Source organism: Phalacrocorax carbo, chromosome 22 (assembly GCF_963921805.1).
Source record: "Phalacrocorax carbo chromosome 22, bPhaCar2.1, whole genome shotgun sequence".
Lineage (NCBI taxonomy): Eukaryota > Metazoa > Chordata > Aves > Suliformes > Phalacrocoracidae > Phalacrocorax > Phalacrocorax carbo.
In genome coordinates this window covers 4957448-5097057 of record NC_087534.1, presented here as the reverse complement: position 1 = coordinate 5097057, position 139610 = coordinate 4957448, and the positions used below count along the sequence as shown (strand labels likewise).

Sequence of the window (139610 nt, the reverse complement as noted above, 5' to 3'; positions counted from 1 at the left end):
GGCCCTAAATTTTTCAGGGGGACAACATCTGCTGCATCTTCTTCAAGCTGTGGCTCAGTCGGAGCCTTTCAAGCACTCAGCTGCTCTGCTCATGGGCTTCTTTTTTTCAGCTTTGTGTTTTAATTAAACCCCAAAGCTCTGGTTTTCCTGAGCACAAGGGAGGATGGGGTGTGAGGGGATTTGGGGCTGGAGCCTGTGGTTACAAGCTGTCAAAGGATGCGGAGGTGTGGTGGGTCCCTCAATACCTGGAGGAGCCAGGCAGGGGTATAAGGAGCAATCACAGCAGGACACCCCAGGCTCTGAAAAACACACAGACATCACTAAACTAAGGGAAAAAAATTGCTGAGCCTCCCAGTGCCTGCTCCAGCTCTGGGCTGGGAGGCAAACCGAGGAATTTCCTTTCTCCTTCACTGTTCTGTGTTGACGCGAGTGAATCAGCTGCTCCGGAGCAGCTCCGAAAACAAGGTGATAGCTCAAGCCAGCCCCGCTGCCCAAGTCGCTCTTCCCTGGCCAAGCCAAAATACTCGGAGCAAAGCCATGGATTTGGCCCGACTGGGTATTTGGGTTTTTTCACCTGTGAAACAAGGGCCAGTCGGTCACCTGCAACCTTTGCAATCCATCGGAGGGAAAAGGTTCATTCATTTGTAGGGGTGCAAATCTGCAGTGCCCTAAATCGTCCCCCAACCTCCTCCACAGGCTTTTTGACGATTAAATGCGTCAAATGAGCCCAAACTGGACCCAGATTTTGCTTCTAAAATGAAACATGTTGCATGGAAAATTACAGAATATACTTTTCCTAAAGAAAAACCCGTGCCCTTTTGTTTCCTGGCCAAAGAGGTTTGCTGAGTCTGCAGAGCACTTTGATCACAGCACTTGGCAGAGGCGTTTTTTCCTGCCTTAGCTGAACAGGCAGAGGAGGAAGAACTGAGCAAAGATCCCCCATTAAAAGAAAAAAAACCACAAAAATCAGTCTTTCTTGACATTCAGCTGGAGCCACGCATGCTTTTCCCTCTTGGGGCCAGGATGGAGGAGATGCCAGGGAAAACACCCCACGAAATGCTGTAAAACCACCCCCCGCTCCCCTGGACCACATGAATTCCCATTCCTGTGCTTCCCACATCAGTAAGTCGACCTAAATATTACAGGGGGGAAAAAAAATACCGCATTGGCTTTTTCGCCTGACACTTATTTTTCTTCCTGCCAGGAGCTCTCGGGCACTTGGCAATTAGGAGCGGCAGATTAATCTTGAGTGATATAATGAAGTGCCACGTGGCTTGAGGAAAGGGCTGGTGAGCAGGGGCGGTTTGCTCTCTGAATTCGCACGGTTAGGCCAGGTTTGACTGTGAGCAGAGCACGCAGGGTGGGAGGGCGGTGGGGAAGAGGAAGGGGCTGGGGATCTCAGCTGGGGGGTGTTCAAGGCTCATCCCCATCCCCTGGTCCTCTGCATCCCACCGCGTGGACCAGGCAGGGTTTGCGCTGCAGAAGATCTTTGCACGTTTTCTAACCCTGATTTGCTCATCTGTAATGTCCCCAAAGTATATTTCTACCAATTTTTCACCATCCTGGCACGTCCCAGCCACATGCAGCCCCTTGAGCAAAACGTGCCCCGGGAAGGCAGGCTGGGGTTGTGCCCAAGCTCTGGGTCACCCCAGCCATGTCTCTGCCTCCTTTCTCCAAGGTCCCCGTGAGCCCGAAAGCTGAGAGCACTTGGCACTGAAGGCCACATTCTTCCAACGAGCTGCCTTGTCTTTCCAAAGTGAAAATATAAATAGCTCGTCCTGTAACGAAGTGATTACCCAGGAGCTGTGCCACCACCGCCAGCCGCTCTTAGCAAACCCATTACCCACAGCAGCCAATTTACTCCCGAGTCTGGCAGGGTCAGCAACCATCAGGGAAGCAAATACTAATTAATTGCACTCTGCAAAGCAGCCTGGTCCAGCACGGCGTGCAATTAGTGATTTAACTGCAAGCGCCACTGCGCCGAGATTGTGGCTAAAGGGGTGACCGAGCTGCCGTCGGCCGCGCTGGGGAGGGACCCGCTTCAGCTCCGCAGCAGTAACTCGGGGTGAGGGCAATAACTTTGTCTCGGGGATACGTGTGCCGTGGTGCAAACGCGGGCATCAGCGAGGCTGTGGCACGCGGCACGTGTATGTGCATCCCTTCGGTCCCTGCACCACCTGCCCCGGTCCAGCACCCATCACAAGCTGTCCCCTCCGTCACGGGGACGTGCTCCCTCTGCCCAGCCATTTTGCAGGTAAATGTGATATTTCCTTGGGGTAGGAGAGCTGCTCTGAATATAAAAACTCCTGGTGATGGGAGATGCAGAGCCCTGGGAGGAATCATGTGCTAATGCCCTTACATTTCTGCCGTGGTGAGTCATCCAGGCCCTCCGAGGATCCCGGCTGCGCTTGGATACAGAGGAAGGTAGAAGCACAAGGCGAGAGGTAAAAATTGCTTTGCTCATAAGATACCTTGGCTACGGCACGGAAGAAAAAAGGTCCCCTTGCCGTCCACCCACAGCTCCGGTACAAAGGCCACGGGGAGGAGGGGGTTTAGTGTTTGCTGTTGGGTGGACAGGGAGAGAGGCTCATTTAGCAGAGAAATGGGAGCACTTAGCCTGGGAACATTTCAAGTCATTAACGGAGCACAATTATTAGTAGTTTTCTTCCCCGCCCCCCGGGTAGCTAATATTTCTTTGGTGGTGGGAGGAGGATGGGTCTCTCCACCAGGCTGGTGGAAAAAAAAATCCATCCTGGGATGGGAATCAGGTTGGAGCAACACCTTGCAGGTGGTTATGGGCACATGCTGCCTTCCTTCACCCACATCGCTGCTCCCAGTTGCTCAGCAGCATCCATATGGACATGCGCATGTCGCAGCCTCAATGGGGACGGGAGGGTCCCCAGCTCCCAGGGACCGAGCTTGGCTCCCTGCCGTGCCGTGGGAGATGCATAGCTGCCTTTGCATGGGAAGGGAGAGCTAAAAACCCAAGGAACAACCAAAAAAAAATCCCTTAAATCAACAGCATTTTAGCTAAGCCAACACCTCCATGTACCAGGGCTGCTTCCCAGCGTGGTGCTGCGTCTGCGGAGTTGGGGAGCGGGAGAAGATTAACGCATCAAACACAACCTTCCCCCCAAAACTGCTGCAGCCAATACCTTGGGAGGGCGAAAAAAAAAGTCTGTTTCCAGCCTTCTTTCCTCTCCCCTGGAAATAAACATCTTCTATCAGCAGAGCGCTTCCTTCAGCCCAAGGGTCTCGTTAGGCATCGGTCATTTAATATTGCTTTTACATACTTGTGTTTGGCTCTCAGCCGCTTCACCTGGCTCTGAGCGGGGATGCTGGCATTCTGTGTTTAGAAAATATATGTCTATATTTAGATAGGCAGACAGATAGGTATGGAAGAAGAGCTGTTCTAATCATTAAGCCACCACTTTCAATTTTTCCTTATTACTATTCTCTATTTAACCCCAGGCTGCGCTGGCCAACCGCTCCCCGGGGACAGACCAGCTGGGACCTGCAGGTCTGCAGCCCTGAAAGGGTTTTCCAGAAAAAACCAGCCCCAGCCCAATAATCAGAGAAGAAATCTTCCCTGCTAATGTCTTCCCCAGGCTGCGGCGTGCGGGAAGGGGATGGGGAGGCGGCCAGAGGGCTGAGATGGGTGAGCCGGAGTTGAGTCTGTCCCCGGCTTTGTGCGGGGCTGTGGTGGCTTTGGGGAGGAAGAGTGGGAGCGGGAGGGAGGAAGATCCTGCACATCTCCAAGATGCAGGAGGGGGATGAGGGGGGGGATTTTTGTGCCTTTCTGGAGAAGAAAGAAAGTGAAGAGAGGGGGGAGAGAGAGAAATCACCTTCTGTGATCAGCTGTCACAGGTTTTGCAGGCTGGAGAGGCTGGAGGAGGGGGAGCTGCCTTTGACGCTGGGAGAAGCATGAACAGGCGATGGCCGAGTGCAGCAGCCTTCACTGGCACTGCTCCTCTTCCTCTGGCCCCTGCCTGCTCGCTGCCCTCGCCCAGCCCCAGACCAACACTGGAGTGCTGGCAGCCTGCCCTTGGGATGGCCAAACCCGCCGTTCCGGGGTGCCCGGCACCCCTCTGAGACCACCCTCTCGGTGGCGCACACATGCCAGGCTCTCACAGCCCCAGGGATTTCCTCCAAGACCCATCGCTGATGCGATTCAACTCATGGTTTAAACCACCCCAGCTTGGACATGCCTGGGTATCTCCTCTCTACTAAAGACCGAAACACAGGTGCCAGCATCCCATGAGGACCCCCCCAGCCCAGTTCTTGCTTCTCCCCCCTTTCTCTGACACTGCTCATTTTTCCGTCGATAACACCCACTTGCTTCACTGGGAGCAGCGATTTAATAAATACCGTGATTTACTCCCTCCCAGCCCATATCACTTAATCACTGCAACCAAGGTCACTCGCTCAAGTGCTTTACCCTTGGCCGGACACCAGCAGCACCAGAGTCACGACCACAGAAGAGCAGAGCCCTCACCCCAGTCTCCAGAGGCTCCCAGTGCTGGCCGATGGACCGGGAACACCGGCAGCAGCTCTGCCCCATGGCTCGGCATCGCTCCCGGCAGCAGCGAGGGAAGCAGGTGGCTGTCTTGGAAAAATATGGCATTGGGTAGCCACCATCTGTGTCCCTTTGGATTGAGGAGATGCTGCCCTCACCAGGTGCTCTCCTGGGGCCACCAGGACAAGCCAGAACAGATGGCAGCGGGCATCTGATTTTATCAGGCTGAGAACCGAAGCAAAGCAAAACCCCTACTGCTGGCCAAGGGTGGGAGGAGGAACCCACCGAGGCAGCCATGGCAGGGGTGGGATCGCCATGAACACTGACATGCATGTTCTGCAGCTCTCCAGGGAGGCTGGGAAGGTTCATCACCTTATTGGAAGCTTTGAGGGCAGATTCTTGCCTCCTGCTCCTTGCCGGGTGCTTTCACACCTTCCCAGCACCCGGGAAAGGAGGATGCACAAGAGCAACCAGGAGAAATAGGGCAGGCCCTCACTTTATGGCTCTGTTTGACTCCCAGCAGGGCTGGAGCATCACTGACATGGAGGTTTCCCTAAGTTCCACTGGTAGTTGCAGCTCCCAAAGAAGAGGCTGGGCACCTCCAAAGCGCCAACCTGCAGCAGTTTATTTGCAGACACAGGTAGGGTTGGCACCAGCAGCCGTCAGGGGGACGTGCGTGGGTACGCAGTGGTCCCTGCGCCCGTGGCGCTCGAGGCACCCTGGGGCTGAAATGCCTCCTGATGTAGAGGGGATGTTACAGAAAACCACCCAACCAACATGTGATGTTGGCTCTTCTGCTGGAGACCGGTTTGGACAAGTCAGGGATGAGCTGGGTAGAAACCAGGTCGCTGGCTGGTGCCAAAAGGGCTTTGCTTGGGCTCTGGCCAAGCCTGTCTCCAGCCTGGCTCTGGCTGATCCCAACTCTTGAGCCCTTCAGAGTGTGATCAAAGTGTCAAGGAAAAGTCCTGAGCTTGGCTGAGCTTTTGGGAGAGAGCCCTGCCCTGGCAACGAACCAGCCATGACCAGCCCCAGGTGAGGAAGACAGGCAGGTGAGGGATGCTGCGGCCTGATTCCCTGCAGTAAGTCCTGCCTTCAGGACTCGCTGAGCACCTTTCAAAACCTCCCAGGATCCTGCCGCAAACCAAAGCATTACTCCAGGACCTGCTGCCTGTGGGTCCACACTGTGGTGGGAGCATGCTGGTCCCTGTGCTGCCCCATGGCCAGGCAGCCACCCTGCCCAGGCTGGGTATGGCAAGCAGGCTCCCAGCCAGCCAGGAAAAGAGCCTTAATCACATGTATAAAATACCTTGTAAACCACCAGTGCTCAATCATATGCGGTTGCTTCCCTGACCTTCACATCTCCGTGGCCTGCAGGGACTGACTGGCACGAAAGCAAAGTGCCGGCTGGAGCTGGATGCTCCTTCTGCAGCTCCTGATGCTGATGCCTCTAGGTCTGAGCCACCCAAATCTCCATCCTTCAGCCCACACACCTTGGCCAAATCTGTGCTTTTCCATGGGATTTCCACCAAGAGGAGGTTCCCTTCCCTCTCCCAAGCCCAAACCAACTAATCCCGTGGACATTTGGAGGAGCATGAACAAGTAAAGGGGAGAACAGAGCTCTGTGCCCCGAGCAAGAGGAGGAAAGGAGGCAGGCTGTGCCCTGTGATTTGGCACGGTTAGAGAGCAGCAGGATTGCAGGATTGCAGCTGGGTTAGTGCTGACCTGGATTCACAACATCAAAGACGACACCCGCTTCCTCCCCGGCGGCCCCGGAGCCCTCGGAGGTCAATTAATGGGCTGAACACCCACACGGCTGTCCCATCCCGGCACCGGCTCTGCGGTGGATGTGCCAGTGATGGCTCGGCTGTGGGGACCGTGGATCAAGGCAGGAGCATCCCCTCTGCCCTGGGTGTTGTGGCAGGAAGCTAAAAAGCTGCAGAAAAGGCAAATACTTTATATGCTGAGAAGGAAAACTGCCTCCTCCATGACCAGGGTGGTTGAAGGTGGCCCAGGGGTTCTAACCCAGGTCTGGCCTGGGTCTAACCTCTGTCCTGCTGATACACCAACAGTAACCAGCAAATCCCCGGTCAGATCCAAGGGAGATGGACAAACCGGCCTTATTCCCTTAGGAAACCTGGCCGTAAATCTCCTCCTTGTCTGCACACGTGCACATGGGTCCCTCATTCCTGCAGCATGTCACAGCCAGCACAGGCACGAGGACGCACTGTCCCCATGTCCCAGCCTGGAGGGACCGGCTCCCTGCCCAGGAAAACCCAGCCCCAGCCCCTTCAGGGAGCCCGGGGCTCACATTCACACCAATTCCCTCCACCGGGAGCTCAAAGCTTTATTTTTCCAACACAGCAGCATCCCGCCCTGGATCCCCCCTCCCCAAGATGGTTCATTTATGAGATGACTCACAGGTTGTTAACGCTCCCGAGACGCATCGGATGGAAAGCAGTGATGCCACCTCTGAGAGTCAGCTGGGGGGGGGGGACGGACGGCCCAGGCTCACAGCTCCCCGAAATCTGGGGAGACGCTGCCAGTTCCCAATCAATGCTCCATTGTCAGCCAAAGACAGCACCGGTGGGTGTGTGTGAAAATACCTAAATAAGCAATGATCAGGAAAAAAAAAAGTCTCCCATGGGGATGGGGTATGGTGCAGCGTCCTTTGCTGCCAGCACAGCTCGGGGAGGCTGGCGGTGCCCGTGAGCCATATGCTGGCCCCGGCCCCAGCCCCGCTATGGGGCCAGGCATGAGCTGGAGTGAAGAAAAAGGGTCTAGTAACCCTCAATTAAAATAATCAGTTTGGAGGCATTTTTTCAAGGAAACAGGGTGAACCAGCTGATGCACTTAGCCTGTAATTTTAAGGACCCTTGGTGCACCCAGCCTTGGGTGGGAGCAGGGGGCTTGGGGCAGGCTGGCCCCACCTTGAGCCCAGAGAGAGGGCAGTCCCTCTCATGTCTTGGGGACACTGGGCACACCTTGGGGACACTGATGGCATCATCCCCCGGGACAGCGCTGATCTCCGGGAATGGGATTGGCGCCTGCAAAGTCCCCGGCTGAGATTTCCCATCCAACCTCCCCACCGGGCTCCAACCCCGGCCATCTCACAGCATGTCCACCACTATGCAAATACCCTGCCCTCGGAGAGAGCTTCCCTGCACACAATGCTGAGGAAATAATGCTGCAGAAAAATCCTCCTTCTTGCCATTCAGCCACACATAATGGTGAGGCAGAGAAGAATCTCATCTAATTTTAACTCCCCTGAGGGCTGGGCTTTGTTTTTTCCCAGCAGCTGCCCCACAAGGTATGTGAGAAAAACAAAACACACAAATCAGCCCATTTTCCTCTTCAAGGCCAATTTACCTGGAGCTGTCAGTGGAGGGAGGGGAAGCGATGAGCCCAGCAGAGCCAGGGGGAGCAGCCTGGACCCGCAGCTTGGTGGGTACCTGTGCGGTTGGGCTGATGCTCGTGGAGCATCTGGTCCATTCGCTCCCTTCCTTGCAAGTCCCAAAACATCTCAGACCTACAGAAAACAGGTTGATGTTTTCCGCTGTGATTCCCCAGGGTGTGATTCTGCACATGCCCCAGGTCATCCTTCTGAACAAGGGGAGCTGGGTGCAAGCCGAGGCTCGCCAAAAGTGGGTCACCACAAGCTGGGCTCCATCCAGGAGCCTCCACCGCCCCGACCACTTGGGGTTCTCATAGACGCAATGAGAGAGGCAAAAATCCCCTGGGCACATCCATCCGAGCCGCCTGAAGGCCTGAATTAGGATGGGGTGAATCAGGCCCTGAAGAAGCATAACGGCAGCTCAGGGGGAGAAGGTGGGGCTGGTGAATCCCATCTGGTGTGTCAGTTACGTGAGGGGATGGATGGACGGACGGCCAGACTCCGGTTTGGGCCATGCATATGGGACCGCTCTCACCACCATGTAACCTGGTCCCTGCCTCTCCCTGAGGCTGGTGCTGGTCCCAGCACCCAGCACCCAGCACCCATCCCCTCCCCAGGGTGCTCAAAGGAGAACTGGGGTCCGTGGGGACTGTGTGGCTCCGGCTGCGTGGCAGAAGCACAGTCACACTCAGACCTGCCAGCTCCGTTAACCGCGGAGGATTCATTTGGGCACTTCCCCACTGTTTCTAGTGCCTTGCTTCCCTGTGGGAGGCTGCAGGCTGGTCACAGCCCGTTTGCTCTCTGGCTTGGGGAGGTGATGGGCCAGGGTCTGTCCCTGGGCGGGGTTCAGGGCCGGGGCACCCTGTCGGCCCTCCCACAGCACCCACAGGGTGCAAACAAAACCCTGCTCTTTTTGCACGTGGTTTTCTGGGTGCTGCAGCAGCCACCTGGATTTCCAGCCTTGTGGGAGTGTAGATCCCACCTCCAACTTCCCATCTTTGCCCTGGAAAACCCCAGCGGCTCAGCCTCGAGCCATCCCAGTGAGGCTCCTCCTGCAGCAGAAGGAGCTATTTTAGCTTGCTCTGCTCTGCCCAGGTTGCTGTCTGCCTCGCTTAGCCCAGCTGCCTCCTTGTGTGATTCCAGCTCCTCTTACGCATCCTGCTATTTTTAGGCTTCACCCGCAGACCCCGTGATGGGTTCGCACCCCCGAGGGTAGATGGCTTTGCTGAGCAGAAGGGAAAGGAGCTGGTGGGCTCGACAGGAGCCGTTGCCTCCCCGTACCACGCTCCTTCCTTCCCCGCAGGAGGAGTTGCATTTGCTACCAAGAGCAAAGCCATGCAAATAAAGTCCCTCTCTTGGCAGGGTGCAGATGAAACATTCAGGAAACTTTCCAAGCAGCATCTGATTTTGACTTCTGGTGCTGTGGATTTGTTGAGGGGTTTATTCATTTGCTGTCACAACGAGGTTATTTTGGCTCGTCTTAAGCACCTGGGGATGCAGTGCTCCGTCGACAAAGAGCCCCACAAAATGCTCTTGTCAAGGACAAGTGGAAAAGCAGGCAAGGAGATGGAGAAAAAAGGTACCTGCACATGTGGTGTGTCCTTGCCCATGGGTACCATCCAGCACCAGTTCGTGCCAGGGCATTAGGGTGGGTCACGGACAACGATGGGGCCAGGACGCAGCACCCCGGTGGCATTTCAGTCAGTCCCCATCCCCGCAGGATCGATCGCAGAAGCCACGCTCCAGGTCTGAGTGGTATTTGCTTTAAAAGCAAAACCCTGCACAAATAAAAAAACCTGCTTGTGTAGCGTCGGGAGGCGAGAAAGTGGCACACGAATGGCGGTGCACATCAGGGAAAGCCCGTGTGTCCAGCTCTTGGGGCTGCTTGTCTTGCCAAAAGCAACCCTCAGCTCAACTAAAAGGCCATTGCACCCAGCTGCCCCAGCGCCACGTCTTCGAATTTTTGGCAAAAACCCAGTAAAAAAGGAAGTCAAGCACTGGGGAGGGGGACTAAAAATCATAGCTACCCCTCTAGTCATCACAGCCCTTAATTGTCACAGGCAGGACTCAAGCTGGCTGCCAAACTGGAAATTGTATTTATATATAAATATTTTAAAAATATATTTATATGTTTTTATTTTCATTTATATACGTGGCAGAGCTGCCCTGGTGCTGGGGCTCCCCAGCTCACACCTCGGCCCCACGGCCATCGGCACAAGACGCAGCCATCGTGGCGCTGCCGGAGCCCCAGTGCAAGGCTCTCTCCAACAGGGCCAGGGGAGGTGAGCGGCGCGTACGGAGGCTCAGTGTCCTCCTGAGGTCCCGAAAATCTCTGGGGAGAAATCATCTTTTCCTGTTTCCTCCTCCATTAACCTCCAGAGATTCCCATGGATTTCGACTGGAGCCCTGCCAAAGCAGATTCAAAGCTCCTGTGTGTTATTTTTATGGCCATTTTAATTAAACCCAATAAATTCCGGAGGGAAAGAGGGTCTTCCCACTGTGAAATATGCTTTGTCGACTTTGCAGCCTCTGAGTAAATCAAAACACCGCCTTTAGCAGCCGGGGCTGTAAATTCCCCCAGATGGACCCCAGCTCACCGGGTAGATGAGCAACATGAATTTTCCTCCTCGACAGCCTCAGTGTCGCTCTCGCCACCCCGATTTGATTTAACTCCTCTTCTGCACAGGGGCTGTTTGGAGGGGGGTGGGAGAGGCAGCGTCCCCCTTTTATCCAGCAGGTGGAGGAGAAAATACAAGCTAAGGCAATGGCATGGAGAGCTTCCTAAGGGGAGCAATCCCCATAGGAGAGCAGGACACAAGCCCTGATAAAGTGGCACCGATAAAACTCGGGGTGTGGACAGACGCCTCGGCTGCCCGGGCACCCTCGCTCCTGGCTGGGGACTGACCAGCACCAGGACTCGCAGGAGCCATCGCTGCCCTTCGCCTGCTGCATGAATGGTCCTCGCGCTCGTGCACTGCAATGGGGTGATGCTCTCCCCTCCGACACAGCCTCCCTGCCTCAGTCTCCCCAGTTTTGGGAACTAACAAGTGTGGCAGTAGCCCGGCTCAGCAGGTGGAGCAGCACCAACCAAATGCAGGCGGATGAACAGCAAAGCCCTTTAAAGATTTTCCATTTGTTTTACGTATCCGCTGGGTTTATTTTTAACATTCCAGTTGAAAAAAAAATAAATAAATGCCAGAGCTGAGCCGAGAGGATGTGTTTGCTGGAACCTGCTAGGATGATGAGTTCCTTGCAGATAACGCCTTGGAAAAGGGTCAGTGTGGGGTCTTTCACCATGCTGGGAGCCAAGTGAAGGGATGAGCTCTCTTCCAAATTGCTCCTCAGTCACACTAAAAGCTATTTCACACTCCCTGACCCAGCGTTTCTCTCCCACTGGGACAGATCAGCAGCCGGATTGCGTCAGAGCTCTGCACAGCAGAGACTTGCCACCTTGCTCTGGGCCTGGGAGGCTGTTTGCACCCTAGGGAAGGTGTTTAAACCCCATGTCCTGAAGGACATGCGCTTCTGGGATGTAGCCCTCTGTCCTGCCTGGGCTTTCCATGCCTCGTGCCTCCTTGCAAAACCATCACAGGAATGGGAACACCCACCCTCCGGGCAGAGAGGTTGATGCACTGCATGAAGATGCAAAGTGCAGGACCCAAGGCAGATAATGCATTAAAGCCATCCCTGTGCTCCCAGTTCCTGCCCATATCCATCCCACCAGCCCTCTGGGATGAAGCCGGGAGTGCTGCCACCGAAACCCTCGCTGCATGACGGCAGAAACCCCCCTCACAGTGTTGCTGCCTCCTCGGTCAGCGGCCCAGGAGCTGTTTACCATCTGAACCATCGAATGAATGAAAAGCTATTAATTCCCTCCTAGGCATTTTTATGAGGCTCTTGATGAAATATCTGGATGCTTCGACACTGCAGGAGTTTTATGCCGGCAGAGATCTATGCAGATTGAAAATCCCATCTCTAGGGTTGAACCAGCTGCTGGCCTTTCCTCCATGTCCTGTGTCCTGTCTCCTGTCCATCCTGAGCCAAAGGCACCCAAAATTGCAGCAAACCATCCTATCTGGCCAAACCAGCTCTGTCTCAGGGCACAGGGCAATGACTGAATCCATCCCCAAAGTGAAGAGGCAACAGAGGCCCCACAAAAACGGGACCCCACAGCCCCTGCATCTGCTGGGTCTCCAGGAAAAATAAGGCTCCTGCCTCTCTGCTTTGCAGACCCTGAAAAGGGGGTGACCTGCTGGGGGGGTCCTGCCCCAAGGAAGGCAAGGGTGACCCTCAGCATCCCACAAGCCCAGCTCTGCTGAGCAGACAGTGCTCATGGGCCTGTGTGTGCACCCCCACCCTGCAGCATCCCCCTAAATCCCTCACCCTGCAGCAGCATCCCTCCTAACCCCCCCCAGCATCGCTCCCCAAGTCCTTCTTCAGCATCCCCCCCAAAACCCCTCACCCCACAGCAACCTCCCCAGATCCCCCTCCATCACCCCACCATACCTCTCCCCCAGCACCCCTCCGAATTCCCCCACCGACAGCATCCCTCCCAGTCCCTCCCTCAAGCCCCCACCCCACAGCATCCCTCCTGAGTCCCCCTGCAATATCCCCCCCCAAGCTCCTCAGCATCCCCAAACCCCCCACCTCCCAGCATATAGAAGGAGAGAGAAGGCACAGGGTGAGGGGGGAGATTGAAGAGACCCCAGCTTTGCTTTGGGCACAAGGGGGCTGTTTGTCCCCCCCTCCTTCTTCCAGACAAAGAAAACCCGAAACAGCCATAGCGCCGAGACACACCGCACCCCCCGTCAAGCCCGGGCCCCCCGGGACGCTCGGGGCCGCCCCCGCAGCTCTGCCGGCACTGGGGGTGGGCGGCAGGCAGGGATGGGGGGCAGGCAGGGTCCGTGGCGGGGGGGTGCAGGCAGGGATGGGGGCGGGGAAGGCAGGCAGGGATGGAGAGGGGGATGCAGGTAGCGACCTGGGGGGTGGGAAAGGAGACAGGGATTGGGGGGTGTCAGGCAGTGGCTAGGGAGGAAGACAGCGACATGCGGGGGTGGGGGGGACGCAGGTAGGTACCGAGGGGGGAGGAAGGGAGGCAGGGACGGGGGGGACAGATAAGGAGCAGGGGGGAGGATAGCGGGCAGGGAGCGGGGGGAGCAGGCAGGGAGGTGCTGGCGGGAGGTGGGAGGGAGGCAGGCAGGGGTGGGGGCAGACGGGCGGGCAGGGCCGCCCCCGGCCCCACGTGGCTCGGGGGACACGCCGGGTTTATAAGGCGTCCCCGGCCGCGGGTGGGTGCGGGAGGAGGCGGCGGCGCTGGCCGGGAGGGGGGCTCGGACCCGCCGCTCTCGGATGCGCACGGGGGGGGCCAGCGCCGCCCGTGGGCCATGGAGCTGCCCACGGAGCTGCCCACGGAGCTGCCCACCGCTGCCGGTACCTCCTGGGGCAACGGCACTGCCTGGGCCCCCCTGCCCGGCCACGGGGTCAATGACACGGGGCCGCAGAGGGCCAAGAACGCCACCTCCATCCTCATCGCCATCGTCATCACCGCGCTCTACTCCGTGGTGTGCGTGGTGGGGCTGCTGGGCAACGTCCTGGTCATGTACGGCATCGTCAGGTGAGAGCGGGGTGCCCCGGCGGCACCCCACACCAGCCTCGGCGCCGGGGAGGCTGTGAAAAGGGGGAGCAAGGGTGTGTGGGGTGAGCAGGTGTGAGAGGGGAGCGTGCGCTGGGGCGAGTGAGTGTGCAAGACGTGAGACGGCAGCCAGAGCCAGCGTGCACCGGGGATGAGCGTGCACCATGTGCAAGACGTGAGACGGCAGCAGGAGCGAGGGTGGGTGTGCACCGGGCGCTTGTGAGCGCAGGTAGCACGGAGATGGGTGTAGCTGGTGGGCGTGATGTGCGTGTGAACAGTGTGTGTGTGCGAGCACAAACGTGTGTGGAGCATGTCTGGATGCTGTGCAAGAAGAAAAAGCAAAGACTGCGTGTGCACGGAGCAGCACGGGAGGGTGCACGGGAGCCGGTGTTCGGGGGGGAAGCTGGGGGACACACCCCGACCCCAGCAGCCGCATGTTCCTCACCCTTGCACGGGGAGCTGGGGGAAGAGGAGCTGCAGGGCCGGTCATGCTGGGGTTTGGGAGAGGCAAGAGGTTGGCGGGGTATTTATTTCCAACTCACAAATTCCACCGCTGAGAGCTGCCCTGTTCACAGGGAGGCTCCCAAGTCCCCCGAGCACCCACCCCACGGCTGGTGGGCTCCCACTGGTACCTAGCCCACTCCATCACCCGGACCCAAGATGCTCAGAGCATGAATTACCCACCGCAGCCCATTCCCAGCTCTGCCCGAGCTCGTGTTCGTGCCGACGGCACCTCCCGCAGCTGGCTGACTCCTGCTTTTCTCTAACAAAGAGCAGGAGCCCGCATTGCCCAGCCCCAGCTCGCACCACGGCCGAGCTGTCCCCTGGCCCCCCCAGCATGAGGCATCAGCTCCAGAGAGAGCTGCTCGCGTCCCGGGGGACCCTGAACCCCGCTTTGGCTCTGTCCAGCATTGCAGTGGGAAGGCGAGCGCTGGGGCAGGTCCTTGGCTGGCAGAGGCACTTCTGCCGAGGCTTTCCCTGGGAAGGGAGGGGGTCTTCTGGGTCTCTGCACCCCAGGACAAACAACAGGACCTCAAAACCCCGCTTTTGGCAGATGGGGCACAGTGAGATGCTGCTGTTCCCAGTCCAGCACTTCTGACGGGGTGCAAAATTTCCTGCCCGTACGAACTGCCTCTTTGTCCGAGACACCAGTTGATCCTCTCTGGGTAAGATGGGTTAATGTGGCCAAAGCTGCAGTTAATATGGGACAATAAAGCCAAGTCTTGCAGACCGCAGGACCACCGCCGGCAGCAGGGGCTGGCAGAGCCCTCCATGGCCCCCCAGACCCCAGCGGCAGCGGAGGACGGGGCTGGGCAGCAGCGGAGGCAGGAGCCGTGCTCACCATCGCACCGCTGCTGGTGATGGCACAGAAGCTTCGCCACCTCCAGCCTGGCAGGAGGGAACAGGGGTCTCACTGCATCCCTGCACTTCAATGCACCCCTCCCACATCAAAGGGGGCTCGTCCTGGGGTGGGGGGCCAGGATTCATAGGGTTAATCCCAATTCCCATCACTCCAGGGGTTGCTGTAACCCCAGCTGGGGCCAAAACCTGGGGGGCCAAATCAGAACTTGAGACTGGATTTAGGCAAACCCCCAGAATCCTCATTTTTAACCACTTCCATCCCCCCCTCCACAGCACTTTCCATCCGTAGCGTTACAGGAGGTCAGCACAGCCCGGCAATGCCTGCGCACAAAATAAATGTGGTGACTCACTGTGGGGAAGCAAAACAGCCTGAAACATGCCCACGAGCCTCGCCAGGCTGCCCATCACCCTTGCGCCTGGCTCCCCACTCCTTGGGTACCTCTGCTGTGTATTTTTAGCCACCTGAGAGGGTGGGCGGATGGGTAGCGCGATGGGGCTGCCACTCGCTGGCCCTAGCCAACACCGGATGGGATTTTTTCATTGACCCAAAGCAGCTTTAAAAATATCAGTCCTAGACTGAAAAAGCAAATTAAGGTAACTGTTGCAGAGACATACGCCACGTTCAGTGTCACGGTGAAGGATGAGTGTTATTAGACCCCCTCCAGCTGGTTCTGCTCTAGCAGAGGGAAGGCATTTTAAAGAGAAGGCTTTAATGTGCAAACAACATCCTCCCTATTTAACTCACTAAGTAACCTAATGTTACCCATGCTTTAGAAAGCCTGACTTTACAGCATCCACAGATCCCACCACCGTGGTTTCTAGCCCCCATTTTCCGCCCCACCAGCTGATGATGGAATTAAATACATCTCCCAAGGAACGAATAAATGCCATCCTCTGAGCCCCTGGGACAGGAGGGGCTGGGGACACACACAAAGCCCAGCCTGTGCCTTCGCCCCTTACGTCGCTGAGCTCACCTGGAGTTTCACAGGGGTTCATTGGCAGAGTTGCTCCACGTTGGGAGGGTTTAGGACAGGACTAGTCAGGCTCCACTGGGGGAAACCTGTCTCCATGTGGGATAGGGCTGTGAAATGGGATCAGCTTGGGTTCAGACCTTGCTGATGGGGAGATACTGGACACCTCCCACTGCCCTTGGGCCCGTGCAGAGTGCCCGGGCAGCCTGCAAGCACGGCTGGAGTGCATCCTGCGGGGCTCGGGGACCTCGGGGTCCCTGGGGACACGGCGCTGAGGATGCCACACAGCTCTGTGCATGCCAGGGAGCAGGTACATGTAGGACTCTGCTCCATGGCCCCCAGCTGAGCTCCCCGAATGGGCACCCAGCACCCCAGAGCGTCGAGCACAGCCAAAACCCAAATCACTCCTTGCCCAGAGCAGCCAAAACCCAGCCGTGCGCCCGGAGGGAGCTCAGCCTCCCCAGCACCCTCCGACAGCAGCGCGGCAGACAGCCCTGACGGCGACCGGCACCGCAATTACTGCTGCATTGTCAGGCACTTTTAAATATACCCCTGGAAGCAATTTGCAGCTGCGAGCTCAGGCTTGCGGGTGCCCGTGTCCCTGCAGAGCCCATCAACCCCCTGCCAGCCCCTGCACAGGCTGCAAGGGGCATCCCTTTGCTGGGTGCAGGATTTGTTAAGCCAGGCTCTTTAAAGTGGTGGCTTTAAGCAGCTCCAGGATCTTTGCAAGTGTTTTTTTTTTTTTCACTTTTTTTTATTTTCTGAGAGGTTTGGAGAGCTCAGGGGTCCCTACCTGGGAGTCCCAATGCTGGCATCGCTGCTGGAATGCGGAGCCGCCCTGCGCTCGCTCCATCCCCTCCAGACTCATCTCGCCATCAACACCTTCCAGATTGTTTCGTTCAAGTGCATAACTTCCCAATCAAGGCACTCGCTTAATTGCGATGGGTTTGGCAGCCCAGGGAGCTCCATCAGCAGAAAGGGCCGGTTTGCTTTGCTACGGGGGATAAACCTCTTTCCTGGAGCAGCGGCTTTGTTTGCATCTCTGGGGGGGGCCACCACAATGGACCCCCCACCCTGTGCAGGGGGTTTGACCCTCAGCCCAATCCTGGAGGGGCCTGAATCCTGCCCCAAATCCCCAGCTCCGGGGGATAAATTAAGTCATCCCCATTATCCCAGCCATCCCCATCACTGCTTTGCGTCACCAGCACAGCCCCACCCTGCCCGGGGAGGGGGGTACAGCCCCGGCCCCCCCAGCCCCACCGCTCCCGGCACATCTGGCAGGGCATCGGGGAAGTGCTTACCCAGCGCGGCCAAGCACGCCTGGCAGAGCGTGATGACTGATGAAAACATGACTGATTTTTTCCACTTTACTCAAAAAGCAGAGATCAAAGAAGTGTGAATCTACCTGAAATGACTATTTTTTTTTTAAATCTAGGTGAGCCAAAACCTGACAATAACACAAATTCTCAGGTTTTTGTTTAACCTGGAATTAAACTTTTCTAAGAGATGTATTCGCAAAAGAGCTTGGAAAATAACACTAAAGAGAACTGAAAAGGGCTTTTCAAGGAAAAGACATTTTTTCATGCTGCATTTAAAATTTAAAAAAGTTCAACTCAAGTATTTCCACCCTTGGGCAAGGAGCTGCCATTCGCAGCTAAGGCGAATGAGAAGGGAACACTGCTGGGGCCGGGAGCTGGTCCGAGCTGCTACGTTCTCCCAGAGAGAAATGTCTTTTGCAGCCTCCATCTCCTGGCTCTACTGACAGCATGACCTGGCGGGTCTCTGCCCCCACCGGCATGCTTTCCTGACCCTGCTGAGATGGAGAAAAGGACAAAGTGAAGGGAATTGATATTACCATCGAGCCCAGGAGCCTCTTTCCTACACCAGCCTGCTCTCCTGGTCTTCAGCCAGGGCAGCAGAGCAACAACCATCTAAGATGGGAGCTACTCACTCGCCTCACCCCAATTTATTCCATGTACCCCATCACACGAAGGGGTTATTCTATGAACTGGGTCAGTATCTTTTCCTCTATCAACCAAGGGGTTGTGTCCCCTGATACACCAGAGCCAAATCGAGCCCCTCTGTCTAGGACTGAACCCAACCCCGGGGATGCTACAGGCAGGTTTAGCCACAGACAGCGATGCTTGTGTTCAAACTGACACTTTCCTTAATTAATTAGGGTGAATCTAAATGAGCGCAGGGCTGCGGAGGATGCTCTGAGCAACCGGGACTTGTGGGAAGGGAGTGCGTAGGGAGGGTATGAGTTGCTGGTGTAAGCCCTTACCTCAGCCTAGCAAACAACCCGGGGTCGGCCGCAGATCCCCCCAACCCAACCCCAACGTGTTGCCCATTGGGGACCCCCAACAACAGGGATGAGCGTCCGTTTCAAACCAACCACACATTCGAAGCATCACCTTGAGCAACATCTGCAGGGCTGGGAGCTCCAAGGACATGCACCCATCCCCGCTGGCCACAGTGCTTACCAGCCCTGGCACCCACCAAAACGATGCCTCATCTCTTCAGGAAGGGTTTTGGCACTTAAGACCGGGCTTTTCTCTTACCGCGATGTAACAAGGACCAGAGCTGGCTTGCCAGCCACGGGTGGCTGCAGCCCTTGCCGAACGCCCCGGGGAAAGCGGCACCGAGCCCCCGAGCCACGTGCCGCGGCCGAGGCAGCCAGGCTTCCCCAAAGGATCTGGAGTTCCAGCCTGGCTAATTGGGCAGCTTCCAGATGGCCTGTTTCCGGGGGTAATCGATCCAATTTCTGCAAGTAAACTCAACAGGGAAGCAAGCTAGATAATCACGATTTACTGGGTGGAAAATCAGATAATGGAGGTTTTGAGAGGTAAAGGACATTGTGCAACTGATTCAGGGAAGTGAAGTAAATTGATTTGAGAAGTGACTTCCCTGAAAACTTCTTCAGATTTCCTTTGAATAAAGGCAGCCACGTGAATGAGTGTCACCTCCTCGGTCAGGTAAGCGATAACCGCTTCAGCAGGGTCTAACCCATGTTCTGCAGGTGCGGGATAAGGTCCCAGGTGCAAGTGCAAACCCATGCTCAGGCACTGGGATTTCAACACACACTAAAACCATGCACAGAATCAAGTACTTTATCAACATGTTCCCTGGTCCAGCTGGGAGGGTGCTGAGCACATTGGTGCTGCAGAAGGGCACGTCACATGCACATACTTTTGCCCACCAAGGGTGATGGCACCTTGCGAGCAGCCAGGGAAAGCCAGGCTGTGCCCCTGCCCCATCTTGTTGAGCGTGCACACACATACTTGGGCATGGCAAGCCGGCCCTGGCCACCTGTGATGGCTCCCTTCTCTGCCACCCCCAGGTACACCAAGATGAAGACAGCTACCAACATCTACATCTTCAACCTGGCCCTGGCAGATGCGCTGGCCACCAGCACGCTGCCCTTCCAGAGCGCCAAGTACCTGATGGAGACCTGGCCCTTTGGGGAGCTGCTCTGCAAAGTTGTGCTCTCCATTGACTACTACAACATGTTCACCAGTATCTTCACCCTCACCATGATGAGTGTGGACCGCTACGTTGCCGTGTGCCACCCGGTTAAGGCCCTGGACTTCCGCACACCAGCCAAGGCTAAGATCATCAATGTCTGCATCTGGGTGCTCTCCTCCCTCATTGGGGTACCCATCATGGCCATGGCGGTCACCAAGTCAAAAGGCAAGTGGCTTCTGGGGGAAAGTTCCCTCCTGTCCCATCTGTCCATCCCGGGGGGGTGACCTGGCAAACCCAAGCCACCTAGTCTTGTAAAAGGTCTGAGCTCAGTGATGGGCACCCCTCCAAGGAACCGTAAGCATGCCCTGCCATGGAAAATCATCATGGTGTCATTTTCCGTCTTGGCTGCAGAGGTTGAAAACTGCCCCAGAAATTCTCCTCCCCGCTCCCCATCTCCAGTCCAACCAGTGCCTCTCCCCAGCTGCTGGGGTGCAAATCGGGTGCCTACAAACACTCCCAGTGCTAGTGCAAAGTCCCCAGCTGGCCCACAGTAAGATCCACAGGGGCTGTGTTAGGCTGCCAGCCCTTGGCTGCTAGGAAAGCTCTGGGCGCCTTGGGGAAGTGGACAGGTTTCAGCGGAAGGTGACACGGGGACGTGTCTGCCACGGGGGTTGGGAGGAGACAGCGTGGGGATGGCCCAGGAGGCTCTGCAGGGAACGAGTCCCTGGGTCACTGCTCCCACTACGTCCCCTCGGCACCCCAAGGGCAGGGGGCTGGTGGCACAAAGCTCCTGGGGAGTCTCCGCAAAGAGCTGGTAGGTGGGCATGCATCTCCTTGTGTTTTTAATAAGCATGGCCATGCCCAGCCATGACCGAGCAGAAAGCAGGCAGTATTCATAGCAGACACTCCATCAGCTCTCTCCCTGATCATCCTCTCTCCCACAGACGGGATGGTGCTGTGCATGCTCCAGTTTCCCGATCCTCCCATCTACTGGGACACCGTGACCAAGATCTGTGTCTTCATCTTCGCCTTCATGGTCCCCATCTTGGTCATCACCATCTGCTACGGGCTGATGATCCTTCGCCTGAAAAGCGTCCGCCTCCTCTCGGGCTCCAAGGAGAAAGACCGCAATCTGCGGCGCATCACACGCATGGTGCTGGTGGTGGTGGCAGCCTTCATCATTTGCTGGACACCCATCCACATCTTTGTCATCGTCTGGACGCTGGTGGACATAGACAAGAAGAACCCCTACGTGGTGGCCAGCCTGCATTTCTGCATCGCCCTGGGTTATACCAACAGCAGCCTCAACCCAGTCCTTTACGCTTTCCTGGATGAAAATTTCAAGAGGTGTTTCAGAGAGTTTTGCCTGCCTTTCCGAGCCCGCGTGGACCAAAACAGCTTCTCCCGCGCCAGAAACACCACGCGGGAGCGTGTCTCCACCTGCACCCCTTCTGAAGCCCGCAACAAGCCGGCATGACTAGACGTGGGCAGCCCCCAGTGGGGCTGCCAGGGCCACGGGGGGGATGACCTGCGCTCAGAAGTGACCCAGGTCACCACCACGGAGCTCTAGCAGAGCGGTGGCCCGGGCGCTGTTTGATAACGCCACTGGGTTCTGTTCAGACTGAAAGCAAGTGATTGCAAAGACTTTTTTCATCCTGGAGAACCCAGGATGGGGGAATGAGGACTCACCAAGCAATGTAGGGAGAGGACCAAAACAAGAGGCGACCTGGGCAAAGCTGCTCTGCTGCTGCTCCCACCGCTGCCGGGGAAAGCCGGCAGCCCCGCACACCCAGTGCAGGCTGTCACTCTCCAAAAGGTGGCTGTCGGCAAAGCCCAAGGATCCTGGGACACCACGACTGCAATGACCACGTACTTCTCCTCCTACATGGGCCAAGGTGGCATCGCATCCGAGGCAAAAGGGGAAACACTCCCGTGGCAGAAAGGGACTGTGCCAGGAGGTGCTGCCATGTCATGGGGCCTCACTCCATGCCCTCTGAGCTGTGTCCAACAAACAGCCACAGATGGGAAGAGAAAACGATGCCGCTTAGAGACAGTGTTATCAAAAAGCGTCAGATCCACAGTAAAAATTTTACTGGAGTCCTTCAAACCGGGACTGGCCCCAGAGGACAACTTTCTACTGTTAATGCCATTACTGTATTATTTAGAAACCTCTGACTGCAGCCTAGACACGGCTGTGATGCTGGGAATACGGATAAGGCCAGGGGGTGGCTGGGGTGATGGAGCAGGGCACGTCCCAAGCTCACCCCATGTCCGTGTGCTGACGCCAAATTCCCCCAGCATCCACCAGGGTGACAGGGAACTGCTCCTCACCCATCTGCCTCCAAAGACATTAAGCCCAAGAAAGAGCTCATTAAGAGAGCAATCTGTGGGGACTTGAGGAGTTTCTCACAGTGCTAAAGCAATTGGGATGGACTAATGGGTGGTGCTGCGAGGGCTCTCCCTCCACTGCCCGTTGGGTGAAGGATGAGCAACAGCGCTGCCCGGATTTCCTTTAGCAAAGCCAAAAAGGATAGGATTATTATTTTAGTAGAAGATGGGAAAAATATCACCATCGTTTCGTAATTCCCCGAGCAGGGGAAGTGCAAGCGCTCTCTGTGCTGAGAAAGGACCCACAGCCCGTGAGAGGCAGAGTTTTGGGGATTTCACGCCCAGCACTCATCTGGATGGAGCAGCCATCCCTCCCAAGAAGTGGCTGAGCTCCAAGGCAGCACATCCTGCAGGAGTCACCAGCCAGGGACCTCTGGACCGCATTATCTGCCACTAAACGATGACCGATGGGTCCTCCTGGTCTTCTGCTCCCTGAATCACCCCCGCCGGCTGCGAGCAGCATCCGGGAGCCACAATTTTTCCTTCCTCTCACCTTCCCACCACCGCGGCTGTGGCTGGGAGGTCAAACAGGCTGAGGAGGAGGAGGCTCAGAGGGAGCGGTAATAGCATTTAGTGGACAAATTGATGCAGCTGGAGGAAGCAGACAAGTGCCTGGGTGCACCTGGGGCTCGTGGGCTGCATGGAGGGCCTGGGTTGTGTCTCTGGTTTTTCCAGTTGCATCAATTTAGCCAAATAAAGGTCATTACCTCTCCTTACCAGCCCTACCTTTCTCCGGAGCCTGTGGAAATTGCAGCCTCCCCATTAGGAAGGCAGAGCTGACACGGCAGCCAACACCAATTTCTCTTTCAAAGGAACCAAACAGGGTGAAATTTCCCATTTGGATCTCAAATTAATTGCTGCCGAAGCACACGAACGATCCTCCTCATCTGCCTGCACCGTGTCCCCTTGGCCTGAGCAAAAGCCTCTTGCTGGGTGCTGCATCAGCCCAGATAGCTCCAGCTCCTGCCCAGGGCTCCTCAGGATCCCTTTGCAGGCATGGATGGGGTCCTGGTCCACCGGCAGAGCCACGCTTGCTCTGCTCATCCCCTGCTGCCACAAGCCCGGCAGCAACGCTCCAGTGTGGAGCACTGGGTGCAGGAGGCTGAGCAGGATCGGCTCCAGGGCAGGAGCTGAGCGAAAATCCCCAGGGTCCCACGAGGCTGAGCTTCAGCTGCATGAGAAGAGGGACTAAAGTGTCTAGAAGGAGTTGGAGGCCACCCTTCAGCTCTCCACCTCCACCCAACCTAGGGGCAAAACCCTCAGCGCCGTGCAGTGGGAAAGGCTCTTGGTTTGGAGCTGGCTTATGGTGGGGTCGTGGCAAGGGTGGGATGTGCCAGCAGGGCTGGGTGTCCTTGCAGGGGTGGGATGTCCCACGCTGTGGATCAGGATGTCTTGTGTTTCACTCCAGGCTTCAGCATGAAGCTGAATTCCACCTTGGTATCTCTATTTGAGGGGTAACCCCAAAACTGTGATGACCCAAAATCATTGGTCTCTTTAATCCTCCTTAGCCGGTGCCTCATTGTCCCCTAGAAATACCGACCCCATGGTCGAGGCTGGTGAAGGCACAAAGGACAGCAGCGTTTCCAGCCGTAGCAGCGGTGGCTGCCGAGAGCACAGCTAAGAAACTGGGGGGCACATGGGAGGTGAAGCCCATCACCCCTGCGTGGGGCATCTCTGCCCCAGCACAGCCCCTTCGGGGACACGCCATCGTGTTGGGGGGACCAAGTTGCGAGTGCCGGAGGCTGCAGGTTGGCTCGGGACTCCACAGGCAGCTTGGCCACCCCCCAAAACTCAACCACCCCATTTCCCATCCCCACAGGTTCTTTCCATCTGGGGGAGCTCTGCCAAATTCCCAGCCCGTGTCTGCAATGGCCTTAAAGCAGGTTAAAAGGCTTCAAGTCATACGATTTTTTAAATGCAGCCACACTTGGGCAGAGCTGGGAGCCCAGGATGCAGTGAGAATCGTGGCTTTTCTTAGGTTTTGCTGCCAAAAGAAAAAAAAAACCAAAACAAAAACAAAAAAAGAATATTCCTGGGGAAAAGGGGACATTGATGGCAAACACCGCACCAGAGCCCTTGTGATGACACGGAGGGGCATCACCCGCCTGCCCGTTTCAGCAGCATCCCGGCAGGCGTCCAAGGGCTGATCCAGCTTCTCCCCACAATGGCACCCACCCAAAAGCAGCTCCACCAGCCCCTCACCGGGTCTGGGAAACCAGGGTCGGATCCTGACCCCGGGCAACATCGCTGGGAGCTTATATCTGCCCACACAGAGCCACGCCGCAGCTGGGGTGCTCAGAGAGCACTCTCTGTATGCTTATATATATGTATATGTATGTATATCTCTCTCTGTCTATAGCTGTATGAAATTAAAGTGACCCCAAGGCACCCCATCCCGTCCCCCGCTATAGCAGCCCCCTGCTACTCCATGTGTGATGGAGCTCGGGCTCCTGCCCGAATCTGCCAGGTCCACAGCATCGACTGGCACCTTGCAAAGTGCTTCAGCCAATAAATCCTGCTTCAGACCTCATGATTTTGGGCTTTCAATGACATTTCTGTATAGGAACTGTGCTTTCTAAAAAAAAAAAATTAATAAAATAAGAGATTGCAAGCAGTTTCCAGCTCTCCTTTGACTCTCAGGCACTGAAAATGAGCAGGGTCCTTCTCAGGGCAGCATTCTGGGGAGTGGTGGGAGAGGAATCATGTCTAAATTCAAGTTTTGAAAACTGTACTGGGAAAAAAACCCCAGCTTCATAAACCCCAAGCCCCTTTAGCTGAGGTTATTTTGCAAGCCCCGGTAACCAAAAGCCTTTGCACCGCACCGACGGCATTCAAGGCAGCCCTCTGCTGCCGGTCATCAAGATAGAGTTTTATTTTAACAGCCCAGCAGCTCAAACTCCGGCCCAAATTACATTTGTAATTTAAATGCAAATGAGGATTTAGTGAAAATGCAACGGAAAGGGGTGCTGGAGCCTGTAACTCTGCTCCTGCTTAATGAGACTTTGGATTTTGAACTATTTATCACTTCCGTCGTGTTGATTTGTGAAGTGTTCTGTGAGTTCCCAAAGAACAGGAAACCTGTAAAGAGCACGGGGTGGATGCGAAAACCAGATTTCCAGCCTGGAGGTGATTTCTAGCAGGGGCATCGCTGCTCCAGCACCGCTCCAAGAACCCTCTCCATCATCCAGCACCCTCAGAATATGAGCCCAGGCACTGACTCCAGCAATTTCACAGCTCAGTTAAACCAGCAGCCAGCCCAGCTGAATAACGCAGCAAGGTGTGCCAGCACACGGGGGCTGCCACGCACCTACAAGCTATTTCCAGGACCGTCTTTGCATTCTAATAACACATTTGCTACTGCAGAAAGCGGTGGTCTTTTTTTTTTTTTTTTAATTAATCCACCAAATAATGAACCGTAATGTAACACGTGTGATTAATTACAAAGCCGCCTGTTTCTTTGTCTGCACCACAGGTTTAGGCTGACTTTGTAATTGCATTATTATGCGTATGGAAATGAGTAAATCTGGCTTTCCTGGCGAGGACGCGGGTGATATCTCCCACCACCCTTGCTCCGGAGCAGCCTGGGGTGGGTTCAGGCTCTCAGCCCTGAAGAGACACTTCTTGACTTGAGATTCATCACTTAAAAAGAAAAAAAATACTATGAATAATTACTAGGGCGCTTCCCCCCGCCACGTCCTTTCATAATTACAAATTCTGCACAACTTGTGCTATTTTATTCCCTGCGCAAGCGGCACTGGGAGGAACACGCAGAGCCCAGGGACTGGCTTTGGGGGCTGGTTGGTGTCCCATGGGAGCACTGGGGTTCCTCCAGGCAGGGAAGGAGCCGAGCTCGCATTCCCCAGCTCCGGAGGGATGTCCTGAGCCGGGTGAGGAGTTTTCTCTATTTTTGGCCTGTTGTTAAAGGAGATGAACCAGGACTTCAGCAATTTTGGGAGGGGGCAGGGAGATCCACGGGTTGCTCTCCCAACCCAATTCGCATCCCCAAAAGACCCAACAAGCTCCTTTACCAGGAGCCACATCAGACCATTGCACACCCCAGTTATATTGGGATATACTGGCCAGGTTCCTGGCATTAATGACAGGACTCAGCGAGGTGAGACCGCCCCATGCAATGACAAAAATGACAAAACTCGCAGACCCGTCACTGAAGACCCACGCGACCCGACATGCTGCAGCAAGGCTGCTTAATTAGCCGGCTCCCAAAGCCCAGGGAAACCACACGGCCCTGCCAGCCGGCAACTTGGCAATAATTAAAGCTCGTTTCCTTTTTGAGGCAGGAAAAGGAGGACAAGAAATCAACTTAGTATCCCCCAAAGCCTCTTGAAGATGCAGGAGCCGTTGTGCAGGTAGATTTTTTTTTCATCCTAAAAATCAACATGTTAAAAACCAAGAAAAAAACCCCACCCATTGCTGAAACAACACAAAAAGCGCTTTTATTCTGGAAACAAAAGAGCCTCACAACACCAGAGCTCATCCTCAACGGATGCTAAAAGCCCCAAATCCCACATTCCCATCTTTTGTCTGTAAATTAAAAGCCTTTTATGCACTTCGAATAGCAACAGATGGGGACCGGGAGTGTGGGATCTGAGCCGCCGAAGGGGGGGACCCTGGCAATGAGGAAGGGTCTGGCTGTGCGGCAGTGGAAAACCTCCACCGTGCACCAAGGCTGGATCCTGGCACAGCCAGGCGTCCCCCCAGACCCTATCACAGGACCCAAATTCCTCCTTCTCATCCCTGAAATGGCACCGCCTCGCTCCCCGGGCTGAACTGCCTGCACTAAACCTCATTAATGAGATGTTTCCCTTTCCTCAATTAAGCTGTTTCCCTTCGCCCACCCTCTCCCCCTGCACGGGGGCTCATCCTTCCCCCAGTTTCCAGCAACTTCCCATTGAAGTGTCACTCCGGCTCCCAAGACAACGCCAGCTGATTCATCAGCTCCGAATATTTTAAACCCTATTGTTCTCTCCAGCCCTGTTTTCCCCTCATTCTTGAAAAGACAACGAGCTCCCTGCTCACAAGGGGATGTTTTCCCCCTCCAGGAAGCAGGACCAGCTCCTTGAGGATGGGTGGATGGGAGCGATCCCATCTCATTTTGGAATGATGGGGGTTATCCCCAGCTGCAGGAGATGGAGGAAGGAACTGCCTCGGCTCCTGGCAGGATCTGGCCCTGGGGGGATGATGCAGGATGGTACGACCAGCCCCGTCGTGCTCATGCTGCAAGAAATTGCTCAAACCTGGTGCAATTCCCCTTGCTAAGGGGATGGGAAGCAACTGGGAGCACTGGGATGGGGGCTCCTGGCTTGCACTGCAGGGAAATTTGGGGAGGAGGTGGAGGTTGGGCAGGACCAAGGGTGTCCCTGCCCCAGGGTCAGTGTTGTCGGAAGGGACAAACCAGCCCTTGGCAGACAGACCTCTCGGAGGTTATTGACTGCTCGAGGAGCAGAGCCCGGCCACCGCAAGAGGTTCCCAGCCCACTGGCAGCCCAGGTGACATGGGATCACCGAGCAGGAGGCATTCGGCAGCACCAGCAGCTGAGGAAACAAGGAAAAACCCACTGAGCAGAAGGGAGGAGGCATCCTCTCCATCCGCCCGGCCTTTTGCTGTGTGCCCAAAGGTGCTGCACCCCAGTGAGGACACCCCCGTTCAGAGAGACGGGAGCTTCTTGGTGCAACCAGGCCCCCCCGGTTCCAGCTTGGGCCCTTGCACTGGCTTTTCTTGGGTCAGTTTTGCACCATGAAACTCTTCCCTGTCCAACAGCGGGACTGAGAAGGAGGGATGGGGAAGAGCTGCTCCAAGCTAATGGTGAAGAGAGAAGCATAGAACCATAGAAGCATTAAGGTTGGAAAAGACCTCTGGGATCATCAAGTCCAACCCTCAGCCCAACAACCCCAGGCCTCCTAAACCATGCCCCAAAGTGCCACGGCTACACGGTTTTTGAAACCCTCCAGGGACGGTGACCCCCCACCTCTCTGGGCAGCCTGTGCCAGGGCCTGACCGCTCTGGCAGGGAAGACATTTTCCCTCATCTCCAACCTAAACCTCCCCTGACGCAGCCTGAGGCCGTTCCCTCTCACCTGTCACTGGTGACTTGGGAGCAGAGACCGACCCCCCCTCACTCCAGCCCCTCTCAGGCAGCTGCAGAGAGCGAGAAGGGCTCCCCTCAGCCCCCCCTTCTCCAGGCTAAACCCCCCCAGCCCCCTCAGCCGCTCCCCAGCACACTTGTGCTCCAGACCCTGCCCCAGCCCCGCTGCCCTTCTCTGGACACGCTCCAGCCCCTCCAGGGCCTTCTTGTCCCGAGGGGCCCAAACCTGAGCCCAGCACTCGAGGTGGGGCCTCCCCAGGGCCGAGCACAGGGGCCCCATCCCTGCCCGGCTCCTGCTGGCCACACCAGTGCTGACACAAGCCCGGGGGCTGGTGGCCTCCTTGGCCACCCGGGCACTGCTGGCTCATGCCCAGCCGGCTGTCAGCCAGCACCCCCAGGGCCTTCTCCGCCGGGCACTTCCCAGCCCCTCTGCCCCAGGCCTGGGGCGCTGCCTGGGGTTGGTGTGACCCAAGGGCAGGGCCCGGCACTGGGCCTTGTTAAACCTCACACAACTGGCCTCGGCCCATGGATCCGGCCTGTCCAGGTCCCTCTGCAGAGCCCTCCTGCCCTCGAGCAGATCCACACTCCTGCCCAGCTTGGTGTCACCTGCAACTCACTGAGGGCGCCCTCGATGCCCTCGCCCAGATCATTGATGAAGATATTAACCAGAGCCGGCCCCGACACTGAGCCCTGGGGAGCCCCGCTCGGGACCAGCCCCAGCTGGGGTTAGCTCCGATCACCACAACTCTCTGGGCCCGGCCACCCAGCCAGATTTTTACCCAGTGAAGAGTACATCCGTCCAAACCATGATCTGCCAGCATCTCCAAGAGGATGCTGTGGAGATAGTGTCAAAGGCTTTGCTAAGGTCCAGGTAGACAACATCCACAGCCAGGCGGGTCACCCAGTCACAGAAGGAGATCAGGGTGGTCAGGCAGCACCTGCCTCTCATGAAGCCGTGCTGGCTGGGCCGGATCCCCTGGCTGTCCTGCACTTGCCTGGTGAGCTCACTCAAGATGAGCCACTCCATAACCTTCCCCAGCACCAAGGTCAGGCTGACAGGCCTGTAGTTCCCTAGATCCTCCTTCCAGCCCTTCTTGTAGACCGGCGTCACATTAGCAAGCCTCCATCATCTGGAACCTCCCGTTAACCAGGGCTGCTGGTAAATGATGGAGAGAGGCTTGGTGAGCTCCCCCGCCAGCTCCCTTGGGTGGATCCCATCCAGCCCCATAGACCCAGTGTCCAGGCGTAGCAGCAGGTCGTAAACTGCTTCCTCCTGGATTATGGGGGGTTTGCTCTGCTCCCCATCCCTGCCTTCCAGCTCAGGGGGCTGAACACCCTGGGGATAACTACTCTGACTATTAAAGACTGAGGCAAAGAAGGCATCAAGTATCTCAGCCTTTTCCTCATCTTTGGTGGCGACGTCCCCGCCTGCACCCAATAAAGGAGGGAGATTCTCCTTGGCTCTCTTTTTGTTGTTAACGTATTTGTAAAAACCATTTTTTGTTATCCCTTACAACAGTGGCCAGACTGAGCTCTAGCTGGGCTTTTGCCTCTCTTTCTCTCTGCAAGGCCTCACGGGACCCCTGTACTCTTCTGGAGTCACCTGCCCCTTCTTGTAAACTCCCCTTTTTTCCGAGCCCCAGCAAAAGCTCTCTGTTCAGCCAGGCTGGTTGCTGCACGTCCCTTTCCCTTCTGTGATGCAGCAACACTTCGGGGGCTCCAGCCCTTACCAGGGCGAGTTTTGTCCTTCCTAAAATCATTCTCCGTGGGGTTTTGAACAGGACACCACCTCTACAGAGTCCTTACCCTCTTTGGCAGGCACCCACACTATCCAGGAATTGCACCAAAACCCACACCTCAGACTCCCCAAACCCCACTTAAGTGGCAACTTAATCTGTCTGCGTCCAAGCCCAACCCCAACCCAGCCGGGGCCGGGGCCGCCTCCTGCACCAGGAGCCCCGCAGAGCAAGAAGCTGCTCTTCCAACCCCAGCAACCACCGTGGCTTGTCAGCATCACCCCGATGCCGGAGGAGTCCCACGTCTCCCTTTATTAAGCCTCTCTGCATTTCTTAGCTATAAATAGGCTGGTGAGGTTCAACGCAAAGGGTGTGAAGATGCATGAGCAGCCACCAAAGCGGGACTTTGCAGAGCCCGGCACAGCTGTCTGCGGCACGGCAGCGTTGATGGGCTGGCAAGAAGGGTGGCAGAGCAAGTCAGGGTGGGTTTTTCTCTGGAAGAGATGTAAAAATACCAGTGCTGTTTGTGGAAACAAGACACAAACATTGAGCTTGTCGTTGGGAATCGGGCCCGAGGCAACGAGCGATTTCCTCATCAGGTATCCATCACGTTTGATGGAGGAGCATCAAATGGAGGGCAATGGTCCCCATGGAGCAGCATCAGCCACAATATTTGTGAGCCCTTGCCCCTGGCTCAGCCCACACTGATGGCGAATTACAGGCTCCGTCCTTGACAATAAAACACTCTCAATGGGCCCACATCCCAGCCACCTGTTTACATGGAAAAAAACCCAAACCCTTTGCAAACCCGGCCCTGCAATCGTCAAACAAGTGGGGAGGTTGGTGCCCGCAGCACCCCCAGCCTTGTGTTGGACCGCGGCCCGCTCTACACCAAGGCCATCCCCCATTGCAAAGTCAAAGCTTGTCTTTCCCCAGCCCAAAAGATGGGGTAGCAGTAGAGCCAAGAGGCAGCCGGTAGCCCAAGCCGCTCCCAGTACCCACCAACCACCCGCCCAAAGCACACCCACAGCCACAGGCCCATGGAGGAACCGGCTCCCTCCAAACCAATGAAGAGTGACCAGACACTGGAGGCTCCGGTCACACCAGGATGTGGATATTTGCTCTGTGGGTGCTGGTCTCTGTGCTGGAGCACACACACGCGTCCAGCTCAGCTCCAGCTCCGACAGAGCCACTGTGAGCACCGAGCCTGTGGCAGGGATGTGCCAGGACATCTTCCAGCCACGCCGGTGGGCTCAGCTGTGTCTCTGGAAACCCAAATATGCCAGGAATAAGGCTCCCACGGGGACAGGGAGGCTCCCACGGGGACCACCCCCTCTCCCTGTCCCACTTCTCCCAGTCCAGCAGTCCAGCAGACCCCAGCGCCTTCTCCTGCTGCCATCCCGTGGCCGTGTCCCACCACTGCACACACACACCCACATATGGCACCGGACACGGCTGTGGCCAGGCTGGGACCATGGCAGCACCCAAGGGTGGCCCCACACCCCTACAAAGCAGGCACCCATCTTGACCTGTCCCCACAGCCACCGAGGACTGGCCCCACATGGCGGTGGCCACAACAGCCCCTTGCCCGAGGGCGGCAGGAGGAGGCCAAGGTGTCCTCAGCCCGTCCCCATGTCCCTGCTGAGCGGGGGCTGGAGGATGCTGAGCCTCTGCTCAGCCCCAGGCTCCCCTCCCACAGGCCACCTCTGTGCAGATGCCAAAGCTCAGCCGGCAGCACGGCTCCCGCGGCAGCTCCGGGACAGGAACGCGGCAGGGTTTATGGAGGGGGGGGCAGGAGGGGACACGAGCAGCCCTTCCATCCCCAGACATCAGCCCGGAGTGGGCCCATGCCCTCAGGAGGGCTGCCCACCCCTCCAAACCATGGGAAAACCCACGGTTTATCAAAACTGAATTTATTCCAAACATTAAAAGATTACAGATTTTTTTTCCTCTCTTCCTTAATTAAATCAACCAAAATACATTTTCTTTTAAAAAAATTCAACCTATTCTGAGCCATTGTACAAGTCCCAGCCCCCCACCCCGCACACACCCCCCACATTCCCCTATTGCTATAACTTAACATATAAAATTTAATCTTCGCAGACCCCCTTCTCAGTCCAGGTACCTGCAAGGTAGCATGGAAAGAGAAGATGGGGCAGGCTGGGCGCAGAGAGCGAGACCAGTTGGACCGAGACCGGAGGCGATGAAGAGGAGGGAGTCCCGTTGTTTCCAAGCGATTTGATGCATAGCTGGGTTTTGGTTCTGTCTTCTCAGCGAGGCCCTAATGGCAAAGCTCCTTCCTCAGCAAAGGGAAGAGAGAAAATTAAAGCAACAAAGTCTCCACCCGTGGGATGGATTTTGCTGGGTTTCCAAAGGCAATGGGAAAGAGCAAGAATGGCCGGGATTTCAAAAAGCAGTGCTGGATGTGGCTGCTCCAGGCAGGAGGGAGCGGGGGGAACCTGCTCCCTCCCTCGCTGCCTGCAGGATTTTGGCTCAGACTCGTAAGTGGTGATGGGTGGGAGGCAGGAGCCCCTCTTTTCCAGCAGCCACAGCTCTGTGTGCAGCACGGGCCAGGTACTGTCCAGTGGTGTTCCCCCTCGCAGGCTCCCACTCGCCCAGCAGCATCTCCTCGCCACAGCCACAAGCGTTGGGTGCGAGAGGAGAGAGCTCCCCAGCAGCGTTTCTGCTGGACTGAGATCTCACCCGGAACAAAACGAGGGGTTTGGTGGGTGGCAGCAGACAAATCCAAGTTGGAGAGGCAACAGATGTTTAGGTTAAGGGGATGGAGCAGCACCCAGAAATGGGGAACACAGGGACCTCAGAAAACCTGATGCCCAAACCCTTGTGTGTAGTGAAGAAGGCGGCCCTCAGCTTTGCCAGGCCAGGAAATATTAAAAACAACAAAGGAGAAGAAGTGGAAAAGCCATCCAGCCACAGTACTGATTCCAGTTTAAGACCAAGATGACCCGGGGGCAGTGACAGAGCACCTGGCACCACAGACAGACACACACTTGCAGGGAGAAATCACAAGCATCCCTGAAGAGCCCTGCTCCAGCCATGCAGACACCACTGGGGCCCAGCTCTGGGAGCCTCCTGCCCTCCCCACCACCATCAGTGGGAGACCAGAGCTGGAAACTGGTCACCCAACCGGGGCAGAAGGTGGGGGGGTGTGTGCGGGTCCTGCTGGCTCGGCTGCGCGGCACCACTTCATCAACTCTGCTCCTTGTCCTTGACCAGCAGCACAGTGTGTTGCCCACCGCTGGACACGGCCAGGACCGTGCGGTTTTCTAACTGCTTGCCTGTCATCTCCACGGGGCTCCAGACATCGTCCTCCTCCCCTGTGCCCAGCTGGTAGTTGGTGCCCATGCCCCAGGCAAACGCTCGTCCTGCAACGGAGGTGTGATGCAAGTTTTGACTTTGAAGAGGCTGCATGATGGGGTGCCAAGGGGACCCATCAGCCAAACCCAAGGGGACTTCACCCCCAGGCAGGGGGATGAGCAATGGGTGCCAGAGACTCAGGCAGGGGGAGGAACGGTGCTTGGCAACTCAAAGAGGCACTTCATCACACAGCCAAGGCAGTGTTTTGCTCCCCGGGAGCAAAGGAAATCCATCAGCCCACCACAAATCCTCCTTCCAACAGCTGTGGGCTGCAGATGCTGCGCACAAGCATGCACTGCACCAGAGCATGGCGGTCTCACAGCAGCAGGGCACGCAGGAGGGACTGGCAGGCCAACGACCCCCTCCTGGTCAACACCCTGTTGCAAACCTTGCTGCCAAGAGCCCACAAAAATATGTGAGCAGTTGCTGCCCAGCTGCCCCCGGGCTGGGCGCTCAGCAGGGGCTGCATCAGCACCAGGACCTGGCTCCAGTCCCGACACAGCCAGCAGCGTGCAACAAGGCTGTGCGGGGCCGGCTGGATCCAGGGAGAGCCAGGCTGGGCAGAGCACCAGGATGGATGGATGAGGGGTGGGGAAGGTACGTTCCCAAGCCCACAGAGGCCCCAGCACTCACCGTCACTGCTGACGGCGTAGCCGACCGATGCGCCACATGCGACGGAAGAAATGCTGGGGAGCTCAGGGATGACTGTGGGTGTGCTTTTCTCCTCCGCCCCTGCCCCGAGGCCCAGCCGTCCGTACTCTGCCCTGCCCAGGCTGTAGGCTTTACCTGAGGCATGACAGACACACAGGAGAGGTGACTTGAAGCAGGCAGAAGCCCACAGCAGGCCATAGCCAGCCCCTCTCCCCCTGGTCTGACTCCTGGAGGAGCATCACTCCTCCCTACCATACCCTAGATCCGAACCAGGAGGTGCAGGGTAGAACAGAGACCCTTGAGCTCCCCAAAATCAACAGGGTGGGTGCTTGGACAGACTGTTGTGTCTGCAAGAGCAGAGCTCACAAGTGACTCCAGGTTACTGTCATCTTCCCTGCAAGTTTACACCACCCTTGTTGCCTTGAACACTGAGGACCTGGAGAGCTCCAGCACATCACCCTCATCCCAACACCTCCCCAGACAGGACGAGGGCCATGGGAGTCCCCCCCCCGTCCTGCTTTGTGTGACTCCCAGCTGCCCGTCACGCCAGCGCTCACCCTCTGAGTCGACGCACACCGTGTGGTGCTGCCCGCCGGAGAACCCGACCCAGGACTTGGTGGAGTTCTTGAAGCATGTCAGGTTCTGCGGGGAGAAGCAGGGCTCGGTGCCCTGGGTCCCTGCGGGGTGGGACGCACAAACCCAGGCAGATCAGGTCTGCGAGCACAGACAGCCCAGGCCAGACACCGGCACTGAGCCATTCACCCTGGGCCTCACCCCACCAGAGACTAACACAGCTCCCCAAGCCCCAAAATCAAATTTCTGCTCAAACTCACTGGCTGCAGGGAACGGAACCTAAACCCACAGGTATGCAGGGTGACCCCCCACCCCAATTTCCAGTGTGTCCAGCAGATACTTTGTGTTCAGGACCCAGGGTGCCCAGCAGTGTCCTCCCACCAGGTCAGGGCACCACAGGACAGGGAAGTCCGCAGCCAGACCAAAGCAGGCAGGAGATCTGGAGGGACATAAGTGAAGCTCACCCAGCTGGTGGTAGTTGGAGAGGCCGAATCCATAGATGTGTCCCTCCTGCGTGACCGCGAAGGTGAAGTAAGCACCGCAGAAGGCATCCTGGAAACGCATTTTGCCTCTGTTGCCTTTGCCTCTGACAGGGACGCGCTGGGGGATCAGCAGGCGCTCTGGGGGCGGGAGACAAGGCGTCATACGAGGTCTAGCGATTGACACCCTTTTCACCCCAGCCTAGATGTAGCTCACTGAATCCAAGCAACTGATTTACACACAAGCCCTTGAGCAGGAGGGGAAGAGACTGGGTCTCTTTGCTCCTCTGCAAAGCACAGAGCTGGGCCAAAGGATGCAGCACAGCATGCCTCCGAGCACCAAAGCGACTCACGGAGCCCTTTCCTTCCTCCTCGGTTGGCAAACAGCGCTGGCACTCTCCCCAGCTGGCCCTGCTCGCCACAGCCGCATGTGAAGAGGTCACCGTCCACCGACAGCATCACTAAGTGGTCATTCCCTGGGAGGAGATAGGGGGAGATGAGTGAAGCAAGAGTCATGCTCCAGGAACCCAGCAAGACCCAGGGGCTGACATCCCACATGTAAACCCCAGATGTCCCAGCTTTCTGGAATTCAGTGGGGATACCTTGATGCCAGCTTCTGGCACAACTTAAAACACCAGGATCTCCCTCTTCCTGATCCCAGTTCTCCATCTGAAACTCCAAAGAAGTTTCTCTGGGAAGGTTTAGGGGAACAGATGCCCCCCAACCTCACCCGGGCCCTGGACAAGTTCCCCAGCTGCTCTGTTCAGCTTCCCCAAGCCTAGAAGAGGGTGAGCGCTTCGACCCTGTGGGGACACGGTTAGGGCATTCTTGTAGGGCACTTACATCAGATTGGGTCAAATATTAGCAAATTGTTGGGGCTAGAAGAGACACAAGGTCTGTTCTCTCAAGAGCCAGAGGAGTAAGCACACCCTTGTACCTGGCTTGGAGCAGCCGAGGGAGGAAAAGGACACGGACCTTCTGGACCTTCACCTCCTCCCAGAGGGCTGCAACAGCCTCGTGCACCAGCCTGCCCCGTGCGCACCCCAGGACCCTGCTCACCTGAGACAATTTTAATGATGGGTACACTGAGCTGGAGCAGCACAGGAATGGAGCTTGTCTTCATGGGCTCCAGCAAGCCAATCACCCCGTTGTTATCCTGGGTGGAGAGACAGACGCAGGGACGTGAGTCTCAGAAGCAGCAACCATAAGTAGAGCTTCCAGTGCCTGAGAAATCAACGTACCCGGAAAGAGCCCCAGACAAAAACCCTTCCGTCCTCCGTCAGCGCAGCTGTGTGACTGTCTCCTGCAGAGACCTGCACCACCTTTTCCTGCAGCTCCACCAGCCCTGGTGTGGTCTCCGACCCTTCTGCTGAGGTGTCGCGCCCGAGGGCGCCTTCATCATTGCAGCCAAAGGTGTAGATCTGCAGATAGAGAGTGAGAGGGTCAGGATGGGACCCGGAGGGGCAACAGGTTGAGTGTGAAGTCACAGGAGAGAGACCCACAAGCCTAAACTGGGCCAACATCAGCTGTGTGAGGTTTAACAAGTCCAAGGGCTGGGTCCTGCCCTGGGGTCACACCAACCCCAGGCAACGCTCCAGGCCTGGGGCAGAGGGGCTGGGAAGTGCCCGGCAGAGAAGGCCCTGGGGGTGCTGGCTGACAGCCGGCTGGGCATGAGCCAGCAGTGCCCAGGTGGCCAAGGAGGCCACCAGCCCCGGGCTTGTGTCAGCACTGGTGTGGCCAGCAGGAGCCGGCCAGGGATGGGGCCCCTGTGCTCGGCCCTGGGGAGGCCCCACCTCGAATGCTGGGCTCAGGTTTGGGCCCCTCGGGACAAGAAGGGCCTTGAGGGGCTGGAGCGTGTCCAGAGAAGGGCAGCAGGGCTGGGGCAGGGTCTGGAGCACAAGTGTGCTGGGGGGCGGCTGAGGGAGCTGGGGGGGTTTAGCCTGGAGAAGAGGGGGCTGAGGGGAGCCCTTCTCGCTCTCTGCAGCTGCCTGAGAGGGGCTGGATTGAGGGGGGGGTGGTCTCTTCTCCCAAGTTACTAGTGATAGAACAGGAAGAAACAGCCTCAAGCTGCATGAGGGGAGGTTTAGATCAGATATTAGGAAAGACTTCTTTACCGAAAGAGTGGTCAGGCCCTGGCACAGGCTGCCCAGAGGGAGGGGGAGTCACCATCCCTGGAGGGGTTCAAAAACCGTGTAGATGTGGCACTTTGGGGCATGGTTTAGGAGGCCTGGGGTTGTTGGGCTGAGGGTTGGACTTGATGATCCCAGAGGTCTTTTCCAACCTTAATGATCCTATGACTTATCTCTTTTACTCCCTAAAATGTTGTGGTCCCTGGCATGGAGACCACACTCATCCCTGGAGCTGGAGTGGGCTACACGTCTGTGCAGAGCAGGGTGTGATTCAGACCTCCTGCTCCAGGACATGTCCCAGAGCTTGCGGGGAAGCACATCTCAGCTTGCCCACACCCCCCATGCGCTGCCCCTTCCACGCTGCACTCACTTTTCCCGTCTGGCTGAGGCACACCGTGTGCATCCCTCCGGCTTCCACCTGCACCATCATCTCTGGCAGCGGCACCAGTGCTGGCTTCTTCCTCTCCATTACATCCTCCCCCAGGCCCAGCTGGCCAACATCGCCCTGCCCCAGCGTCAGCACCAGGCCGGGCTGCGTGCAGTGAGACGGGTGGCAGACTGCGGATCAGAAGGGAGATAAATACCATGTATAGTGACCCTTCTATTAAAGGTGGTCCCCGGGAATGGGGAGGGAATGCTCCCAGGGGTTTTTCTTACCTTTAACCTTCTTCCTCCCCGGAGATTCTTCTTCTGGCACCAGGCTCCTCTTCGCAGTGCGTTTCCCTGGCATAGTGCTTCGGATCTGAACACCAAAGGCACCCTGTCAGGGGCTCACCCATGGAGACTCACAGCGTGGGGAGACTCACTTGGTTGGGGGTCTTTTTCTCCGCCCGCTTTAAAAGTCACTGTGGGTCTCCTGAGAGACCGGTGACTGAAGTAGGATTTAGGCACCGATCTCCACTCCCAGTTTCGAAAAATGTGGAGTTTTTCTTGTGCGTTTTACTCACTCTCAGGCAGCCGTGACATCCTCCCGCCCGCCCCCTGGCCAGGCAAGGGAAGGCTCCGGCCCCGTCCAGCCCCCCGCCTCCACCAAGGCTGAAGCCCACGTCCTCCGCACCCCACGCAGGAGCACGGCCCCGCGGGGGGCCCGGGGCAAGGAACACCCCCCCCCCTCCCCGCCGCCGCCGCCGCCGCCGCCGCCACCGTTTGAATTCCCCGCGCCGCCCCCCCAGCCCCACGTGGGGCCGCGTAGGCCCGCGGCCCGGCCCGGCCTTCCCTCCCGCCGGCCTCCTCTGCCCGCGGCGGCCGGAGGCACGGCGGGCAGGCCGGGGCTCGGCGGGACCCCCACCGCCCTCACGAACCCCCCTTCCTATCCCCCTGCCTCCGCACCCCACCCCCCCGCCCCTCCCGCCGCCCCCGGGGCCGCACTCCCACCTCCGCCCGCCGCCGTCCGGCCGCTGCCGCCCTCCCGCTGCGCATGCGCGGGAGGTGCGGCCGGTCGCTCGGCGGGGCACAGCGCCCCCTGGCGGCCGGCGGCCCGCACGGCCCCCTGTAGGGATTCCCAGGGCCTCCCGGTCAATAAGGGCCTCCGTTACCGTGCGAGCAACTTGTCCGGGCCTCTAAAAAGCAGCAACTCCTGCAGCCTGCATAGCTACGGGTTCAGCGGTGAGGGGGGAGATCTGCAGCAGAAAATAAGATATTTAACGCAAGAGACTAACTGCATGATGATAACGAAGCAAGACAGAGAGTATTAACAGAACCCAGCAGGTCCACGCTCCGAGGTCCGGTAGCCAGTACCACAGCAGATGCCATTTAACAGAGGTTGTTCTTGAGCTATTTGATGGAATATACAAACTTATTTACACCCCGTTCAGTCTGTTTGGATCGGTTTGCGTAAAAGCAAGTTCAGCAACACGCACGGTCCGTGCGATGCTAGGAGGCAGGCTGAGGCCCGTCACTCGTGGGGAGATAACTGGGAAAGCGAGTCGATTTCCAACTGAATTTTTTCAAAGAACCTACAGTTTTGAACTGTTTCAAGCGTAGCCGAGAGGTTCATGCCAGCCAGGAATGTCTTACTGTGGAAATAAGGAGCGCAGGAGTTGATGAAAAGTAGCTGACCTTTCTTCCAGGGGATTAAAAGCACCTTGTATACGACGTAAAAGGCCTTTGGTCGAGGTTCCTCCCGCCTGCGAGGGTGGAGGGCTCTTGGGGACCCCAGTGGCACAGAGCCAGCCGTCGGGATGCCGGGGCTGCCACCACACCAACCGTCGCGATGCACCGACTGCTGGGTTTTGAGAAGCAACGAGCTGTTCTGAGCACATTCGGCCCAACCGGCCTGTTTGCGAGGGTGGAGTGTCGGCTGGACAGCAGGCCTCCCGCCATCGGTGCCGTCAGTCCTCAGCTGCTACTTTGTCAATTTTAATGTGTGGAATTAGGACCCAATTTACATATATTTGGTAGTTTGTGAAATATCCCAAGTGAGGTTCCAGGATTCCTGTTTCTCTAAAAACAGTGTTATTTGTCATCACTGCTTCATCCTTACAACCAGACTCCTTAAGAGTTGCAAGGACTCCTCAGAGCCCAGTTGGAGTTTTGGAACTTTCCGATCCTCATAATTATTACAATTATCCTCAGATAATACCAAAAGCTTTATCTATTTGGCTTCCCAGGGGTCTGCTGATTCTTTAGGGCACATATTGCTGACTGCAAGGCTCAGCCCCATTGCAGTCCTCCACTGTCATCCTTGCTCTAGACCATCCCATGCTTTCGTCATCCCACTGCTTTGAGCGACATGCGAAGCCCTTTTATTCTTGAAGCAGGAACCAGAATGAATTTGTGATGGAAACATCGCAAACCAAGGGTCCACGCTGTGATAGCGAGCCCCGCCTGTTATTTAACAGGTCTTCCGCCCTACCCAAGGTGTCCCAGCCACTCACACAGCCCCCGGCCCAGATCAGAAAACCCGTTTAGGAGGGGTATAACCCCACCACAAGCCTTTCTTTTTGGATTTGAATTGGGAAAGGGCAGGCTATCCAGCCAGCAGGTAACTCACTGACCTGTTCTAGCCCTTTAAGCATAACCTCCACAAAAGGCACCTGTCAAGCATTGCTCTCCTTTTGCAAAAGGGCCCTTTGCTGGGCCTTCCCCCACAGCAGACCTGGGCTACAGATTACATCAGCTGTTCCAGGGTCAGCCCTTAAGGACTGATATAAAGGTTAATCTGCCACGAGATGATCCACGTCTACCGTAAGGGTACCACCGGATCCTAATGCGGCCCCAGCAGCTCATAGCATGGGTTTGAAGCAGGTTTCTGCACCTTTTACCATCACTCTGTGGAGGACGCACAAGCAGCACCCAGGAATCCCACTTCCGAGTGCAAGCACTAACAGGAGTGACCAGGATTTCTTTCATATTCCAGGGCTAACCAAGCAGTCACACACACACAAAAATGCACGCCAAGCCAAAAAAGTAACGTTTATTTAGTTGTCTACCACACCTAGATAAAGGTTTACAAAACAGTACTTTTAAGGCCCTATTTCAGGTAAAACAAATGCACAAATTACTGCTATGAGCCAGCCCTCCAGTATCAGCTTCCCTCAGAACGTCCTCACATCAAACCCCATCTTCCCTGGCAGCTGCATGGAGGGTGGCCCCACCGATGGGTGGGGATGTCATTCCACAGGCCAGCTGATGTTAAGTCAGAGTCCACACAGACCACATGGCTTCTTTTTCTTAGTCCCTTCTTACACCCCGGGCTCCCACCCTTTGAGAGCACCCAAAGGCAGCTCCCTCCTGGAGCGCCAGGCCACCCAGAGCCCTGCCCTTGACTGCAGCACCTTTGAGGTGCACGCACGCCACATCCACCATACCCCCATGGCTCGTGCTGCTTCCCTCGTGTGTGGGTCACCCACGCAGGCTCAGCCCCAGGCCCTGCCGCATTGTACTACAAAATTCAGCAGCTACATAACCCACCATGCGAGCGGGTATGCTCCTTTTCCCCCCAGGGTGAAGCACGTGCTATGAGAAGGCCATGAAATGCAGTATCTTCTGCAGCCAATTCTGGTCTGTCGCTCTTTTGATTACACATACTGCATGAACTGAACCTTCGCTATCACCTCTATTATTCGGGCTGGTACTCTCAATATACTCACCCTCTCCCTCTAGACACGTGGATTCCTTTCTTTTAGCACCTCATCACAATGAGTCAGCAGTGCCTGCAAGGATTTAGAAAACTAAGGTAAGTTTGTTTCTGCTCTTTCCCCAAGTCCCACATGGTACAAATAAGGCCTCAAGCTAATTGAACATCGTTCACCTCCACCAACGGCTTTGCTCCCCCTCCTCTTTAAAAGTCAGGAATCGGCCTCTTTCCCCCATCCATCCAAAGTCCAACAAAATCTTAGAAGCTAGGGAACACGCCTAAGCTGAACTTTCGCTGTTAAACAATGCCTATACTCTGCAATGGTATTTAATTAATTTAAGCCGATCCAATTCAGTTTCCATAAGCCACTTAGAAACAGCTCAAGCTTATTTTAAGTATAAACTATTAAGAGAACCCTATAACTATGCACAGCCAACAATGTCACATTATTAGTGCAGTATTACCTTCCAAATCTGTGCTCCACTCCAAACTTTTCGAGTTTAGAACTAGGAACAGTCAAGAAAAGGCATTGTAAGTGATTGCTCAGGCATTTCTCCCTCTCCCTTCGCCCCCCCGAGCCATACAGACACACGCCTCCCCGCGCCCGCGCCCCCCAGCCATTTTGCGTGGCAGAGCTGTTTCCTGCATGGTTTATCTCCTCCGTCACCGCCCGAGGGCTCGGAGAAGCAGTAGGAATATGCAGGCTGCAGACTCGAGGCCCGGCTTATTCTCCAACGTCGTGGAACGGGACTGTACGTCACGGGCCCGAAGGCCTACGCTCCCATGCGCCACACGGACAGAGCCGAGAGAGAGCGACTTCTCCGGATATCCACGTTGGGATTGGGGCGCCAAGGCCCCGCAGCCGCCCGCGCCCCCACGCCCACCCGCGCCCCACACAGCTCACAGCCGTGACCCTGCGGGCGATACTCACGGCGGGAGCAAGCTGGGCGAGGCCGGGCCGGCGTCCGCGAAGCCTATGGGGAAAGAAGGCGGCGATGATGAGCGGCTGAGGAGGGCACGGCCCAAGATGTCCCCTCAGCAGCACAAAGCACCCGACTAAGGCCACTCACGGCCTCCTGTCCGCACGGAAAGGGGGACGCGGTGCTCCTACAGCTGCCCGCAGGCAGCATGGCCCTGAGTGGCCATAGGAACCCCACGCCACAGCGCAGGGAAGAGGGAAGGCCGCAACCCCACCACCGAAGAGAGCGTAACTCACCTACTGCCGCCGCCGCAAAGAAAGAGACTGACGGTCGGCGCGGCGCGGCATTTATAGAGCCAGAAGGGGCGGGGCTAGGGGGCGCATGCGCATAAGCGCCGAGCGAGGGGCGGGAAAAGCGGCGCCTGCGCAGTGGGAGGGAGCGGGCGGGATCCGCCGTGGGGGCGGGGCGCATGGCGCCTGCGCAGTGGGAGGGAGCGGGCGGGATCCGCCGTGGGGGCGGGGCGCATGGCGCCTGCGCAGTGGGAGGGAGCGGGGGTCCGCCGTGGGGGCGGGGCGCATGCGCAGTGGGAGGGCGGGAAAGGCGGGCGCCGCCGTGTTGAATCTCTGCTGAGGAGCGGCGGAGTCTGAGCACCCCAACCCCTCCTTCCCCTCACCTAGGCATTTAAAGACCACAAAAACAGTTTTTAAAAAATCCTAAAATACTTTTATTCAATAATTAAAATCTGTTGATGAGGAGACTGATATACAATGCAATGATTTAGTCTACAGCCATACTGTACAGGGGGAAGCTGTGAGGGAAGATGTCCCCCGCCATCTCCCACAAGCTGTGGGGTGATGGCGGCCAGGGTGTTGGCACAGCGCAGAGGCAGGGGCAGCACAGCCAGGCCCACCCCGAGCAACAACAGGCCTGTGAACAAGGCAAGTCCTTCTCCATTCCCACACCCTCCTCATCCCACAACACTCCCTTCTTCACATTAAGTGGCATCTCACATGTGGGTTAGGTGTTGTGCATGATACAGCAGTGGCCAAGACCAGATTTTTTTAAAAAAAGACCAAAACCCACATTCAGGAAGAACAAATATGAGATCATTCTCAGAAGAGAAAGAATATCTTTTTAAGGTCACTTTTTAAACCTCCTCTTCCCCTCCCTTCCACACACACAGTGAAATTATCAAGTTTCCAGTAGGTTTAGCTGTAAAAATGAGAAAAGGCAAGTTTCACCCTGATTTGGGAGAGTAAAAAACATGAGGAAGCCACAATAAAAAGAATTGACTACTCTCACAGCTTCCCCAAATTAAAAAGTTTTAAAAAGGCAACAGTCATTTCCTCGTTCTGTAATTTGTTAAACAAGCCTAGATACCTCGAGACAAGATCTGTTAACATCACAGCAAGTGTGAGAGAGTGGGGAGGGAATGTTTCATACATTTGTGTTTTCTGTTTTTCTTTTTTTTTTTTTTTTTACAAAAAGATGCAGCATATGTTAATATATATACAATTCCCTTCCAGGACAACAAACGGTTGGTCAGTAGTGATTCAGGACATTAAGGACATGACAGAGACGCAAGCAAAACCAAAAAGCTATGTCAGTTGTCTGCCAGGTCAGCATCTGCACAGGGTTCTCTGTACACAGCTAATATACACACATGCTTCCTAGCACATCCACTCTCAGCTTTCCAACACTAGAGCTGCCTTTTTCCCCACCCCCCCGTTCTTAGTAAGGAGGAGGAAACGAAGGAGTTGCACCCCCAAAAGGAGTGTGTACAGCTGAGAACTGGGCAAGTCCGGGCTGAGAAAGGGAGCTGGGGAATGAACTGCTCATCCACATGTACATGGTCTCCTGGCAGGGATGCTGGCGCCGGAGCAGAGGCGTATTGCTGAGCCGCGCGAGGTATAGTGTTCAGTTCCAGCCTGATGGCACTCGAGAGGTGTTTGTTCCAGTGAAATGCTACATTCAGACAGGATTCCCCTTCCCTGGCCGAAAGCCCTTTTCTGGATATGTTTTGAAGGCAAATCTTGGAAGATCGGGGTTCCACCCTCGCTGTATTGCCTAGGAGAGGGACACACAGAACTTCTAAGTCCTCTCGGGTCTCTCGCTCCCTTCTTGGAAGGTTATGGTCGATGGTACCTAAAAGCCAAGTGAAAAATCCAAATATCATCCTTGGAGCTCAAGTTAAATGGTTACCAAGGCACTACAGACAGCCAAAAAGAGTAAACTGAATTATCTCTGAACTCTCAGCCCTCAGTGAAGCTGTTAGCATCAAACTATTTCACCTCTGCCTTAGAAAGCTCTTGTGCTCTGCAAATGCTCATCTTAGCCACACAGAGCAACGGTCGGGGGGAGGAAAGAATCCCTTGGCCCACGATTCACAGGTTCCTCCACAGATAATATCCGAGCTAACTACCAAGGTGTTCTGTGGCTGTGGCACCTGCTGCATGTGTCTCTAGCCCCCAGAAAAGCACATTCCAGCCGCAAGGCCACACTGATTTCAGATACACCTCAAACCAGCCGCCGGTCACTGAGTTTCCAGGATCAAAGCCCCAGTTTAAGGAAGAACAACCCACTTCATGTCTGCTACTCTTCCAGTCACCCAACACCTCTAAGGTGGAGATTTAACAACCCTTTCCAACAGGTCATTTCTGCTCAGGTTTTAATGTTTTGCCTCTCACATGACCCTGCAGCACAGCTCTCCCAACAAGACAAACTCTAAGCAAGTAACATGTTCTCACTCACCTTGTGAACTGCTTGCTGTCCTCGTGGACTTCCATTTCACAGCTCTTAAACTCATTCAGCTCCTTCCGGATGGCAGCCTACACAAAGAGGGAGAGATCTATTTTTATCTCCTGCTAAGGCGTACACATATTACCCTCTCTCCCATATCAGGTGAGCTGAGGCATGGCAAGAAGGTGTTGTACCTCCAACGCCCCTGCTCAGGGCTGATCACCTTTCAGTGGTGACGATTTAAGAGCAGTTTTGATAGGCAGGGCTGAGTCCCACAGCTCCTTTGGTAAAGGAAGGAGCTCAGATTGCAGCAGCCACCCCAGCTATCCCAGTCCATTCACACTAGGCTGAGTTTAATCTGACCCCCCGCCCACTGGGCAGTCCCCACAAGTGGCCAGGGAAGACAAGGAAAGATCACTTCCCTGCCAGCTTCTTGCCTAGGCCTGCCTCAGCCTGCAAGGAAGCGCGCTCCTCCAACCAACACCCTGCACCTTGCATCCTCTTATATCACTCAAAGCCGAGGCAGAGGCCACACTGGCACGCAGACCGTACCCACTTGGGCTCCTCGTCGCCACAGAGCGGGCAGGAAGCAGGGCTGGGTACAGCACACGTGGGTGAAGGGACACTGGTGGTGCTTGGTGGGGTGGCAGAGGGAGAGATGCACAGGCGAAGCAAAAGGAACAGAGCAAATCTCCTTGGCTCAGCCCTTTTGCGTGGGACATCCCGATCCAGCTCCCCTCCCCCTGCCTGGGGACAGGGCGCTCCCTGTTACCTTGTCAGCTGGTGTTAGCTTTGTCCACGGCTTATCTGCTCGCCGGTCATAGTCTTGAGCATCTGTTACTTCCACATACTCGTTAAACCTCAGGATCTTCCTGGCCTGCAGCTCTGCCACTGTAGGCCTTTGGCTAAGCTGAACACCAGCAAGAACAGAGTTAGTTTGTGCCTTGTCCACAAAAGCAGTTCAGGACTAAGCAGCCTGAGCAAAACTAAAACCAGTTTCCTCACTGGGTCTGACCCACAGCCTGCAAGGGAAGAGGCAAACCCTCTTACAGACAGTGTAATCTCGTTTGGATCACGAGGCCAGGCTAGTGCAGAACCGAGGCCACGTTGCCAAGGAGAAGGAAAACACTGAAGGGTTTGGGAACAGCTGTGAGAAGGGCGAGCCCTGCGTGACACCCCTAAACCAAGCAAGCCCGTTCCCCACTTCAGCAATGCCACATTTCATACCCACAGACCCTTGGGAAGCTTTTTCCCAGCCATGAGTAACAACCACGAGTAACTCGGACGTAACAGCTAAAAGCAGCTGTTGCTCTGCTCAGCCTCTCCCACGCTGTTGTTACTTTAGAAATGGATTTTGGGGAGCCTGGTGTGGAAGTCGTGGCCACTGAAGTACTGTGTTAAAAAGAGCCAGGCCAGCACCAGCAAACCTTTCAAGTGCCAGGTGCCAAATTTAGTTCTCATCTAGCTTGTTACGCTTGATGCCAGCTCAGATCTATCACTGACAAACGTGGCTGCGGTGCCAACGGCTCACCGTTGGTGACAGTCCACGTTCCAAAGTCACTGCAGTCAGAGGGCACTGGGGACGCTTACACAATAGCCCCGTGACTTCACCCGCAGCAAGGTAGCTACGCTGTGCTCATAGCCACCACCATCCCCGACAGCTCTGCCAGATGGCGATCACAGCACGGAGGCCAGCAGTACCTTTCTGGTGAGCCTGCGTTTGATCTCTCGCTTCTCAGCTTGACGGTCAGCTTCATTTTTCGCTGCCAAGGGGAAAAAGAAAAGAGTTTTTCCTATAAGCATCACAGGCTTTGAAAAGCACTTTCTGGACTTGAATAAAAGGAGAGTATCGAGCTATATCAGATTATCTATGGTTCTGAAAGCTCACCGTGGCCTCTCTGCACTTGCTACAGGCGGAGAGCACAGTCCAACTCAATACCCTTACGCTCACCAAGCACCCCCCAGCTGACAGTGGCAATGGGGGCCTTCACACGGCACGGATGAGTCACTCTCTCCAGCCCTCTGTATGTTAAAGATTAATGGCCATATTGTCAAAATACATCCAAACCGCTTTGCAGATTGCTTCTACCCAAAGCTATTATACTAATAGCTTAAAGAGAATAACAGCACAGATAAATATTTTAAATGGAAACTTCCTGAACTGACATTTCCCTTTCCTCAAGATGTTTATTTAAAACTTTTGCAGAACAAGGTATGGCCAAGAGAAACACCACTGACAGAGCCACAAACTGCTGCTTTTTGGATCATGCAGTACAATGCTGTAATGTCTGGACCACAAATAAAAGCCCAGCCCAAACAAAAACACCTTTAACAGTCCTTGCTGTGTAACACCAGAGTCTTAACCAGTTCATGTACGTTTCCCTGAGGCGTCAGGCAGGGGACAGGTAGCCTTTCTATAACACGATGCTTTGAACTGTATTCGCTTGGTGCCTCTGCTAAAGTTTGATTTTATCCAGAGCCGGTTTCTGACAGTAACAAAGTACTGGGAAAAATTAGTGGAACTGCTCTCCTACAGCGATTTAACCAAAGCACAGTCCTCTGTCACTACATTTCAAGCAGATTCCAGGTCCACCTGGGCTACAATGTTAAAGGCAAACTTATTACTTAGGACCACTAGAGAAGCATTACTCACGTTGAAGTATGTTCCTCTGCTCCAGTTCTTCTGCTGTCGGTCTCTGACTCAATCGCCTAAAGAAAAGTGTGACAAGTGTGTAATGTTTTACCTGGTCGTTCATCGGTAGGGGACGAAGGATACAACTGCTTGGTTTCAGTGCACTGGAAAGCCTCCTCGACACCCCTCATTCACCAGTGGAGATCACCGCTGCCCCGTTTTGCACTCTCCTCCACTCAAACAGCCGTTCACCCGCAGGCACAGGTTTGGAAAGCGCTACAGCCTCTCAATAGCTCAGAGACAACTTCGCAGGGAACTCAAGGGAGATGGCAAGAGCCTGGACTATCAGCAGCCCCAGCTTAATCCACCACCTAATGCACCAGCACTCAGCCTGCATCTGTCTACATCTTTATACGCCATCCATATTTTATGGCAGAAGCGTTTCTGTAGTCCTTGAGATTTTCCCCTCACAGTCCATTAAACATCTGGAAACAGGGCCTGTCAGGGCATATCGCTCAACTCCAGGAGGAACTTCCAACTGTTACAACCGAGGGGGAAAAGCAACGCTTTGCCTCCCGGCCCTGATCCAGCAGCAGCGTGCAACCACCCATCACACTCCAGCACAGGCTGCTTAGACGAGGCAACAGCTTTGTCCAATCCCACCCCTCGCACGCTGGGCCAGCGGCTCAATCCCAACACCCTCCTCCATTCTTCATACCTGATCAACGTTGTCCCAATCTGGTGCCGAATTTCGTTCCACTCCTCCTTGCTCTTCCGAGGGAAGACAACCTTCTCCTCCTGCGGCGCAGTTGTGTTCCCCAGCTTTATAGCTAGCGTGTCTTTCCTCTTCACTTTGTTAGCCAGCGTGCCTGTGAGGAGGAAGAGCGATGGGACACGAATGAAGACTGCAGTGCCTGAGCACAGCGAGATGAGCCACGTGCCTCTGGCAGTTGTGCTCTCTCCTGGAGCTGGCTTTCCAAGCTCTGCACTTCAGCTCCAGAGCTAGCCAGAGCTAGGCACTACAGCAACAGCCAGCATTTCTGCGTGATGCCCACATGCTCACCTAATGCTATCCCACCTGAAGGGGTGGGACAGCACAAGCTGTTGCAGGAGCCATCTGCAACTGGAGGGGGTGCATCTCAGCAGATGAGCATACAGGTTTGGCTGTGCAGCCTTTGAAAAATTGAGGAAGAGGACATGTGGTACATCATGAAACCAAGAACCAGCTGCTTTGAAGCACTGTGTGAACCAGCAATTCGATCCAGATCTTAATACAGCCAGGCATGAGCTCAGCAGAGAAACAGCCATCTGCAGTGTCAAAGCCTTACTGTTATGGCTTTCGTCTTCTTCCTCATCCTCGTCATCTTTGTACAGGATGGGCCCCTCCGAGTCAGAGTCGCTCATCCCCTCATCTCCCTCCTGCTCCTCCGGCAGGACCTGGGGTACCAGTTTTGGGATGACTGTGACAGATGGCACATCTCCAATATACACACGGGGACCCGCATTCTGCTCCTCTTCCTGGTCATCTTCCTCTTCCTCATCGTCTGGACTAACAAAAAGCACACTATTACATCAGAGGCTGGGGAATATGCCCGAGATCAACGCCTTGTCAGCTCTCCTCAGCCTGCAGAAGGCAAGTCTGCAGGTAGCCCAGGAACCAGAGACGCAAGACCCACCCCACGACCCTGCACCGTTCCCTCTCGCCAAAGCGCAGGGAGCTCTGGCAGAGGAAATGCCAGAGGCAGGTTCTTTGCAGAACCAAACAGCCCTCCCACCCCCCTGCTTTGGGACTTGCAGGTTCAACTCTGTTATAATACAAAACAGTCCTTTACCCACTTCTGTTTTGCAGAATGAAAGGCTAAGGAAGGCCACAAATGGATGGAATCCAGGACCTTGTTTTGTCTTGATGCAATTAAAGACAGGCCAGGCCTGGATTCCTGGCATCAGCCTGTGTTTGTAGTCTGGAACCCATTTCCCTTTGTGAGCAACAAAATCCCAGAACCAGGGTTAATTTCATGGGGAAGATGCACTGCGGCCCCCCAGGAGGCTGAAACACAGATTCAGCCACCAGGCAAAATGGTTTCTAGGCTGTTGCGAAAAACAGCAAAGAACCCAGCCCTGCCCACAGCCCTCCTTGCTGAAGCGGGGAGTACGACAGCAACATGTCGGAGCCCAGTGCGACCCACACCACTGCTGGGTGTTCACTGCGCCCACGGACAGGAGGTACTCACACTTTCAGCATCTCGATGGTGACGGGCAGGGACCTCGTCCTGCCCAGGGTGCCATTGTCTTCTCCAAAGCCATCGTTCTCGAAGAGCAGCGAGTGAGCCCTGTGCGACCCCTCGGCAGGCGGGGTGACAGGCAGAGGACTGGCCAGAGCCTGCTGGATACGGATGTGCAATGGGATTTGGGGCAGGCGAGGCAGCACGTGAGGTTCGCCAAACCCTTGCTCTGCCGTCCTCTTCGATGTTTCCAAGGACCTGAAGTCTTCTGGAGGAGGAGGAGGAGGAGAAGTCTCTTTGGGTAGGTCCAGGGAGCGTGGAGGGTCCAAGACAGGGGTGGAGGCAGGCAAGGGCATGCGCGGGGGTTCAGGGGGTATGTGTGTGGGCAGGGGTGGCGAAGGTGAGGGTGGCGGGTAAGCAGAGGTCATGTGTGTCGGTATCAGCGTGGGGCGATTAGCTGTCACTGTCCTGTCGTTTGGGGGCTTGGGAGCGATAGCTGCCTCCGACGTGTTGTTAGGCAGGAGGCCTCTCTTCGGTGGGAGAGGAGGGGAAGGCTTAGACAAGCCTGTACCACTGTTCATTGCTTGAGAAAGTTCAGCTGAAAATAAAAAACACAAAAGCCACTATAGTTAACAGGGCATTTTCCAGATATCCTTCACCAGCATGGAATAAGCATGGCAAAACACTCAGCCTTGAACCAAGCAACCTCTGCTTCTTTTCTGCTAGAACACAGTGCCAGAAATAACCAGGTTGCAAGCCTCTTGTTTGCCCTTCCTACAGCAAAGGTAAGACTTGGGAGAGCAGCCAGGAACAAGGAGGCTGGAGAGGTCTGTGCATCCTGCTGCTTTGGAGAGAGAGAAACAGCACCGGCCCCCAAGTGACAGCAGATGGAGCTCACCCAGATCTGCACGCTGCCTCAGCCAGGAATGCAGGTATGTAGGGCACTTTATGGCTATATTTACAGCATCAGTTTGCAAAGGAATCTGAGACATTCAGGACACCCCAGACTCGAGTTGTCTTTAAAGCTCCCTTGCACATTGAAAAACTCTTTGGGAAGTCTTACTCAAAGGCAAAAGTCAGCAGAATTGCAAGCAGCAATGCGCTCTCCCCATTTCTGTTCATCTGCCAGACCCAGCCCAAGAACACCTTGCTGCCAGCGGTTCCTGTGTGTTTGAGGATGAGTTTCTGCTCTGTCCCCTCTGCGCTTTCTTAAGCCCCACATAAGCTTCTCTGCAACTACAAAACAACTAGTAAAATTCCCAAAAATATTTAAGAGCCTTGAGTCTACATAGAGTTTCTCTGCTGGGTGGGAGAGGGGGAGAAGTGGAGATGGTGTGATATCATGGAAAACTCCTGCAGCAGGCAACCTCAGGTTCCTTAAACACCCTTTGGTTCCTAGGGATGAAGGTGCACTGGCAAAGACTGCTCTTGCTTCAAAAGTTTGCTGCCTTTAACATTCGTACATCGATGGCTTCTCGGGCTCGGAAAGGTTTTGCCCACCTGCTTGAAGAGGATCAGATTTACTCCACGTTTCACCTGGAGCGGGTGACCGTCACACAGTGACGGTCACACAGCGGCGGCCCCAGCGCGGAGCTGGGAGGAATCCGCAGTACCAGACACCACAAGAGGGTGCTGCAAGCGGCGAGTGTTTCACTGAGATAAGGCTGCATAACTGGAGAGAGGTGGGAGCATTTTTGGGATGTTTAGCATTTTCAGACTTTCCCCTTGTAGATTAAGGGCCAGATTGTACAAAACACAGAGTGCCCTCAGCTCCCATCAACTTCAGCCCAGAGGGAATCCAGTATCTCCTAAGCAGTGCTTGAAGCCTGGCAGGACCAGGCTTGAGTCACCTTTGGGCAATCGTAGACAGATTTTGAAAGGGACTAAGTAGCTGGCAGAAGGGAGAGGAGACAGAAGGACTGGGTGCCGCTCAAAGCATCCTCCCGGGCCAGCCTGTCTCCCCTCAGTGCGATAAACCCAGTGCAATGACTGCCGCCACCTCTTGTGACGTGCCACCACGGCCAGACCTGCTGCTCCAGCCCAGTCTGTGGCTCCTGAAACCTGTCAGCGGCACCAAGCACCAGGGCTGCCGCCAAGCTCCCGGACAGCAGGACAGCACCGTTTGCCCCACTTGCTTTGTCAAGCTGATGCTGATTAAATTCCCACTCCCCACAAGCGTTTCCCAAGCCTTATTTTCAGCTACTGCATCAGACACACCAGAACCACCCTGAGAGCGAACATAAGGGAACATCTTCATGACGGAACAAAGGGGCAATCTGCACATTCACAGTCCTCCCCTGCCTTAGGTTATAATAGCAGCACAAAAGCACACACATGCCCGAGTCAGAGCATACATCAAAGACCTGTGGAGAGCTCATGAAGCCAATTCCACTGCTGCTGTTTATCCAAAGCAACAAAACAAGGTCCGCACCGCAATGACTGCACGTGTGCCGCAGTTACAGCTCCATCATGCTGGATGCATGGCCCTGCAGAGAGCTGCAAAGCCTCTCTGCATCTGCATTCTCATCCAGGATACAGACGAGGGGCTGGCTGCTCTCCTCCGCAGCCCTGCAGCTGCACCGAGCCCAGCCCTGTATTGCTGGGGAGAGAAGCAGGCTGGGTCTGAACATACGTTTGATAGACTGCTGTCTCTAGCCACATTTTTTGTACCCCCTGCAACTAGTGCTGGGGCATTTCAAATACCATCTGTGATGTATGCAAGCAGCTTAAAGAAAACAAGAAAGTATTTCACCAACTGCTCAGGCATGGTCAGACTAATCAAGCTGGTCTGGCATACGGGAGGGTTTAATGCCATATCAAGGTTGCTTGCAAAACCTGCTCGAGCAAGAAGCCCCAAGCAGAACAGACTGATGGAGTTTGTACTGAAAGCAGTGGCCTAGGCTGCTTCAGATGGTAACTTGCACACGATCTAAGCTTCCACCACTGCCTCCCAAACCACACCTGGGTAACGCCTCTGGTTTCTGCAATAACAGTGCAGACCTGTCTGATTGATCTTCCCGGGAACCTCCCTCCTGATCTGTACCAGCCTCTGCTAATCCAATCCAAAGATTAGCAGGTGGGCTGGGAAATACGAACAGCCCAGTGACTGGATGGAAGTTGTCTCATTTACTCCAGCAATGTTGTACCTTTAAGACCTCTAAAATTCCCCAAAGAGGGTGGGGATTCCTTCAGCTTTAAGAAACTCTCCACAGATCTTCTGGTTAGAAAAATTAGAGAGATAAAGACAGACTAAGTGGGTAGATTTAGCTCAAATTACAGTTGAGCTTATTTATCCATGGGACAAGACTTAAGGATAAGACTAATATGGCAATACCCTAGCCAGAGACCTTAGAGAAGGTGCCCGAGTATAACCAGGGAGGTCTGAATTACCCCTGCCATCTCCTGGCCTCTCTGCACTAAGTGGAAACCACACGGCCCAGCAGTGACAGCCATAATAGAAATCGTTTGGTGCGATGCAAATTTTTTTGTTTGGTTTTGGGTTTGTGTTTTTTTCCGAAAGCCCAGCTAAAAGCATCAATTCTCACTGACCACAGCCTCAAAGCAAAAATCTCATACACCACCCACCAACCCCAGCTGTCCACAGCTGAATCCCAGCCAGCCCTCAGTGAGGCATCATCATTCAAAGGCCCTGTCTTACAGCTGACAGAGAAATGCCTTCCCCTCTCCTTGCACCACCCACACACTCCTACCAAAAGCAGGCAGGGATTCCTTCCTGCAGGTGCCTGCTGGAAACCCGCACGTCTGACAGACTGGACAGCTCGTGGCAGAAGATGCAGTAATTATTGTTCTCAGCACACGTGCGCTCTGGCTAAACACTGGCAGATCTTCGGAGTCCAAACTGAACTGGACTCAGGGAAGATGGTCAGACATTCACGATAATGTTTGCTGCATCATACTAAAAATCTTCCCTTACGAAGGGAAGAGGATCTCAGAGCAAGGGCTCCTGAACATCCCAGGGTACAAAAACCAGCTTACAGAAGGCACTTACCTATTACTGAGTTGCTATTTCTGTTGACAGGTTTGGGAGGAGGGACAGGCGGCTGTTTGGCAGGAGCTGTGCTGGTGGTACTCGTGGGAGCAGTAGTGTTGGCACTGACGAGAGCTGGGGGCAGAGTCCTGGGGGCTGGGGAAGGGGCAGCTGTGGAATTGACTGTCTTTGCCGCAAGAGGGGCTGTGGTGGAGGGTGCAGTTTTTGCAGTGCTGCTGGCGGGTGCTGGATCCTTCGCCTGCGCTTCGTTTGTCTCCTGGGAAGTGGACGGAGGTCTTTTTGGAGGAAGCACAGGCTGTCTGGAAGCATACTGCTCCTGAGGTGGTTCCAGTTCAGGCCCCGAGTGGCTGCTGGATGAGCCTGCAAAGTGAGACAGCTCGGTTTAAGATTCTGGAGGGCCCAGAGTAGGGTGGGAAGAATCAGATGAGAATTCAAAACTGGTCTGTGGAGAATCTGAAGCAACCAATTTTGTACACATCTGGTTTCTTACCCTGCCTTTTCTTTGGTTCCTCAGCTGGAACAGGCTTCCTAAGGCTGGATGGCTTTGTGGCCTCCTCCTCCTGGCTGGCCAGGTTACAAAGCCCAGGACCACCGATTGGGACTGTGTGGCCATTCTTCAGTGCAGGTGGGCTCAGCTTCTCTGGTTCTTCACCATCTGCAAGGGCACGGGAGGGGAGAGAAGCAAACAGAAAACACTCAGAAAGCATGAGACAGAGGAGACAGGGCTGATCTGACTGAACTGCCACGGATCCGCACCAACCTCTCTCTGGCTTCTGAAACCGTTAGTCTTCAGTCTACCTTCTGCAGAGGAGAGCCCCGGAGCACTGACTAGCTGAAGCTGAGAGCCCTTGATTTCATTATCAACAAGCAAAACAGTACAGCACTGTACCCATCAAGCACTTTACTTCAGCAGCCTCTTAATCTACCACCTTGTTTAGAAAGGATGCTACTGCATTTAAGACCAGTATGCCTAATGCTGTGCTACAGCCCAAGGAAGTTGCAATCACAGTTAAAAACCTCCAGCAGCTTCTGCATCTACCCACCATTAGAGCATTCACAAATTCTCTGCTGCAGTACAAAATCCAACACTAACTAGTCAAGTAATCTGCTGGACGTGCAATAATAGATTTTGATAAAGTCTTAAAATCAGTTGAAGCACCTCTAGTTTCCTTCTGTTTCTACCCTGGATTTGGCACAAAAATCACTGCTCTACCCAAAACATCCCACAGCAAGGCGTATTTCCCCACTTTTTAACCTTTGTTTTCATCAGATACATCTCCAGAATCTGATGTAGTTCATCTTGACTATTTTTGCCTTTACAGACAGAGCTTCCCAAACATTAAAAGCAAGACCTCTTTTGGAAAAACAACCCCATCCTCTTTTCAGCCCACGCTTTTGAGAGCACTTAAAGCCCCAGTCACATTGAGGAAATACTCAACCGTTCTCTGTCTCTGTAATTGCCCTGACAGGACAAACTCTTCATAATATTATTCCCAAAGATCAGACTTTGCATCCACTCTAATGGGCCACTGCCCATTTTGACCGCTTTCCAGCTCAAGAAAACTTGAATAGATACATCACCAATTTGATGAAAAAGCCGTAGGACTTCCAGACTACCATCTCTCAAGCAGTTGCAGTATGTGGCATTGTGCCCACCCCCCCGCAGGTGTCAGACCCCAGCGCACTCTGTTGCTCTCATTTTTGATTATTTATTCCACTGCCCTCTTCACCTCTCCTCTCCCTGCCAAGGTAACACCTCCCCTTCCCTAACCCGGTGTTATTCAGAAGCTAAAAGCAAAGGTGCCAAGAAGCCAAAAAGCTCCCCAGGCTCTTTTCTGCAACAAAATAGCCTTGGTTCCTGAGAGGAGATGGAGGACGGCTCCGCCTCGCTTAGCTGCCCTTCCCTGAAATGCAGGAAATACAGACAGCAACAAGAGGGAGTTTCCTCCCCAGGCAGGGCTGAAACTAAGAGATGAGCCAGAGCTTTTTATAGCAGCAATTGCCTCTGGCCAGCTGAAGCTTTCAGCAAAGGAGACAGGAACAGTATGATCTAGCTTTCCTTACCATTCAAACCCTGCATGCCCTTCTCTGGCAGGGAGCTGCAGCACCCGCAGAAGGCTCCTGATGGCCTTCTGACACCACCTTACTCTCAACGTCAGCTCCAGTGACCTCCTTCAAGGTCAAGACAGTCCACCGCTATCTTCTTTCCTTACTGTGAGCCCAGCACAACCTGCTAACCACCAGCCCGGGGAGCAGCAGGGCCTCACCTCCCAGCTGTACCGGGTTTGAAAGCCTCTGCTATACCTCGTCCCTACCTCCTCACTCACTTGTCTCAAAGGATTTCGAGCATTTTTTCTCCTAAGAACTTGCCTAAGAAAATTAACTGACCTTGTAAGAGTAGGTGTTAGAATTGCAAGCAAATACGATAACCTACCACCTCCGTCTTATGACTGCCCAAGTGTCTTAAACTCATAGAAAGGATTAAGATAATGTGCTTTCTAATCTAACCCTCCTGACAATACCAACTGCTGCCTCATACCTTGGATTTGCACTTTGTCCAGGCTATAGCCATCTTCTGTTTCTTAAGCCAGATCAGATGACCCAAAGCACAAAATAATTCCATCTCTTAACCACGCTTCTGTTACACCCTTACAGTTTGGAAGAGCTCTCCTCTGTCATCTCTAGCTGGAAGTTTGTTATGCAAAGCCTTTGATCTCTCTTCCACAGTTTCACCCCGTGACCTCACACACCAGTACACCAGTGAACTCTTCCTCCAGCCCAGCATTTACACCCTCGGGTAGTTGTAGATGGCTTTCATTACAGCGTAGCTGCAAACAACTGTGCTAAGGCTTTTCCTCTTGGTTTTGCTTTCAGTGGTTTGGTCTGAAAACCACTTTCTCACCTCAACTTTTCCACTTTGCATCTTTCTTAGAACCACCCTGAAACTTCCATTAGATTAAGGCTGCCTTTACAGTACGTCTTTTGAGGTGCAGTTATACATTGTTCAAGCCAAAGACCAGGCTGTTGCCCAGACAGGTGGGCTGCTCTCCCGCCACACGTTCCTGCCCCCTCCCTCGTACCCACGTCGCCCAACCCGCAGCCAGGTGACTAGAATGTGACCCGATCTGCCTGAAAAGTTATTTTAGCAGGATGGCCCTAACTCAGAGACATCAGGGATGATAGAAAAGGGGATGAGACTTCTTTGACAGCAGGGCAAGCTTCAGTAGGCTTAGCCATGACTAACTATGACATCACACCATGAAGCATCTCAGCTATAAGCTTTGAGGAAACGCCCCTTCCCAGGTAGCTCAAAAGTCATCAGCTGGTTGCTTTTGCCAAGCTTAAGGCCTTCGAACCTGAGCTCCGAGGTCAGCGGCTCTCCCGCAGTGGTTCGAGTGCGGTCTGGAACGTGATCAGAGCAAGCCGGAGGTGGTAAGCGCAAGGGTGATGGAGGAGCTTAGCAGGACACGACACGGCAGCTAGAGCGGGCCACGTACAAGAGGGACGGGATAGGAAGTGACACACAGAACACCCCTTCCCTCCTTGCTGGCAGCAGACAGGAAGATGTCCAAGATGGGCATTGCGCTTTCTTAGCAACATCTTCCTCGCTGAACAGCCTGCCTTCCTTGCCAGGTGCAAGAGGTCAGAGAGAGCGTATTGAAAAGAGCAAGACAGACAGGAACCACATTAGCAAAGAGCCATCAAATTTGTCTCCCATAAAAGAACGGCTGCAAGGGTGAGGTTTCGCTAGAGGAAGATCAGCTACACAGAACACAGACAGGAGGAGAAGTTCATTTGCAGACTCACCCTGCTCAGGGTCTTCCAACAGAACCCCTCTTTTTACCAGCTCCTCTCTTGGCTTTCGCATAGAAATCTTTCGTTCTAAAACTGATATTAAATTGAAAAAAAAAAGCACTCAGAAAACAGGGTACGCTAGAAATTCAAGAAGATACTTTTTTTTAAAGGGATCCTCTGGAGGAAATAAAAGGGCTTCAAATGTCACTGGTTTTGCATGATTAAGAGGAGGGAGGAGGGATTGCACGTTCAGGCCTGCACTTCGCACTTGACTGGTGATCGTGGACCCTCCCTCCCCACAGCTGCTTGGGGAGGTTCTTTGCAAGAAAGGAATTTGTTTGTCTGAAACTACTCCTCCATGGCAAGGTGTTTCTGGAGAGGTTGCAGGTGCCAGCCCATCACCAAAGTCACATTTAAGTTCTCGCGCATGCCAGAACTCAGGCTTGCGACAGCAAGCCCTTCTCACTAGCCAGATGGCTACCGGCAGGTTTCCCAAGCGGAAGAAGGGACTCCCACCCACCCCAATTACCTTCCGAAGTCTCCTTAAATTTGTCACTGCTTTTCTTTTTCCTCCACTTCCAGGGTTTGAAGATCTTGCCAAAGCTCGAGAACTTGCTTTTCCGCTTTGTGGGAGGTGTGGTGTCACCCGATTCCAAAACATCTACCCCCATGCCAGCATCAGTCGGGGGGTGATCCACCTCTTCAGCTGCACGGAAAAGAATAAAGAAGTTACCTTCGTGCGGCAGATAAAAGCTGCCATCTCCCACCGACCTGCCCTTTGCACACTGGGTGACGCACATTCATGCAAAGAAGGTAGCGATACTCCATGCCTTCAGGTAACCCGTCAGCGCCTCACGTTAGCTTGGGGAGACAAGAGTGGGGTTTCCAATGTTAACAGCGCAAAGGGTAACCGATAGGCTTTCTAACGAAACCAGGATTAGTTTAAATTTGCAGCGTCACAGCTTCGCCCAAGGAACACAAGTCACTTTGCTGCAGTTTCTCATCTTCAGTTGGAAGCAACTGTGCTAGACACGAGTAATTACACGAACACAAATACCTTCCAGACTGTCTACACACACTGAAATTACCAGACCCACTACAACAGCTGTATGTGCTAGAGCTTAGCCTCTCTGATTTTTCCCTCTATAAAGAAGGCCAGCAACACTGGCCAAGAGCAACAACTACACAGGAAAGCAACACAATACAGGCCGGCGCTCCACCTACTGTACTCGAAGTCTCCAGAGAGCAATGCAAGAAGGACATGGAGGCGGGAAGGGACGCACAAAAAATCCCCAACTCGCTGCAACAGAAAAGCTCAAAAAGAAGCGACGTGCAAAGCAGAACCAGAGCACGAAACGCTAAGCCGGTGACTGTCAGTTCTGGCTTGCCTGTTGTTGCTGTTTTCTGGGTATTTGATGAAGCATAAGGGAACACTTAAAACCAGCAGAATCTAGCAATGCCTGCAAAAAAAAGAAATAAAAATCGGCGTGCACACAGCCTAAGTGAAGCCAGCTGGTGGCCTGCTTCATGGTCATAATTTACAGGCAGAGAATCCCTTGGCTTCAGCACTGCAAGAGACAGGAGCACCCAAGCTGTGTCGCAGAAATCCATTAAAACACGCAATATCAAGAACAGAGCCTCTAGACTTCCTAGAGCCCTACGACGCAGTCCTGCCAAACACCGCATACCGCAGGCTGAGGTGCCTGTTACAAATTGCACTTGCGTGTCTGATTTTTGAGCCTCTAAGTCAAACGTTCTGGAGTTTGCAAGACTTCTGGGATCACAAAAGACCTTTTAGTCAACTTCAGACAAGCCTGTATGACGTGCCTGCAGAAAAGACAATACCCCCCAGGCCACACGGGAGGTTCAGCCAAGAATCCCATCTCCTGAGGCTAAGAGATCGGGAAAGGAATTTTAGGGGAAAGCCATGTTGCACACAGGACAAAGAGCTAACAACGTTATCTGCAATGTCCTACAAATATCTACCAAGGATACATATCCAGATGGGAAAAAGCAGATTCTGTCAACATGGGAAAGAGCAGATTCAGGACAGGGAGGGAGAAAAACCCCAAACCCAGGGGGAAAGAAAAAAAAGAAAGTTGTTTAGTGGAGCTTTACCTGCAGCCCCTGTAGCACTTCCCAGCATGAGATTTCAGACCCCAGGAGGTGTCAAGCATGGGGAGCCCCAGCCACAGGCTCCCGAGCAGCCTCGGGCCGGCTGCGCTGGGGACAGGCTGTCACTGGGCAACACTGCAGCACAGATGGATCCCAATTTTTTAGTCTGAGCACAAGTGAAATGGAAGATCACTGAATAACAGGGAGGAGAAGAGCAACAGAGACCTGCCAACAGCACAAGGGAAACCAGTGAGTGTTTCAGTAGAAGGATCTAGATCACATGTGAGAACCACAGTCTTTAACCAAATGATGGAGGAAGAGGAAAGCCAACCCAGGGCTCCAGTTTACCAAGAGGCTGCAGTGGCAAGGAAGTGCCACTGTGCTAGCCAGCAGGGAAAAAAGGCTTTTCAGAGCTAATTGTGGCCATTTCAGACTTTACCTAAAATGCATGACCCTTCCAGATCTATACTGGTTTCTCTGCTCTCACTCACAGAGCTCCAGATTTCACACAGAGACAGTTGATGGGGCTTTTCTGTTTGGCTGTTGGTTGTATTTTTTTTTTAATCAGTCCCCTAACAGAATGCTCACTCTGAACCAGTGAAAAGCTGATGCCAGCCAACATTTATTTGAAAAAGCAAGATCAAGTCAGGATCTGAGCCGCTTCTTAAAAGAAGAAATCTGGCTTCATAACAGGAGAGAAATTGGGTGGAAAGTAACATACAAAATGTCAGCGCCGATCTGATTTTCTGCGGCTCTATTCTGTGATTTTTTTCTGCCGGGAGGGAGGGAGGATACAAGGGGGGGGAGGCATTTCAAGAGGAATTGTCTAGATGTTTAGAGGCACTTTCTTCAGAGACTAGAACATTAGCCCTGGAGTTGTACATGTAATTTTAAAAAGCAGCATTCACTTTGTTCAACAGAGCGTTCCCAAAGTTTCCCAGGCAGGCAAGACCGTTCGCCAGGCACAAGCTGTGGGCTGAATTTGGATCCCAAGTGCCACGCAGCGGCGCTTCCCTCACCTTTCCAAGGAGCAGTAACAGCGCTGGAGGCAGTTGTACCAAGCTCACTTTGTATATATCCCTTCCCTGAATTGCTCTTAGGAATGTAACTCATGCGCTGTCTGCCACCCAAGGTGTCAGAGTGCTGCACTAAGCAAAATAAGTTATTAAAAGAAAACTCAACCATCAGGTCCACAGATTAATGACCGGAGACCTCGGCAAGCTGCGATGTCTCCTTTACCAATTAAAGGGAGAAGAGCAAGCATTCCCCCGCCACAGTCACCTCCGAGCGGCTACGGAGGAACAGTGGCCATGAAAGGATGAGCTGAAACTGCAGGAGACACACGATACCCCCAGAGCAGGAGCAGCTAAAAAGCAGGGAGGGTGGGGGAGAGCCCACATGCAGGTTTTACTCCAGGCAGAACCTCTTTCAGCAGCTCCTGCAGTCCAGGTCTGGCTGTCAAGTCAAATACCATCTCAGGGTGGAGTTTCACACCAGGTACCTGACTGCCACTAATTGCAATTGTGCAGGTTAATACAAAAGCTGGGTTTCACAAGGATATTCAGCATCAATAGCTAGTAACTCAGTTCCTGCCCCTCTGCCATGCTGCTCCACCACCCATGATGTCAACTGCTTGTAGGCTTGGGCCGTGCGTCAGGTCTTGTTCAACACAAAACCACTCGCTTTCACTGTTTTATAATCAGTTCCATGTCTAAAAACAGCCACACAAGAGGGCGAGACAGGCATGGCATGTGCCCCTTCGTAGTCTAAAACCACAGTCCAAATCGTTTTCACCACCCCCTTTGCTCTGTGTAGAATAAAACTCGATCCAGGTTACTAAGCATTGTGAACATGCCGATACCGCTACAGCCCACCGGGCAATCCCGATGCCATGAAAGCAACTTCCCTCCCCGATACAAGTGAGATTCAGTCCAGTTCTGCAGCTCAGGCTGCCCAGGAGAGCCTGTAATGCCCTTCCGCAGCACTCTGCCTTGTACCATAATTACCACACGGACATAGACATTTAAAACAGTCTGTGGTGATGCAATTATGAATTGCATTTACTGCTAATTAGCGGGTGGATCAGCAGCTGTAGGTATGCTTTACGGATCTGTATTTTAAATAACCTCATTGTTCAGTGACTGTTCACATTAGATAGTGCTCATACTCCCTCAGAAAGGGACCTTCCCTTCCACTCACAGCCCATTTCCAGCTCAGATTTCCTTGAAATGGTGCAGAGAGGACATTTCTTGCCCAAGCTGCCTTCACCATGAAGGGAACCTCAGCGAGGTGGATTCTCTGTGCCTCCCCTTGCTCTGCTCTACGAGGTACAGGAGGGTCCCTAAGCTGCTTTGCAATGCAAGGCAGAAACCCCTCCTCATGAGTCATGCACTGGGAAACTGCTACCGAACCACAGCGCGCTGCTCGGGGAAAGAAACGGGGCAAAAACAGACAAACTGGACTGTAAGCAAAGGGTGAGAAGCATCAGGAAGCTGCTGCCCTCACCCAACCCGGTCCTCGCTCAGCACCACAGCTGTTTTACCTGCATGGCAAGTCTGTGGCCAAGAGACCAGCCTCACCTTCACCACGGTCCCAGGCTGGCAAACCCATTTAAAATTTATGAAAAAGGTTAAATGAGGTCATGCAGGTGAACCCAGGGGAGTCCCCATTAGAAACTTTCCAATAAGCAGGTCCCTAACGCACCCCCGTGCCAAAGCATGACCTTGTTTAACCCTTCTGCACGATCTACACGAGGTACCCACTTCAGAAAAGTGACCCTGAAGCAGGGAGAGCCCCGCAGAGCCCACCAGCACCCCGTGCCTACCCCACTGCCCCGGCTGAGGAAAACCTCCAGAACAAAACAACTGCTGCAGCTTCTGCACGCTGCCCCAGGCTAGCGTGGGTGCTCCCCCTCGAGATGCCCTGGAGCACCCAACCTGCCATGCCTCGGAGAGACCCCCAGGACCCAGCTGGGAGCGCTGCCCTGGCTGCCGTCTCCCACCTTCCCGGCCAGAGCCTGCTGCCATTTCAGATCTTCTCTCTGAAACACTTAACATGCCCTGATCCTGTTCCATCAAAACAAGCAGGTGAATTTGAGCTGTTTAAACAGCAGATTTGTGTTAACCCAAAATGTTTAGACTGAAATAGTCTAGGGAAACGTCACAAAATTGGCACAGCCTGGAGACACAAGGCGGCAGAAAGCTCCAGCAGTGCCAAGCAGCTAGGGATGCAGCCCTCCGCCAGTACGCCTGGCCAGCTGGTCTTTCAAACCCTCCCCGTGCAGACTGCTACACACATTTACACCCAAGTCTTGCCGTTAAAACGCAGACGGAAAAAAGCTCTTCTCCCCCTGCACCTCGTGTTAGGTGCAAACTGTTGTGCAAGAACATGGGTGGTGTTGAGCTACTGCTGTAGTGTTTCTTTCCAGAGAAGAGAAACCATTTCAGTGGAAGAACCCAGAGACTCGCAGCTGGTCTCCGAGCTCGTCACGCAGTCAGCAAATGGCTGCGGTGCTGCACGTGTCATCTGCTCCCAAAGCTTTTGCCAGGCTTGGGGCAGCCATTCCCATTAAAGATGGTAACGCTTTCACTTCTACCACTACTCTCAATGGGTCAAACCAGCAGAGCCAGGATCCGTGGGGTCAGATAAAAATACCAGACATGTTCATACCATCGCCCTCCACACGGGACACTCACAACAGCAAGCAGCTATCTAGCTGACCTTTAGGAAATACCAACATATAAATGTAATGGTTTAATGGTCACACCGTGGTCTAAGGGAGGAAAAGCCATTACGTGAGCAAATACAGTTAACCCTCATCTTCAGAGATCAAGGCCCAGAATACCCTTTCATACAGCAACGCACTACCAGCCTAGCAAAAGGCACAGCAGAGAGTTCAGGTACCAACAAGAATAAGCAAAAAGCCCTTCCTTCATTAAGGACCATCTCTCACAGGGAAGATGCCTGCAACAGTACGAGAGATACGGGCACCTCTGATACACATTATTAAGAAAAAAAATTAAACCCAAGCTGCATCTAGTGTAGGTCATTGCAGAATTAGTCCTGGTGAATTTTTTAAACCATTTTAACTCAGGCCACACACCATCAAAAGCCAGCACGGCTATGGAGAAGTTTATTTTGTTTTTAACTAGCACACCATTACATAAGCCAAGAATCACTTCAAGATCCAAGTTACAGACCCTGACAAAGGAAGGCTGAAGGCTGTGAAGAAATCAAAGAATTGCATCCCAGATGCTGACAATTCGTATTTTATTGCTGTATGCCTGGGAGGGAAAGTACCGATTTGCAGTGTTCATGAAGAAAATGGCACAATCCTTTAAGGATGAAGGGTCAGTGAGCCCCCGGACAGGACAGCAGACTGAAGCCGTTCGGAAAAGACTGAGAACACACTGCTTTTCTACTTGAATTACCTCCGCAGATATCCAAGAGTTGGTGGAGCAGACTTCAGCTCCAAAAGATGATGCATCTTGCCACTGCCTACACTACCACAGGCTCTTTACCTCAGTCCTCAGTCCTTTTCAGAGATGTTAAGATCTGTTAAATTTTATATTCTTTAAGAGACATCCTTGCACAGGAAACAAGAAAGCATCAGTATTTTGCTTTGTAACAGGACTTTCATAGTGTGTAAATCATGAGCTTGAGCCAGACTCTTTCCATCTGCAAACCACAGTTCACCCAGAACCTGATCCACCTCTTATTGTAGTAGTTACTACAGGATTTCCACAAATCCCAGGAGTTTCTGTTCACAAGGAGCTCACCAGGCATTTCTGTCTCACAGTCATAGCCTCAAGGCTCAAAGACAGACAGAACTGCAGCAGCGAGACTACGCTACAGCAAAAGACAGCATAAATGCTTAGCTGAGAGCTAAAAAGCACTCAGACAGATCAGGCACCTCGATGCCACGCAGCGACTCTGAACGCTTTTGCTTAATCACCTCTGTTTTCCTAAGTTACACGTGCACCTGAAATTCTGCTACCACAAGGCCAAAAGGTGCATCGGGAACTTCTGCTGAGAATGTGGCTGCTCGTTACGCACCTACCGTCACCGTCCCTTCAGGAGCAGGTTTTGCGGTACAGCCTGGACCTAAGGCTACAGCGGCACCCGCTGCCTCGCGGCAGGGAGCCTGCGCGGGATCCTCACGGGCTCACACTGTGGGACTGCAACAAACCCTCCCGTTGCCAAAACAGTGTTGATGCACTGGAGAATAATTCGGCTCCCTCCTCTCAGCTTTATTGTGCCGGACAGAGCAGTTACGAATCCAAGAAGCTTTCCAGCAAACAGCTACAACTCAAAAAGCAAACAAAGACTCTTTTGAGGGAAATGCTGTTTAGGTTCAAGTATCAAAAAAGCACTTTAGGTAAATGTTCCTAGCTTCCTGTAACGGCATTAAAAACTTCATGTGTGTTTCCTGAATGGTCCAGGGAAGATGAGAATCCTGACCTTAAAGCAATAAAAGACTGTGGTCACAAAACAGCTTCAAATAGTCCCAGCCCTCGGCTTCCCTGTCTTTTGTACAGTTCTCATCACCATGATCTTCCAAGTGTAACTTTCAACAGCATCCTGTCAAAGTTAATGCAAGAACCGTCTCTTCAAGTTCACAATTTATTCAGTAGACATTATGCAAACTGTGCCATGAAAAAAAAAAGATTCCCGATAGCAAACGACCATTTGCGGAAACACCAGGTCCGCTGGCCTCCAGTCTGTGGCAAAGGACAGTGTCATTACACCAAGTGAGCCCACTCCCCTGAAAATCACAACTGCCTCTGGTCCTTGATGAGAGGAAGAGCCCAAGACTGAACAGGTCGGTTTCTAACAGCGCGTAAATCCAAGGAGAAGATGCTGTTAATGTCCATTGACAGTATGAAGACGACTGAAGTTTTACATCTCCCTCCCATTCTCTCAGTACCACTTATTTTTAGCAGCTCTTGAACAAGACTAGCTGGATTGAACTGGGGGTGCAGAAGAGAGAATCACTGGTTTAATCTGAGCCCTAAAAATACTTGGTAGGTTCAAAGTTGTAAAGGTGAAAGAGAATGAAAAAAAAATAATCTAACTCGGGGAGCTCTCCACGTGTAAACATCAAGTGTTTCCCTAAAAATCAGATCATTCCACTTTACGGATGAGAATAAGCGACTCAGCTGACAGCAAATCTGTATGAGATAAAAGGGAACGGCACAATGCGTAAAGTCTCCTCTTATAGTCCGCGCATGGCAGTCCCAGCGCTGGGAACAGCACCTAAGACAGAGACCTGGAAATAACACTGACCTACACACAGCGTTCTGGAAGCGGTGCTACTTCCAGCACTTAAAGCAAGGTTGTGCCTGCTACAGCCTGCCAGTTACTCAGACACCTCGCAGAGTGGAGAGAAGAAACAGGCAGGAAGGTGACTGCCAAGCCTCTTCTCCCCCCGAAACTACTACGGCTGCCCCAGAAAGCTGGGTGTCATCACACACACGGAGGCAATTCTGGACAGCTTTGATCCAGGCAGGCTATCGGGGCTGGCTCCTACCCCGCTCAGGTGGATTTTACCGCTGTCCAAGCTCTTTGCAAAGCTCGTGTCCCTGAACCCGGCCATGCAAGGCAGAGGCTATCCCTAAAAACTGCAGCTCAGAGCCTGCCCGGAGATCAACAGAACATGTTGCACAGCAATTGCTTGTGACATGACTAAGAGAAAGGAAGGAAATGGAGTTATTTCTCTGGCTTCTCCTCCCAGCTCCCGAGCCGGGCGCAGGTTACACAAGCCCCGCATTCCACTCCTCCCGACTCCTCCGTTTCACCTGCAATCCTGCCCTGCCACAGCCCCAAAGTTTCCTCCATCTCCCTTGCCCTCCATTACTCACCCAAAGCAGCTGGATTTACCGGTCTCGAGAAGTGTGGCTGCCCCATTAGATTCTTTTCTAAGCAGCTCTCTGAGAGGAGGCGGGAGGGGGAAAGAGGAAAAAAGTCTACCCTGAGAGAGCACTTTAGTCCTTTAAAATTATAAATCCACGCTTCGGACTGGGAAGGAGCCTGGCAAGGGAGGTGGCTGCCAACTCTCAGGCAACAGCACGGGTGTCTGCCGGTCCAGCGCAGGTCCTGTTCTCCCCGTACCCCATGGCCAGGCACTTGATTCTCATAAATAGGCGTCCGTGCCAGCTCCCTTCACGCAGGAATGCCTGTCATTCCAGAGCCGAGCTGGCTAGGGCCAAAGCTCAGGAAGGGGAGGAGACAGCCAGCCACGCTCCAGCCACTTAGCTGCATAATCCAAATCATCAACACCCCTCGCTCCTTCCTCGCGTCAAGTTTAGCAAGAAGAAAAGCTGGGAGCGAGAAGAGAGGGAGACCAGGGTGTTATAGCTCAAGGAAGGGCTTGGAGAAACCACGCACGCCAATACACAGAGGGGTTTCACCTCCCAAACGGGATCAAAGAGGTAATAGCGTACCTGAGCCTGCAAAACACAAACCAAGGTGGTGATGAATGAGAAAGCGTGGTACTCTAACTGATGTAGCAGCTGCACTATCCTGAGAGCAAAGGGAATTTCAAAGAGTGCCTGAGCTGATGTGCATCTAGCCAGACACGTAATAAAAATACAATTTCATAGCAATTCCTCTCTCCACCGAAGTGACTAGAAAAAGGTAGGCGCAAGGAGCGTGTCTTCATGTTTAATTTAAATTTAACAAAGGAAAATTTAAATTTATCAAGTGAAGTAAAAGTTTACTTTTTATTTCACGTGTCACATCTTGATGGTTAAGGTAACAAACATCCCCCTCCTCAACATTTGCATCACAGTAAGAAATATCTCCAGAGTTTAAATATGTCCACTTGGATCTTTAATTTTTCATCAAAATTTCTGTTAGGAGTTCAGTGAACCTACAGATCCAACCCCCGTACATCACACCACAGAGGAGCGGGAAAAACTTTAAACATCCCAAAGCTTTATCTTAACTCAGGAGAAAAGGAAGAACAATTTTCCAAAGCATACAGGAATTCGCTGCAGCATCACACCGGTGACTAATTGGGAACCTGAATCCATCTGACACATCCAGGTTTGTTCACTGTAGGAAGGGCTGTAAGAAAAAGCAGTTTTAAACACACCAAGATCTGCAACAGCCCTGAAGGTCCCTGTCCTTTTCAGGCCAGCAGCCGCAGTACTTCGGTATCGCTGAACGTTACTCAGGCAGCCAGGAAGAGTTCAGGACAAGCTCACTACTGCAGCAGTCCCAACAGCAAAAAAAAAAATCTATTCTTGGAAACAACAAAATCCAAGATTGTCAATTTGGGCTGGTGCAGCTGGGAGCGATCAATGCCGCACGTAAGTCAGGACAGAGACCCAAATGACGGCCCGCTTCACAGCGGCGGCGATCGCCGCTCACAAACGCATGTCGCAGCGGGGGCGAGGGGAGTTTCGCAGCCAGCACACCCCAGGAAAGGGAAAGGGGATAGTTGTGAAATCTAATAAAACTCCACCTAAGCCACAAACACACCTGGAAGACGTTGATGCTCTTGGTTCCTCCGCTAACATACAGGACATGCCATCGGACAACTTGCAAACGCCCTCCTCTGCCGATGCGCAGCCGTGAGGACCCGGGAGGAAGCAGGACACCCTCTGCACCTTCTCCACCTGCACCCCGCTCGCCCTGCACCCCTGCCTGCTGAGCAGGTGACCGCCGTCCCCACGGGCGGCAAGAGCACGGCGGCAGGAGCAGGTGGAGGAGCAAGGGATCAACAGACACGTGGAGGCGGAGGAGCAAATAGCACTCTCCTCCCTCGCGCGGACCATATGGCCGTTCTGAAAGCATCGCTCTTCTCAGCCTCCCACCACCAGGCATCTCTGTGCTCGGAAGGGGAGCCTGCGTTTCTGTCTGGTCACCCACAACAGTCGGTCTTCCAAGTACTTTTGATTTTCATTGTGGGCAATTAACCTACTGATTCACAGGCATGCTCCACCTCATTTAAGACTCTCTGCTTCGAAACAAAGAAAAAGCCATTTTAAAGCCATTTAAATATGCTGCCATCTGGCAGGGACCCACAAAGTTCAGAGATAGAGGCTGGAAGACTTCTCCAAGTCTGTAAATCAGCTGTCCAGCTTGGAAAGAGGTCTGGAAAAAAATCCTCCCTGCATCTGGGAACACTACAGAGCCCTAAACACTGCATCTACACTTGCCTGACTTACAAGGAGATTAAAGCCATTGCATTTTATATTGCATTTGCTGTGAATTAAGAGTGCAAAGCTCTGCTGCAGAACAGATGACGCATGGTAGGTTGTTAAAGCACAGCAGCACAGTCATATGCCTGACCCCTTATTTCTACGTTAGTAAAACATGAAACATTAGCTTAATTTTCCGTGAAAAAGTCTTAAACTAATGCATTTAAATTCACAGTGGCTGCAGCCCAAGAGCACACAACAGTTACGCAGGCTGTGGTGCCGCGTATAACTCAATAGGCTGTGAAAAGACAATAATGCAATAAAGCCCTTTCACATTTCTGTATCGTTGATCAGGGCTTATGAACCATCACAAAGAGAATAACAAGACTACTTGGCAAAGGCGTTCGTAATGAAGTTTGTACCAGAAGCATTAATATTTGCCTCCGAAACACAGCGCTGCAGCACTGAAGGAGCAGAGAGATACAAATCCGCATTTTGAACTGCAACTGGGTTTGGGCTTCAAACATCCTTTAGAAGCATCAGCCACAATTCTCCCCTCTTTGGGGTAGAAAGAACAAAAACCCCACCAGGAGAGGGATAACAAAACTCAGAGAACAGCAGAAATTCAAACCAAAGTAACACCAACATCATTATTTTCAAGGTGGACTCCCGGCCAGACAAACCTGCCCATCCATCCTCCACTTCCAGCTCTGGAAAGAAAGGAGCAAATTCTGCACCAGTAAACACAACGCAAAAAGATGTTCCTGTCTCAGCTCTAACCCAAGGACAGAGCGTTAAGAGCAGTCGTACTTACTATGCTCTTAAGTAACCCTTTGCATCCCTAGTGCTTTGTTTCACAGCTGGGGAAAAATACAGGACAAAGCAGCCAGCCCAAGTTCCCTGCCAGCAGCACATGAAGAGCACGGAGCACCCACACGTGGGGTTTAGCACCCTGCCTAGGAAGGCTGCTTCAGCTCTGCCGGCAGTAGTAGACAAAACCTCAGCCCGCATCCAACTGCACATCTAGGATGAAGGAAAATCCACATTTCCAGCAAGGACAAGTAAAAAATGTCCAAAATTCCCATAATAACGCAGAAGGGCCATCTGATACAGCAGCAACCAGAAGAAACCAGGGTAAAGGCTTCACTCCTCAGGGACAAGTGACCTTTGTGAGAAGGAAGAGCTCAGATTAGCAAAGAACTTTCTACAGGAAAGCAAAAGGGATACACAGCAGACAGTCCCTTCAATATTTTCTTCTAAAAATGTAGAAACCAAGAAATCCCAATTACATGAAAGTTCTCCTGGATTTCAGGAGAGTCAGATGGCTAAAACAAACCAACAAGATGATGGGTTACGGGCAGTAAACACCCAAGAAGCGGGGTACATCGCTTTCCTCTGAAGTTTCACTTCCTCTCCCTCCAGACCAGCATCCCATTAAAAACCCAGCATTCAAATGTTAATAGCCTGATTATATACATTGTAAAAGGAACTCTTCTGGATTGTTTCACTTCAAAATCTAATGAAACCCATAATGAGCACAAATATTAGCTCTTCTAATAAAGACACTGTTGTTCCCATTTCAGTTCACACCAACGTGAAACACCGCATTCATCTGCGGTGACTCAGACATTTACGTTCCATGATTCAGCCACAGGAGCATTAAAAAGGCCTCTTGCACGATCCCATCCCTGCAGACGGAGCTGTCTATTTAAAACCAGTGATACTGGGCGTTTTCCTTTAGAGCCCATCAGCAAACGAGTCAACACAGGATGTTTAAGGCTCGCTCCTTGCTGGAGATGTGCCCACCTGAAACACGAACACAGGCCCGTGGGACTGTGTCACCAGGAGGGCTGGCGGGGACGAGGAGAAGTGGCAGCACGATGACTCTGGATGAGTTTCACCACAATCTGTTTGCTGGCAAACCTCAGCAGCTTTGGCAGAACAAGGATATGAAAAAAATATATATATACATATATACACGTAACGGTTCTGGCTAAGTACAAAGATGACCTTTTTTTGGGCTGGGCTCCGACAAAAACCATGTGGAAGAGTTATTAACAGCAGACCAAGGGGAAGCAAGAGGGTAGGAAGCCGGGTAGTCAATCTGAAAGGTCGTAAGCCAACAAAACGTGATGCTCTTCCTTTCTCCTCACATGGTATTAAAAGTCAGCCCGTTACCCGGTGTGGAAATGGAAAATGGTTTATTTATAAGCCACCTGGCATCACATTGTTTAGGTTCTGTATACTTTGATGAAAGGGCGCGGGTTCGGATGAGACAGAAAAATGAGGTAACCGCTCCTAAACCACATGATTTCCTCTGTGCTTCCTGTGACATTTCCAAGAGGGAAACTCCTATTTCCCAGAGCATTCCAGTCCCCTTGTCCCCACCAATTAGTCAGCACGGCGATAGCGGCTGCTCGGTCTCAGAGAGCAGGGGGCAGTGGATCCACCAGGCTTGGTGCCACCGCGTACGTGCTGGTGGTGGGGAAGGTGAGCAATCCATGCCCTACAGCAGCCCAGATGTTGACCGGGATGGAGCACAGCTGGAGGAAGAGCACTGCTCCGGGCTCAGCAGCAGCCTCTGCCAACGAGCTGACTGACAGCACGTTCAGCCTCACGTTTAAGAAGGGAAAATAAAGCTGAGGACACGCTGCTGGAAAGCCTCGTGATCGCAGCGGGTGGCTGGAACACACGGAATCGCTTTATTGTCATAAGGACCAGGCTAAGGAAAATTGCATAGTAGGTCTTGGGGCCAAGAGGAGCTTAAGGCCAAAATATCCCCCAGCCTTGTTTTCCAACGAAGGAAGCGCAAGTTTTAATGAGAGCACGTTTTAGCCAGTACTGAAAACATATCATCTTCAATGCCTCCTCACCATTCACTGTAATTACAACATATGCTAAATATTTTCTTGTTTACTAGCAAGGGAATGCTAAGGAATGTAATCCTGACAAAATTAAAGATTCAGTCACATCTTGGCTAACTTGATCACTGCGGTGATTCATGGCTGTGCCATCTTGAGGCGAGGGAACCTCCAAAGCTGACAAACTACTTTTTGGAGCACCTTGAAGCAGCGTTAAAAGAAACCCTGGTCAGGAGCCAAAGGAAGCACAGATATAGGACACATTCCAGCAAAGCATCAGGCATCAGCAAAGCATCAGCATATTCCCAACAGTGAAGCACTTGGAGGCAGGATACCCATCTGCCACTTCCAGCTATATTATTAGGAACACATTAAGCAAAAACACAGGGAAGAAAATGTCATTAATTATTCCGTTGTTTAGGAAAGAAACAGACATGGCAGCTAGCTTATTTAACCCTCTCCCTCAGCAAAAACTAAGATACTTGGAGAAGAACCCATAAACTAACATCACCTAAGGCTTCCCAGTGCAAAACACTAGAGATAAAGAATGACAAAACTAAGACAGCTTCAGCACAAACCAGAAATATACCCCTCTCCTTTCAAACCACCACCCAGCACGTGCCTTTCAGGACTGGCACAGCACAAGCATACAGTGCTCTTCCTAAGCGAGCGGCTGCAGTACAGGCGTGCTAGAGAGTCACATCCTCCGTGTTAACCACCTTACTGGACAAACCCAAGACTTTACAGCTTTATACAGATATTATTAAAAAAATAACCGAGTCCTTTGGCAAAGAGCTAAGTCCAACTATGCCACCTATAAAACTGATGGGACAAGCTCTGTTAAGCACTAAGCTGGAGACTGCAAATTAACAGCAAGACTAGCAGTAAATATTAAACTTCTAAAATAAGATAAATTGGAATTAACCCTCAGAGGCAGCACTATATTTAACTGTAGAAGCTAGTCTGCAATGTGTACGTCAAGGTCCACAGGCTAGTATCCCTGCTCTGATTCACTGAAAGACTCATGATCCCAAATTTCTCTTCCTACCTCTAATCCTTCAAGATGACAAACTACGTCTTGAGCTGAAAGCCTCTCTGCCCACACGCTAGCTGAAAAGAAAGGCAGCAAGGTTTCTCTGTAAAAGTCTTGTTTCCTCTTTTAACATTTCACAAAAATCTCAGCAAGGGCACTCGCTCTTCCTATCCAAAGACAAAACTGCAGCAAAACATTTCAGTATTCCCTCTGCCACCCCAAAGGGCTCATTGCAGGCACGCCACACCAGTAAGCCACATTATCCTTCAACACCTAAAGCTTTTCAGTCCGAAGTCACATTTTTTCCAAATTACTAAACGAAGCCAGCCAGTGCCAGGGCTTCCTAGCATCCTTCACTCACTTGGCTCTGCCCAGGGAGACTTACAAAAGCGCCTTGGTTTAGCTTTTGGGGAACACCCAACTTCCCCATCGCACCTGCTCTGCTTTAATTATTGACTAGGCTAGAAACTCCTTATTAAAATGCAAGGCAAGTTTGGCACACAAGCTCAGCTTCTGATCATCTTGAGCAGATACATTTGGAAGAGAAACCCAAATTTCCCTGCCGCAGTTTCGAAATTAAAAGGAACGGCGGACAGATTTGGCTTAAAGCACTTAAATTTGGCAAGAAAAACACTTTTTGCGCCCATGCAACTGAAAACTCATAAAATTTGAAGTTTTTAACCACGACTTCAGATTCACACACAAACATCAGGTTTAAAAGCTTCCTTTCAAGCGTACTGTGTTTTTACAAGCCATTTCTACCAGAGTGAATCTAACAGGTAATTACAGGTTTGACCTCCATCTATTGCACAAATACGCCTTTTGAAACAACGTGGATAAATATTTGCCCAATACGAGAAGAGAGCTCCAAGAGGAGCCATTCCAGTTTATCAACTTTGTGATTCATGTTGATACAAGCTTTATTCTCTATTTAAGGAACAAGATAACACTTAGGAAGTTCATCTAGCCAAATACATTTCATAGACCTGCCGTGGACCACCCTAAACAGTGGCACATCCAGACCATGGGTCACACCCAGACGAGCCAACAGCAAGACAGCAAGTGAACCTCAACCTCAACTCTCCAAATATTTACTATTGCTCAATCACCAAAGTGTCTCCAAGCAGCAGCGAGGCTTAGGATTGAAACATGCCGAGTAGAAGATTGCTGCTAGCGTGATTAAAGCAACGCTTGGTTTGGTGAATCATCCATCCCCTTCCTCGCCCCTTTTGAACTGGCTCGCTAAGGAGAGCATTTTGGAGGCCCAAAGGAGCTGGAAGCAGAAACGTGAGCTCCCTGTTGAACCCCTCTAGGCTCCTCTTGAAATCTCAGTCCCAGCCCTGACGTTCCTGTGTTTTCTGCCAGCACCAAGAGCTCTTGTGCAAACAAGAGGGTGACAGACACCAGTACTAAGCGCCATCCCAGAACACGGCACAAAAAGCAGACGTGACAATTGCAAACAGGTACGCGTACGTCCCAAGACATAGACAGGGTGCCCAAAACCAAGCGTTGTTTATGCATGACACCGAGTCGCACAAGCTGCAGGGACAATGCCATGGTGATTGTTTACAGTGTCAAGGCCATTTCATATAATTAAAGGAAATGTCAAGAGATGAGATAACACCAACAGTTCAAGATGTACAGCTAATCATAACCTTGTAAGAAGCTTTTTCTCCCACAGTTGTTCCCCCTGTTGTAGACCCAACCCTTCAAACATTCCCACAATCCTCATTTCATGTAATTTCACCTAATTCTTTTGCTCCTGCATTTGTAGAGCACCAGCAATGACCTTGTTTAGGAGCAAGTAGCATCATACTAGATCAAATTCTATTCTATACCAAAACAGTGGCCAAAAACCCTTTCTGAAACCATCAGATAACACTCCTGCCTACTCACGCTTGGCACAGTTGCACGTGGGGCTGCAGACAGGCTCTGAGTATCGGGCAGGCACCGTTCCCAAGGGGAAATACGGTTAAATCGAACCAGGACCGTTCCTGCCAGTAAGAGGTTTGACTGTAGCCCAGCATGACCACTGCAGTCCATCAGAACCGGCTTTGAAGCAGCCAGGTGAAATGGCAACAGCTGCCTGCTTCTAACCGCCATGAGCTCTGCAAGGGTGAGCTACTCAAATATTTACTTACCTTCCCAGACAAATTTTGCACCACAAGAGTTAGAGCACACTACTATTTCAAGTATGTAAGCTAACAAACTTACAGCCAACCCAGGAAGGCTTATGTGAGCTGTAGTCCTACCCTCACTTGCAATGCAGATAACCCCCAAGTCAGTGGGCCAGACAGAGCGGCATGATTCACCTTGCTCCTGCCCGTGGCGGCCTTTGTAAGCCTCACACCTATGCTAAACATGCTGAGATAGGGGCTCGGATCAAAGAATCACGTGGCAGAGATTAAGCAGCCACGGAGCTCCATGCTACATCCCAAGGCTCCATGAGGTTACAACGCACTTGCCAGTGCTCAAAGAGGTCAATGCTGCTGATTAGGGAGAAAGATCTTACAGGTGAGTATCTGTACAACTCCCCAGCATGGCATCCAAAGAGCTCCCACCTCAAGATCCACAGCACACAAGACTGAGCAGCACCAAAACCCAAGTTCAGGGGTTTTCAACTTGCAAGAAGAATGAGCAAGAATCTTTAAGGGGTCCAAAGAGAAGCCACTGGGAAAAGCAGGCACACTTGGATTAACTTCACAGGCAGGGGTCTGTGCCTCCTGTCAGATGCTGTTCGAAGGCACACAAATGAAAAGTTGAAAACCCCAGCTCCAGTAAGCATATTCTTCAAGCAGCAGTTATAGCAAGGATACATCAGAGCAAGCATTTGAATTGTTACACAAAATGTAGGGTGTGTAACCATCAACATGAAACCATTTCTCCATGCGCTTTAGGTTGGAAATAGGGAGTTCGTTCTTGTGCTGGATTCCCATCTAAAGCTCACAGAAGGCACCAGCTCCCTTGCTGTAGGAATGCCATCCCAGGGCTTTCCCCAGGGTCCCTGAAGTTCCAGGCTTCAACAACGCCATTTAAATCCATTAGCTTATCAACAGCAGGGCTAGCCAGCCCCTGGGCACTTAAACTGAAACCCCAGCTGGTCAGAAAGCCTAGGTGGCCCTTTGGCTACACCAGCCCACGTCCTCTCCCTGCCTTCTTTGAGGCAGCCCGGACACACGAGCCATTAGCAACGCTGAAGCCCATTTCTGCTGTAAGGGAGTTCCTCAAAGCTTCCAAAGCAATTCACACCTTCATCAAAGGAGCAGAAAAGAAGAAAACATCACCAAAAAAATCTGCTCTTACCAAGATTCAGATCAGCCTTTAAAAAAAATATCAAAGCTTGGAAACTAAAAGCCGAGTGACCCTTTAACGGAACTTTCCCACATTTATGGAAATTTCTGGTTTGGCACAAGAACATCTGCTCATTTAGCGGGTGTTGTAGAAATCACTTCTTTAGTGATGCTGAAAGAGGCCTGGTTCATTGTTAATCGAGCCTCTGGCTACAGGGTAGAGGAAAAAAAAAGGTGTTTTCCCTGACTTTGAGACTCAAATTCCAATTCTCACCAGGGTGTAGGTCCTTACCTCTCGCACGGTACGCGGTAGTCTGATTTCTGTCCACAGCCACAGAACCGTAAGTCGCTACGTTTTGCCCTGCTGCAACCATAACTTGACCTGGCAGCGACAATGCCCTCGATCCAGCTCATGACAAACCCTGTGTAAAAGCCGAGCCACTGAAACTTGGAGGTCTCTGGGCCCGACGGGAAAGCAGTCACGTCTATCATGAACATCAGCAAGTGGCTGAACAGGCATTAGGGCTTTTCTCTCTCCTCCCTACACGATCGTTGCGATTCTTGTGTTTTCCTGACATTGGTTACCTTGCAATTTATCAAACTGCTTAAAAATAAACTCAAGACAATCCTTTTAAAAACCCCAGCCGTTACTTTTGTTTAGAACAATTGCTACAGACTCTCACGGATGCAAAATTACGCTTTCAAACCAGAAATGATAATACTCTGCAAATATGATGTCCCGGGAACGGTGTCCAGCACAGGAACTCACTCAACTGCAGATTCTTGATGCCAGGAAGGCATGACGAAGGGAAGTCTCCTTTTATACTTGTCCTTGTTCTTCAGTTCTTTTCCTAAACATTATTTAGGGATGGGCTCAAGGGATCTTTGCTGTGGAGGAGTGAATGGCTTCATAAGGCAACAGGGTGCTCATTATCAAACTAATCTTTCAAAAAAACTCCAGCACCACAGGAAAACAGTGCCCCAGGCACCACCTCCCTAAATTAACTCTTAGAAGACTGATCAATATTTTATCCTGAACAGGAAAATTAGAAAAAGCCCTGAGATAGGGAGTGTAGAAGGTGCCAGACCGACTGGTGTAATCCCATTACAGAGTCATCCAGAGCAAGCAGTTTGCTCAGTATTTGTGAGATAACAGGATTAACTTCATGTTCAACATCATTTCAGCCTAATAATTGCAGAATCACTCCTAAGGCCCTAATGTCATTGATTCGACAGGGGATTCCCATCAACCCCCCCACCAGCCCCTGCTTTGAACGCCCATTCATTAGCATCAGCATCTTAAGTTAATTACTTGGAGATATTTTCCTTTCCTCCCCAAAGCAAAATGTAACTTAACCCCTGCAACGCACAATGCTCGAGCAGAACAAGCTTCTGCCTTGCCTCCAGGAAGGGACAATGTTTACTCTCCTAATCACCACTAACATCTCCAAGATTTAATGTTAAGATCAAAGGGCTGGGGAGGGGGTGGGGGCAGCTTTGTCAACATTTCGGTTGAATTTCAATGAAAATCATGGCAGAGGCTGCTTATAGGTCTCTCAACGATCAAGGGTCAGCCTTGGATGTCTGCCTCGCTCTACCTTCTCCTGAGATGGGGAGGGTGTTGATCTACCCTTTGAGAACAGAGCAGCCAGCAGATCCGTCCAGCAAGGATCACCACCGCCAAGTCTTCGGGACTTATTTTCCTTGCCAAGCGATGACTCACTGTTCACCTAGCTTTAGAAACGAGTCCCTTACTGCAGCCGTGCCGGGGAAGTAAAGGGAAAACAATACAAAGCAAACAGTACACAGAGCCATTTCCTAGCCCGTGGGAGAGAACCACAGGAACCGGGCTGTGTTATTCTATGGGATTCTTATATGGAGCGTGGAAAGTTATTAAATTCCACTTTTTCAAGCACAGGGGGAGGGTTTTGTTTGGATGCCTACAGCAATTAGGCCACCCTTATTATTTTGCCCCTAACCCGATTCAATTGCAGCTCGCTGCCGAGTCACCCCCACTTCACAGCGTCCTGCTGGCTCGCCGCCTGTGAAAGTCGACATCCATGGCCACGGCTTAGCTCCACCTTCATGGTTCATTTCTTTCCCCCCCCACGCCCCCCAGAAAAGAGGGGGAACCCCCAACCTGCAAGAGCAGGGTGGTGTGCCCTACAGAAACGCAGCTTTTACAGGAAAGCGCCCTGGCAGGGGTTGCAGGCAGGCAATTCTCCACCTCTCAGGGGTGAAGCCAGGGCAGGCAGCACCCCGCTGCAGGAGCGGGGTCCCCGCCATGCCCTCGCGCCCGTCCCCCCACCCCCTGGCCTGGTGCCATCTGCCCCCGGCAGCCGCACCCCAGAGCCTTGGCCGGGCCCCCACCACCACCCAGGGGTTTGCAGGGGTCAGGGCTTGTGTCGGGGATACACCGCCTGGCACAAAACCTCCCGCCTCAGCACCGGGCCACCGCAGGAGGGGAGCGATGGGGGCGCGTTGCTGAGCTGGATGGAGTGGGGCAAGGGTCTACCGGGTCCCTCACGAGGGATGACACAGGGTCCTGTCCATCGCCATGACAGGCAGGGAGAGGAATTTGCCTGCCTTGCAGCAAGCATCCATATTCATCCCATGAGAGAAGCCTCGCAGGCGAGGTGCTGTCTCAGATACAGATCCCTGCACCGGTTCTGGCCTCTTTACATGACTTTAGCACAATTTGTTTCTATTTCCATCTCTGGATTTCTCCAGCGACCACTTGGTGACCTCCTCGGGTAGCAGCAGTGATGCCCCGTACACCCGAGATAAAAGCAGGTTTCCAGGCTGACATGGAAGATGCTGACAAAAGGACTGAGGCCCTGCAAGGAAACCAGACAGCTGAGTTACACCGGTGTACAAAGCTTTATCTTACACAGCCATAAGACAAGCTCTGATAGGCACCAGAATCCATTGCAGATCCTGAATCTGCAAAGCTCAGCTCAGAAGCAGAACACCCTGAGTACCAACAGGCTACACAGACCTTTAGGTGGAATTTAGTAACTCCTAGAAATATTATTTTTAATGTACAAGAGAATACAAATTTATTGTAACCCAGCTGGTAAGTCCTTTGGAAATCTTAAAATCTGTGTTTCACAAAGCAAGACAAAACCAGGCTGGGTTCAAGAGCAATATTCTTCCCAACCAAGTCGTGGTTATCACTCATCCCATCACAGCTGGATTGGTCCAACCTGTAAAAAAGCCACACCAGACCTCTGGTTTCTCATTACATTCAAGTGTTTTAGGAGACAAAAGACACCTTCAGAAATCAGAGCCAGGCTCCTTTTCAAGACAAATGAGAAAGAAACAGATAAAGCGGTGACGTCAGCAGTGACAGCATGCAACTGTTAGCAACCGGACTGCAGCGCAGCACCAGCCCTGCAGCCCAGCGGGGCCAGAGGCGGCTTTGTTCAGCCCATGGCTCAGCTAACGCTATTTACAACTCACAAGGGCAGCAACATTAATGAGAACATTCAGTATTTTGTTTTTAAAAAGCCAGGGTTGCCATTCGGCCTGGACACATTGCTGCCGTATGAACTAACAGTAACAACAAAAATCACTTCATTTATACCAAACCCGCTTACCTCTGGTTCCAGGCAGGCTCCTCTTCTACCCCTAACCCCAATAAAATCAGCTAATAAAATCCCTTGACAGAATTTACAGGCAGCAATGTTCCAGAGAGCAAGGTGAATTTAAGGTCCAACAAGTTGAAAATGAAAACTAGAAATTCTCGAAATCCGACCCTCTCGCTCCATGCCCTACTTACTGAACCACAGTAATTCCGCACTCCCTATTTTACAGGGAGTCAGCCCAAATTATCCAGAGGATTGATTACATGTCCTACAAGGTCTTACCTCTTAATACAAGGAACAAGATCGTTCAATTCAATCACGAAGCACTTCAGCGGATACAACATTTCTCACTCAACATCAGCCTTTGCTACTATCTTGCTCCAGCCAGCCTGGAGGCCAAAGCATCTCATTCCCAGCACATCCACAGCTTAGCCACTAAACCACAAAACCAGCAAAATTAACCTCCGCTTTTCTCCAGGCAGAGCCATCTGTAGAAACTGCACGGCCATTTACTGCAACAGCTTTAAAAGTCACTTGAAATGGGGTCCCACAGAATTACAAGGTCTCTGGCAGGTCAGCAAATAATCTCTGTAAAACACTTGGTTTGTAGAGCAGGAGGGAAAGGCAGCCAGAGTTCAGACACCTACTCAGATCACAAGGGGCTTGTTCATGGAGGAATTATTGGGTATCTATTTTCCTAAACACCCCACCAACCAGTAGATGGAGAGCTGACCTGAATCACTTGCAAATACAGCAGGCAGAACAGCAGCAGCAGCACCCCATTAACTGCCCTAAGCACCCTGACAGCACCCAGCACGTTAAATACACTAAAAACTAGAACTTCCGTCACAAATTTAAGAACAAAAGCTGTCAGGATAATGCCCCAAAGTATTCTGCTAATTTGCCGAGTGTGCTCGACTTATTTACAGTAACGCTTTCACGTAGGTAAGCAAGTGTTCTGTGCTGCACCTTGTTTAGAAGCCGAACAGCCTCCACCGCCATCAGTTCAACCCTCTGGTAAATCTGACTAAGGAACAGTAGGATTCTGCCTTTCTGTGTGCTTCCAAATCAGTGTACATCAACCGTAATTAAATGTTTGATCTCAGGCACTTTGACTCTCTTCTATTGTACTGCACAAAGCAGTTATATTGCTGTATACATAATATACGGGATCTCGTAAGGGAATCGCAGCTTCTGTGTCTTCCTGGAAGAAAAACCTGTTCCTTTGTTCTGGAACAGACATAAAGAGATTTCCACTGGGTAGTTAGCACTAACCATTCTTCTCCGGCAGCCTTCAGAGCTGCATGACAGGGAAGCACTCTTAGCACTGCGATGGTCTACAATCGACTCTGCAGATCAAAACCAGAAAACAACGAATGCCATCTCCAGCAGCCTAGTTTAAACTAAGAACCACATCGTCAAAACACCTTAGTTCAACATAGAAGCGCACGTACGACAAGCCTTCCCTAAATGCTGCTGAACGGTTAAGTTAAATGCCTGTCCTGGCAGCAGCCTCACAGCAGCTGATTTCCAGTTGAAACTTAAGTCATCAAACGGGGATTCCCCACCCGGCCAGTCCCGAGCACCGGCAGCAAGCTGAAGAACCTCTGAATCAGAGGCTGGCCCTTCATCCGAGTTCTTCAACAAATACAAAGACCTAAACAGTGTGTCCCGCACCTCACCCTGTCCCTTCCTGCCCCTACTGGGACCTTTCTGAAGTGTGTTACCGAAAGTACCAGAATGACCATCCTAGAGATCTAAAGCCTTGTTAGGTTTCTGAGGAACAGAAGACATTGAGAGCAGCACGTTATTTCCTCCTCAACCCTGACACCCTGTGGCAGCTACCATCAGATCAGAGGGAGGTGCAAGTGGAGACCTTCTTCGCACACAGGCAGCTCCATCTGGCAGCTGTGGTCCCTCCAAAGTCCTTGCCTCTGCTGCCAGTCTCCCATCCACTCCAGAGGCACAAGTGGGAACTCACGATCTCTCTCCTTCGGTTCAAACTAACCACCTACAAGCAACACATTTTACACCCCAGCAGCTGCTCTCTCAGCTTTCACTGCTGCTAAACACAAAAGGCTCCATAAATACAAAGGAATAGCGAGAAGAAAGTCACTTGGCAGACACCTTTGAAGCAGAAAACTGGTTTTCCTGAGCAGGTTTTGTTTTCTCGTAACAGACTCTGTACATCTGTAGTGTTCTGCTCTCTTCTACTTGTACACGGTGCCTACCCAGCGGTGATGCCGGGCTTGGCGGGCTCTGGTAAAGAGCAGCAGCGAGGGGTCCTGGCAGGGTGCAAGAGGGATCCCAGACACGTCCCACACATCAGCCAGCAGCCATATGAAAACAAAGTGCTACTTTCAGATCCCAAGGCAGCAGGCTGATGGAAGCCAGTGATTAAAGCCTCTCTGGGACAGGTCACGGTCATTGCACCTGTACCATTGCGTCCATCTCCATTAGTCTTGTAAAAGGCAGCAATGCCAGAACCTGCTCGGACAATCTGGCCCTGGAACAGCTCGATATGTCTTTTTGATCTCAGACTTCCTTTGAGACAGCAGGGCTGCTGGGAAGTTGGCAGCAGTGGATGTACGCGAAAAGGTATTGCTTCTACAGACACGCTTTGAACCAGAAGTGATCTAAAAATTCTGTTACCTACACACATGTGATGATTGTGCACTCATTTCCATAATGGTTTTGAACCTCTGAGCCTCTGAAGGTATTGCTCTCATTTTTAGGGATAAAAATGGGAATCGGATAGCCAGCCATACATCCTGCCAGGAACAAGTAGCAGAGCTGGTGGCATAAGAAGCAAGTACTCACATTTCTAGCTGTTTCCTCTACTCAGCCTATATTTGGAGTTTAAGTCTCCAAAAGCAGCAGATTCCTATCACACTGGTTTCCTTATGAGGCTGTAGCCCAGGAGTCAGCATAGATGCTAAAACAAATTACTTCCTTGTTTGCACGAAGGTTAAGGACTCGAAGAGTTTTTCCTATTTTTAGTAGGAAAAGAATTGGAAAAAAGTAGCACAGCAGGAGATAAAGGGAATGAAAGTCAAAGGGGATGAAAGTCAGCCTTGAATAGAGAAATAACCGCAGAAGATTCTTAAAGCATCCATAAACTTAGTATTTCAAGTGCTATTCTAAAAAAGCAGCTTTTGGTAAGAGCCTGTGTGAAGAAAGGCTACTTCACTCATTTTCCCAAAATGCTTCACAGTTGTCCCACAGAGATTTTAACCTTTTAGTGTAGCTCCTAAAAGGTTCATATCCCAACACCAGCAGAGGAAGCGCGTAGCCACAAGCAGAAACTGCGAACAGAGCAGTGAAGTACAGGAGGTCAGAGGACCCAAGAGCAAACACTTGCCATGAAGAAAGGCATTGCCATGCTCCCTCCGCAGCTATTCGTGAATGATTAGCTCAAACGTTACTGGGCAAGTGAACTGCAGGCCTGCTTCCACGTTAGGTCAACCCAGCACCAAGCAGGGCTTTCAAGGAACCACAGGCACAAGGCGAGGCTTGCCCTGCCAAGCACAAAGCTCCCACTTTTCCAATATTTTGCTTTTTAAGATCTTTCAGGCTTACAGGCAGATGAAATGCTAGATAAGACGACAATCCCTTGACTAAGAAAAAGGGCCGAGCCTAGCTGATACCATGCTAAGGCAAGTGACTGGTCTTTGGGAGGGGGTCTGGGCAGCCACAGCGGGGGCACTAGACGGAACAGCGGAAATAGCTTCTGAAAATAGAGCGTGATCCTTCACCCGCACCACAGGAAGGATCTGAAGAGGGGAAAGGTATTCCAGTGACACTTCCCCTCAACAGATCACTTGTGTAGGTGGGACCTTGGAAAGCAGGGAAACTCAGCCTGGCAACATGTGTATATTTAGATTTCATTTATTCCTCTCACTAACCTCCGTCCTCCCACCTGCCTCACGGCCCCGCTGACGACTCGGGCCAGCACTCCCCCTCCAGCACAGACTACGTGGGGCTGTGCCCCGGCCTCACACCGAGGCACAACCCATCGCCACCACCTCTCAGCTCCTACACTGAACCTTGCGAATTCCCACCACTTCAAAACTTCTCCCATCTCCAGTAGGTTCCACAGCACAAGCCGGTAGCTGAGGGCTCGGGCTGACAAGCTACACAGGTTACTGCAGCTGGAGCAGTTTATGCACTCGTTAAGCCAAGGCCAGTCACACAGGCACAGCCTATAGCAAAGTAATTCGGTTTTGCATTAGGCTTCGTTTTCCAGTCATCTGACCCTGCCCTAGCTACAACATACACACCTCCGAATTACTGCAGATAGCTGACGCGTGGCAGCTTCAACTAGTCACTTGCTCAGGGCCACGGCCCAAGGCTTGCAATAAGTTTCTGTATATTCTTCTCTACACTTGAAAAACAACTCAGGGTAGGGTTGAGAGCAAATTTTAAGTTGCATACCTGTTCTAAAATAACTGCGTATAGACAAGCTCTGAAACTTCACTGCAGCTGCCTGGAGACCATGCTTCCAGTAGTCTTCAGGGATGAGCATGAATTAAAATCTGAAGACAACAGCAAATTTCATTTTTAATTAGCCAGGGCAGCCAGCCAAGGAGGGTTCCCCCACCCACCCATGGCCAGTGAAGCCTGACAGCTAAAAAGGATTTATGTTTCACCGTGCAGTCCCAGTGGCCGTTCGAAGCACACCAACTCTGAACACGCGCCAATGCAGTTAAAACAAAAGCCAGCCATGCAGCATTGTGAATGCAGTTAATATACAACCAGTTAAGGACAGCAATACATCAAAAAGCACCAGGCTTTGAGGGAACAAAGGGCATCAACTTCAGCTCAGCTCCTGCACGCAGCTCCGCCTTACCTCATCTCCAGTCTCAGTGCCGGGAACAACCCAGGAGTCCTGAGCTTAGCAGCACTTGGAGAATGAGCATCCTTAAAAGCAAAGTAATTTTAAGGAAATAATAATAAAAGACCCATCTGCTTACTCTGCCTTTAATATGGGGCTCTTAGCTCCCAGCACTAAGGCGGCAACACGTAAAGCTTCACAACCAGCTGTGTGGGGTGTCTGTGCATGCAAAGATTAGGTACAGATACTCCATTCTAAACTTGCACAGCTGAATTTGTTCAGAGGGAAAGGGGAGGTAATTTTACTTAAGTTGGCAAAATGCAAACAGAACATAAGGTCTTTCATGTCCCAGGCCACCAGCGCTGCTCAAATCAGGAGTCAAAGTTCTCTGTAACGTCAACGGGCTCCAACGCCACAGCTCACTGACCTACCCAAAAATGGAGTTCCAACTGCACGTAAAAAGGGACAGAAGGCCTTGTGATGTGAACACAGCTGGCTGCTGGCAGTCCCAGCAGAGGCCAAGTCCTGGTGAATAAGCAGAGCTCACAGTGTTGCTCAAAGCCATCCCATTAATGCAGGCTGGAGAGATGGAAAAACTCGCCCTGCTGCTGTCTGTGCTTTGTCCTGGGGTTGAGCAGGGAGCTGTCATTTCCAGAGCCACTGCTTCAACATCAGCTGCCAGTGCCACACTCACTCTACCCATCCTCCCCCTCCATAAGTCATCATTTGGGATTAGTTTGCCACGAGCAAATCATAAGGGAAAGCAATCACCACAAATTAAATGTGCACCTTACAGGCTAACAAATTAGAGGGCACAGTGGCAATTCTTGCCACCAGGATTAGAAGCATGACGTGTTTTTATGCATGTACACTTGGCTCGTAGCTGTTCCAACCGGGCAATTGGGTTCCAACAGACCAGCTTAGCATGAAGTCAAAAAACTGGCCTTCAGCAGGCAGGCCCGGTACATCTGCCACGCCAAGCACACCGCACTGCTGACAAGTACATTGATTCTCAAGTTAAGGATGGCATCACCTAGCTGCATAGGAATAATCTAGAAATAATCTTTATGATCACAGAGTTGTACTTCACTACGAGTTACGAGTCACCAACTGCAACGTCATGGTCCACAAGATGCGAGGTCAATACGCTTCATGGAGATTGGCTTCCCATGGTGCTGGCAAGAGCTTTCACACAAATCTCATTTCAATGGGAAGGAAAAAATGGCCGTTTAGCTAGTGTCTTCTACAGCCATTTTAGGCAAACAGATGGAAAAAACATTCAAGGCAATCTCTAAGCCAAAAATATACCAGTTTTAGTTGCAGCCATAAGCATCACTTACACCTAACAGCAATGAGTTTGCTTGCCTCAGGGCAAGCAGTACACAGCGCCTAAAGCAAGAGCTGTAAAGCCAGATTTTTTTTTAATAGAAAAAAATCCCAAATCCTCTGCAAGACAGAGCAGCCAAGAGAAATAGATACAGAAAGAGAAGTGAGGAGCTACCGTGAGCTGACCCTTTATGGCTTGCCATGTGCCTTGTTCAAATCTCATACCAGCTCAATTGTGGGATACCAGCTCGCCTCCTACCTATTAAGAAACAGGATATTTTTTGTTTTCAAGAGCCTGGGATATCCAACAGACTTGTACTCCAGGTTTCACAGACGGGACATTTCAAAAAAAAGATCTTCCAGACATACACCACCACTTTAATCAGATCTGGTCCACACCATTAGTGCAGTCCAGTTGCAACTGATGCATCTGCCAAACTAGCTTATTTTCTAATAGTCTTCTACATTTGAATTGAAGTAATGAAGTTTAAAGTAATACAGCTCTTTATCATGCTTAACCAAGGAGAAAAGACAGGTCCACAACCCATGGTAAGATGTCTAAGAGTGTACTTACCAGCGTTCTCTTCCATTCCTCTCGAACACTAGCTTTCTGAGCAATTCCTACAAAAACAGGAAACAAAATTGACACAAATTAAAATTCCAAGTGTGACCAAAACCCAGGTTTAGCTTCACTTCTCTATCAGCTCTGCTCAGTCTACACATAACCAGCAAGGAGGGAGCCTAGAGCAGAGACCCTGCCCCAGCAAACTAGGAATGAGAGCTTGTGGTATCTTCACCCCTCTGAAGAAATCACTAGCCTCTAACCACACACACGCTGTGTCAGAAAGAACAGGGAAACAAAATTAAGGTGTAATAATTACAAAGCATCAAATGTTTGTTCCCAGGGAAAACCACCCATGTCTGCCTCTTCAAGAAGGCTTGTGTCAGCTGTAGAAGGGGAACAGCTAATGCTTATCTAGCAAAGGCAGAATAACACATGCACAGGAAGTATTTCAGATGTCACACATCATCAAGGCAGTTCTGAACACACTGGGGAAAAGACAAGAAGGAGGAACTAGGATTTTAGTGGCAAACCCAGCTTTTTTTCTGGAGAGAGTTCTAAAATGAGGTGCAAGGGGAACTAAGTTTGGGGAAATCAGGAGACATCTTGATTCTGATATATTACATAGCACAGTAAAAACATACTCAGCATTTTAGAAAAAAAAAAAAGAGCTTCTGTCCTAAAGAGATTGCAGCTCAAACTAAGACAACTACAATAGGAAATGTCAACAGGCACAGCATGGGGTGATCGTGAGAGCTACAAAATAAGCTTGTCTCCAGTGCTGAGAAGTCAAAGTTAGCTTTTACGCGTAGCCCATTTCAGCCTAGCCCTTCACCACGAAGTCTAGGACAGCTCATCACCTTAACTCCCAGCAGCGAAGTGCAGTTTGTTGGCTGTAATGCAACATCAGATCTGATGGATCACCTCCATCTGATGATTTGCTGACTTCACAGCACACGCTCAGCTTGCACAACAGCACTGGAGCATCACAGGGCTGCGGTGTCCGAGGAGATAACCCTACCACACCATCTTTGGAGGTGCGCCTGAACAAGCTATTGCCAGCAGGGCTTTCGAGCTTTGCTTTGCTGAACCGTGTGGGCGAAACACTTCTTTTGATCACACAACCATACTCCAGGCTACTTCTCTCTGCTGCAGCTAGAATACCACTGCAGCGATATTCTCAGATGGGAACAACACCTCGAAAAAGCCATTAAACTCACAAAACATTTTTGGCAATTGCAGCATTTAAACAGCTTAGCAAAGAGAAGCACTATCTGTGCAGACTTGTGGGCAGCAAGTCCGTTGCTCAAGAACATCACATGTCCATTTTAGAGGCAGATTACCACGAGGTTACTTGGGAAACACCCTCAGAATCCCCCCAACTTAATCCATTAACACTTAGAATGCAGTTAAATTTCACGTGCATTTTGTATGCACCGCTTGGGACGTCCACGTGGTGTGTCTATTCTAAAAGCGGCATCAAGGACACCATTTGCAAAAACTAGAACAAATGCTTCCCCACTGAAGGCAGAAGAGCCATAACGATTTCTTACAAAGATCATTATCAAGTCAGCACCTTCACACAAACCCAAACCCCCAGTTAGTAGCAACTCTGCTGTACAGGGCCTTTGCAGGTAAGATCTCCCTGCCGGCCCTTTCAGTAAGCCTTTCTGGGAAGGGGAAAGCAGAAGAGAAACAAGCAGACACCTCAAAACCTACTTGAACCTCAGCACAGATGACAGCAACCCTCTACTCCCCCAGAGCCACCAGGGAGTTCGGTTTAATTTGCCTTTCAAGGGCATTCCTGCACAGGCTGCGCTGAGCTTTGCATATGACAAGGGGCACATTTGTGCCTGGAATACTAATCCCGGCAGCCCCGTCGCTGCTGGACACTCACTGTGCCCACCAAGGACATCTGTCATCGCCTGACAGCACGGCTGGAAGCACCTCAGCCTGGGTGGGGAGGGATCCTTCTGAGCAAAACTCTAAATCTACCATTGTCTGCTTATTAACAGAACAAGCATAAAAGACACATCAGAGCAAAATAATGTGATGCCAGGTTAGAGCAAGAGGGAGCAAAGTCAGGACTCCCAGTGCTTCCACGAGGCTGCCAAAGCAGGAGCGCACGTCTCTGCCGGCGCTAAGAAACAGGCACTTTCTCACCAAAGCCATGGATTAAGTAGTGCATATCCTGCTGCCAGCGTTCACTAGGACCGGCTAATTGGGAAGCTGTATTCTGCAACAGCCAGCTTGAGATAACCTGCCCCGCAGAAGAGAAAATTACTTTTATCCTCTGCTGTCAGGCGTTTCCCAGGTACGTAAGCTTGAGAGAACTTGGATTTTGCATTTCCTTTAGTATGACACATGCTACAGCTCCTCTGAATATTCATGTCCTCAGAGTGCTCAGACATTCCCTGGGCCTGACAGCTGTGTGAAATTCCTCTGCCACCAGAGAGCCGCCCGTTACCGGCGCAGCACAACTCCTTTCACTGCTCCGGGATACCCCGCTTTGCAGCCCTGCTGCCTGCCCCTTGCTGCCGCTCAGCATCGCAGCAAGCAGAAGCACAGCCTTTGTCTGGCTTGTTGGTTCAAACACTTCGCTTCCCCCCCAGCTCTTCATACCAATCTAAGAATATATTCTTGTTCCATTGACCCGTCTCTGAACTCTCAGCAGCAAGGTGATGGCTTTTTTCCAGCGAGGCAGCTAATCCACACACAATAGAATGACTGCTCTGCGGCCATGCTGTAGTACTTTCTACGCTGTTTTCTACCCTGTTCCTTCAGTCTTCACATGCTCTCTGCTGAAGCAGGGAATTTCATCTCTCCCAACTCTGCCCACGTGCTCAGCCCCGTTGCATCCTCCTGAGGGTACGGTCCCAGAGCAGCCCACACTGACCGAAGCCCTGACTCTGGACCTCCTCCCATGCCTTCCCACCCCTTCCTCACACCAGCACTGATCCAGCCGCCCGGGAAGCAGTCAAAGCTGACCTAGATGCAAACTAAGCACTTTCAGAGGAGCACACAGTGGGTTGGGAAGGACAGGACCCGACAGCCCCAACTCCAAACACTAAGCCACCACGAAGCTGCCACACTAAGGTGCCACTGTTTTTTCCAGCCTCAGGCAATCCAGAGTTCAGCTACGAGCTTTACTGATTACCTGCATACCCACTTTTTCATGGCCTCATTTTCAGCAACCTTTACCCAGACCTCCTGAACATTATGCTTTCGCTTCCTCCGCGGTGAAGCTCATTAGCTGTACCGCTCTGTCCTCACAGGCGCTTCTGATCTGGGACTACTCATCCCCTCCAGGAACACTGAGCAGCTTCCTTCAAAAGGCCAAGGGATGCTTCCAAAAGTCCGACTAAAACCAAGCCAGTGTTGGTTGTTTTTCCCAACTAACTAAAAAACTGACAACTCTTCCAAGCAGAAGTGGCACATTACTTCTCCACAGCGCCTGCTAACAGGCTTGCCTTAAGCATGGAAAGCCAGTTTCCATGCTGGCTCAGCTCTAAATCACCGTTCCAGAGAGGGACGTGACAGCAGCTGGGCAGCTACTACAGGGCTCTTACTGTAATGAGAGACAAAACCGGAGGCTGTCTTGGGAAAAAAGCATGTGGGGGAGAGAAAGGCTGTTCTTATAACAGTCCTGAACTGCACCCGTCAGTTGGAGGGAGAGGGATGGGGAAGTGTTACCAAACACGGATAGCCTGAGGAACAAGGTCCTGCGTTAATACAGACCATTGCCGAGCGCTCAAGTGACATACCCATGAAACGAAACCAAACTCACTTGACAACCTCCTAGAACATAATTTATTTTGACCTGATATGGTGCTAGTAACAGACAATACACAATATTATAATTCATTATGCTAGTTCAGTCCTTCGCTTTACACCATTTTTAAAACATATTACTGCAGCAGCACCCAGAAGTCCAAACCCAGAGCCAGTCCCTGCCGGACCAGATGACAGATGAGCCTAGTGAGGGACTGCTCCTGCCTGCAAGAGCTCACAATTATAACAAGAAAAAGCGGACACCAAGAATAAGGCTAGCTGGGAGACTGAGGCCAGGCACCGAGCAGCCTGCTCTGCGTCACACAGGTTATCTGGGGAGGTTCCGAGTTTTCACCCCTGCCTTGCCAATTTTTGCTCGAATGGTTGAGCCGAGCCATCAGAAGGACGCTTCTCAGCGCAGCAAACCCAGCTGTAGATGTTTCTGAAGGGCTGGACTCACAGCAAAAGCTTTCCAACTGCCCCATCAGATCTTGTCGTCCATCCCTTTTTATAAATGCAATTAAAAAATATCAATGTTTTATTCTCTCACCAATCAATTACTCATTCCAGGAAGACAGATGAGCAGATTTTTGGAAAGCTGAGATAACTCCACCTAATGCTATGGGTAGGCTGTCCGTGAAGCCCCATGAAGTCCCCAGGGGAAGGGCTAAAGTAACTCAATTTATCCGCCAGCATAAGATTAAGAGTGTGGTAAACACTATTAAAATTCTGTTCTACAAAGCATAATAACTCAACAGCACAGAGCAGTTCTCCCAAGGGGCGGCTTATAGCACGGGTACATAGACAAGGGTTTAAATATCACAAGGGAAATTCTTAAAAAACCTAAACAGATCAACCGTGCCAAATGCAGAAATTACAAGACAAGGTGTGAAAGTAAAGTTAACCTCTTGTTGGACTGAGCAGTAGAGGGGAAGAGAGATGCACAAGCCCTTCTTCAGGTCAGTGGAAGCCAAAGCGCTTGTCTGGTTTTCTGACTTCATCTAATAACAAATGGACTCCACCTAAAAATCTTGGGTTTTGCTCCTGTCCCTCAGTTATCACGGTTTGAACATCATTTGCTACAAACGAGTGCGCTGGTTTCAAAATCCTCCAAGCAGCCTCTGCTGACCCAGTTTGTTCTGCACAAACCACGCACAGAGCGGTGCAACTCCCGTGCATCCTGGGGGTGAATCAGCATGGTCCCCCCTCAGTAAAACGACACAGATTAGACCAAGTTGTTCTCACAGCCTAATCTGGCAACATGCCGACGAATGGGGCGCACCAATAATTAACAGCCCTGCAGTTCCTCTCTCTTCACAAGCATCCCAACACTTCAGACCAGAACACGGCTTGCATTTCTTCACTTGCTGGAAAGCAACTGCTGTTGAGTAGGAATACAGCAGCTGTTTAGCACAAAGAAAGGGTGCTGCGGAAGAAGTGACAAACATCCCATGGAAACAGACGGGAGGAAAAAAAAATCAGCAAATACTCCAACAGCTATAAATGCACTTTAAACAGAACACTAGAATAACCAGGTTTGTGAAATCTCGATGCTACAGCAAATGAAACCAGCAGCTTTTCATCACAGATCTAACATTTGATAACTGGATCCCTATGCAAACAGCCAATATTTTTCAGCAGCGTGGTAGCTGCCTGTGGGTGGCACAGTAATATAACATTACCAGAGAGGAACGGAAAAGGGAAGGGAGCTGCATCCTCTGTGGCTGCGAGATGTGGTAGGTGAGTGGGTCTGCTTGCAAAGTAAACCTTAAAAATACTCATCAACACATTGTGCAGGACGCTGAAACGAGACTCCAGACCCCCCTTCACTCACAGCTCTGCTACTGACCAGCACATTTGACCCTGGAAAAGGCTCTTTGTCCATCTGTGCCTCAGTTTCCCCCTCTTCAATAGGGGATTAACTTATTTTTATAAAGCAATTCAAACCCAAATGAGAACTTGCAATGCTCCATTTCCTAGAAACTCCTACCTTATATAGGGCTCCCACAGTAGCACCCTGACACCTTACTCAGATAACAAGCAAGTTTTTTTTTAAAGTTCTACTTGAAACAGATCACACAAAGTCTCGAAAAGCCACCTACAGCCTCTCCCAGGTGTTTCAGTTCACTGAATGAGCCATATTTACTAAACCTTAAACAAAAAGCCAGCAGCCTACAGGAAAGCATGGCACAGAGATGAACACAGCATGATTCTATGCCAGCTCCCAGTGATAAATGCTATTTCTATTTAGCTATCAGTATGGTAAACACTTAATTTGCCTCCAGACCTTTTGGCAGCTGATCAACCACTCTGGGGGTGTGGATGCACGCAGGGGAAAAAACCTGCAGTATGAATATAGCAAACCAGCTTCCCTACTCACTGTCCTTGAAGCAGCTGAAGGGCTTGCCTCTACCAAAATTATCTTCCTCATAAAAAGCAGAGGGTAAAATTAAAGCAGAATGGGCAATTCGTGCAGAGATAATGCACCTGCAACAGGGCTCCTGTTCTTATTAGCGTCGAAGCTGACACAGGAGTAAAAGCATCCAAAGGGAGGTAGTAAGGCATGGCTATTCCTTGATCAACCTCCCAAAAGATGGAAGCCCTAAATCACCAAGAACAAGAGGTGATTTACCATCTGGATTCCTGACTGACAGCTAGACTGTAAAACTCTACCTCTGCTGTTGAGTAGCTGTGGAAGTTTTTCCCTAGAAGGCTTGACAGATGCACTCATCACCTGCAGGTTGCCACATGTCTGTGTGCAGCTGGTATTTAGTACCCCATCCTCTCAAAACTCTATTTCACCAGCTGTCCGCCCAACATTTAGCAATGCAGGTTTCAGCTTGGAAGAGTTTCATAAAAGACAAGATCTTTGCTTGGCTCAGCAAGAAGGCTCAACACCTAACACTTGAGCCACAACACTCAAAAGTCCCCACCACAGTAACAGCCAAAAAGCAGTTCTACTGCAGAAATCTTCAACAGAGGAAGACGTACATTTAATTATAACAGAGTGAACGAAGTAGCCCGTTTGTGGAGATCAGAGGGGAGAACTAGAAGAAACCCATGGTCAAAATTTTTAAAAAGCCAGAGGACCAAGTTTGATATAATTAAAACCAGAATATTAAAGATACTCTAGGCACCCACAAGACCAAAACACACCATTTCATCTATCAACACATACGAACCCTCAAAACGTGAGCATTAATAAATGTTTATACTGAAGAATGCTTTTCACACATTTTGGTATTACCCACAAAAGCCTGGGCACACCAAAAGGAGAGAAGGAAAAAGAACCGATGTATTTCTAGAGTAGTTTCCACAGACGATCCCAGTTATTCAAATACCCAACTCATTTTTGCACAGTGGGACTTAAGAAAATGAACCAGCTCCACCAGCACCTGCTTCAGCATACTTACTGCAAGAAAAACCAATCAATATTTGAAGCACAGGGCTCATTTGCCCAAAATCTAAACTGTACTTTCTATTCCTCCCTCTTTCGAAAAAAGCACAAGATGACAAACAGAATTCTTGACCACATAAATCCTGCATTAGGAATAATGTTATTGCTGCTCGAGCCAGCAGAGCACCAGAGCATCCCCAGCTACCTGCAAAAATACCAGCTGAGCCTCTGCAAGCCCAGACCACAGCCCGATCTCTGCAGCAGAGCAAGGTCTGCATAAATTAATTAGTGCAGAAATAGGAAGCACGCGGGAGATCGGGAAATGTCTACAGTCCAAGTCACCTTTCGGCGAGGGTTACACTAGTGTAAAGGGAAAGCATTCAGGAGTGCGGTCCCTATTGCTCAGGCCTGTGAATATTAAGAACAGAAAGTCTTGAGATGCCTTTTTTCCTAAAGGAAAAACAAAACCACAACATACTGAACACTGAGCATTTCAGATTCAAACTCCGAAGCCAGCCTGACTGCCTTAAACCACCCTAAACGCAGGCCACCAGTAAAAGATTTCATTTTCAGACAGATCTTTTCCAGTTTGTTGCAGTCACAAAAACACTAACCCCAGCTTTTTTTGCAGGGAGAAAACATGGTAGACACGAGGCTGCAGAAGGTCTCCCTTCCAAAAGCAACTAAAGGTCAGCTTGCAGGTCCTGTGAAATCCCAGCCCCAGCAGCACCACACTTGTTTCAGCTCCGGAACTGGCATGCCTCCATCGTGTCTTTCTGCACAAGCGATTTCAGTACAATAGGGCTTGTCAGAAATTAAAATTCCTTTGTGATCAGTACATACCTGCTCATACAACAGTTTGTGCTTGTACCACACCTCGCGGGGCATTTCTGTTTACTCAAAAAAACCTCTAACCAACTCTATCCATACAGAACCATGGACACCATTAGAAACGAGAGGATTACTGATGCCAGGGCGAAGAAACTGCAGCAGCCTGAAAGCACGGGACAGCTTGTCCGAAGCCAAGATCCCCTGCTGGAAAGCAAAGCAAGCAGACTCACGATAGCAACTTCACGACAGCAATAAACGCACCTGCCAACTTGCACTCGACTGCACGCAGGAAGTTACATTTTTCCCCTCCCAATTTTAACAATTATTTTCCAGCCCTCTTGAATTTGTACGAAGACCAATGACGAATCTCACACCTCTGCCACAAAAGACCGATCAGAGATAATCATCACATTCATTAGGTCTCAGCACCGCACACAGCACTGATTCAGCGAAAAGGCTTTCGCCGTTTCCGAGCAAGCCTACAGCTTTTGAAGTAGCAAGAGCTGCTTTTACAACCTAACAGGACCTCCCAAGAAAAACTGCATCTAATGAACAAAATCCGTTTTAACCTGACAAATGCTACTGAAAACACAAACTCAGTCCTCTGCTTATAGTTGTCTGCCGTGAAGCACAAGAGCGGGCTTGTTTGGATGTGTCAGAAACAGAACCCTCCATCCTCAGCCTAAGGCCTGCAGGAGAGGACTGCGGGTTGCACATATCTGGGCTATATATAATCTGCACTGCACTATAACGTGCACCCAAAAGGCACATAATAAGGTTACTTATTACCTCTGGCTTCTGGCGTAAAATACAAACCACCTTTGCCTTAGTTTCGCGGTTTCCATTTTCATCAAACTTTCAATGAAAACAAAGCAGCAAAGGCACACATTGCAACGCTGTGGCAATGCCCCTGTGATTATGCCTCGACAGAGGATTTCATTTGCAACCACCATTTCCTCATCGAAATGAGGCCACTCTTCACCTCAGCCACTGCAAAGACAGGAATGAGTTTAGCCACTGTCACAGCGTTAACACGAGATTTGTCAGAAAGCTCACCTGCGCTCTGAAAAAGCCAGCAGCAGTTGAGGCAGCGGCTGAACCTGCAGCGCTGCCGCGTGGGTCTGCCCCAAGGCACCTCGCGCGTTCGCTCCCCGCCGCACGCCCGGCTGCTGCCGGGGGCACCCAGAGCACAGGGTGCGCGCAACCTCATCAAACCCCACGCTTCCACCGGTGCGGGTTCGAGTACGTGAAACGGGCATCTCTAATCCAATTCCATACTGAAAGGCAACGCGGTGTTCTCACTTGAAAAAACGCAAGATACAGGAAACCTGTGCTGTGTGGGTGTCTTATTCAACTTAGAGTCGAGTCAACACTCCCTAACTGGACACGGCTCAGCTATTTAAAACTAAGTCTCCTTCTGAACGGACACTCTGGAATCACGCCACTGCATCCGCGGGAGCCTTAGATTTCACCTTTTGTTTCAGATCTTGCCAAACAGTAAGCAGTTCGGGTAGAGTTTGTAATTCAATTGTAGCCTTACTTTTTCTTTCACAGTCTCACTACAGTAATTTCTAATTCCTGCTAATTAAGATATTGAATTTCCTTAAAGAAACCCTCCCCAGGCAATTTATTCTTCTTGTGTTCCACAGCTCCAGCTTTAATAAAAAGGTGCCCCAGCCATAACTAGGAAAACAGAAAAATTAATTCCCACTACCGATCTGGCAAGCTCTTTATAACATAAATACAGGCAGCGAGGCATCCCACCATGAAAATAAGCCCATAAAGTTTCAGAACAAGAACATTTCCTTTAAAAAAAAAAAGGATCATTTGTAGTTCTCATTGCCGCGCACAAAGTTTATGAAGCAGCAACACTGTTTGCACGAGGATCTTGCTGACTACAGCAACGTGACCTAACGTACCCCAAGTTAATTCTAACCTCAGGGGAAAGTTGCGCCATTCCTAAGGCTCTTCCAAACACTTCCAGACGGGGATCGATACCATCGCTAATTCAGTCATTCATCTTTCAGGCCTGTTGGAGGTTTTGGACTGCTACACTCCCCCAAACCTCGGGGAGGATAATCTTAAGGCAGGCAGTGGTGATCCCCTGAAACTCCACCGTGAACAGGAGCATTTCTTTCAGCCTGCTCTCCTTCTCTCATTGCCGCTCTACTAACTCTCAATTTCCAACCAACACCTTTAGCTGCATTAAGAGCCCAACAATCTATCGCCGCTTCTTCTCAGCCAAAAAAGGACCTTCCACCATAACGTGGCTAGAAAAATACCCAACTGAGCAAGCAAATCTCACGTCATGCCCTGCAGGGGGGCAAGTTCATCTGGTCCAAGAAAGTCAACCCAGTGAAAACCACTCTTCCACCAATTGTGCAAAATTGAACAAGAGGAACCAATTTCAAGAGCAACGAGCAGATCAGTGAACAGGTAGGACGTGGAAGGAGAAAGCATCAAGTGTCTCAAAAATTACCACGGCACAGAAGCTGAGGAAATGCCTTCAGAGGGGGTGTATTAACCGTAAGCTCACCAGAGTTGGCTCTCCGGTCCCCATACCTGGCACGGTGAGCTCCCGGGTCACAAGAGGAGGATCCCCCACACGAGACATGCCTCGGACCAGAGTGCTTGGGGATGCCCAGTGGCTCACAGCCCTGCCTTGGGAACCAGCACACCTGGGTGGTTTGTCAGATCAGTCAACCCTGGATCACCTTGAATAAATCCATCTGAGAGCTAAACGAGAATGATATACACCTCACAACGTGATGTAATGCAAGCCCAATATGAGAAAGCCTGTTAGGAGCTTCAGAAGAAAATTAAAATCCAATAAGGAAAAAAATCTTTAAGAAATGAGCAGCTTGGACTGTAAGCTATGACTTTCTGGTGACCTCTCTTGTAGGCCAGATTCAGCCTTTCCCTTCTGTTCAACTGCTGTGTCCTTGGAGATCAGAGCAGGTCCGTTAGCACATTCCGTGACCCCCCCCCACGCTCCCAAGCACAGCTACTGACAAGCCATAAACTGCTGGTTTGCTCAGCAAACAAGACCTTTTGATAGGTGCCAGCATGAGGAACGTTACAAAAGTACCCCCCGTTCCCTCCACCTACAGCAGCACTCCCGGCAAATTTTAAACAAGAAGGTTTCTGGGAATGGACTTAACTGAATCAGAGCAACAAAACAGATGAAAAGGAGTGAAACTGAAGGAGAATGTGATCGTTTACAAGATGTAATATGGAAAAAGCATATTAAGAAAAAATGTTAACACCAGCAGGACCTAAATCCATACTGAGCCATATAAACTAGAAACAAAGTGCTTTGCTATGCTTTTAAGACTTCAAAGGTAGCTCTTAGTAAGCCCCAGGAGTTAGAAACCTTCACGCCTGTCAGGCAGCCATGAGTAGAAGCTGACAGCATTTCTGGAAACGTAAAAAACAAGCTAAAATCATGTTAGGATTATATCCTTACCTACAGCTGGAAAGGAAAGCTGACATCAACTACATGAAACACACCTTGGTTCAGTTCTTTTAGAAGGTAGCAGGTGGTGAAATACTCCATTTTAAGGAGAAGAAATATTTTTCAGCATAGCCCATGCTTCCAAGGCGACGTCGTCAGCCACAGAGAGGCTGCACAACACATCCCCGCTCACGTTCAACACTTCACCCTGTTTGATGTGTCCACAGAAAGCCTCACAGTCGAACGCCCTCCCCATCCCTACCCCAGCACAACATGCCCTTCTAAGGAACAAAACCCACCACTTTGCCCCCGCTGACCGTCACCTCCGGCACGCACGCCGCGGCTCGGCACGCACGGGTACGCGTTCAACAGGCTTGCTGCATACCTCTGCCAGGCGAGATAAGGGGCTCGGTCCCGGCGCGTAGGGAGGGCATCGCTGCACGTGAACGTCCAGCACACCATCACTTCTTACTTCCGTGTGTCAAGCCACGCTATTCTAAAAGGACACCTCGTAGGAAGGTGGCCAAAGGAAGTGTTTGTGCAGGTTACACTGACCTACGCTGACAGGTTTATTAAAGGGAAACTCTGTTCTGCAATAGAGTATCGAGGAATAGCTATTTTGATGTAAAAAGGAACCGAAGCTTCATCCAATCTGACCCAGCTTCACTCAGTAAATTCATGACGCTTACAGCAATCTTCAGGACTGGCAGAATCCTTTCACCTCCCACGTAAATCAAAGTTGGACAGATGATATTATTCATCTGAAGGCCACAGAGGGTATTTGTCAGCCGCCTTTGGGGTTTGACTATAAACAGAGATATCCTAAATGACTTCATCTGAGGAAGACTTCAATTCACAAAGAGGCATCCACAAAAACCAGCGTTTAGATACACAACAGCTGTGTAACAGCAATAAACACCTACCCCAGAATACAGTGAGCTGTAAAACGCCCACGCGCAACCGAGCACAAACCTACGGCAGCTTTCGCTGGGAGACAGGCTACCAGGTTTGCACTCTCGCGTCCCGACAGCGGGGAACAAGCACGCAGGAGGCTGCAGGAGCTCTGCCAGCTATCAGTAATTTGCTTTATTGTAAATTTATTTGCTGGAACCTGTAACTGCACCTCTCCACAGCCTCCCCTGTCCCTCCAGACGGGTCAGGGAGCTCCAGGGAAAGGCAGCCCACGAACCGAGCAGTAACTGCGCTGCAGCAGGAACTGGCTCGGACCGCTTGACCGTAATGCTTTCCTACCTCCATCCTGGTTTCAGCAGCCAAAGGGAATGTAGTGACCGATTTCTTCAGCTGCCTTCCCCACCACTAAGACTTCCTTTCAGTCTTGCGTTAGGTTTGGGTATTAACTGTCTTGCTGCAGAGTCAAGCTTTGAGTAGCTTTTACCATAGCACAAACTAATGAGGTCTTTCCGTCACATACCCGTACTTGGAGCAAAGAGAGCACACCACAAAGAGCCAAAACACCCCAATTTCCCTGATGTCTTGCAAAAACAGGAGTGCATTTGGGATAAAATAAGCTTTTTGTCAGGAGAAAGCATTCATCTGTGTGAGCCAAATAACAGGCTTCCCACAAAAATTAACAGGCCTGAGTAAAAGCCCCCCAGTAGCAAACCATCCTAACCCTGCAGGGTTCAGCATAGCTATTCCATGCCTGCGGCGTCACAGCTTTTTCAGGTTAGTTTGAACTGAAAATGAAACTGGAGAAACAACTAAACCTGAAAGCTTCCTCGAGGGAGCGATTCGGTGCCAAGCACCAGGTGAGGGCACGCAGGCACAACCACCGAGCACAGACCAGAACAACTGCACTTGAACCCCAGAATAGCTCCGTGCAGAAGGCAACGAAAGCCGTAGTTTCACAGGCGCTCGGCAGCGCACGGAGCAGCTCTGCCCGCCCTCCCCTCTGCTGGCATCAGGAATCTCATCGAGCAGCTGACCCCAGTCAAAACCAGCCCAGTGCAGAAACAGCTGGTTTTAATCCAGTTCAGTTCCTCAATTTGCTGTCACATGGCCCACAAACCGTTGTTCACTTAGAAGGGAACGGAGTGAACACGCAGGACCTCTTCTTCAGCAGCGAGAGCAGTTTTGGGTGTTCACACAGCTGCAACCCAAAAGAGGGGTCTCACACTGGAGAGCACAGTCTGCTGTCAGAGACAAGGGATAAAACTGGGTTAGGAAGGCATCAAGCCAGGCTTCCCAACACCACGAACAGGCTTGGAAAATCTGACATGAATCATCAGAGGCTGCCCACTCTTCTATTCCTTTTTCCACGGCAAACACCAAAGGAAAGATGCCACCCTTATCTTTCCATGCCATTTGAGCCAGTTAGATCACCAAGCCACGAGTATCTAATATAGTGACAAAACAGGACTTGTTTACTCATAAGATCATTTGAGATCGCTGCTACAAAACTATTATTAAACTCCTCTGGTGCACTTAGGAGCAAAAACCTGAAACACCAACAGATCCCAGTGCGACAGGTTTTGAAATGAGCAGGACCTTGCTGTTCATAACCCAAGGCCAGGCACAACCCGGGAATTCCAGTTCAACCAGTTCCACCCTTTCTGCCCCTCATCTCTCCCATTTTCTTGGCACAAAAGACAACAACAAAACCCTACCCCAACCTACACCGGAATAAACAACTCATTGTAAACCCATGCAACGGAAAGCCACCTGCTCCCTGGCGCAATTAAAAGCATTTCCAAATTCCAGCTCTCCCTCAGCCAGCACAGACAGATGGACACAAGAGGCACGCACGGCACAGAAAGCACACCCCACTTCCAGCAAAGCCCTTGTACGGCAGCGGCCCGACACAAAGCCTAATGGCAGAGTCTGCCTCCACAAGAACTGTTTTGTTAAGGGATCGCAACATAAATCAGCAATCCTCCAGCCACAAAAAGAGCTCACACTCACATATAGACCAATTAAACTTACAATTCGCTAAGACACACACACTTCTGACTTCTGGGGACTGCCTCCCTCAGCCAGCAGATCAGGTCGTGCAATCCAGCTGACATATTACCTGCCCCAGATGTCCCTAGACAGCAACAGTAAACGTGACTAAATTGAAAATGCAATGGCTGAGTCATCACCACAGACAACTACAGGTTTTCACTTTCTTGCACACCCTCCTCCCATTGAATACCATGTTACAGGAAGGAAATAACCCCTTTGCAAAGGAAGCGATAGCCCTGAGAGCAGGCAATAAAACGCTGAAATGGGAGCCGATCTTCCGCCTTGCTCACTCGCGTAGGACCTGCCCCCAACACCACAATCCCTCGAGCCTGCAGGTATTTAGGCTAGACCTGGATTCTCAGCAGGAACAGGGCTGCGCTGCGCAAATGGCCAAAGACTCCCGATGTTTCAGATAACTTGCTGCTGCTTTTGCCAGGACAGAAGATCAGTGCAAGAGGCCATTCCTGTAGCACTCTGCAATGCACACCGAATACAGCAAGCAACAGAGACCGGAACCTCCTTTCCTTCTCCCCCACTCGTGGTCCCTAGCAAACGTGGCCATCTGCAGTACACTGCCATCTGAAACGCCGGCTACCAGCAGGACTGGATTCCCGGCGTGGTTAATCATTTCCCCAGCAGACCTGCAGCAGGTCGGCCGCGCCGCAGCTCCCAGGGCCCTCGAGAAGCTGCGGCCGACGCAGCAGCGACTTGCACCCAGGTAGAGCCCTCATTCACCCACGCAGCGCTGCCCTCCCTCTCCCCACCCTGAGCTCACGCTGCCGAAGCACCAATTATCCCAGTCCCCTCAAGCGTACTGGGAGCCCTCTCCACAGGACACATCCTATCAGCACCGCTCAGGGACTGTTTCTGTTAACTTTTGGCTTTCAACTCAGATTTCTTTGAAGACAAATGCTAACAGCTTTTAAAAAAAAAGCAGTTCACCGATCCAAAACCAAAGACTCATCACTCTTCTGAATCACACATTATTATTTCTCCTGCCCGTCAAAACAGAACTGTCTCACCTTGCAAAACAATTGCTGTGGCTGCCCGGGCTCACGAAAAACCTCTCTCATCTGTTAAAAAGCCAAGTGCACTGAATGAAACTATTTGACAAGCACTCTGCTAAAAGACGGCAAACATTTCACCCCACGATGGCTACTTCAAACGCTGTCAAAGAGCAATTGCAAGGCAGCTCAGCTCAGTTACTATCAGCCATCAGAAATACAGCTTTTTACCAAGTAATTCTTTCTGAAGACAGCCCACGAGGACACTGAATTTGAGACTCAAGCCTGCAACTGCAAGAAAGCTCCACAAATACAGGTGTAGATGATCTCACATCCCAACTGCTACAGTCAGAAAGCAAGGACCAAACTGTTTCTGCCTTCAACCCCGTAACAGAAAAGGCAAATAATCCAGGACCTCCACTTCACCTGCAAAGCCTCTGTGTAACATGAAAAGCTTCTCTGATCTTCGACTGCAAGGGACAGGCGTGGGAAAGACACCTACCACAGTCCAGGAGCTCATCCCCGTGGAGGGCGAGACACTAACATCTCCGATGGAGCCAAGCCACATGCTGACACACACCACCCCAGCTCCTCGCGCACCACGCTCCCAACTGCTTTACTGGTTGTTTCTGAACAGCAGTTTAACCCCAAACATGATTCATCCTGGGGACATGGGCAAAAGTCAGTCGTCTGCCGCTGCTGAACCCAGCGCACAGCAAGTTAAGCGCAATGATTTTTAACCAGCATCTCCCTGACAGACAGTTGGCAATGGACCCATTCTCCTTCTGTTTAATGCAGATACAAATCCGTTCCCAACAGACTCCTATTTCAACTGCCCTCGTCAGTGGCAAGTCACATGCCAGATCAGAACCAGAATTTTGGACAAAAAAGCTTCATTTGCTTTTACAGCATTCATGCTCAAAGGGCATGCAAGGATGAACAGAGCAGACGATCGATGCAGGCAGACAACAGCGCAAGCCATCGCGCTTTCCCGAGAGCAACCACTAACACCAACTTCAGACGAGGCTTTGTTGAAGCCCAACTCATTAGCAGCATGGCCAGCCATCCCAGAAGTGCTGCCCACTGAGGACCCATTCAGCTAATGCACTTCTCCAGGATCAATGTTGTGCTCCAAGTTCAAGAATGCACTGTATTTTTACGGGACATGAGAGCAAGGCGACATGTGGCTTTAAATACAAAGAAACACTATCCACCGCGTTATCTTGATGATGCAAATCAAAACCCTTGCTAGTGGCATTAAGAATGAAGGCTCAAATAGCTTCCTGCAGCAAAGTCACCTTGGAAATACCTAAGAATTTGAGCTTTCAGTACAACAGGACTAAACTGCTGTTGTAAACAGTGTCCCAAGAACTCACCAGCCAACAGAAAATGTCAAACCCCGAGGGAACGATCTGTAGAGAGCACAGGAGCACTCACGGTCATTCACTGGTGTATGACCAGGTAGTTCTACTATCTTAACTGATAATCAAAAGGTAGTAACCTGAACATCTCGCACCAACATACCGAATCCTACTCTTTGCATTTACTTCGCAATGCGACCACACAGCACGATTCAAACCAACCTAAAGAAAGGCTCGTGCCACTTCTTAAAATATAAGCTAGAGTTGTTTCCGCACTCATTAGATGCGCCACAAATGCAGAATATCCTTCAACATTAGTCCCCTACAAAAATGACTCTGACCAGCAGGACGCATTAATGAATCGGCCATACTACTCACAAAAATCCCACAACAAACTGAAAGTGAACTCCACCCTCTCGTTAAAGATTTAACTGCTATAGAAACTATGATTAAATATACAGGGCCATGAATCAGCCGCCTGAAACAAAGGTATGCCTCGGCAATCATGGAAGTGCCCAGCACGAGCAGGCAGACCGGCAGTTTGGTCACCGAAGAGGCGTCCCCCCAGCACCCCAAAACTGCAGCACCGTGCAGACGAGCAGCTTTGAGACAGTTCACAGTTCCCACGAATGTTTCATCTTTCTTACCTTTTGGGTTGCTCGGTTTAGGGTCTTTCTCTGTTTTTTTGGCAGTGCTCAAAGCTGCCACACACTCATTACAGGAACAGAGCAAACGGCTTCTGAATCCATTTTGACACAACTGGATAAAGCACCTAAAACCAAGCCCCAGACGCCTCTGGACCAGCTGTGTCTCTCTCCACAGCAATTCCAATCAGGCCCACAGAAAAGCTGGAGGAAGATGGTAGGGCTTACCAGCAGTTCCCCAGTCTAGAGTCTGAACAAAGTGGATTTAAGAGAGGTTTAATTTTCCCAGAGATTAATGCTCTCAAATCAGAATAAATCCTCCAAAAGAAGAGATTATCCATAAATTTACTAGTTAGAAATGTTAATATATCCTATGTTTATGCAAGGACTGCTGGTCTCTCCATGCAAGAGCATCACCTATGCAATTTCATTTTGAAGGGGAAACAGATTTCTGCTCATTTCTCCCCCCACCTCCCTTTCCACACTGAAATAGAGCACAGCAGCTTTATAAACACCACTTTCCAAGAGCAGCAGTAATGAATCAACTAACTGAAGAATCAAGGCAAACTTGTTCCTATTACACTAGGAAAGCTCTGAAAAACCTTCCCCTGCAAAGGAATTTAACACAGAAAAGATCCACAGGCAGAGAAGTCCAGTGTGAAACCTGGAAAAAACACTCAAATTAAAAAAAATGCAGGGCTAAAACTTCAAATACACATTCACAAAATATAGGACATGGTGCAAATGAAGCAACAACTCTGTGAACCCTGCTGATTCAACCAGAGCGCAGCAGCAATACCCATCTGCATTGCTGGACTTACCCAACACATACCTGCTACTCAGAGCAAATGCTTCCTGCTGTTATTCATATTCTGTTTACTAAAGTCCCTATTACACACCATATGACACGTAGTATGATGGGACCCAGACCAGTATAACCTGGCTGCTAATTATGGCCCTTAAGGCTGAGATGCATTAATACATCCCTCTAGCTACGAACACGAGTATGACTACGCCCTCACTAAGCACGTGTAATCTTAGAGAGGATAGACAGGAGGGTGAAACAGGTACGAGAACAAGTGACTTGCCTGACATCAAACAGCACGGCAGCAACACAGCTGGGAGCTAAATGAGGCCTCCTGTCCATGCAAGCACCCTAATCTTCCCTGTACTCAGTCTAGTTGATAGGTAGAACCCAGTCATTAGATTCACAGATTGAAGGCTTCGTTTTGAAGCTAAAAGCAGATGAGAAATAGTACTGATTACATTAATCACCAGTGTCAAATTGATTCTGGAGATCCAGCAGGCTCGCAGCGCTCCCTCATTCTGCTTTCCAAGCCTGATGTGTTCACACAGGTTTCTGCACGCCTAATGCTGGTGGCACGCACTGCAACGTGTTCGAGAAACCTCAGGAAGCCTGCTTAGTAAATTCATCTTGAAAATTCCCAATTTACTTCCACCAGATGCATTCTCTGTAAACGAACTAACACCCCCCCAGAGAAGCTGGATCCTTTCTTAACGCTCCCAAATAACAGCCTCTCTGGGCTCTTCCGTACCTCTCTGGTACGGAAGGAGCCAGCCTGAACTGAGATGTCAGCAACTGAGCAGCTTGTGCATGAGCAAAGCTTTCCAGCCCAGGAACTTCCCTCCCTGCAAACCCCACTTATCTTCATATTCAGAAAAAAAAAAAATATCCAGTATTTGTAAGACAAGTGAAGCAGAACAACAAGAGCAGCAAAAAACACTTCCTGCAATGTTCAGTGTCAGGTTGAGTTAGCAGGTATGAATTTTCCTCAAGTTTCCCCGCTCTGCCAGTGCTGGCCCTCTATTAACTGCCTTCACTTTGTTTGAACAGGTAACAGAAAAGCCAGATGGCCTAAAGCCACAGCTAATTTCAAAACTGCTGTAAAACAGCGCAAGCCAAGAGAGCCTGACAGCACTCATTTGACAATTCCACCCAAAGGTTGATATTACTCTAAAAAGGTGCAGCTGAGCCAGAGAAATCATGTTTAAACATGCCTGTAACCTCAGGTTTTTCTGTCGATAATTGTGGGACAGTATGTTAAGAATTGATTTGGAAATACAAGATGAAAAATTCTGTGGCCGTACTCATCTCTGGCCCTGATCCACAGCCAAGAGGAACAGGATACAGATCAAGTTAAGAGCAGGTTATAAGCACTAGCTTAGCTCTCAGCGTAAGGCAAAAGAAGTTTCAGTGGCCCTACAGGTAACGTGCCACTTCTCACCTGCTACTTACCAAAATTGTCAGTGAAAGAGACTTTGCTTCTAATTATGTATTCTCTCTTTTGAAATCATGCAAACACCCTTTACAGGGGAACAAACCCAAATGGCCTCAGCCTTTTTCCTACTTCTGCCATTTCCCACCTAGCAGTAAATTACACCTGGTTTGCAACAGACAGACTAGACTTAATACCCCCAACAAAAAAAGACCAACCCTGCTAGCACAAATCAGATAGCCATTCACTTATTTCAGTAATTATTATCCTTCTCCTTCTAGGTCCCAGCAGATAAAGATAACCCAGGCAGCACAAGGTCACTCCACACAGGAGCACAGATCAGTAACTGCAATTCTGTGGGTCCATCCAGATTTGCACTGTCAACATTGCAGCAGAGCAGCTTTGAAAAATGCATTCCCAGAGAACCTGCGGCAGCTTGCTCAGGCAGCGAAGACCAGTCCAAACCCTCTTGACCCTGCCTCTATCCCTGCATAAACCCGCTGAAGTATCTTCTGCGCTAGGACACGAAGGCTTGCTGGTGATAGCTGTATCTGCAACCCGCTTCCTGCGGATCTTGGCAGTACACCAGACCCGCCAAAACTTTTAGACAGCTCTGCAGATAAGAGTAATCAATAACATACCAGCACCAGCCCTCCTATGCATCTGCAGGGAGCTCTTGCCAAGGCAGAAATAATATTGGTAGAAATCACACTTCCATCAGGCACTGCTGGCACAGCTGATTACCCCAGACCGATACCAGCGAATTTAGTCGGTGACATAAACACTGCTGATTTGACTTTAAGTAGGAGAAAAGAATTAGGCAAGCAAACACAACCTTCACAAAGGCATGCAAGTACAGCAGATGCCAAAGTCCTCTTAAAATTGGCTTAGACAGTTATATCCTTTGTTCAAAGCTCAAATTCTCTGAAGGCGATGACCTCTGGCTTTTCCCCCATCCATAAGCACCTCTGAAAACTTCACCTCCATGAGCACAGCCTCTGCAAACCCGCCGAGACATGGCCTGCAATCCTAACCTCCTACCTGAAGGCCACATCTAGCAATAACCTCTTTTTTTTTTGCTAGGACACCCTCTGCAACACAGGGTTTATAATGCTGAGAGCCCTGAGCACGCCATGGTGCTCAACACTGTGCAGACACCAAACAAGACAGAGCCTCTCAGACTTTGATCCAAGTTTACAAATCTAGGCTTCTCAGTAGGACTCGGGCCAAATTTTTTATGGCTTGCACCCATAAAAGCTAACTGTCTTTAGGGAAGAAAAGTAGGCACGTTTAGAGAGACTTACCCCTCCCGCAGACAAGTGTAAGGCAATGAAGGAAGCCTGCAAGGGGCTGCCTCTGGTTTAAAATCAATGGTGGGAATTAATCTTGGTGGAGTTTAAACAACTAAGACTATGGCAACAGAGCGGAATTAAGGGGTTCACTTTTGTGGATTGGTTAACTAAAGGAAAACCTGGCTGCCAGTACCTTGCTCATCTGCAAAGAGGTTCATACCTTTAGCAGAAGCTTTCTGGAGCTGGCAAAGTGAAAAGGTTCAAACCTTGTAGTTTAAGTGCCATTAAACTTTACCAAAGTCCAGTGATCTTTACCAGACCTGTTTCAAAAGGCACACAGCTGGAGTAGACTAGGAGCTTAGTGCAGGAGCTGGAGGAGTGCCAGACTTGCAGAAACCAACCTCATCAGTACACACCTTATTTTGCCCCGTGACATTCAGCCAACATGGTTAAATAGGTCACGATAACGCACTGCCCATCGTGACTTGTGAACTTAGCTGCGTAGCTGGGAGGTAAGCAATTCTTAACTGTGTTTTGTAATCAGCATGCCAAAAAGCACAAACACAAAAGAATAAAGTTAACAATCTGTATACCCATTCGCCCCCCCCCCAATTGCTGCTGCTAGGCAACAGCTTGGGGGGGGAAATTATCTACTGCCAGGATTCAGCAGAGTGAAATCATTTGGACTGCTCTCAATTCTCCTATCTTTGCCACCAGTGCTTCACGTTATTTCACACAATTCATTCAGTTAGGAGATGAAGCCAGTTCCTTTGACTAATAGCATTAAAAGCCTCTCTTTGGAGATAATTAGTCGTCCCTCCCCCATCTCTTCCCCAGTGCAACGTGGAAAGAGCATACAGTCATCAGTAAACAAAGAAATTCAAACAGTGTGACAACCAGGCTGTAGCTGGGGACGAGAGCTGCCTCTCACCTCCCTATCTCAGCACAGCTGATAATCAAAAACAAGTCGACACCACAAGCAATAGAACCAGCAACACAAAAAAGAGTATCTGTAGATTAAGGGCTTTGTCATTTAGAAACCAGGAAAACACCGATTCCTCATTTGCAAGGAGCATAAATACCTATGCACAATTAGCCATCGCTAGAGGCTTTGCGAGGCCACCTTCCAACCCCGAAAGATTGACCAGAGTCATTCAAAACCAGCAGATAAGAGCAAGAATCAGGAAATCTGCAGTCTTTTACCTATGATCCCAAGCGGGTCACCCAGCCACCAGCAAATCACACCAACCTCTGCACCTCAGTTCCTTTTGAGACACAAGAAGTCCTCCGGGGCAGAGAAAAATGAAGGACAGTCACCATTTGGAAAGCACTTTGAGACCCTCAGCTAAGACTGACAACATTCTGTATATCTATACACTGACTCCTCACCTGGAATCTGCCCTTCGATTTGGGGGCACGGTTTGGAAGGAGTTAAAACCCCCCCAGCCGGAGCCAGCCAAGGGTAGGACTGCTGGCTGGTGCATCCACTGCCTGACTAATGCGTGACCCCGCTGCGCAGAAAAGAACTGGAAATAGTTATCACCGCAGCCCTGACAAGTCAGCAAGAGCTACTAATTAAATGATAAAAATAGATCTCTGAAAGGGCTTTTTTCCCCTCGACACAAAGCCGAGGCCTAATGCTGTGACAGTTGCGCATCCATTAGTTTTCCACGGGCTCCAAACCCGCCAGCAAAAACAACCAAGGCATTCTCGCACTCACAGAAAACCCACACGGCACTTGTACGCAGAAAACCCCAACTAAACAAAATTAGGGAACCGATTCTGAAGAACACGAAGCACCTCTTCACTACGCACACTCCACTCCCACCTGTAATGCAAGCAGGAACAAGATGACATCTTTGCCCCCAACAGCCGTACCAGCTTCCTTGTGCTCCCTGTAGCCCGAAGTTCTGGTTTTGCCTGAAAAATTAACATGTTTTGAGATGACCCAGATGACCCCAAGGATATCTGTAACTTGCCTCGTGCACGGTGTCACTTAGACCAGTGACAAAAAAACCTAGTATCAGTGCAACTTCCACCCCTGCATGGGTTTTGCTTTAAGCCCGCCCTTTCCCACTCCCTGCCAGACACAGGTTTGGTATAGCTCGTAACTGAATATTCATCACCAACTAACAGACCTGCAGGAACTGCAGTGTCAGTGATTTTTAATACATATAATGCCCCAACACATGCCAAACACAATGAAATTTGATCAAAATAGAAGCCATTTGTTTAAATACAAGTGATTTGGCTCTCAAAACTGTCATCAAATTAAACTGGAAATCAAATTAACCAGTGATTGAATGAAGTAGAAGGCTGTATAATCACAGATTACTGATCCAGCCGCATGAAAACAAGGATGCAATCACATTCTCCTTGTTTGTGGCAGCCTCTCTGCACTGCCCCGTACTCCCAACAGGACTCCCCCTCCCCATCTTCCAGGACTGGAGGATGCTCTGTGCCTCACATCTAGCTCATCCAGCCATTTCTTGGGAGTCCAGAAAGGAAACCTTCCCTACAAAAACACCCTTTGAAATATTATCCGATTACAAAGCCAGCCCTGTGAAAGTACAAGCTGACACACTTGAAACCACGCTCATTTAGGACAGACCAGCGCAGTCATTTCCAGCACTGTTGGGAAGATCAAGGTTACACCTACTCTGACTGGGAAAAGGCGTTTCTGACCATCACCACCCGAGGTATTCACTTCAACTGGCATAACTGTGTGCCAACAAGGTTCCCTCATTGTGGCTTTATTTCCCCCTTTTTTGCACTCTCATTTGTAAAGGAATTTAAATTATGCCGAGTTACAGCTTTAGGTCTCGTCTACTCTTAAAAGTAATTTGGATTAATTTAAAATGTATGTTCAAAGAGCAACAGGCATTTATACTGAAATCACAGCAGGCAGCAGAACTTAATTACACCCCCGTGCAACCTCTACAACACTGGCACATGAAGCTAATTCAGCTGAACCCATCCTTTACCCACCAAGAGCGGACCACAGAAAGCTTCACTCTTCCCCTTCCGTTGCGAGCAAACCCAGTTCTGCCCAGGACTTGCTGATGTTCGTACTTTTCAAAGGCAAGCTTCAAGTTTAAAGCTCGCTCCTGTACAATTCACAGCTTCTTTACGTGGGAGGAGCAATCACGAGCGTTCCCGCTTCTCTTTCTAGCCTCGTGGAAACAACATCTAAACATCCTAACGTTTGAGAAGGTTTTACCTCATTTCAGCCTCGCTTAAGCACCTTCTCACATCTCTCACTTTTTTTTTTCCCCCAGTACCTTCAGCCCCAGAGAGGGGCACCGAGCCCTCACCTACCTTCACCTGGACAAACACAACCCAACGCGAGGCAGAGGTAAATAATTCATCTGCACGCAAACAGAGGGAAAGAACAATTAAACGAGAAAGCACAGCGGGGACGTTTCAAATTTCAGCCAACATTAAGACTGAACAGATCAAACAAAGAAATACCAAAGGGGCTGCCTCAGAAAGAGCTTAAAGGTGAAGCGCTCTTGCAGAGAGCGGCGGGACGGCAACGGAGATGAAAAAAACCAGGTTTTACTTTTAGTCGCAGCCTAAGCCCTCCCGAGGACAGCAGCGCACAGAAGCTGGAGCTCCGGCCGGAGCGCGGCCACTTGTTTTGTTTTAAAGCGGGTTTATAGCAGGAGTTTGAGCTGCCGGGTCCCGGGCCAGTCTCCCCGCCGAGGCAGGCCCGGCCCAGCCCGGCCCGCCTAGCAGAGCCAGCCCAGCGGGCCGAGCCCCAGCCGCCGGGGGGCTCCGGGGGTCCCGGGCCGGGCCGGGCCGGGCCGGGCCGGGCGGGCAGAGCACGGCCCGCAACCACCCTTCGCCCCCCGCCCGCTTCCCCTCAGGGACCCCCCCCAACGCCCGGCACCCGCCGGCACCCCCGGACACCCCCACACGGGCCCCCCCCGCCGCCCCTCACAGCCGCCCCCCGCCCGGAGCACTGCCGCCGCGGGGAGGGAGAAGAGGGGCCGGGGTAGCCGGGCCTGGCCGCCCCGCGGCGGGGCTCCCCTGGGGCTGGCGGGGCTCCCCTGGGGCCGGCGGGGCCCCCCCGCGCCGCCCGCCCTCACCTGCCGCCCGCGGCCGCCGGTCCCTCCGCCGCCCCGGGCCGGCCCCGCCGGAAGCCTCGGGGGGGCGGGGAGGGGGAGAGCGCGGAGCATGCCGGGAGTTGTAGTGCGCCCCGCCGAGAGGCCACGCCCCCTCGGGGTAGGACACGCCCCTGGCGGTAGGACACGCCCCCTCGGTGCATGCCACGCCCCTGGCGGTAGGACACGCCCCCTCGCGGCGGAACGGGGCGGTGGGAGGGATGCGGAGGTTTGGGGTGGAAGTGGTGGGGTGATGGGGAGGTGAGGGGGGCCGTGGGGAGGGTTGGGGTGGGGGTAATATGGTGCTGGAGGGGGGTGTGGGTAAGGGGGGGCCATGGGGTTTGGGGGGGTGGTGGGGGGCATTGGAGTGAGGCTTTGTGGTTGGGAGTGAGGGGGGCTGTGGGGGTTTGGGGTGGGGGGTGATGGGCTGCTGGAGGGGGGTGGAGGTAATGGGGGCCATAGGGTTTGGGGGTGGTGGGGAGGACATTGGAGTGAGGCTTTGAGGTCACAGGAGTCATGGGGGTTTTGGGTGGGGGGTAATGGGGTGCTGGGGAGGATGAGTGAGGCTCTGGGGTCACTGGGTGACTGGGATAATGGGGGGTTGGGGGGGTGCTGTGGTGATGGGTGGTGTTGGAAAGAGGCTTTGGGGTTGGGGGTGAGGAGGGCTGCAGGGGGGCTTGGGGTGGAGGATGATGGGGTGCTGGGGTGGGGTGAGGCTTTGGGGTCAAGGGGTGATGGGGTGCCCTGGGGGCATTTGGGGACAGGAAGGATTTGGGGTTAGGAGGATTAGGTTCAGTAACCAGGTGCTGTGGGACTTGGGGTTGGGGAATCTGGGGGCCAAGAGGGTGCTGGGGTGCTGTGGGGTAGGCATTTGGGGTCAGCTGGGGTGTTGGGGTGTTGTGGGGTGGGGGTCTTGGGCCAGTTACTGCAGCACTGCAGATGGAGGGATCTGGGGTGACATGGGGTTTGGGGATCAGTGGGATAGTGGGGTGCTGTGGGGTGGGGATTGGGAGCCAGGTGGGATGCCAGGTGGGGACTTGGCATCAATTAGGGCATCGCATGGAGGGATTCGGGACTGGGGGAAGCTAGGGCTGGTGGGGTACTGGGGGGCAGTGGGGAGAGTGGGGGTGAGCTGGGGATGGCAGGCGAGAGAAAACCCTACAAAAGGCATCTCCCACCTTGGCTGGGCACTGGGGCAGGACCCCTCCCCTCCCCGCACCCCAACCCCAGCGGGGCTGTAGCACGGCTCCAAAGGGACGTGACACTGTCTACACTGTCACCAACCTCCACAGGACTCTGTCTAATTACTGCGGTGAAGATTTTACTCTCTAATTTTTCAAATTAGCTTGTATGGGAGCCCCTGGGGAAACAGGGTGACACATCCTCGTCCCCCAAATGGGCTCTCGGGCAGCGGGGCACAGCCGGGGCGCGGGGAGGAGCAGGCAGAGCCGTAAGTACATCCATGGGGCATCAAACCCCACTGGCCCTTCCCGTTCCTGTTGGGCGATTGCCTGAAATCACAGGGTGAGGGGTTTTATGGGGCCACCAGCTGGCCCAGGGACAAAAAAATCAGGTTTAAAATGCTCCTGGGGCACTAATGGGGCTTCAGATCTGACCTGCTGGAGGGAATATTTAACGTCCTTGAGCAAAACAAGAGAACATATTTTTTTATATACATATTTTTAATTTCCTTTCTCCAGCAAAAGCTCTGTCACCAACAAAACCCTGTTTTCTTTGGATTAATTTTTATATTAAAGTTTTCAATCACTGTAATACATCAAATTACACAAACACACACTTGCTATGCCAGGAAAAAAATCCCAAAACCCCTTGTCCCCACCAAAAGCTTAACACCAACTTTCTAACACCAGCTGCTTTGCAGCATGAGCAAGGCCCCAGTGCCTGGGGAGCCCAGCCATGTGGTCATTTGCCACCATCCACTTCCCAGCAGGCGGTTGTTTGTCTGGCTGTGTTGTCTGTCTGGCCGTGCTGCTCCCTCCTGGCGCAGCATCTCCCCACACCGGCATCCACCCTGCACCCCTGAGCCCTCCTGTGCCAAACCCCGGCTCTAAACCCCCCCCGGGGAGTGCCAGTGGGGGTGGGCTCACAGTGGGGGTGGGCTCAGCTTCCCCCCATTAGTGGGTCCTGACATCCATCCAAAGGCAAGGCTTGCGGCAAGATTCCCTTAAGGCAAAAGATCACCTTGAAATAATAAAACACGAGTTGTTTTTGTTCACTGCCGTGTTTTCGGAGCTTGAAGGGGGGGCACATGTCAAAGCCCGTTTGTTCCCGTTGGCATTAAGACCCCTCCCAGGGTGGGCACCCCTTGCCCCGTGGGTCTGCGGCGGCACCCAGCCACCGTCCCTGGCCAGCGAGCACCTCCCAGCACCGCACTGCAAACCCCAAATCATCGGGAAACCACCAGAAATCTCCCATCCACGCATCAGCTCTGCATCACCCAGCACCAAATTCACCTTCCCATGCCCTGGCGAGAGGGATGGGGTTTGCCCAGGCTTCTGCACTGATGTTGGCTGGGTTACCTGGGAGGCGGGTTCAGCCCTTAGTACCCTGGCAAGGGAAAGCTCGCCCCCGAAACCCCGGCACCCCTCGGGGGCTGCTGGCACAGGGGTCGCGGTGCTGGCAGGGCTGCAGGCAGGAGGCAGCTGCCTGCCCGACAGATCGCGCTGCCGAGCTCAGCCAGGGCGGGAGCAGAGCCCGCTTACCTGGACAGGGCAGGTTTGTTTGGGGGATTCCTGACCTCCTACGATACCCCCTGCTTTCCCCGGGCACCCCCTCCCACACCTTCGGGCTCCTCTGTGCCACATTTCCATCGCAGCCCCATTGACTGGTGGCCTCCAGTTCTCCAGCAAATAAATCCTGGGGTGTTCAAGGCTCCATGAAGGATTTCAGCCAGGGGAGTTGTGCCAGGGCTGCCTCCCGAGCCAGGAAACCATAGCCTTTACTCTCCTGGTGATGCTGACAGCATTTTCAAGTCTTAGCAGTGCTCCTGGCAGCTGCAGGGTGCTGACAAGGAGACCCCGGAGCTGCCTCCTGCCCCCTGATTTCATGGCATCATAGAATCATTTAGGTTGGAAAAGACCTTTAAGATCATCAGGTCCAACCATTAACCCAGCACTGCCAAGTCCAACACTAAACCATGTCCCTAAGTGCCACATCTACATGTCTTTTAAATACCTCCAGGGATGGTGACTCACCACTTCCCTGGGCAGCACTTAGCCCTCCTTTTGTTGCTAATGTATTTATAGAAACTTTTTAAATTGTCTTTTACGTCAGTAGCCAGATTAAGTTCTAGCTGGGCTTTGGCCCTTCTAATTTTCCCCCTGCATAACCTCACGATGTCCCTGTAGTCCTCCTGACTTGCCTGCCCCTTCTTTCAAAGCTCAAAACCTCTTTTTTTCCTGAGTTCCAGCCAAAGCTCCCCGTTCAGCCAGGCCAGCCTACCCCGCCGGCTCGTCTTTCGGCACATGGGGACGGCCTGCTCCTGCGCCTTGAAGTTTTCCTTCCTGAAGAGTGCCCGGCCTTCCTGGACCCCTTTGCCCTTCAGGACTGCCTCCCAGGGGACTCCATCAACCACGCTCCTGAACAGCCCTAAGTCTGACTGCCCAAAGCCCAGGGGACCAGTTCTGCTGACCCCCCTCCTTACTTCTCTGAGAACCGAGAACTCCATCATTTCACGATCACTGTGCCCAAGGTGGCTTCCAACCATCCCACCACCCGCCTGTCCTTCTCTGTTCGCAAACACCGGTCCGGCGGGCGCCTTCCCAAGCCGGCTCCCTCACCAGCTCTGTCGGGAAGGTCTCTTCCACACACCCCAGGAACCTCCTGCACTCTTTCCTCTCCGCTGGATTGTATTTCCAGCAGACATCTCGCAAGTTGAACTCCCCCGCAAGAACAAGGGCTAGCGATCGTGAGACTTCTCCCAGCTGTTTATGGAATATTTCATCTGTCTCTTCATCCTGGTTGGGTGGTCTATAACAGACTCCCACCCTTCGGGTGACCTCTCCCTCCCAAGCGGAGCGTCCCGGCGCTGCCAGCAGAGCTGGAGGAGCCGGGCAGGCAATGTGCCGGCATCACACACCACTGGGGTGCTGGCAGAAAGCAAGCGATGTCAGAGGCCGCGACTGAAATCACTCCCGGCCGCTCTCCCGCGGCTCCTGGCACAGCTCCAGTTTCCCACAGTGCGTGTGGGTGCTTGGCTGATGCTCAGCGGCTTCTCCCCATCGGGCTGCATCATCAGGGCAGGGGTCACTGCACCACCGCAACCCCCGCCATCACCTCACGACACACAGATCACCTTCCTCCATCACAAACCCCATGCTTTCGGTGTCACAGCTTTAGCTAAGCCCCTCTAGAAATGCGCCGAGCGACCCAGAGCGCGCTCTCCTCTTTTTCAATGTGAATATATGTATTTAATTCCCTTCTTCTGTAGCCGGCTCTGGGAAATGTGACTGATCCTTTGGTCACAGATGGGGTTCCCATTTCAGCCACGGAGCAAGAAGCCACCAGGGCACCTGGAAATGGTTGTCGTGTGTCTGCACCGTCCCGGCTTTGTGGCACGGGGCGAGGGTGAGCGGGGATGGCGGGTTGCCCACGACTGTCCTGCTCGCCCCAGGGGAGCAAAACCCGAGGGCGGCCTTGCCTGCGATGGAAACAGGAGCAAGGGTTGAGTCATAAACCACCCTTATTAAACACGTGGGATGACAAAGCAGCTCATGGTGGAGTCCCACTGATTTCAGCCAAGCCAGGACTCAGGTGAGACGCTCGCCAGCTCACCCTCCGTCCCAGCAGGAACAGCCAGGGGCATCCATCAGCTCCTCCACGCCTGTCCTGCCTCCTCCAACAGCTCCTGCTCCAGAACCTCTAAACCCTGGAGAAACCATCTTGGAGAGCTAGCAAGGCAAAGCGGGCGCTGACAAGGAGCTTCCTCTAATGTCTCAGCCAGGAACAGCGATTTTTATCGGCCAGAGAAGCTGCCGTTGGATGATGCACCCTTCTCATCACCAGCATGAGCAACGTCCCATGCACACGTGGATGTGATGATGCCAAACTGCTCCGTCACACAAGGAAAACCATTGCATCTTTGTCCCTGTGTGACTCACGGGTGAGCCACCTGTGGGGGGGCAATGAGCCCACCCCGGGGTGCTGTGCTCGGAGCCACCGGCTACCCTTCCCTTCCTCAGTCCTGTCAGGGGCTGGCTGGCATCAGCAGCTCGAGACTATCCGTATTTTATGAGTCATGATTAAACAGCAGAGGTGTTATCCTGCAAGGTGGTCAGGGGAACATGGCACAAAACCCCGCGACAGCTCCTGGATGCCGAGCAGCATCCCTGCAGGAGCACAGTCTGAGCTGAAGGGCCACATCCAGGCACAGGCTGCCGTGACAGCCCACCTCCAGCCCACAGGAGCGGCTAAAAACCCCGGCTCTGGTTGTCAAACCCTCCTTCCCAAAGCCGCTGGCAGTTAGAGGGACCTCTTCGAGGTGTCAGGAAAATAATGAGAGGAAAAGGCTTTGCTCCTGTAAAGCGCTGTGTGCTGCAGAGCTTGTTTGGAGGCAACCGGCCCCTGCGGGGAGCAGTGAAGTGCTGGGGCTCTGCGCTGCCCAGCACCTTTGCTTTCCAGCCCCCCGGCCCCTTCCAGGTGTTTTAGATAAGGGATCCATTTCATTCATTCAGCTTCCAGCCCTTGGAGGACATGCTTTCCCCATGTCCCTAGGGAGTACCCCAAGCTCTCTGCCTGGTGGGAAGGGAGGAAGATGAGGCATTTCCCTCTGCTGCCATCCAGGCAGGCTGCGGGCAGAGCCCCTGCCCCGTGCCGAGAGCAGCCGCCGGGCAGGGGCAGGAGCAGGAGCAGGGGCAAGGACAGGGGCAGGGGCAGGGGCAGGGGCAGGGGCAGGTCCCGGGGCAGGGGCAGGGGCAGGGGCAGGGGCAGGGGCAGGGGCAAGGACAGGGGCAGGAGCAGGGGCAGGGGCAGGTCCCGGGGCAGGGGCAGGGGCAGGGGCAGGGGCAGGTCCCAGCCACAGTCCTGGCTCCACTCCCTGCTTTGTGCAGTGACTGTGGCACAAGGATGGGGTCCGAGACCCAGTGCACTGAGGGTGGGCAGCCAGCTCTGGCTGATCCCTCTTGGGAGGGACGGGAATGCTCCACATCCCATATGGAAGAGGAAAGAATGCAACTCGCATTTTCTGTTTTCTGGGGTGGGCCCTTGTCCCCTGCCATTCCTTGAAGCCGCAAGAAAATGGCACGAGGGGACTTTCCCAGCAGAGCTGGCAGCCAGACGGGCAGGGCTGGCAGCAGGGACAGGGCGACAGTTTGCAGCGGGACTGGCAGCAGGGACGCGGGGAGGGTTGGCAGTGGGGCCAGCAGTGGGGCTGTGGGGAAGGTTTGCAGCAGGGATGTGGGGAGACGGTTTGCAGTGGGGAAGGTTTACAGTGGGGATGTGGGGAAGGTTTGCAATGGGGTGGTTTACAGTGGGGAAGGTTTGAAGTAGGAACACAGGGCAGGTTTGCCGCAGGGAGCCTTGCAGTGGGGAAGGTTTGCAGAGGGGCCAGTTTGCAGCAAGGATGCAGGGCAGGTTTGTGATGGGACTGTTCTGTTATGGGGCTAGTTTGCAGTGGAAGGTTTGCAGCAGGGATGGGGCAAGGTTTGCAATGGGGTGGCTTGCAGTGGGGAAGGTTTGCAATGGGAATGCAGGGCAGGTTTGCAGCAGGGGGGTTTGCAGTGGGGCAGGTTTGCAGCAGGGGGGTTTGCAGTGGGGCAGGTTTGCAGCAGGGGGGCTTGCAGTGGGGCAGGTTTGCAGCAGGGCTGCAGGGCAGGATTGCGATGGGACTGGTTTGCAGCGGGCGCTTCGCAGCGCTGGTGCCGGCCCCCAGCGAGCGGCGCTGCCGACCCAGGAAAGCCGGGAGCGGCGGGGACCGCCCCCCCCAGCCCCCCCCAGCCCCGGGCCGGACCCGCCCGGCCGTGGGAAGGTCCCCCCGGGCCGGGGCTGGGAACCGCCGCTCGGCCGGAGGTCGTTTGGGCTGAAAATCTGATGCCAGGCAAAGAAATCTGTTCAGGCTGAGGGCTGAGCAGCCAGCGGTGCCTGTGGAGCTGATTTGTTCCCCTCTGTTGCACGGGCATGTGATGGAGGCACCCCTTTGCGCCCCTCGGGGTGCTTCGTCCCCCGGCTGGCGCAGAGCTGGGGGTGCAGGATGGCACCCCAGACCCCGGGCGAAGGAGGTGACAGCAGCTCGGGGACACATCATGAATTACAGCTGCCTCCGGTCCCAGCCCTCCCTGCACACCACCACGCCACCCGCTGCTGCCTGGCTGCTTCTCAAGGACTAAAATGCTCCGGCAGCCAGTTGGGATTTACAGCCCACGGTGCCCAGAGGCTGCAGTTCCCCTGGGATAAGCCCAGTTTGTTGCCAGCGAGGCCAGCAAGTCGGCTTTCCAGTGACAACCAAATTGTCACTCTTAAATCCAAAGCAAACAGCTTATCACCTGCTGCAAAGGAGCAGAGGGCTGGGCGCTTACCTGCCTCCACCCTGTGAAGCTTTCCCTCTGTGCCTGCGAGGATTGAGTTGATTTTGGAGGGACTCTGGCTCCCAGCCACCGGTGGGACGGCTCCTGGCACTCCAGGGACCCAAGGGTGCCTGGCAGGGTGCTAGCAGGGTGCAAAGCCGCGTTTCTGGGTAAAATAGGGTTGCAAAAGCAGCGCTCAGCGCCCTGAAGCTGCCACGCCACGTGTGTGCCCCGATGGCAGCGTCCATCCCTCGTCAGTGACCGGCGGCACGGCCGCAGGCTGGCAGCCCCAGCGGGGCTGGGCACGGTGTGGGTTACACCAGGAAGCAGGGCTGGTGCCCGGCGCAGACCTTGCCGGGGGATATTTTGGGCTCTAGGGGCAGGACACATTCTGTTCCCATGAGGTAAGCCAGCAAGCGGGGGGATGGCACCTTCTGTCCCACCCACCACCCCAAAAATCCTTCACCAGGGTCTGGGGCTGCTCCAGGGCTCCATTGCTGGAAAGGGGCTGGGAGGGACTGGGAGCACTGGGGCTGCAGGGGTCAACTCCATCACCACCCGGGGTGACCACGGCAGAGGCTCTGCTCATGGCTGGAAAATGTGTGGTCCCAGAGGAGACAGACATGTGGAATTGCGCACAGCCGTGTGGACGCGGGCACTGGGCAAAGCTGGGGGCAGAGACCTGCACCCACCATCACCACCCGTTTGAGCTGAACCTCCATGTCCACCTCACCTTTGAAGAGCCGCTTTGTTTCCAGCCCGAATTTATCCATCTCCAGCCCACGCAGCGGGTCCGGGTGCCTGCTCACATCCGTAGGGCAACGAGCTGCCAATGCTCAGGGCGCGGATATTCCCCCTCATCGCCAGCCCCACTCGAACCCCTGGGTGGGCTAACCCCCCGCCCAGCCAGCTGCCAGGATCAGGACTTCCCCGGCTGCTCAAATCCACCCTGCAGCTCGGCCGGGCGCTGAGCTCGGCGAGAGACAACCCTCGGCGCGGCACAGCACGCCGCCGCCGCACCCTCTCCGTGCTACGGCACGGCACCCCAGCCCTGGTAATGCCCATTTTGCAGAGCACTTTGGACTCCATCAGCCTTAGAGCACTCGTTCAGCACAGCCCACAATTATTTTTATTTTCCCATTGCATTGCTGCATTTTAACCACCGCTAACACGTTATGTTTTTAAATCGAGGGCAATTGTGCAAAAAAATTGCGTACATTGGGATCATAACGACCAGCTGCAGGTAGGGAGATTACTAACACGCCTTCTGCCCTGCAAGAGAGACAATGAAAGCTGCTGATAAATATATATATGCGTACAAATTGCAGGCCTTGCTTAAACACAGGGTGAGGAATTCATTGGTTTATAATTGTGACCACCTGAAAAAAGAAAGGGGGTTAAACTGATACAATGACCCAGGCGATGAGTTAAAGGAGGCCCACGGCACCAGCTCATCCCCGAGTTATTTGATGCTGCCACAGAAAAAATGGGGGGAAAATAAAGCAAGGGACTGGTCCTTCCTGGGCATCCTCACTGCTGGCAGGCGTCCGTCGGGAGAAGCACGGGAAGCCCATGGTAAATCCTTTGTGGATTTAAAATAAATCTGGGGCAACTGGGGAGGAAAATTTGGAGCCCAAACCAGGACTTGCTGCTAAGGCCAAGCATTGCAAGCCTGTAGTAGGGGAAAAAAAACCCACACAAACAAACAAGAAAAAGGATTAAAAATAACACTTTCAAGAGCCTTCCTGCTGTGCAGCCCGCGGAGCAGGGCTCAGGGCAGCGCTGGCTCCAGGCACCAGCTCGTGGGCACCCGGGATGGGGGGGCTGCCACATCCTGGGCAGCCCTTGGGGCTACGAGCACCCTTTTCTCTCTTCTCCAACCCGAGGATATAAGACCCGCACATGCCTGCAGGGAGGTACTTAAATAGGGGCTGGGAGAGGGGCAGAGCAGCCGCAAAGATGGGGTGGCTGAGGGGCACGGGCTAGCGTCCCACCCAGAGCGGGTGTTTGCAAACACAGCAGGGGAGCGGCAGGAACAATAGAAAGTAATGCAAAAAGATATTTTCCTTTCCTTGCTGCGGGGAGGGCAATGTCACAGGCGCCCGGCTGGAAACCTCTCCTGGGGAGAAAACCTTGCTGCATCAGGGATGCTGGGCTGGTACGGAGGGGTGCTGGAGCTTGGGCTGCTGCCAGCCACCCCAAAAGCGCAGCTGTAGCTCTGTGTAGGTGTATATATTATTTTTATAAATATATATAAATACATTTACATATATATATATTTTAAAGACTGGAGGAGGTGACCTGAGCTCATGCCCTCCGCTCCCCAAGCCAAACCACCACACAGGCACGCACCTCGCATGTGAGCAACGTTCCCAGCTCCAGCCGGCTGCCGGGAGCCCCGTCCGAGCCCAAACCTCACCCCGTCGCTGCCGCAGCGCAGCCCCGCGCTCGCAGCCCTCCGCCCGCCCGCCCCACGGCACCGGGAGCCGAGAAAAACACCGCCGGGCACCGCTTGCGCGGGTGCTGCAAACCAGCCGCCGTCCCCAGCGGGTGCGCTGAGGCATCGCCCGGGCGCTGGGGTTTAAGCGTGAGCCTGGGCTGGGTTTGCGGGGCTGTAGGCTGGGCACGGCTGCTCCCTGGGACCCCACCTCATCCCGGTTACTTGATCTTGCTGGGAAAAGCGGGGCGGGATGGGGAAGCAGAGGGGTGACCCCACAAGATGCTGGTGCTGATTTTGCCAGACATGCTGGGATGAAACCACAGCAAAGAGGGTTTGCTTGGGTTTTTTGGGTTTTTTTCTTTCCTAAGGCTCGGCCCCTCCCACCGTGGCTTTATGACCAGAAATAGCGCCTTTACTTGGAGGATTTCTTCCATTTGAACAAAATATTTCGGATGCCTCAAAGAGAGCCAGAAGGCAGCAGGAAAAATCCCTCCTCGGACAGAATCTCCCTGTCGACTTGACCCTTTGCTAACGATTGTCTGGTTTTCTCAGCTCTTTCTGTTCCCTAAAAGATGACATTTTCTCACTTCTTCTGAAAAACCAACACACAAACACATTTTCCGCTCATTGCAGCTGAACTGCCGGTGCTGTCCCAGCAGGACCTCCAGCCACACCAGGTCCCCGAGACCCCTCAGCCAGACCCCTCTATATGTATTTGGTAGAAAAGCCACTAGCATTAAAAATCTCAAAGCACCCTCCCTAAAATCATGCTTAGACTCACTTAAAAATAAGCTCACCGTTGCCATTCCTAATGTATTTGGGGACTAAACTCACCAAGCTGCAGGGCAGGGAGCTGCCACCCTTGCAGGGGCTGGGGGCTGCCCTGGGGATCCCGGGGGACCCTAAGCACCCGCAGGTCCCCGCACGGTCGTGTCCCCTCGCTGGCTGGGCGTTACTGGGCGACGCCCTGGAAATACAGCGCTTGCGGGGAGGCTTTGCTCTTCCCTCCGAAGGCACCGTCAGCAGCTCGGCCTCCTCGGCCAGGGCTGGAAACACACGCTGAGAAATATTTGGAGGCTGTGACTCAGTGCAGGAAAACTGCTCGGCCCCAGCTGACGCCTCGCACCAGCCCAGCCAGAGCAGGGGGTTCTCTGGTGTCTCATAAGCGTTGAGCTAACCCTTACCTGCGGCTTGCAGCTCTCCTCTGCAAGGCATTTGTTAAACCTCCCTGCAAAGGGGACCTGGACAGATGCCTGGACGGGGACTCCAGCCCAGGGACTTCGGCAGGACCAGCAAAGCCAAGGGACACCTGCCCTCCTGCCTCAGTTTCCCCAGTGCTCTTGAGCTGCCCCAGAAGCACTTTCCCCCCACGCATGGTACAGAGGCTCTGCTCTATAAACCTCCAGCGAACCTTTACCACGCCGGTGGTGTCCAAACCCCATCCAGCCTCGCTGCCCCACATCCCCACTCAGACGGGCAGCACGGTGGGTCCTACCTGTCTGCAGGGGCTGGAGGGTCCGGGCAGCCCCAGGGCCAGGGTCCAGCTCCTCGCTGCTTCTACAGCACATGGCCCACGGATGCACCTTGGTCTGCAGGGACGGGGCTGGAGCAGGGGGACGTGCCGGCCTCTCCTCGGGGATCGTATCAACAGCCGCCAGCGGCTCCTGCCCGCACCCTGATAAGTGCTGGGCTCCACCTCACAGGGCCGGGGTGCCCCCAGTGCCGCTTCACACCCCTCCCCAGCCCCACTGCAGCTCATCAGCTCCATCCCAGCAGCGGGGCCAGAACATCCCACAGGACACCCATACTGGGATGAGCGCCGGTGCCCCAAATCCTGGCTTTCCAGGAGGGTGTTTCACGCAGGAGAGGTTGGGAATGGTCACTGCAAGGACAGTGGGTGCACCGGGAGCCCCTTTGACAAGCCCAGGGCTGCTCCCAGCCAGCCCCAGAGCAGTGAGACACGCCCACCCCATACTGTGCTATGCAGGATCAGCCCCTGGGGCTGAGCAAGGGGAAAGAAAACCGCATCTCACAGCCCTTGCTGGGCAGCGCTGCCCTGCAGAGGAGATTGGAAAAAGAAAAAAAGGAAAAAAAAAAAAAGGAACAATTTTATTTTTTTCCAAACAAGATCTGTAGCAAAGTCACAGTGGCATTTCCATGTCCAGTCAGGAGTAAATACACCCCAAAAATACAGGAATAACTTAACTGGAGCTACAGTTCAGCAGAGACAAAGCAAGAGGGGCCGAGCGGCAGGCGATGCTGCTGGACCCGGACCCACGCTCCTGCAGAGCCAGGAGTGGGGGGTCTCCCAAACAGGCACCTCCCCGGCGACCCGCGCCACTGGGAAATGCTCTGGCACACCTGGGTAAAGCTACGGCCACCCCACGTGCCACCCTGTCACCCTCACAGCAGGCAGGAGGGCAGCCCCAGGCAGCCCCACGCCCTAGCACTGCTCCCCGCCTCAGCCACGAAGGTTGAGGCAGCAGAGATGTGCCAGTGGCTGAAAAATGATGCAAAAAAAAAAAAAAAAAAAGAAAAAAATGTGTAAAACACACTGCAGGCACTCCTACCCTCACCCTGCTCCTGCCCTGGGACCCAGGTCAAGAGGCACTTCACATCCCGAATTGCAGGGGGCTTGGGCGCGCAGGACAGGGCAGAGCTTAACCCCTCCTGCAGCCCCCATCGAGGGCTGGGTCGGGGTCTGGCCGTGCCAGGGTGCGCGGGAGGAGCGGCGAGAGGCTGCGCGGGCGCGGAGGGGCCGCCCCCATGTCACAGCAGGCACTGACGGCAGCAGAAACACCTGGGCCAGGGCAGGGAGGAGCCGCGACCTCCCCCCAGCCGTTCGGACCCTGATGTGAGGGGACTCAGCTCGGAGATGAGTGGCACCGGGGATGGCCAGATCCTTCTCACCACTCCTGCCGTGCCTTCCTTGGGTGCGAGCCAGAGAGGAAGGGAGGGGGTGCCAGGGCAGTGCCCCCACCAGCAGCTGCACATCTTCCAGCACGACGAGACACCCAAGAAGCAGGAGCAAAGCCCACGATACCCCCCGGCGATCTCTGGCACGAGGACAGTCCTTCACGGCCGCACTGTCAGTGCCAGGACGTGGCACAGAGGTGTAAAACGAGCCCTGCAGGGCGAAGGCAGCACCCACGGGCACCCCGGTTTGGCGACATTCAGGCTCTCCCCGAGAAAGGCACAGAGCAGTCGAACACCCCCAGCTCTGCCAAGCCCAGGGCAGCACTCTGGGGTCTTCTTGGCACTGACGGCTTCCTGAGGATCCCCCCCTCTCCTGGGATGACGGGCAGGGAAGCCCCCCCTTCACTTCCACAGCTCCAGACCCCTTAAGGGGGGGGGGAGACAATATTCCAGCAAAGTCTTTAGGGTACCAGCTCCCCCCTGGCCTTTCCCCCAAACGTGGGGCAGGAGGAGGAGGAGGGAGCAGAGGCCGGTCAGGTCATGTAGCGGGTGACAGCTCTCAGGGCGTAGAGCAGAGCCGCCTGCATCCGAGCCTCCAGCAAGAGCAGGTTGATGTGCACCTACGCAGGGAGAGCGGGGTCAGGGCACGGGGGGCTCAGCACCCCCTTTGCCCTGCTGGGAGGGGGAGGGATGGGGCAGTACCTTCTCAGAGTGCTTGAAGTGTCTCCAGAACTGCGTATACATCCGCTTGGTCGTCTTCTCTGGGTAGCAAGCCACTGTCTTGATGTAGACCTTTAAACTGCGCTCCAGGAGCTGGTTCACCTCCCCATAGTCGTAGTCGTCGTAGCTGGGGGAGAGGGGAGGGTGCGTTACTCCAGGCACAACCAGTGCCTGTTCACACATCCCAGGGTCTTTCCAGACCTAGGCTGTGCCCTCCAACAGCATCGCTTCGCCTTAGTCTAAGCAACAGCAACAGTCTGACCAAGACAGAGTGGCAGGCTCTCAGGCTGGACCCACTCGTGGGCTCTACCCAAGGTGGAGAACAGGCTCCGGCCATGGTTCGGGGACTCACCGGATGCCGAAGACGCAGTGGACGTAGTTCCAGATGGCCCTGCGCAGCATGGACGTGTCCACACCGCAGTGCATGGCGATGGTGTTGTACGTCAGGTTGTAGACGACCTGGAACTTCTCGTCCAGGAGCTGCCCCACGTCGGGGTAGAGGCGGTTGATCAGCGAGTAGCCGTGGTCCTCCCAGGTGTAATCCTGACGGAGAAAGGATGCTGGGGTAGGGGCTCAACAGGGAAATGTGGGGGACCTTCAAAGCCAGGGACACAAGCTGGGGTCTCCCGTGTTCTTGCTGACACCCCTAACTCTGGTTGTGCAGCTCAGACAGCCCCAGCCCTCTGCACCCACGCTGTCCACGATCCTGGGAAGAGCCCTGCTGTCCCCTCAACAAGACAAACAGGACCTGCCACCCCTTTCCCTCCGCTGGCACAGGACCACGAGCACCCACCTGCGCACGGAAAGTGGGGGGCGCCTGCTCGCCCCTCCGCGTGAAGTCCTCGTAGCCGAACTCGGGGTCCTCCACGAAGCAGAGGACGTTGGACTGCAGGGAGTGATCCGCGATATCTACAAGGCACCACCGCAGCAGCCGTGAGCGATGCGGCGTGACCCCCAGCAGAGCCAGCCCTGCAGCTAGGGGCCTGATCCTGCCCCTCCCTGGGCAGATGCTGGCTCCTTCCCCCCTCCCCTATGAATTCCCTGCACCTCCTCACCCGAGGGAGCGACCAGCAAACTCTCCGTCTTCTCCAGCTCAAAGCGTGTTGCCATCTCCTCCTGCGTGACTCCCTCCTCCTCCAGCTGGCTTTCCTGCAGCAGCTTCATCCTCTCCATCAGCACCTCCACCTCCTGCATGGCATCTTTGCCCTGGCGAAGCAAAGGGCAGCGTCAGCCCTGTCCCAGGTCAAGCAAGGTTGCAGAGGGGTTGCACACCCAGAGCAGCACAGAGCTGCTCTCAGCTCTGCTGTCACTTGCAGCCACCCCAGGGCTGCTCTAAAGAGCATTAGCCTCTGGGTTTGTCCTGCCCGGGCCCCAGCTGCTCCCATGCCTCATCCCAGGGACTGGGAGGTGGGGGAAGCCCTGCGGAGGGTGCTGAGGCACGGAGGGTGCTGCAGCACGGACCTAAAGCATCTGCTGTTGCCTTGGGGCAATTCCCAGGAGAAGCAGCCTAAAGCAGTCCAGCACCCCATGTTCTCCCTTCCCACCTCACACCCCCACCCCTGCAGGGGAAAGCACCCCCTTACCCCAGAGCCCCCCATGCTGTCATCAGATGCAGGGCTGCTGTCGCTGTGGGGTGAGGGGGGCCAGCAGCTGTGCCCCCCATCCTGGTCCTCCTCAGGGTTGATGCCACAGCCGAAGACGAAGGAGGCGAGCGAGTGGTAGTGGGTGAGGAGCACCAGGGCCTGCACCAGCTCTGCCAGTGACCAGCTATTCTCCCCTGTCTTCAGCAGAGCCTGAAAGGCACGTGGGGTTGGAGAGACGCCCCCAGCCCCCCGGCTCACTGTGCTGTACCCCCCACCACACCCCAGAGCCAGGGTAAGCCAAGGGCAAGGAGACAGGAGGGGGCTTGGGATGTGCCTCCCTGTAGACCAGCTGCTGTTGGCAGGACAGTCCCCAGGCCTGGGGGACGAGTCACCCCTTCCCCATCCATCGGGAGCAGCGCAGACCCTGCCCTCCAGCTCAGAGACTCCCTCCGCCCTGGAAGGGTTAAACCTGGGGGGGCTTGTGCAAGCAGGGATGTGGCCCCTGGGGTCAAACCCCCAAAACCAGGGCGTGTTTTGGGGGGGGATCTGCACCGGCAGCATCAGCTCTCACCTCGATGTGCTCCTTGGTGATGAGCCAGGGCCGGTGTGCCAGCAGTTTGTTGATCTCATTGAGGTTCCTGAGTTTTTGGGGGGCACAGTGCAGCCCCTGCAGCCAAGCTGGGTTGCCCCCCACCTGCAGAAACTCCCCCATATGCAAACCCACCAGGTAGGAGCACTGGTGCCGGGCTGCTGCCTGTGGGGAGAGCCGGGCAGTCAGCCCCTGGCACTGGCCAGGGTCCCCCTACAACCCTGCTACAAGCCCTTGGAGAAGCCAAGGCAGGGAGCCACCCTCCCTGCATTGCCCTTGGAGGGTCTTCCCAGGGGAAGAGAGTCCAGACAGGCGTCTCTGCCCACCCCACCATCAATGCTGGTCCCCTGGAGGGGAGGGGTGCTGGGGTACCCTGGGTGGGCACCACGGGACCAACCCCAAAGGGGCTTCCAAGCCTCTGGGACCACGGATCAGAGAGGGGCCCACCTGAGGGGTCCCAAATGCTTTCCTGGGGGAAACCCAGCAGAGGTTCTGGGACCACGCATACCCCCAAGTGACCCCACACCCCAAGGGACCCCCATCCTCACCATGATCGCGATGTAATGGCGCTTGTGGTAGGGCAGGGGCCCGTCCATGCGCAGCAGGAGGTACTGGGTCTTCCAGAAGCTGCTGAGATACTGGGGGTGCAGCCCCATGACCATGGTGATGTTGTCCACCCTGCCTGCTGAGACGAAGGCCTCGATGAGGAGATGGCGCTGGCTGTTCTCTGCACCTTCCTGCAGGATCTGCCGGGATGGGGAAGGAGGGCGGTGAAGGGTCGTGTGCTGCAGCCCCCCACTCTTCCCAACAGCCCCCTGACCTAGAGGGAGACACCCCCCCCACCCCAATCAAGCACTGGCGGGCAGCAGGACCCAGGCATCCAGAAGCACCCATGCTCACCCCATCGGAGGTGCCCAGCCGCCGGTACGGACACCGCCGGCAGCCCCCGCTGCCCATCTCCCCCCTCCTGGCCCCGGGGGGCAGGGGGTGATGGGGGGTCTCCATGCCAGACCCCGCACAGCCCAGCAGGCTCAGCCTGTGGGTTGGGGTGTTTATTTGGGCACTGGTGTGCGGTGGGGAGGAGATAGGGCTCGGCCCTCCCTGGCCTCTCCACCCCCACTCTGGTGACGAAACCACGGCGCTATCTCTGCCGAGGGAGGAACCATCTGGGACACCGACGCCGGGTGCAGAGATAGGGCTGAGGGTGCCACGGCATGGGGATCCCCGGCGACTCCAGGGAACAGTTTTCAGGGGGGCAGGGCAGGACAGGGGCTGCCTTTGCAGCACAGGGAGACACAGCCATGTTCGGATGAGTGGGGAAACTGAGGCACGGGCAGGGCAGGGACTTGGGGTAGGAAAATGCCAGGGTGAAACAACCTAACTGCTTCCCCCATCCTCCGAAACAAGACACCCCACACTGCCACGGGGCTACCCCCGGTCTGGGTGTCCCTTCCCCATCACCATCCCACCCCTGCCCCAGCTGGGCACTAGCAACTGGGGGAGGGGAGTGGGAATCGTTCCTTAAAGGGAGGGAGGGACGCACCCACCCAGGACCATCCCCATCACTCTTACCTCTCCCAGGGGGATGAAGGCACTGGGGCCCTTCTCCAGCTGCCAGGGGACCTCGACCCCTCTGTCCTAGGAAGGAACAAAGCAGCAGCTGTAGCCCGGCACCGGCGCAGCCGGGAGCCACCGAGCGTCCCCGGGACAAGCAGCCGCGGCGGCAGGACGAGTGTGGCAGCACCGGAAGGGGTGACTCAGGCAGCCACCCCGGGACACGCAGCCATCGCCCCCATGCCCTTGCGTCAGGCTGGGCAGCGCCTGATGAAATCAGGCAGAGGTGTTGCTCTGCACCCCTCGGAGGTGTGACACACGGGGGACCGTGCCAGGACACTGGAGCCGCGGCATCGCGGGCCAGGGGAGCCGAGACACCCCTCGCTCCCGGGTCTTGATTTACCACCTCCATGGGAAAACACAGGGGAAACTGGAGCCCCGGGGGTCTCACGGGACAGCGGGGGGTCCCGGGAGCAGCACAGCTCCAGCCATGGATCTCACTGCAGCCGGGCGCTGCAGTTTTCAATCACCAGCATAAAAACAGCGCCCAGGGTTCCTGCTAAATGCCTCCTTTCTGACCCCTCCATGCTCCATCTCCGCCCCCCAGCAGCTCCCCAGGGAAGAGCAGGCGTTTCCAGGCTATATTTTCTCTAAGCAGATATTTTTCTCCTCCCTGCCAGCAGGCAGGGGCTGGCTGCACCCAGGGGCAGTGATGAGGATGCTGCAAGCAGAAGCCCCTGTCCAGAGCACAACGGGACCAGGACCCCCCCAGCCATCCTGCTGCAGGGGTGGCTTGGTACCCATGGGGACCCCCCAGCCAGCCCTGGAGCCGAAACACAGGGATGCAGCAGAGCCTGAACCCACCCCCGTCCCACTTTTGCACCGCAGCATCTCACCAGCTTGCAAGTTTGCAGCGCGCAGGGGAAATGCCTCTGCCTGCATCACAGCAGCACCCACAGGTGCCGACCTCAGACAGGGGAGACTCAGCACCCCGCCCCGAGAGCTAAATTAATCTCCCCAAAACACCTACAGGCAACCCAGAAGCTGGTTTAGGGCCGAGAGAGAAGAGGGAGGAAACTGGTTCAAGTGCTCTCAGCCACGGGAAGGAGGCAAGGGGGAAGGGGGGTGGGTGTGCAGTCCCCTCAAATACCAGGGGGACACGGTGCTTGCTTGGAACCAGGACAGAGACCAGGCAGTGGCAGCAGAAAGGACATTCGGCAGATGAACACCCGCAGCATCGCTTCCTCCAACCCACGCTCCGGATACAGGTGCCAGTGGTGGCACCCGCTGCCCGCCGTGGAGGAGGTGCTCAGGGCCCCCGCTGCGGCTGGGGATGCAGCAGCCTCGTCTTCCCGTTCCCTGCAGAAATCCCCCAGGTCCATCTGCCAGAGGGAGCTGGGGTGGCACCGCGAGGCTGCGACCCGTCCCCAAGCACCGGCTGCGCTCGGTCATCTCCGCTGGGACTCTCGAACGGGAGCCCAGCACCAACCGCGCAGGCAGGATGCGAGCCCAGGGTCTGGATCTGCCCGCCCAGGGAGCGGGCAGGGTCTCAGCCCCCCAGGGATGCCCACGACCACCCTGCTCCATCCACAGCACGCGCCCCTGCGCAAACGCAGCCGTGAGCAGCGGTGCCGCGGAGAACCGGAGGCAGCGGCAGCCATGCCCGTGGTGTTGGACATGGCAAAGCTCCCGTGGCCCGTCCAGAGGGATGCCTCGGCTGGTGGAGACCCGCGCCCTGCTCTGCTCCCTCCGGGTGCAGGGAGAGACGCACAGGGCAGGCGACAGCCACCGGTCACCCCGGCTTGCACTGCTGGGGACACAGAGGGAGCCGGGCAGCCCGTCCCAGTGGCTGCGGGCGAAGGCAGCGCCGGCCCAGCCAAAGCCGCTCTGCACGCCGGGCCCCCTGCCAGCCTCCGGGACCCAAAATAAACGCCTCATCCCCAGCAGGGCGAGTGGGGTGCTGCCCGCGCACTCCTCACGACTGGAAGCGGGCAGCCTTGCTCCCACAGCACCCAGTTACTGGGTGAACTGACTGAAGCAGGAGCTGCACTAGGGACAGTCTGCAAGGCTGCTGCTCCCACAGGACCCGCAGCTCTTCCTGTCTTGGGGTGGGGGGAAGGCATGACCCTCATTTTATCGCGCTCCCCCTCGGTCAGCTGAGCCAGGCAGATGCTCCCCTCCATCCCATCAGCCACGCTGCAACAAGGCAATTCCCAGCGACCCTCTTTCTCCCTTCCCCACATCGCCTCCCTCCACCCACGGCTGGGCAGGGCACGGCCACCCCCACAGCTCACCCCACAGCATCAGTGCAGAGAAAAGCAAGCACAGCACCCAGCAGCGCTTTCCAAAACCAAAAACCAGCGGCGCAATCGGACACACACCTTCCAGCCCAACAACAACAGGGAAGCCCAAAGGGCAGCTCTGCACCCAAACCTGCTCTTTCCCCCGCGCTCAGCATCCAGCACCACGCTCCCGGCCTCCCGTAACCGCGCAGGAGAGGCCGCGGCGAGGTGGCAGCGAGGGTCCTGCTGCCAGGATTCACCTGCAGGAGACGGGACATGTCACAGGGGGACGGCGGCAGCAGGAGGAGGGTGCCTGGACACGCGCAACCGGTGGTGCGGACAGCAAGACGGCACGTCCCACTCTCCAGCCGCGGAGCAATGGGGCAGGGAGCTGCTTCTCCCAGGGGTCTTTTCCGCGGTGCCCTGCAAAGGGATGAGCCCCGGGGCTTCCGCCCGGCTTCACCAGGCGAGACACCCGAGAGCTGGAGCCAGGCACAGCCCAGGTGATGGTGGGTGCCTTCTCCAGTTGGCTGCCTCCAAACCACTGCCAAGGCGGCGGGTGCAAATCGGCACCCTCTCCCGACTGGGGAAGGGGTGTGGGACGGCACGAGGTGACCACGCAGCAGCTGTCGGTGCAGCCACGCGCTCCCCATGTGTCGGGCAGTGGGTCACAGCGCACTGTGGGCTCGTGCCAGCATCGGGCTGCAGCCACCCCAGCAAAGCGAGCGGCGCCCGCATCCGCACGCCCCGACGGCTCCACGTGTGTGGGATGCTCCTGCCCTGAGTCACCACAGAAGCAAGACTGGGGTGACAGCGGGAGCAGGCTCATGCCATCACAGCTCTGGGTGCTGAGCTGGCTCCACACTGACTCACGGTTTGGGGAGAAAGAGCTTCTTCAGTGCTCCAAGAGGCTCCCCAGGAGGGGATGGCAACGGAGAGGCCCCGACAGGCAAATCCACGGATGCAGGTGGCAGGAATTCCAGCCCCAAAGGCAGCGAGGAGCTCAGCCCAGTCCTCCCTACTGCTTTTCGGTGACAGCTCAGGGTGACCTTTGAAGGTGCATTTTAATCATCCCTACGCAAGGCTCGTTATGTTTTGCTGCATTAAGCAATCTTCAGGGGCACTGCAGTTAACCCTCACCGTGCCACCTCCAGGCAGCGCCTCACCTCCTGCTCCCGCTGATGGGGAAACTGAGGCACGGGGGCGACGCTCCGACCCACGCCGGCCATGCAACCGCCTCCCAGGCTCCAGCCAGCACAGGGCAGGCAGAGGGTCTCGATGGAGGCACCAGGGGAAGGGGTTAATCCCCTGGGAGTGGGAAGATGGGTGTGCTGAGCAGTGAGCCCCTCCTCTGCCCCCCGCACTGGTACCAGTGCTTAGTCAGGTGTTGGAAAATTCTTCCCGATAAGGTGAGGTTAAACAAACACCATCACAAACACCTGACAGAGCGGGTTTGCCTCTTGTAACCGTGTTCCTGCCGAAAACTGGGCAGGAGGCTGTCCCTGGGCCGTACCGGGGGGCGAGAGCAGTGCCAGGGCTCGGCCCCGCTGACGCGCGGAGCTGACGCGCGAGTGCAACCCCCTTGGCGCAAGCCGTCCCCAGCCTGACCTGCTCCGGGAAAATAAACACCGCTGCCACCATGCTCCAGCAAGGAGGGCAACGGGGTCCCCAAATCCTACCCTGCCTCCTGAACACCCTCAGAGGATGCATAGAGAAGAGCAGAGCTGCTGCAGGACAGCCAGCCCCGCCACGGTGCAAACCCCACCGCCACAGCACACAGAAGCAAACCCGAGGTGTTTTCACGGCCCGTGGGAAGGTCCCAACCCACAGAGTTTCAGTGGTACCTGCTAGACGTCAGTGGCCAAGGTCTAAGGCACCCCCGCCACCGCCAGCCTCCCCCAAGCCTGCTCCAAATCACCAATTTCAGGGTTCAGCTCATGCCAGGACAAGCACCAGAGGGGATTCCCTGGCAGCACTGCCACCTGGGGTCTTTCCCACCCGCTGTCCTGGGGTTTCCAGCTTCCAGCCCACGTCAGGAATAACTATCCCTGCAGCCACGCCGCAGCGGCACAGCTACCTGGGGAGCCACCAACTCCCCACAAGCAAAGCCCCACGCTGCAGAGCAATCCCGCTGTCCCTGGGGAAACCTGAGACAAGGGGAATGCAGGAGCACGACGAAAAACTGCAAATGTTTTGGGGTTTTTTTTCGGAGGGAAGAAGAAGTCTCACAAATAGAGGCAATTCCCAGCCTTTCAGGAAAGTCAGCAGGCTGGGGCACTGGGGCTGCAGCCCGGCCCGACTGCTGGACAGGGAGGTCCTGCAAATCTCCACGGACTCCAGGACTCCAGTTTTGCAAACCGGACTCCAAATGCAGAAGCCCTGGGCGACGTGAGAGGTTTCCCAGACCTCTGGGTTAATGGGGACATCAGAGAGATCCCAAACCCAGCCTGGGAACAGCAGCACCAGCACGAGCCGAACAACTGGACGGAGACCCCGGAGACCCCCAACCTCCCGCCAGCCCCACACTCCCTACCCCCGCAGGCACGTCCCATCGGCAGCCCCTGCCTCAGTTTCCCCTCACCTCCCGGCCCGTGCCTGCAGGCAGGACCTCTGCCCGGCTCCCACCCACATCGCAGCTCCCGGGGGGTTCGGGAGACCCCGAGATCTCCCCGCCCAGCCACCCCAAAGCCCCCCTGCCAGGAGAGGGCCACCCCATCCCCGGGAGCTCTGGGTGGGCTCCCAGCACCCTTATTTTTAGGCTCGCAGATGAGCAGATAAGCAAAAAAAGGTTATTTTTGCAGACTGGCCCCGGCTCCTCCACCCGGCCCGACGTGTCCCTGCTTGTCCCCTCCCTGCAGCCGGCCAAGGCGGGGGTCGCCCCGGGGGAAGGGGGGCCGGGACACGGCGGTCCCGCGACGGGGGGAAACCTCCGGACGGGCTGCACGGTGGCAGCACCCCACCCCACCCCGGGGAAGGAATGGAAGCGATGCAAACCGGGAGCACCTCGGGCGGGCGAGCCCCGAGCCCCGAGCCCTTACCTCGCCGCCCCGCCGGGCCCCGCAGCCCCGGTACTCCTCCAGCCCCGCGGCGCGGCACGGCGAACCGGCCACCAGCATGGCTAACGGGGCGGGGAGGGGGGGCTAGGCGGCGGGTATGGCCCCGGGACCCCCCCGGGCTGCGGGGCGGGGGTCCCCAGGGGTCCCCAGCCGCCCCCGGACTCCAGAACCTTCCCCGGTCCCCCCGCGCCCCGCGCCCGCTTTCATAGAGCGGCGGGCGGGAGGGAGGTGCCGGGAGGCAGCCACGCCCCCGCCGGCCCGTTTCGACCAATGGTAACGCGGAGGCGTGACCGACGCGCCCCAGCGGGCCAATAGGGCGATGCGGCGCGGGGGATGCCGGGGGTTGTAGTTCGCCGCGGGAGCCCCGGGGTCGCGGCCGCCGGGTGCGAACCCCGCGAACCCCCGGGCCTGCAGCAGCGTGAGCCCCCCCCCCCCCGCCGCCCCAGCACCCCGGGGGGCTCCCACACGCCGTGCACCCTCTCTGCTCCGAGGGGAAGGCCGGGATCCCGCCGCGCAGCCCCGCTGCTGCACCTCCCCGACCCTCTGACACAGGGGGGACACGGAAAATGTCTCCTGGGGCCAAAGGGGAAAGAAACCCGATGGAAAAGGCACGCGAGGAGCCTGTGCGCGTTTACGTGCAGTGGTATTTGTCCAAAATCGCTCAGATTTTGGTCTTACCTTGTGCACAGAGCCCATCCCGTGGCTCTGCCCATGAGCAATGCTGCGTCCCCCCTGCTGCCACCCAGTGCCCCCCGAGGCTCCCCCCGGCTTTGCACGGAGCAGTTCTATTAACCCAGTGTAGAAGAAACCCAAGAGTTGCGGGGCAGCTTTCCCCTCCCATCCTCTCCACAAAGCGTACAGCCCCATGCCGGCTCCTGTCCATCTGAACAATAAACACCAAACCCTGTAAAAGAAGGTGAAAGAAGGGGGGTGGGAAAACAACCCACCCTCAGCCACGGGCGGCCCCAGACAGCAGCGCTGATAACAATCTGGTGCTGCTTGACAGCCTGCACATGGCAAAGTCCAGCAAACATGAGTTGCTGCGCAAACAACTCTGTTTTTGCCTGGCAACAGCCTCCCCTAGCTCTGCTCCCGAGTTCCTGCCAATTAAGCGAACGTGTCAGCGCACCTCGGCAGCGCGGTGCTGGCGGCACAGCCAACGGCCGGCACGCCATGGCGCGCTCCCAGCCGCGCCAGCCTCTGCAGGGAGAGAGGACGCAGAGTTTCCAGTTTCCGATGCCCCCTGGTCAGCTGGTCCTTGTCCGTGTCCCCTTCTTGGCGCACCGCAGCCTGCAAACGCCCTGTGCTATTTTAAGGGTGTTTTGCAAGCACAGCTCTGCACTGAGGGTGTGGGGTCTGGGCGGCTCTGGGCACCCGGAGGCATCTGCTTCTGTATTTGCACTTGTGTCATTGGAACAATTTAGATTTTTAATTGCATCTGATCTGAGGTCATGCCTGCTCCGAGGGGAACCTGGCCCCATGCTCCCCGAGATGCTGATCCAGCTCCATCGCCTGCTCCTTTGGCCCCGTCGCACCCTGCAGAGAGGCCCAGAGCTGCCTGACACGGGGCAGGAGCCAAGATGTTGCCTGGTCCCTGGCTGGCACCGGGGCTGCCGCTACCTGAGGCCACGAGCTCTGCGTTGGCTCTGGCTGAACGCATCTGCCTGGAGATGAAAAGTTGTCTCTTGCTTTGCAGCAGTGAAGGCAAGCCAGTGTAAGCAAAGCAGAGTGGGGGCTGCCTCTGTTGTCCCCTTTCTTGCCTCCCCCGAAAGCTCTGGACACGAGGGGGACAGGCTGAGGTGGACCTGGTGACCCCAGGGCTGTGGGTGTGCGTCAGGGGATGGTCCAGCTGGTGACATGGGCTGGAGATGCTGCCGAATGTTTAATATAAAAATATCCCATCAGAAGACACCAAGGGCTGTGCCAGGACATTTGCCCTGGAGCCGGCAGGGCGGGGCAGCGCCACGACCCCCGCGTGCAGAGCCGGGGCTGGAGGGGCCCAGCACGGCCGGGCGGGCGCGGAGCGATTGCACTCGCTCAGCAATAAGGAGCAGCACGCAATTCCCCCATCTGCTCCTCAGCCCGGGGTCAGCCCACCCCGGCCGATTAGGGGCAGCTGGCACGTTACCTGCAGCCTCAGCACTTTTCCTGGCCTGTTTGCAATGCTCCTGCCCACGGAACAGCCGGCCCTGGCTGTCGGCAGCATCTCCCCGCCGTCGACAGCAGCCTGGCAAAAGGAGGTGACCCGCCACCACCTCTGAGCTGCCGGGGGCTTGTACCCTCCGTTGCTGTGTGCCCGCAACCGGAGGTACCGGGCAGCGCCGAAGCGGCTTCAGCATCTCAAGTCCTTTTGTCCCGGAAGCCTCACCCAAAAGCACTTGAGGTCTCACTTTTTGTCCCAATTTGGGCTCAGCGGCGCTCGTTCTTTAAGGAAACACAACTGCAGGAGGTTTTCTCTGTGCTGACTCACTCACAAGGGTCTACCCGGGCACGCAGCAGTGCTGCAGCTCCTTACAATTTCCATCGGAAAAAGGGTGGCAAAGGATATGCAAAATTTCCTCGAGAGACAAATCCAAGAGCTGAACCCAAACACCCTGTTTCCAGAAACACCAATCATGGGAAACATGCAACGGCTCAGTAATTATTTAGGGATTGACAGTGCCCTAGTCATCAAGACGCTGACTGTGCAAGAACGTTGCTGTAGTTCAACAGCGTGCTGCAAGAAAGCAAAACAGGAAGGCCAGCCTGATTGCTTAAGATAAGTCACCTTAGAGCAAATAACAAGGTTGGCTGGGGACAGCCGTTGCCTCGTCTGGCCTCCTGGTACTTCACCAGCACAGCGTTTTTGGCCAGGCCAGACCCCAATGACAAAGGGAAGCAGCAGAGACCACGCAGGGACTCTCTGCAGGGAGCTACAGGGGCATCTGGAGCAGACGAGACACGCACTGTTGTTTGGTTCCTTCCTTTCCTTACATGCTCTGCTCCTGTCCCAGGTCGGGGGAGCGGGATTGCCAGCAGGGCTGGTCACCCCACACCTCCCCATTAACGGCCGCCGGTGGGAAAACCCACCAACACCTGGCCTTGGTGGGCTGGAAGAAGGAAGCCCAGACCACCTGCGGGGCGGAGAAGGGAATTCCTCCGCAGCTGCCTCGTTCGGAGCCGTGCAGGGCAGGAACCAGCATGGTCCTCAGCGCTGCAGCTCCGCCTGGGCCACCCGGAGCTGCAGATGCTCAGGACCTCGCTCCGTCGGGGTTTCTGCGCTACGAGCAGATGGATGTGGCTTCGGCAGCATAAACGCGTTAGAAACAATGGTTTGTACTGGTGAGTGACCCTCGTTGCTCTGGAGCCTCTGGGAATAACGGCAGGAGGGAGCTGCTATCCCCACGTGCTCCAGGAATGGGGCTGCTGGTCCGGCACTGGGAAGGATGGGAGTTACAGCCAAAACACCTTTGGACTCCTGGACTTCTAGAGCTTTCCTTCGGAAGAAGGCAAAGGGCAGCTGAGTTTCCTCCATGGAAATCTCAGGCAAAAGCTCCGTCCCAGAGGAGCAGGTCCCGTTGCCTGTGCCAGCTTTGCCCCCTCAGCAGATGTCTGAGCTCAGGAGGTAACGCCGAACGTTTCCCACCCCCGAAACCCCGCTTGCTTTCTGCGGGGCTCCCCGTTCCCGCGCAAGCACCCTCCGCTCTCTCACCCGCTCTGCAAGGAGCCCAAGTCTCCTTGGACAGCTGGATTCACTTCTCTGCCCAGCTTCCCTCCTCTCCAGAACAAGGCCTGTGCTTACCTCTCCTGGCCCAGCTACAAAACACACATTACTGAAGCTTTAAAGGATTTTAAGATCCTTAGTGGTTTGTATTTTTTTTTTTTTAACAAAGACAATTTTAAAGCCTGCTGCCCCCAGGGCGTGTGTGCTGCCTGAGCCTGAGCTCCCAGAAGCCCCAGCAATTAGGGAGGAATGGAAGGGAGCATGACTGTGGGTAATTACCGGCTGGTTAGGTCATTTACTTCTGCTAGGGGTTTACTTCTGCTGTAGCTACACCCTGTCAGGCTGCAAAACAGTTTATATCCATTTGCATACTAAAGTTTCAGGTCCTTGCCAGGGGGTCTGCAAGTTTGGAAAGGAGGTATTTATTCAAGTAATTACTTAAAAAAAAATAATTTAATCCTCTTGGTTAGTAAATCTCAATAAATGCTTTGCAAGAGGCTTTTCATTGTGCCCTGAAAACCCAACCACCTCTGGCTGCCCAGGTTGGTGCTCCGGGAACCTTGAGCTTCTGCAGCTCCAGAAGAGATTTTGCTGGAAGCGGGGAAGGGGCAGCCAAACATCAACACACCTGAGACGAGTGGAATGGGGAAAACCTTGACCAAAAACGTCTCACTTTGGACCTCGATTTCATTACTAGCGGGTGGCTGAGGTCGGTATGTAATATTCAAGTGTGTTCAGTTACCGTCAAAACCATATTTCCCTAAAGCTTTGAAATAGAAATAAAGTAATCACAACCCAAAATAAATGAATAAAAAAATATATATTCTTCTGCAAACATTCAAACTGCTTCAGAAGCTGTGGATAAACCACAGAGAGAAGGAAGCATGTGCTAGCAGATAAGGGCAAGAGCCGGCCATTTCTCACCCACGGTCTGGCTGGGAATTGCAAAAATTGCCCTCAACAATCCTTGAAATTTGAAATCCTCCCTGCAGCTGTGCCAGGGCGGCCGCTCGGAGGGACGGCACGGGAGGTGGAGCACAAGGATCCTCAGCTGGCTCCGGCTCTACCTGCTGAGTCAGAGCCCAGCCTTTGGCCCGACCAGCTCTCATCTATCTCCCGAGCTGCTGTAAAGGAGGATAACTGGGCACATTCCAGGGCACGGGGAGGTTTGCGCTGCGCTCAGCAGAGATAAAGCGCCCTGTAAACACCGGGCACCGCTGGCACAACCAGGCAGCGCTAACCGGGAAAGAGGTGCCGAGCTCACGTTCTCGCTCGGCGACCGTGGCGGGCTGCGGGCTGGCCGTTTAGGCACCTTCATGGGGAAACGAGCCTAAGGAGGAGGGATGAGGAGCTGCCGCAGGGCGCGGCTGCAACGCCCTGCCCAGGAAGCCTCCGAGTCACCAAACCACGCCGGTTTTGCTCCCTCTCCTGGGTCGAGGGTACTGGCCCCAGGTTTTCCGTCTGGCGCAGCACAGGCACGTGTACAAGGAGTCCCCCTGAGCCGCAGCAGGCGGGGAGGCTGAAACAGCCTCAGTGCTTCAGGCAGGGCATCCCCCCCTCGCCAGGGCTCTCGGCTCCCTCGGGGCTGAAATCCGGCACACGGGGAGGAAGACTCAGAGCAGTGCACGTCAGCCCCTGCTCTCACAGGCACGAGAGGCCAAAGAGATTGGAAGAACAGCACCGACCAGAAAGATTTCATAGAAACTATTTTTCTTCCCCACATTTAAGTATGAATTTGGGTGTTTGTCACCACTAACGATTCCCAGAAAAACGGCTATTTTCTGTGCGCAACTCCAGGCTTTGAAAAACGTAATATAGAAAGGCTATTTTGAGCTGGAGAAAGCTGCTGTGGTGTTTCAGCAGAGCTAGGCTTCGCCTTTTCCCACCCCGCACCACAGGCAGCGCTCTGGGAACAGCCGTTCAAGGCCGCGGCACCTGCCCTGCCCCGCCGGAGGGAAGCACCGCGTCTCACCGGGAAACCGCACCGGCGGCGAGGGAAGCGCAACACGCCCAACTGCGGCTCCCACAGGGACGGGGACATTTCCACGTGGAAGCCTCGGGAGAGGTTTTGGCTGCAAAATTTCTGCTGGAAAATTAGATGCTTTAAAAAAATAATTAAAAAATAAATCTGTTTTTGCACCAGACTCAGGGCTGAGGTAAGGGGGAGACTTCAGAGGCACAGCTGGTGTTTACTCCCCTCGTTTGCATCTGTATCTTAAAAGAAAGAACCCCCTTATCCTCCTTTGTTCCCCACCAAGACCGTG

At 53.5% G+C, this 139610-nt stretch overlaps 4 protein-coding genes, 1 long non-coding RNA gene and 1 other non-coding gene across 17 annotated transcripts; 1 reads left to right on the top strand and 5 right to left on the bottom strand.

The window, feature by feature from the left end:
* Positions 1-13198: 13198 nt before the first annotated feature.
* On the top strand, positions 13199-24527 carry OPRD1 (opioid receptor delta 1). The gene is made up of 3 exons (XM_064471281.1): positions 13199-13521; positions 19213-19562; positions 20279-24527. The coding sequence occupies exons 1-3, from the start codon at positions 13292-13294 to the stop codon at positions 20812-20814; spliced, it is 1116 nt and encodes a 371-aa protein (XP_064327351.1). The 5' UTR covers positions 13199-13291; the 3' UTR covers positions 20815-24527.
* Positions 24528-31460: 6933 nt separating this feature from the next.
* On the bottom strand, positions 31461-38392 carry RCC1 (regulator of chromosome condensation 1). 2 transcript variants are annotated; one of them, XM_064471158.1, is made up of 10 exons: positions 38309-38392; positions 37431-37515; positions 37144-37331; positions 35886-36065; positions 35704-35800; positions 34998-35120; positions 34630-34785; positions 34150-34269; positions 33575-33727; positions 31461-32949 (listed from the first exon to the last, which is right to left on the bottom strand). In XM_064471158.1, the coding sequence occupies exons 2-10, from the start codon at positions 37501-37503 to the stop codon at positions 32774-32776; spliced, it is 1266 nt and encodes a 421-aa protein (XP_064327228.1). In that variant the 5' UTR covers positions 37504-37515; positions 38309-38392; the 3' UTR covers positions 31461-32773. The 2 variants fall into 2 exon arrangements, with proteins under 2 accessions (XP_064327228.1, XP_064327227.1); XM_064471157.1 differs by lacking the exon at positions 38309-38392 and adding an exon at positions 38148-38298.
* Positions 38393-41484: 3092 nt separating this feature from the next.
* On the bottom strand, positions 41485-41689 carry LOC135316839 (small nucleolar RNA SNORA73 family). The gene has a single exon (XR_010376064.1). It is a non-coding gene; the product is annotated as a small nucleolar RNA SNORA73 family (small nucleolar RNA).
* A 782-nt stretch (positions 41690-42471) lies between these two features.
* Positions 42472-111061, bottom strand: PHACTR4 (phosphatase and actin regulator 4). 8 transcript variants are annotated; one of them, XM_064471490.1, is made up of 16 exons: positions 110969-111038; positions 110196-110245; positions 108706-108797; positions 85935-85981; positions 57698-57874; positions 57181-57261; positions 53864-54028; positions 53374-53733; positions 49374-49962; positions 48471-48691; positions 47861-48011; positions 47164-47219; positions 46212-46273; positions 45283-45420; positions 44523-44599; positions 42472-43916 (listed from the first exon to the last, which is right to left on the bottom strand). In XM_064471490.1, the coding sequence occupies exons 4-16, from the start codon at positions 85948-85950 to the stop codon at positions 43901-43903; spliced, it is 2109 nt and encodes a 702-aa protein (XP_064327560.1). In that variant the 5' UTR covers positions 85951-85981; positions 108706-108797; positions 110196-110245; positions 110969-111038; the 3' UTR covers positions 42472-43900. The 8 variants fall into 8 exon arrangements, with proteins under 8 accessions (XP_064327560.1, XP_064327565.1, XP_064327562.1 ...); XM_064471495.1 differs by lacking the exon at positions 108706-108797 and adding an exon at positions 84050-84120 and having other exon boundaries at positions 110969-111013; XM_064471492.1 differs by lacking the exon at positions 110969-111038 and adding an exon at positions 110349-110364.
* Positions 111062-119833: 8772 nt separating this feature from the next.
* On the bottom strand, positions 119834-122715 carry LOC135316804 (uncharacterized). 2 transcript variants are annotated; one of them, XR_010376044.1, is made up of 2 exons: positions 122439-122715; positions 119834-122002 (listed from the first exon to the last, which is right to left on the bottom strand). It is a non-coding gene; the product is annotated as an uncharacterized LOC135316804 (long non-coding RNA). The 2 variants fall into 2 exon arrangements; XR_010376045.1 differs by lacking the exon at positions 122439-122715 and adding an exon at positions 122128-122432.
* A 317-nt stretch (positions 122716-123032) lies between these two features.
* On the bottom strand, positions 123033-133839 carry SESN2 (sestrin 2). Of its 3 annotated transcripts, none has more exons than XM_064471498.1 (10): positions 133626-133839; positions 128324-128389; positions 127300-127497; positions 126734-126916; positions 126163-126372; positions 125635-125785; positions 125373-125488; positions 124932-125122; positions 124562-124706; positions 123033-124479 (listed from the first exon to the last, which is right to left on the bottom strand). In XM_064471498.1, the coding sequence occupies exons 1-10, from the start codon at positions 133701-133703 to the stop codon at positions 124393-124395; spliced, it is 1425 nt and encodes a 474-aa protein (XP_064327568.1). In that variant the 5' UTR covers positions 133704-133839; the 3' UTR covers positions 123033-124392. The 3 variants fall into 3 exon arrangements, with proteins under 3 accessions (XP_064327568.1, XP_064327567.1, XP_064327569.1); XM_064471497.1 differs by lacking the exon at positions 133626-133839 and adding an exon at positions 133169-133318; XM_064471499.1 differs by lacking the exons at positions 128324-128389; positions 133626-133839 and adding an exon at positions 127652-127823.
* Between the last annotated feature and the right edge of the window lie 5771 nt (positions 133840-139610).

Excerpts from the sequence above, each read along its gene's own strand:
- OPRD1 (XM_064471281.1), top strand. The coding sequence starts at position 13,292 with ATGGAGCTGCCCACGGAGCTGCCCACGGAGCTGCCCACCGCTGCCGGT. Across the intron at positions 13,522-19,212 it reads GTCATGTACGGCATCGTCAG|GTACACCAAGATGAAGACAG; the intron begins GTGAGAGCGGGG and ends TGCCACCCCCAG. Across the intron at positions 19,563-20,278 it reads GGCGGTCACCAAGTCAAAAG|CAGACGGGATGGTGCTGTGC; the intron begins GCAAGTGGCTTC and ends TCCTCTCTCCCA.
- RCC1 (XM_064471157.1), bottom strand. The coding sequence starts at position 38,192 with ATGCGCAGCGGGAGGGCGGCAGCGGCCGGACGGCGGCGGGCGGAG. Across the intron at positions 37,516-38,147 it reads CCGGACGGCGGCGGGCGGAG|ATCCGAAGCACTATGCCAGG; the intron begins GTGGGAGTGCGG and ends TTTGGTGTTCAG. Across the intron at positions 35,801-35,885 it reads TTGTCTGGGGCTCTTTCCGG|GATAACAACGGGGTGATTGG; the intron begins GTACGTTGATTT and ends CTCTCCACCCAG.
- PHACTR4 (XM_064471488.1), bottom strand. The coding sequence starts at position 66,189 with ATGGGGCAGCCACACTTCTCGAGACCGGTAAATCCAGCTGCTTTGG. Across the intron at positions 57,262-57,697 it reads ATTTAAGGAGACTTCGGAAG|TTTTAGAACGAAAGATTTCT; the intron begins GTAATTGGGGTG and ends ATTTAATATCAG. Across the intron at positions 47,220-47,860 it reads ATTGGGACAACGTTGATCAG|GCGATTGAGTCAGAGACCGA; the intron begins GTATGAAGAATG and ends ACTTTTCTTTAG.
- SESN2 (XM_064471497.1), bottom strand. The coding sequence starts at position 133,303 with ATGGGGTGGCCCTCTCCTGGCAGGGGGGCTTTGGGGTGGCTGGGCGGG. Across the intron at positions 126,917-127,299 it reads GCCATTACATCGCGATCATG|GCAGCAGCCCGGCACCAGTG; the intron begins GTGAGGATGGGG and ends CTCTCCCCACAG. Across the intron at positions 124,707-124,931 it reads CACTGCGTCTTCGGCATCCG|CTACGACGACTACGACTATG; the intron begins GTGAGTCCCCGA and ends CCTCTCCCCCAG.